The sequence below is a fragment of the Hyperolius riggenbachi genome, chromosome 10, assembly GCF_040937935.1.
Source record: "Hyperolius riggenbachi isolate aHypRig1 chromosome 10, aHypRig1.pri, whole genome shotgun sequence".
Lineage (NCBI taxonomy): Eukaryota > Metazoa > Chordata > Amphibia > Anura > Hyperoliidae > Hyperolius > Hyperolius riggenbachi.
Genome location: NC_090655.1, coordinates 37,068,633 through 37,212,811, shown reverse-complemented (window position 1 = coordinate 37,212,811; position 144,179 = coordinate 37,068,633). Strand labels below are relative to the sequence as shown.

The window sequence follows — 144,179 nt, the reverse complement described above, 5'->3', positions numbered from 1 at the left end:
CTACAAAGTATTGACTCAGGGGGCTGAATAATTACGCACACCCCACTTTGCAGTTATTTGTAAAAAAAAGTTTGGAATCATGTATGATTTTCGTTCCACTTCTCACGTGTACACCACTTTGTATTGGTCTTTCACGTGGAATTCCAATGAAATAGATTCATCTTTGTGGCAGTAATATTACAAAATGTGGAAAACTTCAAGGGGGCCGAATAGTTTTGCAAACCACTGTAAATCTCTATTACTTGTTGATAAATAATCATTCCCCAGTTTACCTGACTCTTATTTGCTACACACAACATTTGGTACACAAAAAGGAAGTTGCAGGGCATGCTGGGTTATCCTTTTTGCTGCTCTACTTCCCCTCAGACTTTAACTAGTGCAGCCTGATTGGCTGAAGCCTCTTTCCTTACTTTTTCCCCTCCCACACATCTGTTCCTCTCTGATTGGCCAATATTTCTCAGGCTGAGGCAATGCTCTTTCTATAGTGAAGGATGGGCAAATCAGGCAGAGTAGAGTATGGGAGGAAATTACATCAAAATTGGCTTCAAAATAGCCATAATTAAAATGGGAAATGCTAAGAACGATTTTTTTTTTACTCTAGAAAAATCACTAAAATCAAAACGTGGACACTGCAATACATATGTTGTGTGTTTTTTTTTCTGAGATAGTATGGCTGACAGCACCTTACCCCATGTTTGATATTCTTATCTCTGTGAGATAGTTTATATACTGCTTACTAGTGAACAGGGCTTTGCAGACAGGAAAACTATTGATGAGGGAAGGGCATCCTTTTGAAAGACCGTAGACTGACTTTATCCTTCCTAGGTAAATTCTGTAACTTATCACAGTTATTTTGATATTGAGTTATATCATGTGCTAGACCAGGTAAACAATCGATATTGGGGAGATTTCTATCATTTCTCTGATCTATTACAAAGTGTATATAGTGTATAGGTACCGATTTATGAGCCCCTCATAATCGAATCGGAAATCAAATTGAATCGGAAATCAGATCGGACTTGTTGGAAATAATACATTTAGTCTTCCTTCACTGAGAGGGGCGGGGGAGAGGCGGAGATCCGCCACTGACAGACGCGTGTGAGGCAGAGCTGCAGCTCATAGCTCTGCCTCACACGGAAGAGTAGAGGGCAGCAAAATCCACCACCAAGAAAGTGGTGGATTTTGCAGGGGAGAGGGAGAGGGGGAGTTAGGGGGGATTTAGGTAGCTTACAGCCACAGGGATGCGGTGGTTTAGTTAGGGCTATTAGGTTAAACACATTTATTAAATAAAAAGATATTCCTTTGTAACGATCGTTATCGGCAGAGAACTATACACACTTTTGTAATGATTTTCGTTCAATATGATCCGTCCTGGTGGAGTTTTACCTCTTGCAGATAGCGCTAATTCGTCGTATTTAATCGTTCGGTAAACTTCTTTACCCGATTGTCAGCAGAGCGATTATTATGCTGCTGTTCGGAACGACCATAGACGCAAGTGTGTACTTAGCAATATTAAAGTGTGCCTGAGATGGGTTTCCTTGGTGTATTTATATATACCTGGGGCTTCCTCCAGTCCCATGAGGTGCGTGGGGTCCCTCACCATCCCCTCCGGACGCTCCGTTCTCTTGTGATTTACCCCCTACCGGTAATCCGGCCAGTCCTTTTTAAAGAGAACCAGAGAAGAAGCACCCTCATGTATTTTATTACATCTATCAGTGGGAACATGACAGTAAACACCTACCCTGCTTTTAGTTTCATTGTTATCTGCTTAATTAGTCTATTAGCAGCTGATAAGAATCCCCGACTGGCTCAGTCTAGATTTGACCTGGAATCATAGCTGAGTCACTCTTCTGTGGAGTCTTTACAAGCCCAAGCCTGCCCCCTCCTGGCTCAGATTTCCTGCTTTGCATACTGAGAGCTGTGATGACATGGGAGGGGCTGCTCCTGCTGAGAGAGAAGCTCTGTGGCTGCAATATGATCCCTGTGTGCTCTGTCTGCATAGATACTGATGACTGCAGCTTCATTCCTATGAGAGACATTTCCTACAGGCAGCTGTACATCATACGAAAATGAAAGCACACAGATGAAAGGCTGCATTTAGCCTAGATAGCAACATGGTCTCATATAGCCTAGACAGCACATACAGAACAACTCATAACCCGGAAAGAGAAGGGATATGAGCCGGCGGCCATATTTGATTTTTCCTGGAGCAATAATGGATAAAAAACACTAAAAAAGGCACACCAGAGCGGCGAAATTATAAGGTAGAGCATTTATTCTTTACAAGCTATCGACTGATATGTTTATTTTGTGTGAAACGTTCATCTCTGGTTCCCTTTAAGTCATGGTAAGCCAAAACCGGTGGGATTTATATTTTTAAAGGAACACTGTAGGGGGAAAATGAGTTGAACTTACCCGGGGCTTCTAATGGTCCCCCGCAAACATCCTGTGCCCGCGTAGCCACTCACTGATGCTCCGGCCCTGCCTCCGGTTCACTTCTGGAATTTCAGACTTTAACCACTTAAGCCTTCAGTCGTTTTTTCACTTTATGCATCCGAGCAATGTTCACCTCCCATTCATTAGCCTATAACTTTATCACTACTTATCACAATGAACTGATCTATATCTTGTTTTTTCCGCCACCAATTAGGCTTTCTTTGGGTGGTACATTTTGCTAAGAGCCACTTTACTGTAAATGCATTTTAACAGGAAGAATAAGAAAACAACGGAAAAAAATCATTTCTCAGTTTTCAGCCAATATAGTTTTAAAATAATACATGCCTCCATAATTAAAACTCATGTATTGTATTTGCCCATTAGTCCCGGTTATTACACCGTTTAAATTATGTCCCTATCACAATGTATGGCGAGAATTTTTTATTTGGAAATAAAGGTGCATTTTTTCCATTTTGCATCCATCACTATTTACAAGTTTAAAATAAAAAAAAAATAGAAATATTTCATCTTTACATTGATATTTAAAAAATTTAGACCCTTAGGTAAATATTTACCTTTTTTTTTTTAATTGTAATTTTTTTTTTATATTAAACATTTTATTTGGGTATTTTGGGGAGGGTGGGATGTAAACAGGATTTTTTTTCTGTAAATGTTTTATTTTTATTTTTTTTACATTTAGTTGTAGTTTTACTTTTTGGCCACAAGATGGCAGCCATGAGTTTGTTTACATGACATCACTCTAAGCGTAACATGTACGCTTAGGACGCATGGGGACGCTAGAGCCAGAAAAAGCGAAGCTTCCGGGAGAAGCTGTCGAGCTGTTTTTCTGCGGGGGAGAGGAATCAGGGAATGGGCACCACAGCCCGATTCACTGATTGGTTAGCTAACGAACCTCGGGCCGGGAGCGCACGTGCACGCTCCCGCGGACGTGCACATGGCCTCCTGGATGTAGCTAGTATGTCCAGGAGGCGAAAGTAATTAAAGTCTGAAAACCACTGCGCCTGCGTTGTAGTGTCCTCAATCCCGCTGATGTCACCAGGAGCGTACTGCGCAGGCCCAGTATGGTCTGTGTCTGCGCAGTACGCTCCTGGTGACATCAGCAGGATCAAGGACACAGCAACGCAGGCGCAGTGGTTTTCAGACTTTAAAGTCTGAAATTCCAGAAGTGAACCGGAGGCTGGGCTGGAGCATCGGTGAGTGGCTGTGTGGGGACAGGATGTCTGCAGGGGACCATTAGAAGCCCTGGGTAAGTTCAACTTATTTTCCCCTGACCCCTTACAGTATCCCTTTAAGTGATACCAGACGTTTAAAACTAAAAGTTTTATCGCTCCAATGCCGCCATCCTCATTCTTCTCCCTTTTCGGTACCATGGCCCATAACTTCGTCCAGTCTGCATAAGGTAAGTGCGCTCTCTATGTGTCTCTGTCCGGCGGCTGGCTGAATGGCTGTTATGGGACCCGGTACTGAAGAAGCAGAAGAGTGTGGAGTGTGGGAGTGATCAGTGCACATGGGGCTGGAGAAAGCCCCAGGTATGTATAGAACTTATAGTTTTAAACATCTCTGGTACATGTCCATGTAAGCTAGAATACAGATATGTCCACGTTGATTGTGGATTGGATGAGTGGATATTGTCTGAAGCTTTCTTTGTACACACACTCAACAAAAGTCGATTGAAACTTAAAAAAACAAAAACATTTTGCTGCATTGGTCAACAATCGTGTGAAAAAAATATTACCAAATGATGAGTGACCAATATCAGGCATTTTGCTTGATCCATTCAACGGTTCAACTGAAATAACTGTTGGACGGATATCGTGCAGTCAGCCATGTGTGCACAAAGTCATTTTAACGCCATTGTGCACACAGTTTCATGCACTGACTGTATACTGTAGCATTTGTAGGAAATCGTGCCACAGTCACAAGAACAGCATTCACACATTAGCAATGCTGCTGGAGAGGGGGGGGGGGGGGGAGCGAAAAGCCAGGACTGTCAGCTGTTCCTCTGCATTCTTTAGTAGGGAGGTCATCTCTTTGCCATCAACACAGGAAATCCTATAGGATGTTTATTGTGTTCTCTGCTTCCTGCCATAATCATCTCTGCAAATACAACACAGGTGAGAATGAAGGATTAGGCAACAACACTGTCACTGAATCTACACTAAACACCACATTATCTCTTTTTTTTCTTTATTGTTAAGATGTAGTAGATCAAAAGAAATGTATTGTATTTATAAAGCGCCAACATATTACGCAGCGCTGAACATTAGTTTACAGACAATATTTAGGGGTGACATACTATATTAGCGCTGCGTAATATGTTGGCGCTTTATAAATACAACAAATAAATAAATAAAATGACAATACATGAATACAAGAAAGACCAGATCATGCAGCACAGTATGAGTACAAGGTAATGCTCAGTCAACTATGCAGTAAGTTGAATGAACCTCCCTCTGTAACATTTTAGTAAGAGGGCTTTTTGGTTCATTGTAGCCCCTTACACACACTCATATGAGTTCTGGTTCACCATGAGCTTGCTGGGTACTCTGTAACTCTGGGAGTTTCAAGTCCTACCCCACAGAGCCACATTAATCCATGCCATGCACTGATGAGACAGAGCTTTCTGTCATGCTGCCCCTACTCTTTGGAACTCCCTGCCACACCCAGTAAAGACGGCGCCATCCCTGGAGTTATTCAAATCCACATTGAAACTGTTTAGCCTGGCATTTCCAGACTTATAAAATTCTTCCTCTCTACCATGATGGTCTGAGCCATGCTTATGCACTTTGAGTCCGACAGGAGTAAAGCACTTTACAAATGTTATTTGTTGTTGTTGATGATGAGGTTCAACCAATCCAAAACAGTCTGTATGCATGTTGGATTACTGTGGCTCTGTATATTTAAGTTGACACATCATTGCATTCCAGTGGATCTGGAGGTGTGTTTAGCTCACAGGGACAATGATGGGTTATTTGCATATTTCAGCAGTGATGCACTGGGAGTCACCAACGCACCCTCCGCTCTGCCAACAAGATGAAGCTGATTATTCCCAGGATACACTTAACATTTGGTGCTCGGGCCTTTTCCTACGCAGCCCCTACTCTATGGAACTCACTTCCAAAATCAGTATGAGAGGCTCCCTCTCTGGACAGCTTTAAAAAAAGGCTAAAAACTCACCTCTTTTCCCTAGCCTTTGGGACTGCATAATGCAGGGTCACAGCGCTTTGAGTCCCCAGGGATAAAAGCGCTATATAAATATTATTGTTATTATTGTTGTTATCTCGGAGCTCACTCCAACCTGAATTATTGCAAATGCTTACTGTTTCATGATATCCTGTCCCGCGCTGGCACTCAAGAATCCTCCGTTTCTCTGCCACGGATCACCATCCAATTATTCGTCTAACTAGACGAATATCACTGCGACTGGGCGGCCATGGCTGCGCGCGTCCTCACTCCTGCTGGTGTCTCCAGGAGCTTTCTGTGCAGGTGCAGTACAGGATATTTGCAGGGGGCCGTTAGAAGCCCCAGGTAAGTAACACTTTTTTATGTTAAAACCCGCTACAGAACCCCTTCGAACATGTTATTTCCTTAAATGGCGGGAAACATTGGTATTGCCGCTGTCCATTCAACTTGAATGGACAGTACTTAATGACAAGCACCACGGCCGGTGGTAAATTACGTGCAAGCATCCATCTGACCCAAGCTTAAATGGCCCAAGTTGTTAATCCAATTCTTTATAAATGAACTGACTTCACACTGCAAAAGGTGTGGAAAATATAGAATTGCTTGTATACACGGTAGCTGGTTCTTGGCTGAGGCAGTCAGTTAGTGCCACCTCTGCTGAGAATCTAGTGTGTTCGGTGGCCTTTGATCCACCTCAAAGCTTTGGAGAGAGATCAGACTAGAAGATCATCATCTTTACCTGTCGGTGCTGTTGGCTCTGTCTTCCATGGACATACTTGTGCCCCAAGTGGTTGCCGGCGTAACATGGTAGTGACAGATGTGTATGTGCACAGAGGACAGACCACGGAACCAGTGGCAGACACCGACAGGTAAAGTGTGCTGCTTGGGGCACATTTTACACTAGGAGGGAAAGCGCCGGGGGGTTCTGCCGTATTCATCCCAATACTGCAGACTGTTACCACCACACACCTGATCGAGCATGTTGGCGCTACATCTTTCAGCATGTTCAGTCGATACACGTGACCAAATTCAGCCTGAAATTGGGTGCATCTTCGATCGCGCATGCTCTTGGCGGCAACGACTTTCATCTGATTACAATAATCAGGGCTGGCTCTAGCTACAATGGGGCCACCGGGGCAAAATTAACTTGAGCCCATTGCCCCCTCCCCAGCACCACCCGGGAGAATATTTACCATCCATGGCCCGCGAACTGGCTGCTAGGCCCTATTTTGCCGCCTCCCTCAACCACAGTCACAATATTATTGGTGTCCCATCGTATGTCCCCATTGCAATGTTGGGGGTCCTCATTATTCCCTTCCTCCTTTACCTTACAGATGCAGAGTGTACACACAGCAGAGTCTTACATAATGCAGGACACAGGAGGCAGCTTTGAACTTCTTCTCCCTACCGTTGCCTCCCTTTCCCGTTCCCTGCTGCTTTTCACCAGAGCTGGAGAGTATGGGGGAGACACTTTGGGGGGCCCCTTCTGGCTCTGGGCCCTAGGGCAATTGCCCCCTTTGCCTCTATGGTAGCGCCAGCCCTGACAATAATTGAATTGCATGGTCGATCGGCCACCAAGTGGCTTGATGTATGTTCACTGTGGACTACATATTGCTCAGAAGCTACAGATCAGCAGTATTATTATTTATTTATAAAGCGCCAACGTATTCCGTGGAGCTGTACAATGTAAGAAAACAAACAAGGGATACATAATGATACAGGCAATGATATACATCAAATATGAACACTGATACAAAATACAGAACTGCTGATTACAATAGCAAATTTAACATGATGATCAAAATGTATAAATGTCTAACAGAATTCAGTTGATAACATTCCATGATACAAAAGGGTGAGAGCCCTGCCCTTGCGAGCTTACAATCTAAAGGAATGGGGTGGAAAAAAGATGTGGGGGAAGTATACAGTATATGTACAGGCAGTGCGTAATTAAGTTATTCAGTGGGTGCATGGCCTAAGCTAGAGACTATGCTTGTCGGAAAAGGTGGGTTTTGAGGGAGGGTTTAAAGATTTCAAAGGTGGGAGAGTGGCGGATGTGCTGTGGAAGGGCATTCCAGAGGAGGGGTGAGGCACGTGAGAAGTCTTGTACACGTGAATGTGAGGAGGTAATTGTAGAAGAGGATAAAAGAAGCTTGTGTGCAGATCTGAGATTGCGGTTGGGTTGGCATCTGGAGGGTTGGTATATTCAGAAGATGCCAGTATGGTGCCGGGCTCACAGAACTGTAGAGGTAATATTTGCTCTTCCAGGTAACCCCAGGAGCAGGGGGATAAGTGGACAATTGCTGCACACCACAGGACAGGTGAAATGAAGGGTTAGCATGGGACAGTCACAGCTCTCAGACAGACTGATCTGATAACAGAGGAAGAAGCTGGGACTAACTAAACACATGAAAAGCTTCTATCAAAGCGTCTTTCATCTTCCATTAACAGGGACTGCTATGAGAAAACTACAGCTGGAGCAGTGTAAATTATGGGAGTGAGACTTGTAAACAGAAGGGACTTCAGCCTGTCTAGGAGTCATCAGCACATTGGTGGATAACATCTCTCAAATAAAATAGTATTTACTCTGCTGGGCTTTACCTGTAGCTGGATTGGGAGAGCCAGTTTGGTATTATGAGGACTCATTTAGGTCAGATCCACAGTATAAGCACTTTTGTGAGCGCTTGTGTTTGATTAGCACTTGCTGAGTGCTTGTTAAAAAATTGCTCCCATTCACTTTCATTAAAATCGCTGTAAAAATTGCGTAAAAATCGCCACGCTCGTGTAAGTTTTATAATAAATATAGAACACAGAGGCATGTTCTCTGCTAAGTGACTTGCCTCTCTGTCCTTCTGGTGCCGCTGCCAGTCCCACCCTGGACTCTGCTTTCCTCCCCCCCCCCCCCAAAAAAAAATGAGCAAAAGGTTAGCGACTAGCCTCTGTTGTACCTGCCAGCCATCAATCATCGTGCTCCCCTCCGCCTCCCCCGCATTGCTCCCCCCCGCCTCCCCCTGTATCGCTCCCTCGGTTCCTCCAATCACTGGCTAAGCCGTAACCCAGGAAGTACTTCTGGGTCGCAGCCATGTTGGATTAGTCTGGCAGCGATGAGCCGCGGAAGATGAACGAGGCCACGGAGAGTGGCGTGGAGCAGCGCGAAGGCATCCGGGAGGCGGTGTGGAGCAGGTAGTATGTATTTTTTTATTTTTGTGATGCCACCTCGGGTTCTCTTTAACCACTTGCCGACCGCCCACAGCCCATGGGCGGCGGCAAAGTGGACGCCTAAAGGACCGCAATACGCCTTCAGGCGGCGCGTCCTTTAGGCATGCCGGGGGAGCGATCGCGTCATTGATGACGCGCGCTTCCCCCGGCAACTGGCTCCGCCCACCCGCCGTAACATCCCGCCGGCCATACGGAAGCGCCGGCGGGATGTTAACCCCGCGATCGCCGCTACAAAGTGTATAATACACTTTGTAATGTATACAAAGTGTATTATACAGGCTGCCTCCTGCCCTGGTGGTCCCAGTGTCCGAGGGACCACCAGGGCAGGCTGCAGCCACCCTAGTCTGCACCCAAACACACTGATCTGCCCCCCCCCCCGCCCACTGATCGCCCACAGCACCCCTCAGACCCCCCCTGCCCACCCCCCAGACCCCTGTTTGCACTCAATCACCCCCCTAATAACCCATCAATTACTCCCTGTCACTATCTGTCAACGCTATTTTTTTTTTATCCCCCCCCCTGCCCCCTGCCCCCTCCTGATCACCCCCCCCACCCCTCAGATTCTCCCCAGACCCCCCCCCCCAGACCCCCTCCCCCCTGTGTACTGTATGCATCTATCTTCCCTGATAACCTGTCAATCACCCGTCAATCACCCATCAATCACCCATCAATCACCCATCAATCACCCCCTGTCACTGCCACCCAACAATCAGCCCCTAACCTGCCCCTTGCGGGCAATCTGATCACCCACCCACACCAATAGATCGCCCGCAGATCCGACATCAGATCACCTCCCAAATCCATTGTTTACATCTATTCTCTCCTCTAAACACCCACTAATTACCCATCAATCACCCATCAATCACCCCCTATCACCACCTGTCACTTTTACCTATCAGATCAGACCCTAATCTGCCCCTTGCGGGCACCCAATCACCCGCCAACACGCTCAGATTGCCCTCTGACCCCCCCTTATCAATTCGCCAGTGCATTAATTACATCTGTTCTTCCCTGTAATAACCCACTGATCACCTGTCAATCACCTGCCAATCACCTATCACCCATCAATCACCCCCTGTCACTGCCACCCATCAATCAGCCCCTAACCTGCCCCTTGCGGGCAATCTGATCACCCACCCACACCATTAGATCGCCCGCAAACCCGCCGTCAGATTACCTCCGAAATGTATTGTTTACATCTGTTATCTTCTCTAAACACCCACTAATTACCCATCAATCACCAATCAATCACCCCCTATCACCACCTGTCACTGTTACCTATCAGATCAGACCCTAAGCTGCCCCTTGCGGGCACCCAATCACCCGCCCACACGCTCAGATTGCCCTCAGACCCCCCCCCCCCCCCCTTATCAATTCACCAGTGCATTAATTACATCTGTCCTTCCCTGTAATAACCCACTGATCACCTGTCAATCACCTGCCAATCACCTATCACCCATCAATCACCCCCTGTCACTGCCACCCATCAATCACCCCTGTCACTGCCACCCATCAATCAGCCCCTAACCTGCCCCTTGCGGGCAAACTGATCACCCACCCACACCAATAGATCGCCCGCAGATCCGACATCAGATCACCACCCAAGCGCAGTGTTTCCATCTATTCTCTCCTCTAAACACCCACTAATTACCCATCAATCACCCCCTATCACCACCTGTCACTGTTACCCATCAGATCAGACCCTAATCTGCCCCTTGCGGGCACCCAATCACCCGCCTACACGCTCAGATTGCCCTCAGACCCCCCCTTATCAATTCGCCAGGGCATTATTTACATCTGTCCTTCCCTGTAATAACCCACTGATCACCTGTCAATCACCTATCAATCACCCATCAATCACCCCCTGTCACTGCCACCCATCAATCACCCGCTGTCACTGCCACCCATCAATCAGCCCCTAACCTGCCCCTTGCGGGCAATCTGATCACCCACCCACACCAATAGATCGCCCGCAGATCCGACGTCCGATCACCTCCCAAGTGCAGTGTTCACATCTGTTCTCTACCCTAAACACCCACTAATTACCCATCAATCACCCCCTGTCACTGCTACCTATCAGATTAGACCCCTATCTGCCCCTAGGGCACTCAATCACCCGCCCACACCCTCAGAATGCCCTCAGACCCCAGCCCTGATCACCTCGCCAGTGCATTGCTTGCATCTATTCCCCCCTCTAATCACACCTTGAGACACCCATCAATCACCTCCTGTCACCCCCTAGCACACCTACCCATCAGATCAGGCCCTAATTTGCCCCGTGTGGGCTCCTGATCACTCGGCCAAACCCTCAGATCCCCCTCAGACCCCCTTCCGATCACCTCCCCAGTGCATTGATTGCATCTATTTTCCCCTCTAACCACCCCCTGAGACACCCATCAATCACCTCCTGTCACCCCCCTAGCACTCCTATCCATCAGATCAGGCCCAATACAGCCTGTCATCTAAAAGGCCACCCTGCTTATGACCGGTTCCACAAAATTCGCCCCCTCATAGACCACCTGTCATCAAAATTTGCAGATGCTTATACCCCTGAACAGTCATTTTGAGACATTTGGTTTCCAGACTACTCACGGTTTTGGGCCCGTAAAATGCCAGGGCGGTATAGGAACCCCACAAGTGACCCCATTTTAGAAAAAAAGACACCCCAAGGTATTCTGTTAGGTGTATGACGAGTTCATAGAAGATTTTATTTTTTGTCAAAAGTTAGCGGAAATTGATTTTTATTGTTTTTTTTTCACAAAGTGTCATTTTTCACTAACTTGTGACAAAAAATAAAATCTTCTATGAACTCGCCATACACCTAACGGAATACCTTGGGGTGTCTTCTTTCTAAAATGGGGTCACTTGTGGGGTTCCTATACTGCCCTGGCATTTTAGGGGCCCTAAACCGCGAGGAGTAGTCTAGAAAACAAATGCCTCAAAATGACCCGTGAATAGGACGTTGGGCCCCTTAGCGCACCTAGGCTGCAAAAAAGTGTCACACATGTGGTACCGCCGTACTCAGAAAAGGTAGTATAATGTGTTTTGGGGTGTATTTTTACACATACCCATGCTGGGTGGGAGAAATTTCTATGTAAATGGTCAATTGTGTGTAAAACAAATCAAACAATTGTCATTTACAGAGATATTTCTCCCACTTAGCATGGGTATGTGTAAAAATACACCCCAAAACACATTATACTACTTCTCCTGAGTACGGCGGTACCACATGTGTGGCACTTTTTTACACCCTAAGTACGCTAAGGGGCCCAAAGTCCAATGAGTACCTTTAGGATTTTACAGGTCATTTTGCGACATTTGGTTTCAAGACTACTCCTCACGGTTTAGGGCCCCTAAAATGCCAGGGCAGTATAGTAACCCCACAAATGACCCCATTCTAGAAAGAAGACACCCAAAGGTATTCCGTTAGGAGTATGGTGAGTTCATAGAAGATTTTATTTTTTGTCAAAAGTTAGCGGAAAATTGATTTTTATTGTTTTTTTCACAAAGTGTCATTTTCCACTAACTTGTGACAAAAAATAAAATCTTCTATGAACTGTCCATACTCCTAACGGAATACCTTGGGGTGTCTTCTTTCTAAAATGGGGTCATTTGTGGGGTTTCTATACTGAACTGGCATTTTAGGGGCCCTAAACCGTGAGGAGTAGTCTGGAAATCAAATTTCGCAAAATGACCTGTGAAATCCTAAAGGTACTCATTGGACTTTGGGCCCTTTAGCGCAGTTAAGGTGCAAAAAAGTGCCACACATGTGGTATTGCCATACTCGGGAGAAGTAGTACAATGTGTTTTGGGGTGTATTTTTACACATACCCATGCTGGGTGGGAGAAATACCTCTGTAAATGACAATCTTTTGATTTTTTTACACACAATTGTCCATTTACAGAGTTATTTCTCCCACCCAGCATGGGTATGTGTAAAAATACACCCCAAAACACATTGTACTACTTCTCCCGAGTACGGCGATACCACATGTGTGGCACTTTTTTGCACCCTAACTGCGCTAAAGGGCCCAAAGTCCAATGAGTACCTTTAGGATTTCACAGGTCATTTTGCGGAATTTGATTTCCAGACTACTCCTCAAGGTTTAGGGCCCCTAAAATGCCAGGGCAGTATAGGAACCCCACAAATGACCCCATTTTAGAAAGAAGACACCTCAAGGTATTCCGTTAGGAGTATGGTGAGTTCATAGAAGATTTTATTTTTTGTCACAAGTTAGTGGAAAATGACACTTTGTGAAAAAAACAATAAAAATCAATTTTCCGCTAACTTTTGACAAAAAATAAAATCTTCTATGAACTCACCATACTCCTAACGGAATACCTTGGGGTGTCTTCTTTCTAAAATGGGGTCATTTGTGGGGTTCCTATACTGCCCTGGCATTTTAGGGGCCCTAAACCGTGAGGAGTAGTCTGGAAATCAAATTCCGCAAAATGACTTGTGAAATCCTAAAGGTACTCATTGGACTTTGGGCCCTTTAGCGCAGTTAGGGTGCAAAAAAGTGCCACACATGTGGTATCGCCGTACTCGGGAGAAGTAGTACAATGTGTTTTGGGGTGTATTTTTACACATACCCATGCTGGGTGGGAGAAATAACTCTGTAAATGGACAATTGTGTGTAAAAAAAATGAAAAAATTGTCATTTACAGAGATATTTCTCCCACCCAGCATGGGTATGTGTAAAAATACACCCCAAAACACATTCTACTACTTCTCTTGAGTACGGCAATACCACATGTGTGGCACTTTTTTGCAGCCTAACTGCGCTAAGGGGCCCAAAGTCCAATGAGCACCTTTAGGCTTTACAGGGGTGCTTACAAATTAGCACCCCCCAAAATGCGAGGACAGTAAACACACCCCACAAATGACCCCATTTTGGAAAGTAGACACTTCAAGGTATTCAGAGAGGGGCATGGTGAGTCCGTGGCAGATTTCATTTTTTTTTGTCGCAAGTTAGAAGAAATGGATTCTTTTTTTTTTTCTTTTTTTTTGTCACAAAGTGTCATTTTCCGCTTACTTGTGACAAAAAATAATATCTTCTATGAACTCACTATGCCTCTCAGTGAATACTTTGGGATGTCTTCTTTCCAAAATGGGGTCATTTGGGGGGTATTTATACTATCCTGGAATTCTAGCCCCTCATGAAACATGACAGGGGGTCAGAAAAGTCATAGATGCTTGAAAATGGCAAAATTCACTTTTTGCACCATAGTTTGTAAACGCTATAACTTTTACCCAAACCAATAAATATACACTGAATGGTTTTTTTTTTAATCAAAAACATGTTTGTCCACATTTTTCGCGCTGCATGTATACAGAAATTTTACTTTATTTGAAAATTGTCAGCACAGAAAGTTAAAAAAATCATTTTTTTGCCAAAATTCATGTCTTTTTTGATGAATATAATAAAAAGTAAAAATCGCAGGAGCAATCAAATAGCACCAAAAGAAAGCTTTATTAGTGACAAGAAAAGGAGCCAAAACTCATTTAGGTGGTAGGTTGTATGAGCGAGCAATAAACCGTGAAAGCTGCAGTGGTCTGAATGGAAAAAAAGTGGCCGGTCCTTAAGGGGTAGAAAGACTGTGGTCCTCAAGTGGTTAAATTTATATATTTCTTATTTGCAAATGTTAATATCAAGGAGAATGCACCAGGATAGAAAGGACCGGTGTGGTTTGAATTATAAAACAACATATATTCCTTATGAAATATTTATGGTATGCGTGACTAGGGATGTGCTGAAGGCGTGATTACGGGTGTGGCAGGGGCGTGACTAGGGATGTGCTGAAGGTGTGATTAGGGGTGTGGCAGGGGCGCGGCTTAAGTGTCCCTCTTTCTTATCTCAAAAAGTTGGGAGGTGTGCCCCTGGGCCAAGTATGCTGTGTCTCCACTGTCTTGTGCAGTAGCGCCCCTCCTATTCCATGTGCAGCCCCCTCTCTTCCACGTGTAACATACATGAACTGCAGCCCTTTTCTTTCATGATCAGCTCCCTCGAGCATCAGTTTCCCTTTTTCATGTATTTCTCCCCATTTGCAGCCTCCTCATTCTTATGTAACAACCCCTCTTTCATATCCAGGTGCCCCATTGGGCTGCAGCCGCCCAAGGCCGGGGCCTTAGTGACTTTTCCAGAAATGCAGCCCTGTTCACACGACTGCTGTGGGTGGCACATGTAGCCGATGCTAAACACTTTTCTGCAGAAAAGCGCTTGGCATTGATTCTCGTTCTGACGTCACGTCACATTTTGACAAGAATGTTTATGCTGTTAGCTACTATCATTTTGACTGTTTGTATCAACTACCTGTTTTGACGCTCATCAATAAAAACATTATTGTGAAAAAAAAAGTCAAAAGTATAGAGCAGCTGAACAGGTAAATCGAAAAATGTGCAAGACGGAACTATTTATCCCACTACCGCAACGGAGTCACGTTTTCTGCCTTGTGTGTTTTTAATGTGTTTTCTGTGCGTTTGCAATTTGCGTTTTGCGTGCGCTTATATGCATTTCCGGTACGCCTTTTGCATGGATTTTTCTATTGCGTTTTATGCAAATCACTAGGAAGACAACAGGAAGCAGAAATAGGTCAGAAAACTTTTTTTTAAAACTCATATAAAAACGCTTACAAAACACATTGCATTGCATCACTGTTGACTTTCATTATGTGTGTTTTTGATGCGTTTTTGAAAAATATGCAACAAAACCAGCGTTTTAAAAACCGCATATAACAAAACGTATACCCATGCGTTTTTTTATGCGGCCCTTTGGGTAACATTTTACGCATAAACGCTGCGTTTTACGCAACGCTAGTGTTTCTGCCTAGTGTGTTCTTAAAGAAAAACATTTCTTTGTTACAGCTGATACAAATCCTACAATAAATCTGCAGTTTGTCTACTTCCTGCTTTCATGGAAGCAGATATATTGTTAACATCCTGTTCTTTAGCCTCTCTGCCGTTTCAGTCAGCTGACACAGCTGAGGGATCAAATTACAACTTGTGATTAGACATAGATGAGGGGAAATTAGACAGGCTAAACTCTAAATACAATCAGGGTTCATTTCTCTATGCTTCCCTTCTGTCCTGTGCAAGAGTTCAGGTCCACTTTAAAAAAAGTCAGCCAGCATCAGGCTTGCAGTGGGAATTAGCCTCACTGTTTGGCCTGGTGCACACCGAGCGGTTTTTGTAGCGTTTTCCAAACCTCTTCCCGCCTGTGATAACGCTTGGCTAATGTATTTCTATGGGCTGGTGCACATCAGCGGTGTGAGGTTTTTAGCAAACCACAAACGTGGTTCCTGCAGCACTTTTGCAGTATGCAGATGCGTTTCAGCCTCAATGTAAAGTATAGGAAAAGCTCAAACCGCTGTGGAAAACGCTAGATCAGAGCGGTATTCCAGGCGTTTTTGGTACAGAAGCTGTTCAGTAACAGCTTTTACTGTAACAATATGTGTAATCTGCTACACAAACACGCTCCCAAAAACGCTAGACATGTTTAGAAAACGTCTCTAAACATGCCTAGAATCGCTCTGAAATCTGCTCCAAAAACCTCTAGCGTTTTGAGGATCTGCTAGCGGTTTTGCACTGGGCCTGAGTTGCCATTCTCCCAGCATTTCTCTAGAGATGAAAAGCACCACTTGCCAGTAACCACTCGCAGTGTGAATTAACCCTCAGGGCCCTACCAAACAGGAATATAGATGTGGCTCCTGATTGAATGGAATGACTTGAATATTCTTTATGCATCTACAGTCAGATATACTCAGCATAGCTTTGTACATATCAATGCAGGTGCCAAGCAACTGGACTGGAAATGCAGGAGACCAGGGGGTGTGTCTGAATGCACTGTCTGCAGGAGGTAAAAAGACAAGATAGATAATGGGGTTGAATCCATGTCTGCCTGTGGCTATCAGACATAGAAAGTAGATGACTGACTGTTAATTCATAAACAAAAGACCCTTTTCACCTGTGAAGGTGAGAGCCTGTGACTGTCTGCTTTGGCTCCTGCACAACACAGGAGAAGGTGAGATAGTAGCCCATCACACAGTTACCAGGAGGAGGAGGGTTCATGGCTGCCACTGTCCCCTCTCGGTCTGCCAACTCAATTTCACAGCTCCTCCTCCTCCCATCAGTGTAGGAGATAGCAAAAGCTTCCAGACACTGAGACCCCCCCCCCCCCCCCCAGTCTTCTTGAGGCCGGTTTTACACTGCAAACTGGTGGCAGCGATGCGGTGCATCACACCCGCCTCACCGCCAGAAACAGGCCTTCAGAGAACACCGCGTTAGTACGTACTAACGTTAGTACTTGGCCACCAGCCAAGCAGGAAGTGATGCATGCTTGCGGCTAGTTCCTACTTCGGGGTATGCGGAAGTGCACGGAAGCATATTGTATTCTATTCCCAGCCAATGTGAGTTGGCTTTTGACATGCTACAAATCCTTAAGCAAGCTAATTTTTTTCTTGGATATATCATAATGGTACATGCTAGGCTGGCTTCAGCATGTAGCATTGCAGTGTGTTGTGTTGTTGGTATAATGGTTAGGATAGCAGCCTACAGAACGGTAGGCCTGGGTTCTATTTCCGGCCAATGTGAGTTGGCTTTTGACATGCTACAAATCCTTAAGCAAGCTCATTTTTCTCTTGGATGTATCATAATGGTACATGCTAGGCTGGCTTCAGCATGTAGTGTTGGTGGTGGTATAGCGGTGAAGTGAGCTACCTACCACGCACTCAGACCTGGGTTCAATTCCCAGCCAAGGTATGTAAGCTGCCTTTTGAAATATTACAATTCCTTGGAAGATGAGACCCTCCTCGGGGAGGGAGGAGGGATAGAGGTGGAAATTAGTTAGGTGGGGAAATAAATTTGAATTCCGTAAAATTCCACAGAATTTAAAAATTCAGCGACCATCCCTACTCTTTATTGCCTGAGAAAGCAGAAATATACCTGCGAAATGCGTTGCCTGTTATATTTGGAGTATATAAATACATTTTCCTTGTTGATAATCAACAGCTTTGTGTCTGTGTTGGGACAGTGAGTCCACCACTACCTCCCTAACAATTTTAACAATTTTAGCATATTTTATCCTTTTGGCACCTCTGTTCACATTCTACAATACCAGATCTGCTATGAGTTTGCATAAAGTATTCATGGAGCTTTGGCAGTATCCATCTTGGCTGACAGTTACTGTTATGACCACTGCAGGAGTTTTGCTGACCTCCCCACTGAGGTGAGAGTCTCCCAGAATACAGAGTTTAAAGCGGTATTGTCACCATAAAAATCAAATTTCAACAGCAACTGGTCTGAGTGTATAAGGGATAAAGATGCTAATCTTGCATTCAAAACTTGCAAAAAATGTTCTGCTGTTATGGTTTTTAGTTATCACATACTTTAGGAGCACTGGCCCTAGTGCCAAACAGTGCCAAAGAGCTGAATGCTGGTAGTTCTTTTTATCTATAATATATTCCTCCTCTTCCATTTATTTCCCTATCTAGCTGCTTATCAGAAACACCCTCTGATTACTTGTGTTTACAAGCAAGGCTGAGGTGACTCAGTGATTGGATGTGTAAATAAAAAAAGACAGTGCAGTTCCTAGTATACACTTCAGTGGGAGTGTCTGAAGACTCTGGGAGGAGGGCAGCTAATGAATACACATTGAGCAAGAGAAGGGAGGGGGAAAACAAGAGTCAGGGAGGATATGATGTCAGCATTAGCTTGGCAAGATGGCCACTGCCTACAATAGGATTTTCTGCTTTTCCTTTATAAAATTCACAGGAATCATTACGTGGATAGCACAATACTTCTGTTATGTAAGTAGAAGTAGAATTGATCTACTTATATATGTGTTTTTTATTTCTAGGTTAGCATGGGTGTCGCTTGTTCTTTAAAGGGACACTTAAGTCAAAAAAAAAAATAAAAAAAAAATAACACCTCACCTGGGGCTTCCAATAGCCCCCTGCAGCTGTCCGGTGCCCTCGCCGTCTCCCTCTGATCCTCCTGGCCCCACCAGCAGCCACTTCCTGTTTCGGTGACAGGAGCTGACAGGCTGGGGACGCGAGTGATTCTTCGTGTTCCTGGCCACAATAGCGCCATCTATGCTGCTATAGCATATATCATATACCATATAGCAGCATAGAGGGTGCTAATGTGTCTGGGAATGCAAAGAATCACTCGCGTCCCCAGCCTGTCAGCTCCTGTCACCGAAACAGGAAGTGGCTGCTGGTGGGCCAGGAGGATCAGAGGGAGATGGCGAGGGCACCGGACAGCTGCAGGGGGCTATTGGAAGCCCTAGGTGAGTAAAACTCATTTTTTTTGTTTGACTTAAGTGTCCCTTTAAGTGACCATGAAAGTGATGATGGACTTTGCCCCGCAGGGGATGATGGACATTGCTGCCTAGTTCCCACTAGGTTGCACTCCAGGGAAACCTTAAGGGCTTGTTCACACTATAAGGGCTGGTGCACACCAAAACCCGCTAGCAGATCCGCAAAACGCTAGCAGATTTTTAAACGCTTTTTTTTATTTTTATGAGGCGTTTTGCTAGCGTTTTGCGGATTGCTGCTGCGGTTTTCAGTATAGTAGATTTCATATATTGTTACAGTAAAGCTGTTACTGAACAGCTTCTGTAACAAAAACGCCTGGAAAACCGCTCTGAACAGGCGTTTTTCAGAGCGGTTTGCGTTTTTCCTATACTTAACATTGGGGCAGAAACGCATCCGAAATCCAAAAAATGCCTCACCCAGGCATTTTTCGTTTCTGCAAAACGCCTGCCGCTCTGGTGTGCACCACCCCATTGAGATACATTGACCAAGCAGATCCGCAGCCGCAAGCGGATCTGAAAACGCCCAAAAAGCCGCTCGGTGTGCACCAGCCCTCAGTGTTTGCTGATCTTTGTTAAGTGCTGGCGATTTTGCAAATTGCCCTAAAAGTGCTTGTGTAATGATTTCCTATGACAGTGTTCACATCTAAGCGTTTCAATTTGAAATCGCAAACGCGCTACATGTACCATTTTCTGAGCACTTTGGCTCAATGGAAGGTATAGGGAAATCACGAAGTGCTTGAAAAAGCGCTTTGTATAGCGATTACCCGAGCGCTTTTATGAATACATTGCATTTATTCATTTCCGACGTCAGGAAGTAAAAAAAATCATCACTGAGCAAAAGTGCTTAGAACAGCGCTTATTAAAGCGCTTTTTCTAAGCGAAAAGTGATGGAAAAAGTGCTGTAAAAATCACAGTGTAAATCGCTCAGTGCTTGCGATAGCGCTGGCGATTTATAATATGGACAAGGCCTAATAGTAGATAGGAGAACAATTGACACCCTCTTGCAGAACTCGTTGTCAGACAGGCAATAAGTCCAGGGTGGATTGCAGACAGATCAGAGTCGGGGTCACAAGCCAAGGGTTGGTACAAGTGGCAAACAATCATATTTGGTTAAGGTGGCTACTAATGATCCAATCTTTTTCATCCAATTTTACCAAATCTATTTAGTAGAAGAGTAAATTGAGTGAATATACTGAATGGATAATTTAGGCAATTCTCTTATATTACATAGAAATGGCAAGATTGGATGAAAAAGATTGGATCATTAGTGGCCACCATTAACGGGCCCATACACCTAACGATTTTCCCGCCGATATACATCAGATTTGATCACGTCTGCTGTGAAATCGTTGTGCAAACACTGACCGAACGATCGATTTCCGACCGAAATCAATCGTTCCCGTCGATCCGTCCGTGCGGAAGATTTTGCTCAATCGCTAGCGGGTCGGGAGTGCGTCGATAGTGGCATTCGAATGTCCGACGACCGACGCAATACAGCAGCAATACATTACCTGCTCCACCGGCGTGAGTCCCCGCTGTCTTCTTCTCTGCTGGGTTCCGGACCGGCTGGCTTCACTTCCTGTCCCGGCAGGAAGTTTAAACAGTAGAGCACCCTCTACTGTTTAAACTTCCCCGGAAAGAAGTAAGTGAAGCCATCCGGTCCGGAACCCAGCGGAGAAGAAGACAGCGGGGCAGAGGCGTAGCTAGGGTTTTCAGCGCCCGGGGACAAAGACTATTAATGCGCCCCCCAAAGTCAAGGTTGCGGCGCGCCAAAAAGGGGCGTGGTCACATAATAAATGTGGGCGTGGTTATGGGTGGAGCCAAATGTATATGAAGGTTAGCAGGCTCACGCTCACCCACCCTCCCTCAGTATGTACCTTCCAGCATGTTCCAAGACAAATTCAGCAATCATGAGCCCCCCCCATCAAGACAAATTCAGCAATCATGAGACCCCCAACATAACCAACTCAGCAATCATGAGGCCCCCAACAAGACAAATTTAGCAATCATGAGGCCCCCAACAAGACAAATTCAGCAATCATGAGGCCCCCAACAAGACAAATTCAGCGATCTTGAGGCCCCCAACAAATCATGAGGCCCCCAACAAGACAAATTCAGTAACCATGAGGCCCCCAACAAGACAAATTCAGCAGTCATGAGTCACATAAATAGACAGCATTTCACATAAATAGGTAGAATGCCCCCTTAATATGGTAGACACCTCTCACCTGGCAGCAGTTCTCCAAAATACACTCAATCTGACGTGGTTCCCCAAAAATAGGTAGCCCCAGGTCTATAGTTGTCCCCAGAATAGGTGGCCAGCAGTATAGATGTCCCCAGAATAGGTGGCCAGCGGTATAGATGTCCCCAGAATAGGTGGCCAGCGATATAGATGTCCCCAGAACAGGTAGCCAGGGGTAGAGATGTCCACAGAACAGGTAGCCAGGGGTATATGTGCCAAGTATATGTAGGCAGGGATATGTGTGCCCAGTATATGTAGCCAGAGGTATATGTGCCCAGTATATGTAGCCAGGGGTATATATGCCCAGTTTATGTAGCCAGGAGAATAATATGTGCCCAGTATATATAGGTAGGCGTATATGTGCCCAGTATATGTAGCCAGGGGTATATATGCCCAGTCCATGTAGCCAGGGGGTATATATGCCCAGTATATGTAGCCAGGGGGTATATATGCCCAGTATATGTAGCCAGGGGGTATATATGCCCAGTATATGTAGCCAGGGGGTATATATGCCCAGTAGATGTAGCCAGGGGTATATATGCCCAGTAGATGTAGCCAGGGGTATATATGCCCAGTAGATGTAGCCAGGGGGTATATATGCCCAGTATATGTAGCCAGGGGGTATATATGCCCAGTATATGTAGCCAGGGGTATATATGCCCAGTATATGTAGCCAGGGGGTATATATGCCCAGTAGATGTAGCCAGGGGGTATATATGCCCAGTAGATGTAGCCAGGGGTATATATGCCCAGTAGATGTAGCCAGGGGTATATATGCCCAGTAGATGTAGCCAGGGGTATATATGCCCAGTAGATGTAGCCAGGGGGTATATATGCCCAGTAGATGTAGCCAGGGGTATATATGCCCAGTAGATGTAGCCAGGGGTATATATGCCCAGTAGATGTAGCCAGGGTTATATATGCCCAGTAGATGTAGCCAGGGGTATATATGCCCAGTAGATGTAGCCAGGGGTATATATGCCCAGTAGATGTAGCCAGGGGTATATATGCCCAGTAGATGTAGCCAGGGGGTATATATGCCCAGTAGATGTAGCCAGGGGTATATATGCCCAGTAGATGTAGCCAGGGGGTATATATGCCCAGTAGATGTAGCCAGGGGGTATATATGCCCAGTAGATGTAGCCAGGGGTATATATGCCCAGTAGATGTAGCCAGGGGTATATATTCCCAGTAGATGTAGCCAGGGGGTATATATGCCCAGTAGATGTAGCCAGGGGTATATATGCCCAGTAGATGTAGCCAGGGGGTATATATGCCCAGTAGATGTAGCCAGGGGTATATATGCCCAGTAGATGTAGCCAGGGGTATATATGCCCAGTAGATGTAGCCAGGGGGTATATATGCCCAGTATATGTAGCCAGGGGTATATATGCCCAGTAGATGTAGCCAGGGGTATATATGCCCAGTAGATGTAGCCAGGGGGTATATATGCCCAGTCCATGTAGCCAGGGGGTATATATGCCCAGTATATGTAGCCAGGGGTATATATGCCCAGTATATGTAGCCAGGGGTATATATGCCCAGTATATGTAGCCAGGGGTATATATGCCCAGTATATGTAGCCAGGGGTATATATGCCCAGTAGATGTAGCCAGGGGTATATATGCCCAGTAGATGTAGCCAGGGGTATATATGCCCAGTAGATGTAGCCAGGGGTATATATGCCCAGTAGATGTAGCCAGGGGTATATGTGCCCAGTAGATGTAGCCAGGGGTATATATGCCCAGTAGATGTAGCCAGGGGTATATATGCCCAGTAGATGTAGCCAGGGGTATATATGCCCAGTAGATGTAGCCAGGGGGTATATATGCCCAGTAGATGTAGCCAGGGGTATATATGCCCAGAGTAGGTAGCCAGGTGTCCCCCTCCCTGCCTCCCCAGGAGGAGGGGAGCAGCGCAGAGAAGAGGGAGAGCTGCTCTCTCTCCCTCGCTGTCCCCTCCATTAATGTCCGGGTGCTGGCAGCGGCGGGCAGAACTTACCTCCGTCTCGTCGCAGCGCGGATGGATCTGCCGCTACTCTGGTCTAGTCCAGACCAGAGCAGCGGCTGCGGGATCCGAACTTCCGGCCGGCGCTGGAGCGAGACGGAGGTGAGTCCCGCCCGCTGCGCCAGCACCCGGACAATAACGGAGGGGACAGCGATGGAGGGAGGGAGAGCCCTAAGGTGAGAGAAGGGGGGGAGATGGCCCCCTTCTCCACCGTCCGCATAGCTCTCCCTCTTCTCTTCTCTGCGCTGCTCCCCTCCGCAGAGGAAAAAAAAAAATCAGCTCAGCTGGGCGCCCTTAGGGACCCGGCGCCCGGGGGCACTTGACCTGCCCCGACCCCCCCTAGCTCCGCGCCTGCAGCGGGGACTCGCGCCGGCTGGAGCAGGTAATGTATAGCTGGCGGGGGGTGGCGGCAGCGGAGCTCCACAGATTGTGATCGGTTTCATGCTGAAATCGATTCACAATCTGTTTGCAGTAAAGGCAGCAATACGCTCCCTCTCTGATCAGAGAGAGATCTATCTGTTGGTCGATCTTATGGCAAATCAACCAGTGTATGGCCACCTTTAGACAGCCAAAGGTCAGGTTAGACAGATATCAAACCTAGTCAGGAACAAGCCAAGGCTCAGTACACAGGGAATCAACCAGGAAAATAGGTGAGCTCAGTACTGGAATAAAACTAGCCAAAGCCGCATGCACTGTCAGCACTTGATGCAGAGTATGAGTGCCTTTTATAGGCCACAGCCTGTGTTTGGCCACCAATTTCTGTGTGATGCACATCAGCTCATGCAAACCTTCATTTGTGCCTGATTCACAAAACCTCGTCCACAGGATGGGTTGCTATATGCCGACACACTCCAGAACAGTATGAACTGGCCGGTGCGCACTCCTAAGCCCAGGATGCCAGACCACGTGATGCTAAATATGACAGTTATTTAGCGATTCAATTGCTAAACGACATTGGAGAGTCACTCTTAGATTCTTGGCCTTTAGCTTGAGGCCGCTTTCACACTGGTCCTTTTTCATTGTAAGTTAACGCGACGACAACAACGCGTTATCAGCAAACACCTGTGGCAACGTACGGGCCAAAAGTCATGTAAGTCTATGGCGACGCAGAGATTATTTTAATGTTTGGAGTTCACTTTGTGGTGCGCATGCGCGGAACTGTATTTTTTCAATACAGTTCCGCAAAATTCAAATTTCGACCACAGGAAGTGAGAGCTAGAGAGCTTCACTTCCTGCTTGGCTTGGAGCCAGAAGGGAGATTACCGAATATTGGCACCAGGGCCGGTTTAAGCAACAATGGGGCCCCAGGGCAAAAAAAACCTGGGGGGCCCCCCCAACATATACCCCGGAACAAAAATCGGCATTAGGGGACCTTTTTTGCAGCTGGTATAACAGGGTGTGAAGTCCCAATCGGTCGGAGCTCCACATTCTGGCTATCCCAGCCTGCATGGGGGACAAGGGGTTAAAAAGTTTCAGGAGAAGGGACCCCACATAATTTAAAAAAAAAAAAATTCCCACACTCTAAACAAAAAAAAAAATTGGGAAAATAGGAAAAAATGCCAGGGATCTTCATACAGCCATATTACAATACAATACAATACAATAACATTTGTAAAGCGCTTTTCTCCCATAGAACTCAAAGCGCATAGCTGTGTCTTAGATTAATACAGGGTTTCAGGCTGGGTTGTGTTACAGAGGGGATAGTCAGATGTTCATGAATGCCAGACTGAAAAGGTAGGTTTTCAGTTTAGACTTAAATGTTTCCAGGGATGGGGCTGTCCTGATTGGGTGTGGCAGGGAGTTCCAAAGTGTAGGGGCAGCATGACAAAAGGCTCTGTCTCCAAAGGTTTTGAGGTGGACTCTGGGGGTGACCAAGGTGTTACGTCCTTTTGATCTAAGATTGTGGGGGGTGTGATGTAGTTGCAACAAGTCCTTCAGGTATCCAGGGCCCAGATTGTGCAAGGATTTGAATGTCAGTAAGCCAATCTTAAACAGAATTCTCCATTTTATCGGTAGCCAGTGGAGTGAGCTCAGGGTTGGTGTTATGTGGCAATGGCGGGGTTGGCTCGTTAACAGCCTTGCGGCGGCATTCTGTACTAATTGCAGGCGGCGTAAGTCTTTCTTATGCAGGCCTGTGTAGAGGACGTTGCAGTAGTCTAACCTTGATGTGACGAAGGCATGAACTAGGGTTGGAAGATCCTCTGAAGGAATTAGGTGTTTAATCCTTGCAATATTCCTTAGGTGAAAGAAGGAATGTTTCACAACAGCTGAGATTTGATTCCTGAAGCTTAATTTCCCATCAATCAGTACTCCCAGGCTGCGCACACAGTCTGAGTTGTTCAGGTCTGAGCTCCCTATCCTTAGCGGTGTTGGTTGAGACTGGAGCTGCTTTGCTGTTGAGCCCTGGCCCTCGATAACAAGAACCTCAGTTTTGTCAGCATTAAGTTTTAGCCAATTATTATTCATCCACTCCTGAAGCTCAGCTAAGCATGCGTTTATTTGTGGAGTAGGGTCTGTGACGTCAGGTTTGAATGACAAATATAGCTGGGTGTCATCAGCATAGCAATGATATGTCAGGCCATGTTTTTGTATGATTTCTCCAAGTGGCAGCATGTATATGGTGAACAGTAAAGGGGATAATGTTGCGCCCTGAGGTACACCGTATTTTAGTGGTACAGGGTTGGAGAGGAAGGGCCCTAAGGCTACCCTTTGTGTTCTGCCAGCCAGGAAGGAGTTGAACCACCGGAGAACAATGCCATCTATGCCACAGTACTCTTGTAGCCTGTTGAGTAAGATTTCATGATCGACTGTGTCAAAAGCCGCTGAGAGGTCGAGCAAAATCAGGATGGAACATTGACCCTTGTCTCTTGCAATGAGCAGATCATTGCAAATCTGGGTGAGGGCTGTTTCACAGCTGTGATATTTCCTGAAACCAGATTGAAGAGGGTCAAGGATGTTGTTTCTGGAGAGCCTGGCTTCAAGTTGGAGGTAGACAGCCTTTTCAATAACTTTTCCCAGAAAGGGGAGGTTTGAGACAGGTCTGTAGCTGTTTAGAGCATCTGGGTCTAAGGATGGTTTCTTGAGTAGAGGCCTGACGATTGCTTCTTTCAGAGTAGAGGGAAACCACCCTTCTTGTAAGGAGCCGTTGACTATTTTGTGGAATGCCGGTGTAAATAGTTCAGGGCATTTCAACATGAACTTAGTGGGGCCAGGGTCCAGATCGCAGGTAGTCTGGCGAAGGTTTGAGAGGATATCCAAGATGTCTTTTTCAGTGATTACCTTAAAATCAGACCATGGTGGTAGGCTATTTTTGCACCTGTTATATGGCTCTGCATGGGTTTCTGGGGCTGTGAATTGAATGGCAGATCGTATGGAGGAGACTTTGTCTGAGAAGAAGTGGGCAAATTTCTCGCACAGTTCCTGTGAAGGTCTGATGCTGGATTTCCTGCAAGATGGATTGCAGAGACTGTCAACCGTGCGGAAGAGTTGGGCAGGTCTGTTGGCTGCATTTGCAATTTCGTGAGACAGGAATAAGGACTTCTTTTTGTTAATCATCGTTTGATATTTTTTCAGGTGAGCAATTAGGGAAAGTTTGTCATCAGGAGACTGATGTTTGCGCCACCTTCGTTCCAGTCTGCGTCCCTGTTTCTTTAGTTCCTTTATAGAGTTGTCAAACCAGCGAGCATGATGTAATGGTGCGGAACGTTTAATCTTTAAGGGAGCTATGGCGTCAAAAGCGGCTGAGACATCGTGGTTATATTTAAGGACCATGGATTCAAGGCCGAAGTTGTGATCTGTCAGTCCACCTAGATTGAGGCTGTTCTGAAGGTGTTGGGGTGTCAAACCTTTCAAGGAACGATATTTTATTAGTTCTTTCACTTGGTGTTTTGTAGCCGGTGCTGTAAAGGAGAAGTGGACAGTGTGGTGGTCTGACCAAACTACTGGATCAATTTCCACATTGGATATTAGGAGTTCTGAATGGAAAATGAGGTCCAAAGTGTGTCCTTTTTTGTGGGTCGGGAGGTTGACGGCTTGAGAGAAGCCCAGTTCATTCATGGAGAGAAGTAGCTTAGTTCCAAATTGGGAAGAGTGTGTATCGACCCGTGCGTTAAAGTCTCCAAGAATTATCCACCTAGGGTGTTTCAGTGTTATGCAAGATACAAGTTCTGCTATTTCCTTGAGAAAAGCTGAGCCAGCGTCAGGGGGTCGGTAGACAAGCAGTATGTTTATTTTTTTTCCAGCTGAGAGCTGGGCTGCTAGACATTCAAAAGAGTGGGTGGGGGCTACAGCATATTGCGGCTGTATAGCAATCCCTGGCCAAAGCGCTGCGGCTGCGTATAGACCCCCTGGAAACCCCGTCAGGAAATTTATTGCACTTTCGTTTGATGCATGTAAAATTACACTACCGTTAGGTTTGCTACTAAAAGTTACATTTACCGCATTTAAAACTATACTTTTTTCCTTCTAAACTTTAAAATCGATTTTCTCAAAAACTATAAGGTCTTTTTGAAAAATTGTTTTTTCCTCTTATTCCTAATGATCTCCTTAACATATCCTGCAAATTTAGGTTTTCTAGCATTTAAGGTGGATTTGCTATTAACCATTAAAGTCGGCAGGTTTTTAAATGTGTTTTTTTTCCTTTGAAACTTTAAAATCGATTTTCTCAAAAACTATAAGGCCGATTTGAAAAAAAATTTTTTCCTCTTGTAGCCACTGGGGGCCCCTACAAGCTCTGGGGCCCTGGGGCAGCTGCCTACTTTGCCTTAATGGTAGCGCCGGCCCTGATTGGCACAGTAATCTCCGAAGACTATTTTTAGAGTTACGGTGCGATGCGATGATCCCAGTGCAGCGCACCTATAACGCCGGTTAGACGTGTGAAACCGGCCGCACAGTGAAAGCTTTAGAGAAAAAGCTAAAGATGAAATGACATCCGGAGACCTTTTCATGGGCTAATTATTTGCTTTCATGCGTGAACTCTGACCTTGGCGTCTCGAGGTACACAAGGCACCTTATGGTTCTCTTTTTACTAAATGTGAGTTGGTATACTAACACTAACTTCAACATCACAACACCCACTGAACGCAAAACCTCCTCATTGTCACTGGAGGAGTAAGACGTCCATCGTATTTCATGCTTTCTCCTGACAGGGTGAATAATGTTGTAGGCCCATCTACTTAATTATTCATTCTTTAGTGAGAGAACCCCCTTGTCACAGGCAGCACTGATGCCCCAGAAGGCATTTGCAGAATTAGGGGAGAGGTTTACACAGGGCCGAGTCACAACAGGCCATCTGTTGCCCACCAGCCTGTTCATCTGATCCACACACTTTGAGGGACTGTATGGAGATTTGGGGATAGTGTTACTATAACAACAGTCTGGGAATGCTACCAAATGCAATAGCAAAAACAGTATGTAATAAAGCTCATCTATTCCACCTCATATTTTACTATTGATGATCTCCAATCTATGGTATGCTCTGTTTCAATTCCTGTATTTATTTAATGAAAACATAATAAAGCAAAATAAATAAATAAAAAGTTGAACTTACCTGGGGCTTCTACCGGCCCCTGCAGATGTGCTGTTCCCACGTCGGGAGAAAACCATCTTCTGGTCTCCCACCGCGGCTCACTTTCAGTTTCGCAGACTTATAAGTCGACGGCCACTGCGCCTGCTTGGCCCTGGCCACTCGCCTTTGCCGGAAGCGTCCTGGGCAGACGCAGTACGAGCAAAAGTTTGTACTGCGCCTGCGCAGTGATGTGAGCAGGAGCGAGGCAGGCATGGTCAGCGCCGCGCAGGCGCTGTGGCCTGACGACTGTGAAACCGAAAGTGAGCTGCGGTGGGGGACCGAAGGATCGTATTTTCCTGTCGCGGGCACGGAACGTCTGGAGGGGGCTGGTGGAAGCCCCAGTTAAGTTATTACAGGTTCCCTTTAAAGAACAAGCGACACCCATGCTAACCTAGAAATAAAAAACACATATATAAGTAGATAAATACTACTTCTACTTACATAACAGATGTATTGTGCTATCCACGTACTGATTCCTGTGAATTTTACAAAGGAAAAGCAGAAAATCCTATTCTAGGCAGTGGCCATCTTGCCAAGCTAATGCTGACATCATACCCTCCCTGACTTGTTTCCCCCTCCTTTCTCTTGCTCATTGTGTATTCATTAGCTGCCCTCCTCCCAGAGTCTTCAGACACTCCCACTGAGGTGTATACTAACAACTGCGCTGTCTTTTTTTTTATTTACACATCCAATCACTGAGTCACCTCAGCCTTGCTTGTAAACACAAGTAATCAGAGGGTGTTTCTGATAAGCAGCTAGGCAGGGAAATAAATGGAAAAAGAGGAATATAATATAGATATAAAGAACTCCCAGCATTCAACTGTTTGGCACTAGAGCCAGTGCTCCTAAAGTATGTGATAACTACAAACCATAACAGCAGAAAAAAGTTTTGCAAGTTTTGAATGCAGGATTAGCATCTTTATCACTTAATACACTCAGACCAGTTGCTGATTTTTATGGTGACAATACCGCTTTAATGTATACATAGTGCATAGAACCATGAATCGTGTGGACGGTTTATAATACCTCTGTTTCCCTCTCCATGTGTAAAGCTGAATACTCACCTAACGACGCAGGAAGATGGATCACAGCGGTGTCCCCCGACAGCGAGCGTTCCCTGATCTATCTTCCTGCCGGCGGGTACATGCGTCTTCACGCGACAGCACACAACGGGCGTGAATGAGTTTGCCCGGTAGTCATCGGAGATCTTAAAGATCCCATCCACAGTGATGGTCATTATTGCAGTGCAACTCGTTCGTGTAATTGCGCGTCTGTACCCACGTTGCCAGACTGCAGAAACTAAGTATAGTGAGTTATTAATTGCGCTCCCCTACTTAGCCCTTTCCCCCTATATGAAGGGAATATACAAATATTGCTGGAAGAGAGCCAGTATAACTTCTTAAGCGCAGTAGCTGTCTGTGAGGCTGGGCAGCCTTGCATTAAGGTGAGCGTGCCATTTGTTGGTCACTACACAGGGTGACAGAGGTGGTCCCGCAGTAGAACTTGCACCATCGGGCCCCCATAGGGTGAAGGTCCCCGTGTAAAATAAATGAATCGATGTACAGAGACGCCAGTAGGATAAAAGATACTAAAAGGTTTAAAACATCTAGGTGGTGGTGGTGGACCAACCAACCTAAAGCAGACACGATGCTGTCGATTAAAGTCAACAAAAATGTATTCACATACTCCAAATGACACTGCGACACGTTTCACGGGCCAAGAACCCGCTTCTTCAGGCATTTAACAACAGGAGTATCTCACAGCTATAGGTCGTGATAGGGCTTGGCACCTCTGTAAATAGATCGCACTTGATTTTCTTCCTTCGTTCTTTTTTGTTTCTGTTTTTATGATCAAATTTCTCTGAGAACCTGGACAACTAGTGGCTTCAAGCGGTGGATGATGCTGTGACTGAGGACTAGTACAGTAGGAACCACTGGGACTGTTCAACAATTGCATGAGAAAGGGTAGCGCGCTGTACTAAAACTTTGAGATTGCAGAAACGATCGCTCGTTGCTAAAAAAAAAAAAATCACCGGTCGTCAGAAAAATCGGGTAGTGGGTGAGATCCCGTTTCCACTCCATCCGTCTCCCCTGCTGCTTTATAAGTCACTGGGGTCCGGGCTTACTTTGGTCACATGACAGAGAGCCTGGAGCTCTAGTGGCGAGTTATGAAGCTGCTGGAGAGACGCAAGGAGCTGAAGTGCTCCCACCACATGCTCTGCATGGGACGACTAGTGCCAATCTGATTTCTGATTGTTTTTCTGATCGATTTTATACAGAGGTGATCGGAAAATTGATCAGACCTGTTGTATAGTATCGATTTGACCTGCCAATCTGATGGGAAATTGCATGATATGTAGCAGGCATTACACCCACAATTGGTTTGAATTCCTTCCTTCACCTGCAGGAGGTACCGGAGTAAAAAAACTATTCAGGACCTTAATCTCCCACCAGCAGATGTCCCTCAACTATCTCAGCCCTATTATATGCAATTGGCAGACACACCTACTTTTCCACTATTTAAATCGAACCTAAAGTTTGCCATACAGCTGTAGTTTTGGACGCCGACCGACCATCCAATTTGATAATTATTCGATGAAAATCGGTGTCGCCAAAAGCATGCCTGATCAATGATGTGATCTATTTCAGGCAAAAATTAGTTGCATGTATCAATTGAGCATGCTAGAAAAGTAGAGCGATGTGAATAGTGAGAGCGACGGGTCCGTGTAGTGAAGTCAGTGAGCCCTGTTTTTGTACCAGCAGTCTCTAGTCCTTACGGGGCCATAGACTGCTGGTACTCAAGTGGTTAATAGAGAAATTTGGCTTAAAGTGGGGACAGTTGAGACATATGCCAAACCACAGCCTGCCATCTTATTGTTCTAGATATTTTGGCACTCATTTTATTTATTGTCTAGCTGATTGAAATTAATCAAAAGTTCTCAGTTCTGAAGCAGTGAAGGCATTTTGATCAAAGTAATTGGATCTGCCTGAAATCAATCATTTTTTTTCTCAGACGGGATATATAGATCATATACAGCTAGTAAACAAACCAACTTAAAGAAAACCTGTAACATCAAAAAGTTCCCCTGGGGGTACTCACCTCGGGAGGGGAAAGCCTCAGGGTCCCAATAAGGCTTCCCACGCCGTCCTCCGTCCCTCGGGGGTCTCGCTGCAGCCCTCCGAACAGCAGCGATGTAAATATTTACCTTCCCGGCTCCTGCGTAGGTGCTGTGGCAGCTCTCGGCTCCGAAATAGGCGGAAATACCCGCTTTGCCATTGCTATGACAGCAGAGCTCCGCAAGCCGGTCAGGAGTTGATTTCATTGGCTCCTGACCCTGTGATCAATGTGAGCCAATGTGATTGGCTCACAGTAATCACAGACGTGACTTAGTTACAAAAAGCTGATACACAAGCTGAAACGCAAGGCTTGTGTAACAAGCTTATCTGGTGTTGTCTCCGGAGGCTGCTCTGACAATGTTGAGCAGCTGCAAGAAGCTTCCTTTATCCTCTTTGTTCAGACGCATCCCCGACTCCCCTGTAGATGTGACTCAGCGTGTTGTTTCTGGCAGTCTCCCTAGGAGGAGGCGTGCAGCTCAGAGCAGCCTTTATAGGTTAAGGAGGCGTGTCTGAGGTGTGTCAGCTGATTCCTGCAGTCAGCTGACACTTGCTGCAGGGATGTTGCTGATTGGTCCGATTTTCCTGGGGGCTTGGTCTGTGATCTATTCCTTCTTTATAAGCCCTGGGCATTCAGTTACTTGCTGTCCGTTATAGCGGTCAGTTCACTGATCGCTAGGGCCTTGCCTTTCTGTGCTTAGTGTAGTTAGTTTATTGAGCTATATGTATATGCAGACACTGCCGATATATATGTACTCCAGTTAGTCCAGTATTCTGATTTATTGTGTATGATCTTTGCTTGTCTTTAGACCTTGATTTCGCTTCACCCTTCTGTACTACAGCCATCTGATCTAGTGTATGACCTGGCTTGTTTTCTGACTTCGATTTCATCTAACCCTGTTGTACTGCTGCCATCTGACTCTTGTGTATGACCCTGCTATTCTCGACTACCGATTCTGTCTCTCGATTGTATCTTACTGTCACATGTTCAGCGTTACAGCTTGTTTTTTTTCACACTGGCTGTGGTCAGAGACTTCTGAAAAGCTTTCTATTGTTACTGACCAAAAGCAGGGGCGCTTGGCTCAGTTCCAGACCTGCATTGTATATACTCTAATGCGGGGTACACACAATGCGATTTCCCGCTCGATCAATGGGATCGATAGATTATTTCTGACATGTTCAATCGGGTCTCGATTGATACTGCAGTCGACTTTGCACACTTAGCATTAGAAAATCGAGCGCTGTATCGACCGAGACCCGATCGAACATGTCAGGAATAATCAATCGACCAGTCGGATCATTCCTGGGAAACGCGCTGTATTGTTCTCTGGAGTGTGTAAATGAAATGCTTTATTGAAAATACATCGACGTTATCTTTTGTTTGGTTGGTCTGCAGTGTTCCTACTTCTTGATACATGGAAGCAGACATATTGTTAACAGCCTGTGCTTTCAAATGAGCTATCTGCCATAGACAGTCATGTGACATAGGGGAGAGATCAGAATACGATTTATGATTAGACACAGATGAGGGGGAATTAGACAGGCTAAACTCTCTAAATACATACAGGGTGCATGTCTCTCTGTTTTCCTTCTGTCCTGTGCAAGAGTTCAGGTCAACTTTAAATACAATATAGCCATTATGTTCAATCAATGCTTCCTTGTGTGTTTGCGCAGTCATTACATCCCCATGCTTCCTTGTACCTGCCAGACATTGTGTACACCATATTTCCTTGTGTTCTTGTGTGGCCTTTATATTCCCGAATTCTTTCTGGTGCCCCTGTGTGACCATTGTGCCCCCATGCCTCCTAGTGTGCCCCTGTGCTGACCGTTCCCAATAATTTCCTGCCCCTCTTTCATCCAATATATTTCTCCCTGCTTAAAAGTTTTGTGGTAATTACTCTGTTTATTTTGTTGCTGAGCTGCCTAAGGCCTCTTTTCCACAGACTGTTTATAGGCAGTGAAATGCCTCTCAAACTCTCTCAACTGCTCACTGCTGCCTGGTAACTGCTCACTGCTGCCTGGCAACTGCTTGCTGAGCACACAGCTCAACAGTTCAGGGAAAAGAGGCCTTAAAGTGAACCTCCAGACTAAAAATTGACTCAACACCACTAAAAAGGCCTGATGTTTCTTTAACTGTTTCACAGCATCAGAACTTTTTTTCTCTTATGCAAGCCTCATTTTTAGCTGCACAGAAAAAAACTGCCTGGGTAGTTTTCCCCTTATGCTGTGCAAAGCATGATGGGATTTCTGATGTTGTTCTCGTTGTGCTGTTTTGGTGCATTTTTTTTTTTTTTTACATTTTGAATTTGACATTTGAAGCCTAGTGTGTGCAGCTGGGAGGGTTGATCAGCACACAGGACAGTTGGAACTGTGTCTCCTGCTCCCTGTCACCTCCTTTCAACCAAAAAGATGGCTGCCCCCATGACAAAGATGGCAGCCCCCATGAATCACAAACATTTGCCTGTTCTTTTAAAACAGGGTGGGTAAGAGATTATATTACCTATCTATTCTAATTAACGTAACTAATGTAACTTAATGACAGCATGTTTGTTTAGGCTGAAGTTCCCCTTTAAAGGAATCGTCAGGAAAAAAATAAAAAAAACAGGGTTACTCACCTTGGTCTTTCTCCAGCCCCTCGCAGCTGTCCCACGCTGGCCGCTCCGCTCTCCGCCGCCATCCCGGGCTCCCCACACGCTGTTGAGGCCGACCACAAGGTCGTCCTTACTGCGCCTACGTGAAGCGCCGCTGTCAATCATGGCCACGTTGTCCACGGCGAACTGCACAGGCACAGTAGTTCTGGGGCCTGCGCAGTACACCACGGGCAACGTGGCCATGATTGACAGCAGCGCTTCACGCAGGCGCAGTAAGGACGACCTTGTGGTCGGCCTCAACAGCGTGTGGGGAGCCCAGGATGGCGGCGGAGAGCGGAGCGGCCAGCGTGGGACAGTCGGCTGCAAGGGGCTGGAGAAAGACCCAGGTGAGTAACGCTGATTTTTGTATTTTTATCCTGACGATTCCTTTAATGAAGAAGAGCTAGCTTAGTGTGCATACACACATCCAATTTGGTTTGGCCAATTATCTCCCAATTTTACATCTCGCAGGCAGTATGGGAGATTACCTACTCAATTTGCTCATAGTATTCAAAACCTGCTGGCCCTCATGCTACATGGAGGTAGAAAATTTTCCAAACATAATTGGATGTGTGTATGCACCCTTATGTGCAAGTTCAGATTTACTAATGCTGCCTATACACATGTGCCGTGGCATACAGTTGATGCCACAAATGGTTTCTCCTTGATGGAAATTTCGATTGTTTGCTAGATCAGGGATTTACGTAAGCAAGAAATAATCCTAAATTGGAAAGACAAGTTAAAGGACACCTTAAGTGAGAAGAATATGAAGGCTGCCATATTTATATATATATCCTGCTGATCCTCTGCCTCTAATACTTTTAGCCATAGACCCTGAACAAGCATGCAGCAGATCAGGTGTTTCTGACATTATCGTCAGATCTAATCACTATGCCACCGTGCTGCCCATAGGAGTCAAGGAATAACGGAAAATTGTATACCTACCTGTCCTGTAATTTTCCTTTCCTGTACAAATTCCACGTCAGCATACCATGGGTTAGCTCCGCCCTTTTAACCCCCTCAGGACATGTAACTATAAATTTTAAGATGGCTGCCAGTAACAGTGCTTTTTTGTAACTAGTAGAATTCCCTCCCAAAAAACTGGGTGGGTAAAATCCTGTATGCTGACATGGAATTTGTACAGGAAAGGAAAATTACAGGACAGGTAGGTATACAATTTTCCGTTTTCCTATACAAATCCACGTCAGCATACCATGGGATTTAACTATTATGAAAGAAAACATGGGTGGGCACTTGAAATGATGCTTGAAATAATATTTAATTTTTTAACAAGTGTTAGGGCCCGTTCAGACTACAAAGTGCGGACCGCAACGCATGCGGACCGCAACGCGTACGAACGCACGCCATCCGCGTTCGTATGCGTTGCGTGGCTGATCCCATCACTGAAAAGTGAATGGGACAGCCGCGCGTTTTTGTAAAATCTGCGTGCAGCATGCGTTCCCGGACCGCACAGGTCCGGAACGCATGCTGTGTGAACATCAGACATTGCACTCTATGCAATGTCTGATGTCCTGCGTGTCGGCCCCCCCACACGCGTTTCCAAAACGCATATGGAAACGCGTGCAGTGTGAACGGGCCCTTATACAGTGTTTTGTTCTGACTAAATTAACTGTGAGACTGAGAGAATCTTTTTCCCGAATTCTGCTCCAGAGCCTGCTGCTGGATCCACTTTATAATGTGTTATGAAGGTGTTGATGGACGACCAATTGGCCGCCCTGCAGATGGTCTCTGCCGACACTTTGGTATATGCGGCCCATGAAGCCGATATTGCCCTTGTAGAGTGTGCTTTAATATGTTCTGGAGGTTCTCTGTCCATTGCCAAGTATGCTGCCCGGATTGCGCCCACTAACCAAGTGGCCATTGTCCTTGATGTGGCTGGATGTCCCCTTCTATACCCTGATGGGATCACAAAAAGTCTTTCCGACTTCCGGATGGATTTGGTAAGATCCAAGTAGGTAGACAATATTGTGGGTATATCCAATGAATTAGTATACTCCCTAGTTGCATCCGTGAAATTAGGCAGATTCCATTCCTGATTGAAATGGTAAGAAGTCGCAACTTTGGGAATGAATTCTTCCACAGGTCTGAGGGTAACCCTATCTGGAAAAAACTGCAGGTATGGACTTTTACAGGCTAAGGCCTGCAGTTCTGAACTTCGTTGAGCTGAAGTTATTGCAATAAGGAACACTATTTTAAATGTAAGGTTGTGTAATGTACACTGTAGTAGTGGTTCAAACGGTGATCTCGTTAGTCCTTGCAGTACTAGCGGTAAATCCCACTGAGGATACATATTCCTTCTAGCAGGTTTTATCTTAGTTTACAGCCCTTATAAATTGAACTACCAAAGGATGAGTTGCCCATTTTTTGTCAGTCAATGAGGATAATGCAGAAACGTGAACCTTTAAGGTATTCACCCCTAAACCCAGTTCGAGTCCCTGTTGCAAAAACTGCAAGATTTCCGTTATCCTGGGATTATAGGGATCAGTCTGATTTTTTTGTTGCAAAATCTATGAACTTGTACCATATGCGGTGATATGTAGCGTTAGTAGTCTTCTTCCTTGCAAGTAGTAGCGTGTCTGTTACTTTTTGAGTGCAACCTAGTGTTAGCAGCTTTTGCCTCTCAGTTTCCAGGCCAATAAAGACAGTATGCCTGGGTTGGGGTGGATCAGATCTCCTTGAGTTAATAAGTCTTGTGGGCATGGAAGTGGTATGGGCGCTGCTATAGAAAGTCTCTGTAGCGCGGCCAGTTTGGAATTACTGCTATAACTGTGGTCTCTTCTCGTTGTATCCTCATCAGCAATCGATAGATTATTGGGACTGGAGGGAATACATAGGCTAGACTGTGAGTGTACTCCGATGTCAGTGCATCCCAGCTCCTGGCCTCCTTGAATTTGTAGCGGGAGAAAAAGATCCTGCATTTCGTATTGAAGGGAGTGGCCATTAGGTCTATCTGGGGATGACCCCACATCTTGCAGATCATGTTGAATATCCCCTGGTTCAATGACCATTCGTTGTTGTCGTAGCGATATCGGCTCAAACTGTCTGCTATCAAGTTGTTCAGCCCCGGAATATGAATTGCTTGTAGGTTGATCAGATTGTTCTGGGCCCATGACATTATTGGGGACACCTCTTTTAGTAATGAGCGACTCCAGGTACCTCCCTGGTTCTGTACATAAGCAACTGCAGACGTATTGTCCATCCTTAGTAGTAGATTGCTGTTGCGTATTGTCCTCGCAAAGTGACGAATCGCCTCGGCTGCTGCTCTTAGTTCCAATATATTGGCTGATATCCTCCTTGTTGAGAAGGTCCAGGTGTTCTGAGCATATTGTTGGTTGAGGTGGGCCCCCCAGCCCATTTGACTTGCATCCGTCGTTAATATCAGGGGTGCAGGTGCTTGTAAACTGTGACAGTTTAGTAAGTTCGCTGGATTCTTCCACCAGACTAGCTGTTTCCTGGCTAATGGATGAATGTCTATTAGTTGCTGCATGGATTTTCCGTCCCATTGGTCGAGGACGTTTGTTTGGAATATTCTCACGTTCCATTTTGCCCATTTTACCATGGGAATGGTTGCTGTCATTGTTCCCAGTAGTCGCAGGCATTCCCTTGCCCGCATGGATTGTGTCTGCTCCACTGCTTTTATACGCGATATAATTGTTGATACTTTCTCCTGTGGGAGCTGGATTGAGTTTGCCAGAGTGTCTATCTCTGCTCCTAAAAAAATCAATTTCCATGACGAATTCAGGCTGCTCTTCCCCCAGTTGACAAGCCATCCGAACTTCTCTAGTGTGTCTAGGAGTATCCTTCTGTGCTGAATAGCTATGTCCTGTGAGGCCGCTATCAAGAGAATGTCGTCTAGATAGGCATGTACTCGAAGTCCCTTCTCTCTGAGCAGAGCTATAATCGTTATCAGTACCTTTGTAAATGTTCTGGGGGCTGTAGAAATCCCGAAGGGCAAAACTCTGAACTGATAGTGTTGTGGGCCTACTGCGAACCTAAGGAACCTCTGATATTCGGTCTGTATCGGGACGTGAAGGTACGCATCTGCGAGGTCTAATGAAATTAGCCAATCGCCCAACTGAATTGATGGAAGTATCGTTTGGAGGTACTCCATTTTGAAAGATTCTAAATTGATTTGTATGTTCAGCCGTCTGAGGTCTAGCACCGGACGTAAATCTCCACTTTCCTTTGTAATGAAGAAAAGCGGAGAGTAGAACCCTGTGAATTTCTGTAGATGTGGACCCTCGGTTACAGTCTTCTTGTCTATTACTTCGGCCAGATACTGGGAAAGTATGTCCATGTGTTGTGTTGTCTTCGGGATTCTTGTCTCTCTGAAGTGATCCGAGGGAGGACCCTGCTTGAACCGCCATGAGTGCCCGTTCTTTATCGTATTGATTACCCATGGGTCCTTCACTTGTTCCGCCCACACCCCGCCGTATAGCAGCACGGTGGCGTCACGGGGGCAGCACGGTGGCGTAGTGGTTAGCTCTCTCGCCTTGCAGCGCTGGGTCCCTGGTTCGAATCCCAGCCAGGGCACTATCTGCAAAGAGTTTGTATGTTCTCTCCGTATCTGCGTGGGTTTCCTCCGGGCACTCCGGTTTCCTCCCACATTCCAAAAACATACAGATAAGTTAATTGGCTCCCACTAAAAATTGGCCCTAGACTACAGTACTTACACTACATAATACAGACATATGGCAATGGTAGGGATTAGATTGTGAGCTCCTTTGAGGGACAGTTAGTGACAAGATATATATATACTCTGTACAGCGCTGCGTAATATGTCGGCGCTATATAAATACTAAATAATAATAATAATAAATAGCTGTAATCGTCCTCCAACCTTTAGTGTGTGAGCGGGCGTGATCTCAGAACGACTTTGAAGGCTGGGGTGTTGAAGTTGAGGCGCGTTGTCTATTGAATTTGGCAATGTTGGCTTGTCCGCTCTGCCATTGCCGACGAAAATTACGTCCTCCCCTACCAGTATTAGCATCTCTATAGCAAGATTGATAATTTACTCTATTTACCATTCGTTGCCTCCTTAGGCGACGATCTTAAGGGATTAATCCAGACTTACCTCCGGTCACTCGAGTAATAGCTGAATCCAGTTTTGGACCGAATAAATGTTTACCGTCGAAGGGGATCTTGCACCAAGTGCTTTTAGAATTAGGGTCAGCAGCCCAAGATTTGAGCCATAGGGCTCTTTTAGTTGTTACTGAGTATAACATGGCACGAGCCGAAGCTCGTATGATATCGAACGCGGCCTCGCCGATAAATTCCGACGCAACCCGAAATTCCTCTAGCGCAGAAAAAATCAATTCCTTGTCGAGATCAGTCTGGATAGCCCCCTCAAGATTGTCTGCCCAAGACTTAAGTGCTTTATTTGTGCTTTAGTGCTTTAATTTAAGTGCTTTAATTTGCCTGCTACTTTGCTGACAAAGTATCTTCTATTCGGTCTCTCATTCAGTCCACAGCACCCAAGACTCATGCAACTAATGGAAATAGCTGCAAAAACAACCTAACACCCTGGACTGATTTCAAAAGTATTAGTGAGGAAGAGATCTCAGACACCCTCTGTCGTCTCCACCAGACAACCTGCGACCTGGACCCTGGACCAACTAAACATATGCTGAAATGCCCTGACCTGCTTGGTCCAGCATTTCACAAAATAGTAAATTGCTCTCTGCAAGCAGGGAGGTTTCCTACCTCTCTAAAAGAAGGAATCATCAAGCCCCTTCTCAAAAAACCTTCCATGGATCCAGATGCTATGAGCAGCTACAGACCTGTCTCCAACCTCCCCTTCTTAGGTAAAGTTATTGAAAAGGCTGTCTATCTGCAACTTGAAACCAGGCTGTCAGTAAACAACATCCTGGACCCTCTACAATCTGGCTTTAAGAAACACCACAGCTGTGAAACAGCCCTCATCCAAGTCTGCAACGATCTGCTCATGGCAAGGGACAGAGGGGAATGCTCCATCCTAATCCTGTTGGATCTCTCAGCTGCTTTTGATACAGTTGACCATGAAATCCTGCTTAACAGACTGCAGGAGTACTGTGGCATCAGTGGATCAGTCCTCCAGTGGTTCAGATCATTCCTGACTGACAGAACACAGAGAGTATCCCTAGGACCTATAATGTCCAAACCTGCACCTCTACAATTCGGAGTGCCACAAGGATCAATCCTATCCCCTCTGCTGTTTGCAATCTACATGTTGCCACTCGGTACACTTATCCAACGACATGGCCTGACGTACCACTGCTACGCCGATGACACACAGCTATACCTGTCCTTCAAACCTGGTGGAACAGACCCTACCCCAAAAATAAACTCTTGCTTAGCTGAGCTTCAGGCATGGATGAATGATAACTGGTTGAAACTGAATGCTGACAAAACTGAGGTCCTGTTTGTCCAAAGCCAGTGCTCGCCATCAAAACAGCTCTATCCTAAAGCAACACCAATCAGGATTGGGAATTCAGACATAAACAGCTCCAACCTTGTGCGCAGCCTTGGCGTACTAATCGATGGGGAATTGAGTTTCAGAAACCAAATTTCATCTGTAGTTAAATCTTCCTTCTTTCATCTGAAGAACATTGCAAAGATTAAACATCTGATTCCCCCAGAGGATCTTCAAACCCTAGTCCACGCCTTCATCACATCACGGCTGGACTACTGCAATGCCCTTTATGCTGGCCTCCCCAAAAAAGACTTGCGTCGCCTGCAATTACAGAATCAGAATCAGAATCAGAATCATATTTATTTCGCCAAGTACAACGGGGGTTGTACCCGGAATTATTTTTGGCTCATACAGTTAGTGCAGAATGCTGCTGCCAGATTGCTAACAAACCAGCCTCGCCACTGTCACATTACACCGATCCTTCGCTCACTGCACTGGCTACCAGTACAATGGAGAATACTCTTCAAGATTGGACTGCTGACATTCAAATCCCTGCACAATCTGGGCCCTGGATACATGAAGGACTTGCTGAAGCTGCACCACACCTCTCACAACCTCAGATCAGCAAGTTCTATAAACTTGGTCACTCCCAGAGTGCACCTCAAAAAATCTGGAGACAGAGCCTTCTGTCATGCTGCCCCTACTCTTTGGAACTCCCTACCACACCCAGTAAAGACAGCACCATCCCTGGAGCTATTCAAATCCAGACTGAAAAGCCACCTGTTTAGCCTGGCATTTCCAGATTTATAAAATTCTTCCCCTGTACCACGATGGTCGGAGCCATGCTTATGCGCTTTGAGTCCCACGGGAGAAAAGCGCTTTACAAATGTTATTTGTTGTTGTTGTTGTTGTTGTTGCTTTAGCTATTGATGTTAAGGCTACCGCTGGACGGCAGGCTCCTCCCATACAAGTGTATGCTTTCTTTAGGTCGGCGTCCATCTTTCTCTCCATTACATCTCTAAAGGGAGTCGAGTCTTCTGACGGTAGTGTCGTATGACTAGCTAAACGTACAATTGATGCGTCATCGGTAGGTGGGGAATCCAACTGTTCAGTTAGTTCCCCTTCCAAAGGGTACATCTTTAGAAACCTGTTCAGCAATGGTGTCTTTTTCTCCATCTTGGACCACTCTTCCTTGATTAAATCCGTCACCTCCTCTATAATAGGAAAATATATATTTGATTTTTTAAGATGGGGGTAATAACACCTCGACTTACTGGGGGGTTCAGATTGTTCATCCCATAAAATGGCTTCTTTGACGGATTTAATGAAGGGGTTGACCAGTGCGAAGTCAAAACCGAGTTTCCAATCCTCGCTATCTATGGATTGATCATCTTCAGCTACCATATCACTCTCCCGGTTGGAAGGTGTTATGTTTGAGGCTGTAGTATGTATGCTCCATTAGAGTTTGCTGTACTATATCCTTAATTAATGCTGGCAAGTCAGGCATGGGGGCTGCTTTTCCTTTGGTAGTGTATAGAAACAATCTGCGCATACTAATTTTCCGGGCATTGGATATTCTCCACAAGCCCAACAGTATTCCTTTTCATTGTAAAAGGGTTCATTAGGTTGCTGGGATTTTCTTTTTGAAGTGGACTTCCTGCTTGCCCCCGAAGATGACCCCTGTGCCTGTGAGCCACCGGGTGTCTTCTTGGAAGTTCCAGAAGTTTGAGGGCTGAGAATAAATACAAAAATATAAGTTTGTCAGTTTCCTATGTTTTCACCTCTTTTCCTACCTAATACTTACTATGCTACCAACTCTTACCAATCATTAGAGGGCTGGTCTTATTTACGGGCAGGCTGCGTATCCTCCTCCATACTGGGAAATCCCACTATGAAAAAGCATATACAGTTATACGGGCAGGCTGCATATCCTCCTCCATACTGGGAAATCCCACTATGAAAAAGCATATACAGGTATGTCACATAAAGAAGCTTGTAAAAAAGCAGAGGGCAGGAATTAATGTTATATATATGCACACCTTAAGTAACCACTTCCTTAACCTGGCTGATGCGCTCTCCAAAAGGTACACAAGGTCATGAAACATATACACAACCATATATAAATGCAAACGTTCATAGAACAAGAAAAGATTGCTGGGAGGCTTACAGTTACTCTCCCTACCTCCTCCTAAGCAGCAGAGTCCTGGCGATCAGCGCCATTGCAGAGGCTTCAGGCCTTTATATGGCCGCATCGACGTCCACAAGATGCCTCCGCGCATGCGCGTGACCTCATTGCGTACGCGACATCAGTGGAGCGCAGCGTCGGCCATCCGGAACAACGCGGAAGTCTATCCGCAACAGTCCGCATACATCCCGAGATAGGGGGATAAACAAATGCGGAAGACATACCACCTGCCGCCACCGTGCCTCCGCCATGCGGAGCAGCCCCGAGTAACCAGCCAACCAGACCAGCAGAAGGGGTCCCACATGGATAACGCTCACATGAGGTTATTGCCATGCGAGCTTCACTCAGGAGAGGGACAGAACCTGAGTGGTGGCCATAAGATACGGACCAGGTAAGAGTAAAAGAAAAAAATGCTAAATGGTGTCCTGAGGGAATTTGAGACAGATGAAAAAAGCACTGTTACTGGCAGCCATCTTAAAATTTATAGTTACATGTCCTGAGGGGGTTAAAGGGGCGGAGCTAACCCATGGTATGCTGATGTGGATTTACAGTATATAGGAAATAATCACTGCAGGAGATGCCAGTAATTGCAGGAAATGAAGGAGAGAATCACTGCAGGAGGTGCCAGTCCCTGCAGGAAACAGTAGGGGCTGCAGGAGAGGTAAAATCACTGCAAGTCGCTCACTGCAGGAGAGGAGTCCCTGCAGGAAGTAATAGAAGCTGCAGGAGATGTAAAATCTCTGCAAGTCGCTCACTGCAGTGCATTTCTCCTCCTGGAGAGGAATCACTGCAGGAAAAAATAGGGGCTGCAGGAGATACTAGCTGCTGAAGACATCACTGCAGGTGATGACGGTCACTGCAGGAAATGAAAGGAAATGCAGCAGGAAGTGGCGGGAGCGGGAGTAGATCAATAAGCTAACAGACATTGAGGCAGATGTTGATGGGTGTGAATAACAACCGCTACTTCAGGAGATGGACAAGGTCTCAGGAGCTGCTTGAGAAATTTAAACTGCTTCTATTCTCACATTATTGATGCCAAGGACCCCAAAACTCACACACTTGGTCATTGAGTTACTCTGTGTCCAAGAAGAACCAAATACATACCCCGGCAACGCCAGGTCTTCAGCTAGTAGTGCACTTTAAAGTGAACCTAAAGTGAGTGATATGGAGGTTGCCATATTTCTTTCCTTTTAACCTTCTTGCCAGTTATCCCGAGCTCAGCTTGGGGTAACCTGCGCAGGAGGATTTATCAGGCCCCTAATTTTGTTTTATTGCACGCAGCTAGCACTTTGTTAGCTGCATGCATATTACAATCGCCACCGCTCACCGCCGATTCGCCGCTACCCACCGTGCCGCGCCCCCCCCCCCTCCAGACCCCTTGCGCAGCCTGGCCAATCAGTGCCAGGCAGCGCTGAGGGGTGGATCGGGATTCCCTCTGACGTCCCGACGGTGCGATACATTGTGAGGTCTCTTGTCTCCGGCGGGTGCTGAGAGGGGCAGTGCTTCAGAAACGGTGAGGAGTTTATTATACATTACTGACAGCTACATTATACATGTGATTAGGATAGCTGCATTTAGGAGTGGATGCTGTTCAGTTAGTCACATTATGTGCTTCTTTGACTATTTCCTCATCAGCACTGTGTAATTATTATCTATTTCTCTATTATCTATACATCCCCTCCTAATAACGCTGGAGATTTGGTTGTTTTTATTATGGATACGTCCTTAAATAAAATTTGTATATTTTTTGCTACATGCAGTTGTGGTTGCTTGGCTCAATAACCATGGGTGTTTTTTTTTTGTTTGAAACTGTGTTAGTATTGTCCATGGAGATGGATGTGTTTAGTTTGCTCTATATTTTGATGGTATGGTCCATGACGTCGGTGACGTCATCCCGCCCCATCGCCATGGCGACCGGGGAAGCCCAGCAGGAAATCCCGTTCTGAACGGGATTTCCTGCTTACTCTGATCGCCGGAGGCGATCGGAGTGGGTGGGGGGATGCCGCTGTTCAGCGGCTATCATGTAGCGAGCCCTGGGCTCGCTACATGATTTTAAAAAATAAAAAATAAAAGAAAAAGTGCTGCGCTGCCCCCGTGCCGCAGGAATTGGACCGGCAAGGGGGTTAAAGGGGAACCGAAGTAAAAGGTATATGGAGGCTGCCATATTTATTTCCTTTTAATCAATACCAGTTGCCTGGCAGCCCTGCTGGTCTATTTCTCTGCAGTAGTGTCTGAATAACACCAGAAACAAGCATGCAGCTAGTCTTGTCAGATCTGACTTTAAAGTCTGAAATGCCTGATCTGCTGCATGCTTGTTCAGGGGCTATGGCTAATAGTATTAGAGGCAGAGGATCAGCAGGGCTGCCAGGCAACTGGTATTGCTCAAAAGGAAATAAACATGGCAGCCTCCGTATACTCGTACTTCAGTTCCCCTTTAAGCAATACCAGTCTGCTGTTCCTCTGCCTCCAATACTTTCAGCCATAGCCCTTGAACAAGCATGCAGCAGATCAGGTGTTACTGACATTATTGTCAGACCTGATAAGATTAGCTGCATGCTTGTTTTTTGTGTGATTCTAACACTACTGCAGCCAAATAGATTAGCAGGGCAGCCAGGCAACTGGTATTGTTTAACAGGAAATAAACATGGCAGCCTCCACATACCTCTCGCTACAGTTGTCCTTTAATCTGTCTCAGGTATTTGCAGACGACTATGACAGCAGCATGATGTAGTTATGACTTTAAGGACAAAGGTTTTACTAATGGGATGAAGATTGTAAAGTTTAGGTGCCATAAGCAACATGTTCTAGTTAGTAGCTATGTCTCCACCTTATCTTATTCTGAAAAAACAGTTCCCACATGAAGTAATACATCATGCTACCACAAGGTGGGGTACTTAAGCAGATAACAATACTAGTTTGGAACATCTAAGTTAGGTCTTTTTATATTTTAGGGCTTGATAATACTAGGTGCATTGGTGAGGGCTAGAGCCCACTAATGCAGTTGTGTCCATTTTTCAGTTACACATCAATGTTACGCCTGGTACACCATACAATTTTCCGTCAGACAGATAGACGAATTGATTATTACTGACAGGTCCGATCTGATTTTCAATTGTTTTTCTGATCGATTTTCCGATCATTTCTATACAGGGCCGGTTTAAGCAACAATGGGGCCCCAGGGCAAAATAAACCTGGGGGGCCCCCCCAACACAAACCCTGGAACAAAAATCGGCATTAAGGGACCTTTTTTGCAGCTGGTATAGTCAGGATGTGAAGCCCCAATTGGTCGGAGCTCCACATTCTGGCTATCCCAACCTGCATGGGGGAAAAGGGGTTACAAAGTTTCAGGAGGGGGGACCCCACATAATTTGTAAAAAAAAAAAATTCCCACACTCTAAACATAAAAAAAAAATTGGGAAAATAGGAAAAATGCCAGGGATCTTCATGCAGCCATATTGCGGCTGTATAGCGATCCCTGGCCAAAGCGCTGCGGCTGCGTATGGACCTCCTGGAAACCCCGTCAGGAAATGTATTGCTCTTTCTTTTGATGCATGTAAAATTACACTACCGTTAGGTTTGCTACTAAAAGTGACATTTACTGCATTTAAAAGTATACTTTTTTCCTTCGAAACTTTAAAATCGATTTTCTTAAAACATATCCTGCAAATTTAGGGTTTCTAGCATTTAAGGTGGATTTGCTATTAACCATTAAAGTCGGCAGGTTTTTAAATGTGCATTTTTTTTTCCTTTGAAACTTTAAAATCGATTTTCTCAAAAACTATAAGGTCGATTTGAATCTTTTTTCCTCTTGTAGCCACTGGGGGCCCCTACAAGCTCTGGGGCCCTGGGGCAATTGCCCCCTTTGCCTCTATGGTAGCGCCGGCCCTGTTTCTATACAAAATCGATCAGAAAAAGATTCAAAATTGGGTCAAATGGAATACTTCACACTGTGGAGTTGTGTTGCACATCCTATAAAAAAAGGATAGCAGCAGAGGGGTGTTATTGCATAGTGTGTAATGTGTGTGATGTGTTAATTACAGTACATAAAAATGATTCTTTACTGTAACTGTAAACGTGCATGTTGTCTGGTATTGCACAGCATGCATCATGTCGTTCCAAATGATTTTGTTGCACCCACCTGCTAATGCCCTGATTTGAGGGGTCGCAGCATGGAGGGGTCGCAGCATGGAGGGGTAGGAGGGGTCGCAGCATGGAGGGGTAGGGGGGGTCGCAGCATAAGGGGAGAGCTTTGCACATCAGCGGGGGGGGGGGGGCAGTCCCCCCCCCCCCCACTCACCTCGGGCTTTCCCTTCTGCACTCCCCTCCTGTATCTAATAGGCATCAGCAGCGGCAGCTATAAATACCTCCATTCACCACGGAGGTCTCCGATCTGCAAGGGCTTCACATTACTTCCTGTTTTAATTATAGCTGCCGCCGCCAACGCTGCTGCCACTTACATAGATGCAGGAGGGGAGCGCAAAGGGGAGAGCCCGAAGTGAGGGAGGGGGGGGGACTGCCCCCTCGCTGATGTGCAAAGCTCTCCCCTCATGCTGCGACCCCTCCTGCCCCCCGCGGGGGCAGGGGCTGCTTCCCCTATTGTTACGCCAGGGCTTCGGTAGTACCCAGTAATCCCCATCTGGCAGCCAGCCAAGCAGCAAGTGACACATGCGCGGAGCCTTCTGCGCATGCGAGACTTGTAAAACTTGTGGCAGGCATTTTATCAAGCACCCAAGGGCCCTTTTTCACTAGAAATCGCAATTGCTAAAGGCTAGCGATTGCGCCTTGTCACTATTTTTACACATGAGCGCAATTTTGCATATGCAATGCACTTGCCTTGCAAAATCGTGATCCAAAACGCTCCCGAACGCGATCGCTTTTGTAAAAATAAAATCACGGTAGTGGAAAATACATACCGCTATTCCTATGTTAAAGTGGCAACCCCTAGCGATTCCAAAAATCACTAGCGATTTGCGATTCAGCATCACAATCGCTGCAAGTGGAAAAGGGCCCCTCACATGACTTGTGGTCCACCACACGTTGTTGCAGGTCACGGCAGAGCCGCACGGTAGTGTAAGTTTGCCCTCACATCGGGGATGTCACGTCGGTATGAAAGGTCCCATAGACTAGCATTGCCCTGTGAGAGGGCCCTAACACATTGGAGTAGATTCACTAAACTTATTGTGCTCAAGTAGTAGTGGTAAGCATTTACAGTGTGTCCTGGATCAGCACCATAAAAAGGGACAGAAGGGGCATAGGAAAAAAGGAACAGGAGTCACAAACAGGGCAGAGGAAGAAATAGGAGGCAGAGGGGTATCTGTTCCAACTTATATACAAACTCAACTCAAGAACAAACCTACAGCCCAGAGCTGGAATTAGCACTAGGCACATGCTTGGCTGGATAGGCTGAATGGAGCTGCTATAGCCACCATCCCGTCCAGTTTTCTATGCTCCAGAGGCGGTAAGATCACAAAAAGATCGCAATGCAACGGTGGTGAAAGTCGCATTTGTGTTAGAAGTGTGATGTGATGCATATATAAATAAAAAATAATAATCATTTAAATTGTGCTGAACTGTAATAATGCTGTCTCCCACTTACACATTACTCGAGTTAGGGCCCGTTCACACTGCACGCGTTTCCAGCCGCGTTTTGGAAACGCGTGCAGGTGGCCAAAACGCACGACATCAGACATTGCATAGAGTGCAATGTCTGATGTTCACACTGCATGCGTTCCGGACCTGTGCGGTCCGGGAACGCATGCTGCCCGCAGATTTTGCAAAAACGCGTGGCTGTCCCATTCACTTTTCAGTGATGGGATCAGCCACGCAACGCACACAAACGCGGATGGCCATGCGTTCGTACGCTTTGCGGTCCGCGCGCGTTCCGCACGCTTAGCCATCCGCATTTCTGATCTGAACGGGCCCTTACAATGTTTCAGAGACACAAGCAAAGTTGTCTTCATCATTTTATTTTTTTTACTATTTTTGTTACATTTGTTAAACGTTACAGTATTTAATGAACAGTATTAACAGGCACATTGAAACACAACCAAAAGATAATGTTTATCAGTCCTGTATCCGAACCAGAGACATCATTGTACTGCATACATATATATACATGCATTGTTACAACTTGGCATTGATTGTGTAAACGTGTTACTGGCTGGAACCAGCTCCCGCCACCTCCATGCTGTCCAATGAGCGTGCGCTACGCTAACGACGTTACTGAGTAGCAGAATCACTGAAATCCCGCTTGACTACGCTAACTGCGTAAGCTTTGCTTTTACCTATACATTGGGGCGTGCGCAGTAGGCTGTGGTGACGTCACCGGAAGGCCTTGCAGGGAAGCGGCATTGGAATAACGCTGCGTCGTTCGGTGTGTGTGTGGTAGAGCGGTGCTAGTTCCGGTCAGGACAGCGCTAGTGGATAGCGGAGGGGCTCATTCCATAGCGTGTAGCTGCGTTGCTCTGGCCATAAGGCTCCCGCACAGTCCCGCGTCTTGACTAGCAGCTCCCGGGGAGGGTCGGTGTTCAGCATGGTGAAGAAGAACAGCATTCCGGAGAGGTGAGTATGGCCCCGCCGCCAGGCTCTGCTCATAGATCTGCTGGTTCACAGCGCACAGTGGCCTCATCTACGCATGTGTCTGAGGGGGGCCACATATAGCTGCTCTCTGAGGGGCTCCACATGTAGCCGACTGCTCTGTGTCTGAGGGGCTCCACATATAGCTGGTCTGTGTCTGATGGGGGGGGGGGGGGGGCACATATAGCTGCTCTGTGTCTGATGGGGGGGCTATATAGCCTGCTGCTCTGTGTCTGATGGGGGGGGGGGCTATATAGCCTGCTGCTCTGTGTCTGAGGGGGGGGGGGGGGGCACATATAGCTGCTCTGTGTCTGAGGGGGGGGGGGGGCACATATAGCTGCTCTGTGTCTGATGGGGGGGGGGGGCACATATAGCTGCTCTGTGTCTGATGGGGGGCCCTATATGGCCTGCTGCTCTGTGTCTGATGGGGGGGGGGGGCTATATAGCCTGCTGCTCTGTGTCTGGGGGGGGGGCACATATAGCTGCTCTGTGTCTGATGGGGGGGGGCACATATAGCTGCTCTGTGTCTGATGGGGGGCCCTATATGGCCTGCTGCTCTGTGTCTGATGGGGGGGGGGGGGGCTATATAGCCTGCTGCTCTGTGTCTGGGGGGGGGCACATATAGCTGCTCTGTGTCTGATGGGGGGGGGGCACATATAGCTGCTCTGTGTCTGATGGGGGGCCCTATATGGCCTGCTGCTCTGTGTCTGTAGGGGTGCCCTATATAGCCTGCTGCTCTGTGTCTGTAGGGGGGGCCCTATATAGCCTGCTGCTCTGTGTCTGATGGGGGGCCCTATATAGCCTGCTGCTCTGTGTCTGATGGGGGGCCCTATATAGCCTGCTGCTCTGTGTCTGAGGGGAGGAGGCACATATAGCTGCTCTGTGTCTGAGGGGGGCCCTATATAGCCTGCTGCTCTGTGTCTGAGGGGGGCCCTATATAGCCTGCTGCTCTGTGTCTGAGGGGGGCCCTATATAGCCTGCTGCTCTGTGTCTGAGGGGGGCCCTATATAGCCTGCTGCTCTGTGTCTGAGGGGGGCCCTATATAGCCTGCTGCTCTGTGTCTGAGGGGGGCCCTATATAGCCTGCTGCTCTGTGTCTGAGGGGGGCCCTATATAGCCTGCTGCTCTGTGTCTGAGGGGGGCCCTATATAGCCTGCTGCTCTGTGTCTGAGGGGGGCCCTATATAGCCTGCTGCTCTGTGTCTGAGGGGGGCCCTATATAGCCTGCTGCTCTGTGTCTGAGGGGGGCCCTATATAGCCTGCTGCTCTGTGTCTGAGGGGGGCCCTATATAGCCTGCTGCTCTGTGTCTGAGGGGGCCCTATATAGCCTGCTGCTCTGTGTCTGAGGGGGCCCTATATAGCCTGCGGCTCTGTCTGAGGGGGCCCTATATAGCCTGCTGCCCTGTGTCTGAGGGGGGCCCTATATAGCCTGCTGCCCTGTGTCTGAGGGGGGCCCTATATAGCCTGCTGCTCTGTGTCTGAGGGGGGCCCTATATAGCCTGCTGCTCTGTGTCTGAGGGGGGCCCTATATAGCCTGCTGCTCTGTGTCTGAGGGGGCCCTATATAGCCTGCTGCTCTGTGTCTGAGGGGGCCCTATATAGCCTGCTGCTCTGTGTCTGAGGGGGCCCTATATAGCCTGCTGCTCTGTGTCTGAGGGGGCGCTATATAGCCTGCTGCTCTGTGTCTGAGGGGGGCCCTATATAACCTGCTGCTCTGTCTGAGGGGGGCCCTATATAGCCTGCTGCTCTGTGTCTGAGAGGGGGGGCACATATAGCTGCTCTGTGTCTGATGGGGGGCCCTATATAGCCTGCTGCTCTGTGTCTGTAGGGGGGCCCTATATAGCCTGCTGCTCTGTGTCTGTAGGGGGGCCCTATATAGCCTGCTGCTGTGTCTGAAGGGGGGCCCTATATAGCTTGGTGCAGCCCCTGCTTATGTGTCTGTGGGAATCTCTCATAAAGTCTGCGGAAGCCTCTGCACATTTCTGAGGGGAGCCCAAGTAGCCTCTTGTTTACTCTGAGCAATTGCTGCACATTCTGCATCAGATCTGGTCCTATTCTCTTTAAAAGAAAACTTGGGGTGGGTTGACTTTTACTAACCTGGAGCCCCCCATAGACTTTGAGGTAACGCTCTGTCCTGCAGGTTCCCCCTGTCGTTCTGCTCTAACCCCAAGTAAAATCTGCGACTGACTGAAGTTCGCATTATGATACATGTGCTGTCCCTGCTGCGCGCCTCCTCAATTGCGCTTCCATGGCTGGTAGTATTCTTCGCAAATGCAGTCATGAGTCTCTATGAACTGTGCATGTGCAGAAAGCTCACATCCACAGGAAAAATAGGGGCACAGCCAGGACAGCACTTTTTTTTTTCCCCCCCAAGTATGACACCTCCCTCCATTATCCTGTTTACATTAAAATGTATGGTAATACAGCTACAGTTGCAGGCATTTTAACCTGTATGAACATGCCTGGTATGCATTGGGAACCGCATTGATAAGAGAGAATGTAGCCTGAGGAGAGGTTCAGCCAAGCAACCTGTTCTGTAGGGACAGGGAGGATCATTAGTATGAGGCATTGAACATTAGTGGGTGGATGGTCATCGAACCAAGACATCATTTTTATAGTACCTTACAGTGTCCTCCCCAAATTTTTCTCCAGTCGTTTGGCATGAAAAAGTAGCCGGGTTGGACACGACAGAGGCAATGCAGGATCAGCGCAACTCTGCTTACAGCATAGGAGGAGGATAAGGAGGCAAGCTGATGACAGCTAGGTGCTCACCAAAATTAGCTGGGTGGAGCACTCGGCTAAAAGAGCCTAGGGAGAATAGGGATGCTCAAATTCGGATTCGGAAGATACCCGGATAGTTGCAATCCGGATATCTCCCAGTAATGCTGTGCGGGGGGGGGGGTCAAGCTTACCTCTCTGACGTCTTCTTCGCTTGTCCTCAGTGCCTCCCACGATGCGGTCCACGCGCATCACGTGACTACAAACGCTTCCTCCTTCAACCCGAAAGGAGGAAGTGTTTGTAGTCACGTGACCGCCGCGTGGACCGCATCATGGGAGGCGCCGAGGGACGAGCGAAGAAGACGTCAGAGAGGTAAGCTTGACCCCCCCCCCCCCCCCCTGCACAGCATTACTGGGAGATATCCGGATTGCAACTATCCGGGTATCTTCCGAATCCGAATTTGAGCATCCCTAAGGGAGAACACTGCTTTTATGATTTATGCAAAGATAACCTGTGCTTATTACATGACTAGCTTCAGTGTACAAAAAGTAATGTGGTTGCTATGGGAAACCCTCAGGTACATGCGTAGATGACCCCTGTGAATTGAAGTTTTCATTTATCTGAGATTGGTAGATGAAAATGTTGAATTGTTATATTTGTGCACCAGAATTTTGTTGGGTTTGGCAACTTGGTCTGTGGTGTTGCAGACTTAGCCGGGCACATGCTGACTGCTGATGTCCTTGCTAAGACTTCTCATTTTATAAATCTAAGTTTGAACGTGAACACCATCAAACCAAAAAACGTGGCTTCACTGCAGCCCTCACAGTAGAACCCTGAACATGCTGGTGCTTATCCAGATCTGTCCAAACTACCTTCCATACAGCTCAGTAGAGGAGAGTTCAAACTGATCAGATGACTAATTTGTAAGTCTCTGAAGGTCTGGTTATATAATCATATCTCGCATCTAATTTTTGTTTAATGTTAGGTACACACGATAGACATTCACTGGAGTCAGTTTTTCTGCATCCAATCTGTGTGTAGTGGAAACAGGCCCTTACCCGTCCCACTGGAAGCCTCTTCTTCCTGCACTGCACCACCATCCCCTCTCGCTCCTCCATAGCAACAGAATTTTGCTATGCATTGGTACGACACTTGGCCTCAAACTGTCACCCAAGCGATTGAGCTCTGATCCCTGTAGGAACTATTCTCAGTGTGTGTACGCACCTTTAGAAACTTTCAAATCAGTCGCCTCACATACTTCAAGGGACATTGTAGTGATAGAGAGATGAATTCTCTTTTTTTTCCTTTTAAATTATGTCAACTGTCTGGCTGCCCTGCTGATCCAGTGTCTCATCATTTCAGCCACAGATCAACATAAACATTAGGTGTTCTGATTAAAGTCTGATTGCAAAGGGTCCTGCAGGCCTCCAATGTTATGTCCTGGAAGCTACTGCAAAGAAGGCGACTATCGTTCCCTGAACAATGAACTAGGGCTCAACCAATCAATACTATGTATATAATTAAAGCAAAGCATACAGATACATTGATGTGACGTTTGCCTGAGATGTTCTGTTGTAACTGGATGTTCTGCTTGAAATAGATGAAGCCCTGAGTAAAGTCAAACCATAGTAGAAGCACGCTTGTTTCAGGTGTGGGATTCAGGCACTACTGCAGCCAAAACGATCAGCAGGACTACTAAGCAACTGTCATTCTTTAAAAGGAAATAAATATGGCAGCCATATCCCTCTCACTACAGTGTCCCTATAATTGTATGATTCTCCTAGAGTCGTTTTAAGGAGGATTCATTTAGAATTGATCACGCTAGAGTTCAGCTGATGGTGTGGACCATTTTGAAACCATAGGCTTTTCACAGTCGAAAGAGGACCATATATCTCCTCTACATCGCCAGCAAACTTTGGATTCTACTCTGAGAGCTCAAGTCAGAGCCCCTGGGTAAAGGTCTTTTGCCCAGAGACAGGTGTCTATTTGGTATTGATCCACAAAGGTAAGTATGTTATTTTGTACTCCATAAACAGTTGAGCATTATAAGATGTATATAAAATAGAATCTGTAAAATGAAATGTTTATATCGGATGTGGATTACAGAGATTAGACAGCGTCAATGCACCTCGATGATCCTCTTCTGCAATCTGAAGCCATCCATGGTTAGAAGTCAGTTTCAGATCTGGCTGGCACATCCCTCTCATTAGTTTGTTTTGGGGCTGAAGGTATCTTCAGATGGCAAAAGAGCATCATCTGGGAGCAGTGACTCTGCAAACAATGAGGTGAGTATAAGGCCTGGAGTTGTTCCATTACCACATTGAGCTACTTGACCTGCAGTTCTCTGTGAAACCATGTGGAGTGTTTTCAGTTTAAAGTGGCCTTATTTGGTTAAATCGCACTTCATGTAAATCAGTGGGGCACTTGAGTTGTCTAGGCTGAAAACCGGAAGCAGTAAAACTTGAGCAATGTTTTTTTCCACTGCAAGAAGTACCGTACTTTGTACTCATAAGTTGATAACACTGATTTAAATGGAGTGTGATTTGAATATGTAGGTAGGTGCTTAGATGGTGACTGATGTTATAAAGGTACGTAAAGTGTATAAATAACTTATGGAATTCAAGGTAAGTTGCAGATCGTGATCAAAATGGGTCCGCGGTGCTTGAGGTTTAATATAAAGAGTAGCGTGAATAATCTAAACATGCTATTTTTAGAACACGCTGATCTTTTTCAGCAAGTGTTTATGCCGTCGGTGTGTTTTTTTTTCCACCTCCATCTGTTTTGGTTTTCCTGGTTGTGTACTTAGCTTTTAAGATATATTGGTATTTCTTTGTTTTTGATGTTTTCCGACCCCTGCGGTTACTGATTTGATAAATATGCAGTAATGGTCATTTTGAAATGCCCAAGCAAAACTGCTACGGATTACTAAGATTACAGAACACAGGCACAATGTGATACCTGCACTGGAGTCTTTTACAAAATTATCTATTGACAAATGTTTGCAAACCTTACCTGGGTTATGTCAGATCATAGTGAGGAATTGAGGTGGTTGTGCAAGTGCAGTAGCATAGATGCATGTATGTTAACTAGAGATGGTCAGTGAGATGCAAGTTACATAGTTTGGTTTACACAGCCATCCATCAAGTTCAATCAGGGAAAAAAATCACTGTCCTGAACCTGCACATATCCCAGTTGATCCAGAGCAAGGCCAGTGTTCTCCCCAGGCTCTTTTAGCCGGGTGCTCCACCCGGCTAGATTTGGTGACCACCCGGCTGTCATCGGCTCACCTCCTCACATCCTCCTATGCTGTAAGCAGAGTTGCCCTGCATTTCCATCTCAACCCACCCGGCTACTTTTTCATGCCACCCGGCTACTTTTTCATGCCACCCAGCTGGAAAAAAATTCTGGGGAGAACACTGAAGGCAAAAAAAACTTTTACATGCTTGAGCCCATTATCCTTAAGGGGAGATTTATAGATGCTGGAAAATCCATGTCTGTTTCGTTACCCCAGCTACACACAATGAGCGCTGGGTGCAGTAACCCTAAATCCTGAATATTTCACATGCTATCACATCACCCTATCCAGCCTCTATTGCCCTGATGTGTCCACACCTGCCTTATTTATTATTTATTTATTGTATTTATAAAGCGCCAACCTATTACGCAGCGCTGAACCTTAATTTAGGTAACAGACAATATTTAGGGGTGACATACAGCAATATGACAATACAGGAATACAAGAAAACCAGATCATACAGCACAGTATGAGTACAAGGTAATGCTTAGTCAGTCACTGGATGGAGCATGGAGATTAGGCAAGTTAGGTTCACTCAGATGCATAGCATGGGTGCACAGTAATGGAGGTGCAAGATCAGGTTGGACACAAAAGGAGGAACCTGCCCAAAGGCTTACAATCTAGAGATTACCTTTCTTTGTTATGGCTAAATCTTTTATAAGCTGATGCACCTAGTCTGAATAAGTATATGCAGTCTTATGCCGAGTACACACCATGCATTTTCCCATCAGATAGATGGATCAATAGATAATTTCCAACAGATCCGATCAGATTTCCGTTTTTCTGGTCACTTCTATGCAAATCGATCAGAAAACCGATCGGACTTGTTGGAAATTATGTATTCGACCCATCTATCTGATGGGAAATTGCATGGTGTGTTACCAGGCTTTATTCAGAAACACATTGTTGGGTAATAGTGCAGAACTTCATCTGAGGTTAGCTGTGGAGTTGTCTTGTGAACTTGTGTATCCTCTGTTTTGTGTTTTTGGAAAGTGAAAAAGGCAAGTCTTTTGTTAATTTTTCAGCAAAACTAAATTCGTCACCTATAGGGGCTTGTGTTGGTTGATTTGAAAATCAACGGATGGAAAAGTCCTTGAATTTGTCTGTCACCATTGGTTCTTTTAAATTGCGCCGTTTTGTTGGATTCTCATATCAAGCGATTGTAACTGGTTCGTACCTTCCATGGTATTTGAGAGAATGTTGGAGCCATAATTTGGTTTGTTCTAAATAGCATACCAAATCCTTTTCAGGCATAAAGATTAGCATGCTGATGTAGCAAACTACTGCAAGCCACACTTCATACATAAAAGGTGTTCTCGGCATTTGCAATCATCTGTGTGATGGATGAGGTTTTCACTCTGCTAAAAACACCAAACAAGGTGCCTGCATCTAGTCTTGTTTAATGTAAGTATAAATACAATTTAAACGGAAAAAACAAATCGCTTCCAAGGTTTTGACTGAAAAAGCACTAGACCTGTGGGAGAACCAACTTTTAAAGCTATGCACACATAAACAGACTTTCATGGTCTGAGATGATCGAACGTTATTGCTTTTGGTCAGTCTGTGTATACCCACTGACGTCAGCAATCTACCAAGGTGGAAGGTCACCATCCATGGTCTGGTGTATTTCCCAAAGCGCGACAGATATCTTCTTCTCCCCGTGCCATCGTCCTAACAAAGGACATGCTGCTCATCAGTGAGCTGGTCTGTAGTACGATAATGTGTAAGCTGTCACCTGCAGGGATCACAAAATATTTTTAAACTACAGTGTTCTCCCCAGGCTCTTTTAGCCGGGTGCTCCACCCGGCTAGTTTTGGTGAGTACCCGGCTGTCCTCAGCTCACTTCCTCCTCTGCTGTAATCAGAGTTGTGCAGAAAAGCGCCAGCCCTGTATTCTCTGATCTTGCCCCACCCGGCTACTTTTTCATGCCACCCGGCTGAAGAAAATGTCTGGAGAGAACACTGAACTATATATACTAAAGCCTCATATGGACATTAAATTTGTCATCCAGAATGGTCATCAATGATTGATCGTTTCAGATGATATGCAGATGTCTGTACAGGCATTCCCCGTCATGCGTACTTAACCCATTGCGTCTCTCCACCTCCCTCATCCATAATACAGTACATGCTAGTTGGCAGGGAGCTCAATCTGTATGAATAATACTACAGGCTACATATAATTGTCTGGCCAGTGAAGTTTTGTCCACTAAGATCTCCTCTATGCTAATCTCCTGAGATTGAGCCGGTATTCGTGACGCGTGCTAGCCTGAGGAGGTCCCACTGCAGTGCATTTGGAACTTGGCTCTAATTCTTTGAGGAGTCAACGCTGGATGTTCTTTAAGCACAATGGTTTCAACTATAGAAATGAATAAACATCCCTTGATCCCAAGGAACCGTGCCGCTCTGTTCACCAGGTCATCGTTAGACTGGCATCAGTCCCAGAAAAGATGCCAGCTAGCCATGACACCGTATCCTGTTCAGGCATAAAGATCTGCCTGCTGATGTCTCAAACTACTGCAAGCCACTGTTTTTATATAATGGGTGTTCTCGGCATTTGCATTTATCTGTGTGATCGGTGTGGTTTTCACACAGCTAAAAACCCCAAACAAGTGCCCACTTTCAGGTGATATGCTGGTCGTGGATCTCCTCTACGCTAATTCCTTGAGATTGAGCCAGTATTCGTGAAGCGTGATAGCCTGAGGAGGTCCCTCTGCGGTGCTTTTGGAGTTTAGCTTTGGTTCTTTGAGGAGTCAGCGCTGGATGTTTGAAGCACAACTATAAAAATGAAAAAATGCTTCTCCAAACCAGGGGTTGCGTCGCCCTTTTCACCCGGTCATCGGTAGGCTGGCATCAGTCCCGAAAAAAGATGCCAGCTAGCCATGACACAGAATCCTGTTCAGGCATAAAGATCTGCCTCCGGACGTCTCAAACTACTGCAAGCCACAGTTTATATAAAAGGTATGCTCGACTTTTGCATTTATCTGTTATTGGTGAGGTTTTTACTCCGCTGAAAACCCCAAACAAGGTGCCCACATTCAGATGATATGCTGCTGTCTGTACAGACATCCCTGGTCATGTGCGCAGACCTGCTCTTCGCTAATCTCTTGTGATTGAGATAATGTTCGTGAAGGGTGCTAGCCTGACCAGATCCCTCTGCAGTGCTTTTGAAGTTTAGCTTTGGTTCTTTGAGGAGTCTACGCTGGATGTTCTACAACTATAAAGATGAATAAATGCTTCTCAACACCAGGGATTGCGCCGCCCTTTTCACCAAGTCATCGGTAGGCTGGCATCAGTCCTGGAAAAAGATGCCAGCTAGCCATGACACCAGAATAAATCCATAAACAGCTGCACCTCTGATCAGGAAGTTTGGTGGTCACAAAAATGTCCATCAGAGAAAGGGGTAATGTGAAATGTGATCTGAAGCGGAAACAGTAAGTATGTTTTTAAAATATATTAAAAATGTAAAGTATTTACATTTTTAAATAACTTGGTCTATAGTGTGATCAAATTGTCTTTGCTGTGTCTCTGGTTGTGAAACTTGTGTTATGCTGGGAGGTCATTTCTCCCATGTAGTTACCATTGTAACAACCAGCAGGTGTTTAGGCAAGCCCTCTCATTGTCTTCTCTTTGTTGTGGACAATGTGCTAAAACCTAAACAGGACAATTCTGAAATCGCTATCTGAGGTGTCAGACATTGTCATATGGACAGTTGCAGATTCTCAATATCTGGCTCTCACATACCAGGTTGGACTATTCAATAATGCATCGGAACTCTGTGAAATGTAATTTCACTGATAGAAGATAAGCATTACAGAGTAGGGGATTCTATAGTGCACATTGAGGACCTGCCCCCCCCCCCCCCCCCCCCCCAACCCTTCCCAGTTCTGTATGTGTAATGATTGCATGACAGAACACTATCATAATGTTTGTGCAAGTATTCAGCTTCACATGAGCAAGAAGTAACTCCCATGATGCATTACTTCAACTTCGTGAATGAATATGCAAATCATTCCTTTGTCCCTGACTTGCCAACCTTAAGCGCAGCTTTGTGTCTGTATTGGCTTTTTTGGCTAAAGCTGGCCATAAACATATAAGGGTGGTCGGACTTTGAAGCACAGTCCAACCGTCTCTCTGGTTTGGCCACAGTCTGACAGAGAGCAGGGCTTTGCACAACCAAGTTCCTGCTTCTCTTGTTACTGAAAAGAAATGTGTTAGGGAGGGACCCAGTAGGAATTGCTGCAGCACTTTCCAATCATGCAAGTGCTGTGTGCAGTGATTTCTAATATGATTGCCATTACCTGCGCTTTGAAGCCCTGAACAGTAGACTGTACAACGCTTCCAATTAGCAGTTTGCCCGTGTAAAGAGGTCATGGGTGCTTTTCCAGCTCCAATCAGAAAAATGCCTATGACCTCTTTTGCTAGGGGGCAGGGCTATGGATAGAAGCCCGACATCGGGACGTTAGGTGAGCATATTACTCACCTAACACAACATTCAGCTTTGAAAAGGGATTCAAAAGCAACTTTGCAGCGTTTGAATACTTTGCATTAGAGGGCAAATGCCCAAAATGCTTCATGTCCTGCGATTGTGATTAGCCCTAATCGCAATCGCTCTTGTGGGTTCCCCACCATTGAAGTTTTTGGAAATGCCAGTGATGGTCAGTCAGCAATCCAAAAAATGTGGCCAAAAGCTCTCTAGTATGTCCCAGCCCTTGGGCTTAACAAATTACAATATGCTTTTGTTGTCTAACTTTCCAATTTTCTTCCCTTCCTTGAGATATCCTTCTGTCGCCGTTTCATGCTGAAAACCGAGATCTGATTCGGAGGAATACGGCTGGATTAGATGCCTGTTACCTTATGACTATGAACACCTTTATATTCATTATGAGTAGGCTTTTTCCTCAAGATTCTAATGGGTTATTCCAGATGGTTCCAAAAAAAACATCAGAGGAAAGCGTTGCTCTGGTTTATGCCATATATAATTTAGTAGAAGAGTAAACCTATGAAGCAAGCTGTTAGGACCCAATACACAGAACAGTTAATGCTGACTGAGACTTCTGAAAAGTATTCTTAGTGCCCCCTATGGCATGAACTGAATGCTCACTAATCTATTGGCATGGCCCTGAAAAGCTTTGCTCTTCTGAATGTCCCTCTTCATTGGACCTTAAAACTCTTCCTCGCTGTGTCCAATGCAGATGTGGGCTTAATCTGGTGTAGCTCAGTATTAAATGTTCAGATTTCTCCATTGTGAAACTGTTGACTGAACTAAAGCATGCTGTGTTTGGTCGAACATTTTGTGTGTAATTGTAGCTCTGCTACCATGGAAACATGGAAAATCTGAATATTTCTTATATAAAGGCGTAAACAAGCCTGCACAGGCGTCACAGGAGAAGATGTCTGTTTATGGCGTTTTCTAGAAAACGTTGGCCACCCTCTGATGCAGCAACCGTATTAGAAGTGTCTAAATGGTGCACTACTCAAAAACACCACTTTTGACACAGGAGACCATGGTACAAACAATGGCTGCAGCCAAGTACCTATTCAGTAAAGAGTCATTGGGCAAGACACCCTAACATTCCAGGGTAGTCCACTGCATGCACCCTTAGTAGCTGCAGCTCTCAAGGGCTTTGAGTCCTACAGGAGAAAGACACTGTTAGTGGTAACGTTCCATTGCGAGATCAGGACAGTGACCTTTTAGAAGAGTGTGAGCTGGGGACATTCTCATGTAAGCCCATGAAGAGGTATGTATGAAGATGTGCAAGTTCAAGTCAGTGATACAGATGACTTGAATGTGTTGGGATAAAGGTATCTACGACCTTTCTGCGATTTGGCTCTTGGTTTTGAGTTGCCAGTGTAATCTTATCTGGTGCTCTGAGGTTTTCAGTGTCTATTCAGGTTGGATTGCATCCTCATGCAAAACATGAATATCTATTTGAGGAGGTGTAAAGCTAGATCTATAGACTCTTTGAGTAGTTCTAGGCTCAGGGCGTACACCAAACTAGAATCGTGTCTACCGGAGGGGGAGAAGCGTGGTCCTCCAAGTGGTGTTACGTTGGTCAGATCCATAAGTAACTGAAATTGATAGCTATGGAGAGAACTGCACAAGCAGGACTTTTGACCTAGGCATCTATTATGGAGAAATATGGATAATAGTTGCCACCAGTAGTAGGCGAGGATTCCAAAGCATACATTTGTCACTGGTGATGCCGAACAAGGAAACCAATAAAGGGCTGATTTCTTACGCAGTCCTTTGTCCATAGAAGCTAAGCCTACCTAGTCCTTGCTAGAATTGCATGTCAAGAGACATGAGTCCAAACACGTCAGTGCAACACACCAATGTGAAGGAAATTTGAATAGTAGCAGCCTTTCAGGCACTTTCCCTGGGCACTGGACACACATTTTAAGGTTAGTATTTGGTGATCGGTAATGATGTGCTCCCAGATTGCAGCCCATCAATTCAGGACATCGAGTGAATGTGTGCTTTGAACACATGACAATATCTGGGGAGATCCTGCCATAGTGGGACTCGCTGTCACTAGTTACATTTCAGGCAGGGCAAATGGAAGCTTAAAACCTGCAACAGAACGTGTGAGCTCCAGGTGTGTGCTATGTTCCCTGGTAACTGAAAACGTTTACAAAAATCCCCGTTTTGGTGTCATGGGCGTAAATGGAGTGCTCTGCACTTGCTGCTTGCTTCGCACACTCCAGATACAAAGCATAGAAGGCTGAGGGTTCTGTAATTTACTATAAACGGATACAACACCACTTCTTTTGAATGTTTTCAGCAAGTAGACCTTGATCTGGGATATGTGGAATAGGAAACCAGTGCAGGCAGATGTTTTTGAGCAAAGAAGACTTTTCATCTGCTTAGATGTAAAAGCAGAGCCATTACAGATTCTACCACAATGGCAAATGTTCTCTAGTGTCTATACAGAGTGCCACCTTGGCACATATGCTTTAGTAGGAAGATATGGTTCGCCAATATATAATTCAACATCTGTGTACAAATTATACTTCAGGCTTATTTCATTAAAATGGTTTTCTTTTTAGACAGAGTAAAAATATGTCCTTGTTTAGAAATGGTTCTTCGAATAGAGTAATAGTAGCAACAGGCACTGCCAGTTGGGGCTCCCATTTTGACACAGCAGTGTATTAATACAGGCATAAGGTCATTGCCACATCCCCAGATAGGGTGACACTACTACCTGGTTGGAGAAATCCAGTTGGTCATCTTGGCTTATTGCAAGTTGGAAACAACTTGCACATCCCTTCACATTTCATATGTGTAGAGCTGTGCTAGTAGTTTGTACGCTGGTTATTTTCCTGTATAAACATGTAAAAACAGAGGTGCATCTTATAACTAGATGTTTGACAATCCTTTACATTAGTTTAAATATTCATTCAATTTTAAGTTTTATCTAAAATTTGCATTGTAATAATGGGGGTTAGCTTCCCTTTTTTAGGACTATATCATAAAAAGTTTAGAAAGAGGTTTGCACCTTTCATGGTTGCAGCTTCTACTGTTGATACTTTCGTATTATTACTTTAGTAGTAGATGGGGGCACTTGGCATGTGCTTCATATTATTGGAGTAACTGACGCTGAAGCTCAACATGACCTCTTGTGTCTAGGAATGAGGAGAAAAGGACACAGACGTTTATGCTGATCTTACGGAAGATAATCGCCTTTAGTGCATAACTCTGATCCCATAGACATAACTTCATCAAATATGTATGGTTGCATTTTGGTAAACTTCTACTTGCCCAAAGTTGGGCTAGAATGTCCATGACTGTAAACGCGCATTTAGAAGTTTAGTTGCTCTCCAGAAACTGCTCAATTTGTTCCTTCAGTACAATTGTCTATTCAATGTGATCGTTAAACAAAATGCATGAAAAGATGGTTTCAATTTTCAAATAAAGATGTTCTAAAAAACATTTTTGAGTTTTTGTTTTTATTTTGTGTCCTCTTTTATATTCACTCTGGATTTGACAAAGCCCAGGAGCCAGTTTCCCTTTCCCTATCAAAGTACAAAGCAGACACATTATTTTTGCGCTTAGCTGTTGTGTTCTCAAGCAGTGGGCTGCGTCTTCAGTTGCTGGTGACTCTTCAATTGTACCTCTTGGCCTCTCTAAGATCGAGACCAATTTGTGCCTCTTCTCTTTGTCTTATCTGTAAACAGTTATTTTCATCCACATGAAGTAAGAGAAGTCTCATTAACTAGTGCATTACTCCTACTTCTAGTGAAACCTTGTGCATACAATTTATTTTATACTCTTTTTACCTTATTTACTAATATCCTTTTGACCTGGTAACCATTGAAGAACATGAATGATCCTACAAAAATTTGCGGCAGAAGTATTCAGCCTTTGCCTGGGTGATGGTTGCGAACAATTTCTGTTTAAAGTGGACTAGAACTCTTGTACAGGACACAAGAAAAACATAACAGAAATGCACCCTTTATTTAAAGAGTTTAACCTGTGTAATTCCCCCTCATTTGTATCTAATCACTAGTTGTAAATTGATCTCCTTCCTGTGTCACATGACTGCCTATGGCAGATAAGCCCATTTGAAAGTACAGGCTGTAAACAATGTCTGCTTCCATGAAACAGTAAGTAGAAACCTGCAGATTTATTTTAGGATTTTTATCGGCTGTAACAAAGAAATAGTTTTTGTTTAACTATATATGTATATCAATGGGAGTAGGCGCTGGGAAGGTTTATACCTATTGAGCTGCACGTTCCAAAAAAGGGGGGATCCCAGAACCCTCAAAATATTAAAAATATGTATTTATAAACAAATGGACATGCGCTATTTGTTAAAAAATAACCAATTTAATCTATGATTTTCTTCAGGTTTGCATAAAAAAATTTCATAAAAATTCTGTACCAGAAGTGATCACTCTATAAACATCCGAACTCCACAATCAATCCCCCAAAGCACCATGCATTCGTTAAAAATAGCACACACTTTTGTAAACATTAAGACTGCGTACTACAGATTGGAAATTCCCACCACCCGTAATGGACACGGCATAAGTTGTAAGTATCGATTTCAACAACTCCTTCAAAAAATAGATCGTAATGTAGGATCCTACTTTAAGAAAAAGTGCTGGCCGGCCTTATGTTTCAAAAATACTTCCACTTCCGGAAGGTAGATACGTCCGTTGTTAGTGGATTTGTCCAATACAATGTATGCCAACAGTCACATTGATATGCACCTCTTTGTAGCCCAATTTCAGAGCAGGCTGCATCTACTATGGGTACCTCTAAACCTTAGAAGCTCTTCTCACGAACTTTCAAGTTGTATACTCAGTCCGATACTGCAGTGCTTCTCTCTCCAGTCAGCTCACGGCGTTGCTTGGCGGCCTGCGTCACTTCCTGCTGGCAAGTCCAGTGTGACGCTCGCTCGCTTTCCCCGCAAGCCCAGAGCGGTCTCTTTGGGTGACGTCACCTTAAAGCAATAGGACCTTTGTTCCAGAAATGGTCGCTTTAGCGCTATTGCGACCAACCAGGTTCCTATACTTCAGAAACAGCTTATCTTCAGGAGAACCTCTACGCGTTTCAGCTAAAAATCGTTAGCCTTCATCATTTAGCTGAAACGCGTAGAGGTTCTCCTGAAGATAAGCTGTTTCTGAAGTATAGGAACCTGGTTGGTCGCAATAGCGCTAAAGCGACCATTTCTGGAACAAAGGTCCTATTGCTTTAAGGTGACGTCACCCAAAGAGACCGCTCTGGGCTTGCGGGGAAAGCGAGCGAGCGTCACACTGGACTTGCCAGCAGGAAGTGACGCAGGCCGCCAAGCAACGCCGTGAGCTGACTGGAGAGAGAAGCACTGCAGTATCGGACTGAGTATACAACTTGAAAGTTCGTGAGAAGAGCTTCTAAGGTTTAGAGGTACCCATAGTAGATGCAGCCTGCTCTGAAATTGGGCTACAAAGAGGTGCATATCAATGTGACTGTTGGCATACATTGTATTGGACAAATCCACTAACAACGGACGTATCTACCTTCCGGAAGTGGAAGTATTTTTGAAACATAAGGCCGGCCAGCACTTTTTCTTAAAGTAGGATCCTACATTACGATCTATTTTTTGAAGGAGTTGTTGAAATCGATACTTACAACTTATGCCGTGTCCATTACGGGTGGTGGGAATTTCCAATCTGTAGTACGCAGTCTTAATGTTTACAAAAGCGTGTGCTATTTTTAACGAATGCATGGTGCTTTGGGGGATTGATTGTGGAGTTCGGATGTTTATAGAGTGATCACTTCTGGTACAGAATTTTTATGAAATTTTTTTATGCAAACCTGAAGAAAATCATAGATTAAATTGGTTATTTTTTAACAAATAGCGCATGTCCATTTGTTTATAAATACACAGTTTTTGTTTAACTACTTGAGGACCGCGGTGTTAAATCCCCCATAGTGACTAGGCCATTTTTTTTTTATTTTTTTTACTAAATGGGCCACTGCAGCTTTAAGGCCTCGCTTCAGGGCCGCACAACTTGGCAAAAAAGTGATTTTCTCCCTACCAACAGAGCTCTGTGTTGGTGGGGTCTGATTGCTCCCCCAATGTATGTTTGCTGTGGGGTTTTTTTGTTTGTTTTTTTTAAATTTGCCTCCCTTCCCCATCAGCATTTCACATCGATCTGCTGTAATAGGCTTCAGCCTATCACAGTGGATCCCTCCTGTGTCCCCAGGGGGACAGCCATGTCACACAGCTCTCCCCAATACAGCGCTGCCTTAGATTGCAACGCTGTACTGTTAATAGACGTAGATTTTGCCGTCTAACAGTCTCTGAGCAGCAATCGCCGCTGGGAGACTGAAGGCGGAGCTCCGTCATTCATGTGGAGATGTGTGCACTGATGCTTGTGATCTCCTGCAATCCCCGCCCGCTGCCATTCACTCCTATCGAGAGTGGAGTGGTCCTGGGGCTGCTGCCGCGTTTTCGCCAATTGGCGTGGAGCAATCTGCTAGGGGTTAAAGGTTGTTATGCTGTTGTGTATGTTTTTAGAGCAGTGAGGAGTTCAGAGTTCAGGTCTACTTTAATAGCAAAGTAGTAGCAGTATAGTATTGTGCTGTTTAAGCCATCAGTAAAAGCGGGAATTACTTTTTCTATTTAATACCAGGCCATTGTTTTTTAAAGGGAATTAGGCTAGCATGCCAAACAATTACATTTTCTTTCCTTGTTCACTATGGGCTTGATCCAATTCACATTTGCTCCTAGGTGATAGTTTCATATCTTAACAATGAAATACCCTTTAAAGAGAACCCGAGGTGTGTTTAAAGAATGTTATCTGCATACAGAGGCTGGATCTGCCTATACAGCCCAGCCTCTGTTGCTATCCCAAACCCCACTAAGGTCCCCCTGCACTCTGCAATCCCTCATAAATCACAGCCGTGCTGTGAGGCTGTGTTTACATCTGTAGTGTCAGTCTCAGCTGCTCCCTCGCCTCCTGCATAGCTCCGGTCCCTGCCCCTGTCCCTTCCCTCCAATCAGCAGGGAGGGAAGGGATGCAGGCGGGGACTGGAGTTCTGCAGGAGGCGGGGAAGAGCAGCAGACTGACACTATAGAGATAAACACAGCCAGCTCTGACAAGCTGTTTGTCAGCAGCACGGCTGTGATTTATGAGGGATTGCAGAGTGCAGGGGGACCTTAGGGGGGTTTGGGATAGCAACAGAGGCTGGGCTGTATAGGCAGATCCAGCCTCTGTATGCAGATAACATTCTTCAAACCCACCTCGGGTTCTCTTTAAAGCAGGAGGATTAGCCATACTATGCCAGGGGAAAAATACATAGAAGTAGATAAATACTTGATCTACTTACATAACACATGTATTGTACTGTCCGTTTTAATTTCAGTGAATGTTATATAGTAAATGAAGAGAATTCTGTTCCTGGTGGGGAGCCATGTCTTTTGCCCACAGTTTGAGGCTAAATCCCGATGTCATTTCTGCCCGTTACTTTTTTCTTTTATCCTCCGCTGACTCACCTCAGCCTTGCTTGAAAACGCAAAAGAGCAGGGGATCGTGTTTCGGATAAGGAGCTAGGCAGGGAAATGGAAGAGGAGGAATATATTGTAGATAAAAAGAACCCCCAGCATGCAACTGTTTGGCACTGACTACTAAAGGGCCAGTGCTCCTTAAGTATGTGATAACTCCGAATCATAACAGCAGAAAAAGTTTTGAATGCAGGATTAGCATCTTTATCACTTAACCTCCTTGGCGGTCTGATTCTTTCCAGATTTTAGGGTCTAAAGGCGGTGCAATTTTTTTTTCACTCTTTCAGACCCTAAAACCTGAAAAAAATCATTCTGGCAGAGAGATCTGCAGCAAAATAAAAAAAAAATGTACCTTCCTGGGCTCCTGTGCTGCAGTTTTCTCTTTGCCCACAAGATGGTGCTAATATACATATAAACGAACTTCTCTATTTCTCTAATAGAGAAGTTCGTTTTCAATATTAGCCCCGCCCCCGATGACGTCACGTTGCCACCACCGCTCTGCTGCCACCACCACGGCTCTGCTGCTCCAACTGGCTGCCGGGTCCCTGGAAGAATAGCGGGGACATGGGGGATCCCGGCGGCCAGGGAAAGACCCCACACTGCCGGGGAGAGAGGCTGGAGTCCCGCTGCGCAGCGAGATCGCGCGCGGGACTCCACAACTACAAGTAAAGCTCTGCAATGCCTACCCCGACCTGAGCTCGGGATCACCGCTAATAGCTTATTTTTTCTACCCCGAGCTCAGGTCGGGAAAACCGGCAAGGAGGTTAATACACTCAGACCAGTTGCTGTTGAAATTAGATTTTTATGGTGACACTCCAGCTTTAAGCCACCAGCAAGTAAGACCATACTCGAATAGTTTTTACAGTACTTTGTCACCTACTTTTTGGTACTTTTTAAATTGCAGAATGCTAAAAAGTTTTTGAATAGAGGCTTAAAATTATCTCATAGAAGAAAACCTGAATTGGATCAGGCCCTATGTGCGATGCATCACAATGCGATGCTATTCCTATGGGGCTAGCACATTGATTTCTGGTCTGTGGTGACCCAGTCTGGCACTCCAAGTTAGTGTTAATGTTAAATTGCTAAACCTAGAATTACTAAAATGTTCTGCATCTACCACTTGCACCTACTAGGTAGATCTCCAAACCATTTTTTTTTTTACTTTGTGCAGTGGTGGTGTTTTAAGATAGTATGTCTTATTGCTCACATAGACTTGAAAAAGGAATAGTACTGGATGTATGAAAACATGCAGAAGTCTACTTGACAGGAAACTCTGCAGCATGTCTGTACAGCAGTCATTTGTTAGCTGACATCCCTAATAGTCATAGAATACTAATTCAGGCCACAGATTATTTTTTTTATTATATCCATGCAACCCTAGGCAGAGTAATTTTGGAGGTTACCATTTCTGACCTAGCCATTACCAAGTTACAAAGCCAAAAGATCCGGCTCTTGGCCATGATGACCTTAATATGATTAATATCTTTTGTAAGCACTTTTCTTTCTTGTCAAGTTAAAGTGGACCTGAACTCAGAACGTCCCCTTTGCTCTAAACGATACGCAGTAGCATAATAACCTTTAAAGAGGAGCTGTTAGGTATAAGGTCTCAGAGAAAAAACATATATCAGTAGCTAAATATTAGCTGTACTTACATTACATATGCATCTCAATGTTCACGTTTGGATTTCACTGAATTTTTATATAGTATTTGCAGAGAATGATGCTCCTGACAGCTCATGGCAGGTTCCATGTTTGACTGTCTTGTATGAAGCCAATTGTGATGTAATATCCTCCCTTACCCTGCTTCCTGATTGATGATTCTTTAGCCCTCCCGAGTTCCAGCAGCCCTCAGACACTCCCACCAGTCTCTGGTCTAACGGGGCATATTGTCTGTCACTCAGCGGGGGGGGGGGGGGGGGTGCGGACGATCGTGTCCCGGGGAGGCTGCCAGATGAAGAGGTGAGCAGTTTTAGTTCTATACTGGGAAGTCTGGATCTTTTCAATGATTCGAATCGGATCTTTGAACCGAATCTTTAAATCATTTGAAGCAGAGTGAGAGAAGCTGCAGTTCCTGTTCTTCCAGACATCCACTGAGAACCGAATCTTGGATGATTCGACTCGCAAAAAAGATCTGGATCAAAGATCCGAATCGTTCATGATCCGGACAACACTACTGTGCAGTGATTATTAATTAGCCATGTGGCTAGGAACAATAGCAGACTCATGCAGTATACTCTAAACGCAACATGTGCATTGATTTTTCAGTGCTGTGAGTTGGGCTGCAAGTTACAGGCTGCTGTAACATGAGCCTGTAACTTCTCACTGTGAAAGCAGCCTTAGGGCGGGATAGGGAAATGAAGGGGAGGACCAAGGGAGTGCAGTAGGCAGAAGAAGCAGCCCCAGCATGCTCTGCAGTATCTGTTATGTGGCCTGCGGCCTCCCTAAGAGCTTGGGAATAAAGAGGATTGCTATTCAGCCAACAACAAAGAGATTTTTAACTTCAGTATTGCCTTTTTGGCTTCCTTCTAAACTGTGTAACACAGGAGAATAGAGGTTTAAATTAGCTTTTGTAGCCTGACAATTACTCTTTAAATAAAAAAAATATATTTTTCAACTGATCTAAATCATAAAATAAATCATCACTGTTACTACTTCCTGATTCATAGAAGTGGACTTCCTGTACTTTCAAATGAGCTCATCTGCCATGGCAGTCATGTGACACGGGAGAGATCAAATTACAACCTGTGATAAGACACAGAGGGGGAATTAAACTGGATCCGAGATGAAAAACTAACTATAACAAGTAACTTGTATATATATCTTATCTAAAGTTTAGATAGTCTATACAGCAAATCTAGCTGCAAACCGCTTCAACCGTTTGATTATTTATTCCTGTGATACAAGAGCGGCCATGTTCTGTTTTTCACATTACGCACAGGCAAGCTGCTCTGCATCTCCAGCCCTCAGCCTGTGAAACCTTCACTCCCCTAACCTCTCTGCCTCTGAGATCTCTGGCTAGTAGTAACACCACCTCCTCCTCCTGCCCAGACTGAGCTCCTATAAGCCCTTGTGACTAAGGCTCAGAGTGCCAAGGCTCTCTGGAGAAGCTGTGGGCGAGGCTTGTTTAGTTTATAGGGAATTGGAGTATTAAAACAAAAGTATTTGGCTTGAGGAATGCCCTATAAACTATATGTAAGGAACACAATTATGCAATGAGTACGTTTATCTCGGATCTACTTTAAACAAGCTAAACTCTCTAAATACGTGGGTCATTTCTGTTTTTTTTTGTTTTTCTCTGTCCTGTGCAAGGTAGGACCACCTAACGGCGGCGGGTTTAAGTGGTTATTACATGGAAACGGCCGCTCGTTCGAGCGGCCTTTCCATGTCAGTTCACGGAGGGTGTCTCCGTGAACAGTGTGCGAGCCGCTGATCGCGGTTCGCACGCCTAATGTAAACACGCGGGGAAGAAATCCCAGCTGTTTACATCAATACGGCGCTGCTGCGCAGCAGCGCCGCAAGGCAGATCGGCGATCCCCGGCCTCTGATTGGCCGGGGATCGCTGCCATATGATAGGCTGAAGCCTATCCGGCGCATGACGGGTATCCGTCCTGTGCCACTCTGATGGAGGGGAGGGAGGTAAGGAGAGGGAGCGTGGAAAACGCTGCGGAAGGGGGCTTTAAGAAGCCCCCCCCCCCCCCCGCTAATCACAACTAGCGGGGGGGGGGGGCTGCCACACGATCTGTGCTGTGGGCTGAATAGCCCACGCAGCACAGATCACAAGAAACACCCCTGGTCCTTAAGTGGTTAAATCAGAGCCAAAAGCTGTACTTCAGTGTTTTTTTTTTTTTGTTTGTTTTTTTTAATAGATGCATTGGAAAAATCCTTTTGCAGAGGGGGGATATGCAGGTGCAGGTCTATAGGATTCTCAAAAGCGAGTGCTGTAATAACAGTGCAGGAGATTTGGGTGCAGCCGGCGCCACCATAGGCTGTAATAGGAATTAAGGCTACAGCGGCGCTCAGTCAGCAACTTTGTCGCCATCAGAAGACAGAGCTGAGGTTGCTTTTAAAACCTTGTATTTCGGCTTCCAGCAAAAGCTAGAAGCTGAGTTCTATAATTCCCCACTATCCACGTAGACCTAGAGGGGGAACAGTAATCAACGCCGCCGGTACCTTGTGCCACAGCAGGATAAGCCATATACCGGCTGTATCCTGCCGGCCAAGTCTCCCGGCGGCCAGTTTCATATGTATGCCTCAGAACACCACAGAGTATTATTTGACAGCAAAGACTGTTAATGTGCAGCCCGGCATCTGTTTTTGGAGAGATAAAAACTTAAATTTTCATGCAAAAAATCGTGTGGAAAAACTGTATGATTTCTGTTAAAATCCTGAAGTGGGGAAATTGTTGCCTGGCAGAAGGGGAAAATTACATGGCTTTTTTTATTTAAAGTGGATCTGAGATGAACTTTTACTCATTGCATAATTGTGTTCCTTTCCTATTGTTTATAGGGTATTCCTCAAACCAAATACTTTTTTGTTTTTGTTTTAATACTCTAATTCCCTATAAACTAAACAAGCCTCGCCCACAGGTTTTCAGAGCCAAGGCACTTTCAGACAGTAGCAAGGGCTCATGGGAGCTCAGTCTGGGCAGGAGGAGGGGGAGGTATTACTAGCCAGAGATTTCAGAGGAGGAGGGGGATTTGGTTTCTTTGCTCAAGATGCAGATAAGCCTTCCTCTGTGTAATGTTTACAAACATGGCTGCTGTCATTGTATCACAGGAAGAAATAAACTTTCTAAACTTTAGATAAGATATATAGACCAGTTACTTGTTAAGGCCCATACACACGTCTGATTTTTTTGGAACGACTGGTCGTTTGAACGTCCGGTCCAGACGTCCGCCCGCCAAATCGGGCGTGTGTACAGACTGTCGTTCGCGTGATAAGAGTGAGTTTGAGCAATCGGCTGGGCGGATCGCTCAAACTCACTTTTATCACGCGAACGACAGTCTGTACACACGCCCGTTTTAGCGGGCGGACGTCTGAACGACGGGACAAAAAAAATCAGACGTGTGTATGGGCCTTTATAGAATCGTAAGAGCCCACCGCACCAATGGGAAATCAGGATGTGCTGTGATCACCTCTGGAGCCACAAGGATCTTGTCAAATATTCCAAACGATCGGCACCATCCAAAATGAATATTTTATTAGCTCAATTTAAAATCATCATAACAAATTAAAATCAGAAGTGGGTCTGTGCATTGTGATGACGCACAGGCGTTTCGGGCCAAAGCAGGTCCTTTATCAAATCATGAGCAGCCCACAATGATGTCTGATCCATCAAACAGTTCATTTAAAGTCCAAGAGAGGACCACATAGAAGACTTCAGCATCTGCATATATACATATTCATATAAACATGGCCACCAATCAAAATTGCACCATGACTTTCCTGTATATATCCACCATATCCCATAATCCAGACATCTGCCTTATATTATTCTAATAACCTCAAACTACCTGTGTATAGGGTACTCACCAAAACGCTATGCGTGTGTAAAAACACGCAAAAACAGAGTTTCCACCACGGATCATAGTATCCAATCACAGGAGCGCCTACAGCGTCCGCCATAGGACTTGGTCCAATCCCAATAGGGACACGAGAAGCCCTAAGCCGCATTGGCAACGGAGTGTCTGTGTCAGCCAATCAAAATATCAAAAATACGGCTGCCGTCCTGGACACAAAGGCCCAATCACAGGGCCGTATTAAGCAGCGACCAATGAGGGGAGTGCATTACGCAGCCAATCGGCGAACCGCTGACACCGTCCGCACAAAGAACCAGGCCTGAACGCACTAGCCAATAGCGCGTCAGCCTATCACGTCCGCTCACCACAGTCCTGGAAGCACACGATCGCGGAAGTCCGCGTCATGCGCTTTCCAGACTATACGTTGCAGCCCATGCGTGATAGCCAATGGCATGTCAGCCTACTACGTCCGCTCCCCGCAGTCCTAGAGGCATGTGATCGCGGGAGTCTGCGTCACGCGCCCCCCAGACCAACCGCAATTCAACACGTCTGCATGGGTAAAGCCACAGCTACACGCTATATGGGCACACCCATACAACCAATCATTAAAGATATTTAAACTAGCCATGCGGCAGGCTTATCAATAGTCCCTACAGAGACAGATCCCCTAAACTACGTCTAGATCTGAGACATGGTAGATAATTCCCAGTAAGCAGCCACATGTCAGGACAGGGATGTCTGGATTATGGGATATGGTGGATATATACAGGAAAGTCATGGTGCAATTTTGATTGGTGGCCATGTTTATATGAATATGTATATATGCAGATGCTGAAGTCTTCTATGTGGTCCTCTCTTGGACTTTAAATGAACTGTTTGATGGATCAGACATCATTGTGGGCTGGTCATGATTTGATAAAGGACCTGCTTTGGCCCGAAACGCCTGTGCGTCATCACAATGCACAGACCCACTTCTGATTTTAATTTATGATGATTTTAAATTGAGCTAATAAAATATTCATTTTGGATGGTGCCGATCGTTTTGAATATTTGTATGGGCCTTTATAGTTAGTTTTTCATCTCGGATCCGCTTTAACAGGATTTGGGCTGCATCCACAGTGGGACAGTGCGGAGCTGCGTTATAAAGTCTTAAAGAGAGTCTGAAGCGAGAATAAATCTCGCTTCAGACCTCATAGATAGCAGGGGCACGTGTGCCCCTGCTAAACCGCCGCTATCCCGCGGCTTAACGGGGGTCCCTGATCCCCCAAATCCCCTCATTTCAGTGGGGGAGCGCTTCCTGGTTGGGGCAGGGCTAACTGCCGTAGCCCTGCCCCACGCGCATCTGTCAGCGCGTATCTCCGCCTCTCCCCCGCCCCTCTCAGTCTTCCTTCACTGAGAGGGGCGGGGGAGAGGCGGCGATGTGCCGCTGACAGACGCGACTGGAGGCAGGGCTGCAGCCGTTAGCCCTGCCTCCAGGAGCGACAAAGTCTGCGACCAAGTGTCGCAGTGGGGGGTTTGGGGGTGAAGGGACCCCCGTTTAGCAGCGCTATAGCGGCGGTTTAACTATGAGCTCTGAAGCGAGATTTATTCTCGCTTCAGAGTCTCTTTAACGCAGCATACGGCATTGCAATGCTATTCCTATGAGACGTTCACAGTGCGACATTAGCATCGCATTGTGGCGTTATGGTAAAGCACTGCTTGCAAGTGTGTACCTACTGTATGTGAGGGTAATGCAGCGTTATTGTGCGTTACCACCTTCTTCTTTTTGCGTTGTAATGCTGCATTGCGACTTTAACATTGTATTACAACGCAACGTCCCACTGTGAATGTAGCCTTTGTGTTTGAATATTTTATTATACTCAATGTATACTAGACCCTTACTTGACACATTTTGGTAAGTTACAGGCAGAAAAATTCATGAAAACTAATTGAACAACTTTTTAATTGGAAATCCAGTAGAAATTGAACACCAAGGAGGTTACAGGCTATATAATGGTTTTACATTTCAATACTAAAAATATGCTCCTTCATTAAATCTTTGTATCTGCCAAATAACCTTAAGCTTAGGTTCACTGTGAGTGGCAGTGCATTCCCTGTAGTAGTGGGAACACAACAATAAGCGTTGCATACAGTGATGCATGCCGGCAATGAAAGTATGCTTCACTGTACATTTAAGACAGGCAGTGTGTTGTGATACCACACTCTGTATTGCAATGGATGCACTGTGAATGTCGCACTGCAGGGTGGTGATCTGCGTTACAGCGCACGGCAATTGCCCAATGTGAACCTAGCCTCAAAAACGTCTGAAATTGTTGCAGTACTCTTCTGTCAACACTTAGATCAGTGGTCCTCAAACTTAAAGAGACTCCGTAACAAAAATTGCATCCTGTTTTTTATCATCCTACAAGTTCAAAAAGCTATTCTAATATGTTCTGGCTTACTGCAGCACTTTGTACTATCACAGTCTCTGTAATAAATCAACTTATCTCTCTCTTGTCAGACTTGTCAGCTTGTGTCTGGAAGGCTGCCAAGTTCTTCAGTGTTGTGGTTCTGCTATGAACTCCCCCTTCCAGGCCCCTCTCTGCACACTGCCTGTGTGTTATTTAGATTAGTGCAGCTTCTCTCGTCTCTCTTATCTTTTACAAGCTGGATAAATCGTCCTCTGAGCTGGCTGGGCTTTCACATACTGAGGAAATTCAGACAAGGGCAAAGCTGTTTGCAGGAAGAAACGAGCAGCCTGAAACTTCAGTGCATGAGAACAGGGGGAAAGAAATACACAAATTATCTCTTGAGATTCAAAAGGAAGGGTGTATACAGCCTGCTTGTGTATGGATGTATTTTCTATGTGTGGACATACTGTACATCAGCCTACTTCCTGTTTTGGTGGCCATTTTGTTTGTTTATAAACAAACTTTTTAAAACTGTTTTTAACCACTTTTAATGCGGCGGGGAGCGGCGAAATTGTGACAGAGGGTAATAGGAGATGTCCCCTAACGCACTGGTATGTTTACTTTTATGTGATTTTAACAATACAGATTCTCTTTAAGGCCTGCGGGCTGGATGTGGCCCCCTGAGGCTTTTTTTTACCGGCCCCCCACACTCAAAACTTATGGATGAGGTGTGCTGCATCTTTAAATATTGGAGGCCCACAAATAGAATAGCAGTGCTGGCACCACACAGGGAAGCCAGAAAGCAGTCATTTGCTGGTTTCCAATGAAATTCCACATCAAGTGACACTGCTGTCCAATTGGACGGCAGGTTGTCACCTGGGTATGCTTCACAGTCTGGCGCGCATAGACTTCTTTGGGCGCTCCTAGAAGTTCTCTTCCAGGCATCGTCAGTGTCTAATACCTAGGGCCTGATTCACAAAGCGGTGCTAACAGCAGGCTGGTGAAAAGCCCTTTATCATGCCTAAACTCATTTTAGGTGTGATAAGTTTAGGCATGATAAGTTTTAGCACCGCAGTGCACAGCTGATCAAAAGTTTTTTGCGCTAGCAAAGTCTGGTGCACTTCGCATAGAGTTTAATGGTGCTGCTTTGTGTGCGGGACTTTGCGCGCGATCTAAACTTATCTAAACTTATCATGCCTAAACTTATCACGCCTAAACTGGCTTTTCACCATCGTGGTGCAATGGTTATCACGCCTAAAGTCTTTTAGGCGTGCTAACTGAGTTAGCACCGCTTTGTGAATCAGGCCACTAGACTCAATGTTATGTTTTTTCAGCATTATTTTATGTATATTCAGGCCCCCCAGCCATCTGAAGTATGTTGACCCAGCCCTTGACTGTAAAAGTTTGGGGACCCCAGACTTAGGCCACATACACACATCAGACCATAGTCTTTTGAAAATGAAAGATTACAGACCAATCTTACCACCCTTCTTGTAGTATGAGAGCCATACTCTACACAGTCTTTTCTATGGAGCTGAACTCCACATCAGAAAAAAATCTTTGCAAGATGCTGCACACACAGATGCTGTACAGACACAAAAGATCCGTATCTGCAAAAGATCTGTTCCTGCCAAAAATCCATTCCTGCAAATTGCAATGATAGTCTATGAGATCTGCAGATCATCATACACACATGATTTAACTGACATTCATCTGCAGATCCGCAGATCTGAAAATCCATCCTGGTGGATCTGATCTGCAGATGAATGTCAGTTAAATCATGTGTGTATGATGATCTGCAGATCTCATAGACTATCATTGCAATTTGCAGGAATGGATTTTTGGCAGGAACAGATCTTTTGCAGGTACTGATCTTTTGTGTCTGTACAGCATCTGTGTGTGCAGCTTCTTGCAAAGATTTTTTTCTGATGGGGAGTTCAGCTCCATAGAAAAGACTGTGTAGAGTATGGCTCTCATACTACATAAAGGGTGGTAAGATTGGTCTGTGATCTTTCATTTTCCAAAGACTATGGTCTGATGTGTGTACGAGCCTTAGATGTATTGCATATTTACTCAGCAAGACCCTTTAAATTATAAATCGTGTTTGTTTTTTTTAATATATTGCATCAACATCTTCTGTAGTGTTGGACATAATGCAAAACAAATACAGTATTGAAGCTCTCTACATGAGGGGTTCAGAACTCTGTATAATCGGGACATCCAACAATACAAGTACAAATACATACATAGTTGATGTGAGGTTTGAAACATTAATAATACTGGTACATGTTCAAATGATAAATTACAGCAGAATAAGAAACACTAGGAGAGTCGTCCCTGCCCTTGCAAGCTTACTATCTAGAGCAGGGGTCCCCAACCTTTTTCATTCCGGAGACCACTATCCAGACCAAACTTCTCTCTGGGGCCCAGCGGGGGGTTGTTTGGGTGGTGGGGTTGCGTTTCGCGTGCTGGAGTCAGGGTTAGCGGGGGGGGGGGGGGGGGTATTTGGAGTGTATAGATAGGTAGCCACCAGGTATAAGTGCCCCCTGTATAGGGTATCTAGGTATAGTTGCCCCAGTATAGTTACCCCAGTATAGCTAGTATAGTTGCCCCTGTATAGCTAGTGTAGTTGCCCCTGTATAGCTAGTGTAGTTCCCCCGCGGCCGCCGCTCCTGTTTCCTTATGAGCTGGCGGCCGCTGCCTCTTTCACAATTTCCCATAGCCCCTCTGCTCTTTGCAGCATCTCCTATTACAGCACCGCATCTTGCGGCTGCAGTAAGGAGGGAAGGAAGCAGGGCAGCGGCTTCCAGTAGCGGCGATATGCGTCGCCGTTACCATGGGAACTGCAGCCCTGCTTCCTTCCCTCCTTACAGCAGCCGCAGGACGTGCTGCTGTAATAGGAGATACTGCAAAGAGCAGAGGGGCTATGGGAAATTGTGAAAGAGGCAGCGGCCGCCAGCTCATGAGGTAACAGGAGAGGGGGGTGAGAGGCCAGACCCGCCGTGGCCCAGCTGAAAACTGCCCACGGACCGGCAGTGGGCTGTGGCCCGGTGGTTGGGGACCCCTGATCTAGAGGATTGGAGTCCTTAAAGGACCTCTGTCGCATACATCTTAACATTTTAAATACATGTAAACATATACAAATAAGTACGGTACGTTTCTTCAAGAGTAAAATGAGCCATAAATTACTTGTCTCCTATGTTGCTGTTACTTACAGCACGTAGTAGAAATCTGACAGAACCAACAGATTTTGGACTAGCCCATCTTCTCATGAGGGGGTTCTCGGGGTTTTCTCATTTTTTAAAAGCACTTAGGGCCCGTTTCCACTATCGCGGTTTCCGCCGCAATTCCGCAGTTTCCCAGCACATGTATTGTACGGGGAAATTCTGCCATAGGGGATAGCGGCGCCGCGGCCGAATCGCTTACGGGAGCGATTTGGCCTTAACCCCCCCACACACCCGCAGAATTCATGGCGGAGGCTGCAAATCCCATAGCCGTGCATAGCACGGCTCATAGGATTCGCCTGCGATCTCGCCCACCCGCTCAGTGCCGGCGTGCGTCTGCGAGGCGCATGCCGCACTAGTGGAAACGAGCCCTTAGTGAATGGCAGTTGCTCCGTAAAACTGCCAAAATATTGTGCTGTAAGCAGGGAGGCTGCCCAGCATCTTTGTATTAATCATTTTCAGGGAATATCTTTATAAAGAATAAAGGCCATGCTGAGAATTCCCTATAGAGAGATGGACGAGCTCAAAACCTGTCAGTAATGTCAGATTTCTACGACTTACTGTAAGTGACAGCAGCATAGGAGAAAAGTAATGTATGGCTCATTTTACTCTGAAAGAAATGTACTTATTTATTTTACATTTTTACGATTTTCGTGACCATTCCTCTTTAACCATTTCTGCCTCCCGGACGTGATGCTCATGTCTGGGTGGCTGCGGTAGCCGCGCTTCAGCGCGCCCTCATGCTGTCCCCCGGTAGCCCTGGGATCAGTGAACGGGAACATGGTTCCCGATCACCGATCCGTGTCCCCAGCAGAAAAACCGAAGCGCTCTAACTAGAGGCTTCAGTCCTTCTGCAAAAAACATTTTCCCCATCCCCCTTGTGCTTCTGGTTAGCGAGAAGCACAAGGAGAAAAAAAACTCAAGGTGGTCAAATAGTAAAACTACATCTACATATTTTAACATTAAAAATTAACGGTTTATTTCCCACACCAAAATATTACCCAAATAACATTTTTAATGGAAAAAAATAAAATTACAATTAAAAACAAAACATAAATAGTTACCTAAGGGTCTGAACTTTTTAAATATGCATTTGAAAGGGGTATACTACGTACCATTTTTTTAAATTATAAGCTTGTAGATGGTGATGGACGCAAAACGGAAAAAATGCACCTTTATTTCCAAATAAAATATTGGCGCCATACATTGTGATTGGGACAAAATTTAAATGGTGTCATAACCGAGACAAACGGGCAAATAAAATACATAGGTTTTAATTATGGTAGCGTGGATTATTTTAAAGCTATAATGGACGAAAACACGAGGAATGGACGAGAAATAATGGATTTTTTTTTTCTTATTAATCCTGTTAAAATGCATTTATAAAAAAATTATTCTTAGCAAAATGTACCACCCAGAGAAAGCCTAATTAGTGGCGGGAAAAACAAGATATAGATCAATAAATTGTGTTAAGTAGTGATAAAGTTATTAGCGAATGAATGGGAGGTGAAAATTGCTCTGATGCAGAAGGTGAAAAATCCCTGCGGGCTGAAATGGTTAAGGAAGGAGACCCGAGTTAGCGGATGAGGCGGTGAACCTCCAGTGTTACCCATAGTAACTTATAGGTTTGTCTGAAGTGGTGTATTTTTAGAGTATGTTTGAAGATGTCTAGACTCGAAACATGATGGGCAGGCTGGTGTAGAGCATTCCAAAGGAGAAGTGATGCTTGTGAGAAGGCATGGATGGGGAGAGTGAGAGGAAGTGATCAAAGCTAAAGGACAAGATGGTTTCATGGGAGGAGCAAAGGTTCCAGGTGGGAGAATTACTAGAGAATAAGGAGATGTCATCTAATGTAGATTTTTGTATGATAGGGTGAGGAGCTTCAAAGGAATACTATCGATTCACATATTTTTTTCAATTGACACAGGAATTGTTTGGGAAGTGCTGCTAAGTACTGGTGTATACATTTTAGTAGCAACTTCTTTGTTTACTGTTAGCAAAATACATTCAAACTTTACTGACGCCAAAACTGACGGCTGACTGAGGCCCCGTTCACACTTGCGTTTTGGCATGCAAACGGATCGGATCAGGACCGGATCCGGATCGGAACCGTATGGTTCCGATCCAGATCCGGTCCGTTTGCATCAGGCATGCATCAGGCTGCCATTTGGTGTGTGGTAAAGATAGCGAAATTACTATTAAAAATTGTTGGGGTCAGCAGAAGGTGCACCTGTAGAATCAGGTTCCTCCGCTGTTTAGGCCTCACCTCCACCTCCGACATACTGCCAACAGCTCCAGCACGTTAGTCACTGCTGCTCCACTCCAGGAATGCTGGGCCCATGTGTCCCCATCCAAAATGTCCGCTAGAATACGCATAGGAAGTGGGGTAGAACGTCCGGTTTTGATAGCCAGTGTGTTCTGTGCTTTCCGTTCCCCATTGGTTTCTATATCCTGATGGTGCAGTCAGGCTCCGGTCCGGGTGCGTGGGCCGGATGATCCGGACCCGAAAAATAGCGCATGTTGGAAAAGTGTCCGGATCCAATCCGGCTCCGTTCTGTACGGAACGTACGCATGTGAACGTCCGCATAGACTTCGCATTGCTATGCGGAACGTACGTTCCGTTTGTACAGTCCGGATCCGATCAGGCAGATCTGGACAGCGAACGCTAATGTGAACCAGGCCTGAGCCATTAAAAAAGGGGAAATTCCTGTGTCCTGTGTTTCTGACTGACCTGTCTGAAGAGAGCAGAGGAAATGTATGTGTCACAGCTTTTTCATACTGTTTTTGCTTTCAGAGTTTGATATTTACTTTCTGTAGTCTGATATGCAACTCTGGCTGTGCATTGAAGCAGACACCCCTTCTGCAATTGATTTGCCCCAATATAGCTAAATCCTACCCTCAATAAATTACAGCTTTTGCCTCTGATATTTAACATGAAAAGTAGGAAAATGTTTACACAGCTACTTGGACATTATTTGCACACTGTCATTTTAGAACACTTGGGTATCGATAGTATTCCTTTAACTGGATCCTTTGGGTGATTGGTAGCCAATCAGAGGTTGGCAGAGATCAGCTGCTTCAAAGGAGCGGTAAGAGGTGGATGAGGAGGGCAACAGTTCAGTAGGGACTGTAGTGGTGTCTGCTCAGATGTAAGGTGCTTGACTCCCTGAAATCAGTCTTACCAAATCTTCTATACCACTAGGGTTATAATATGAAAGCTGGCCATACACTGGCCCGATTTGCCGCCGTTTCGACAGCAGATTCGATCACTGGGATCGAATCTGCTGCCAATCGCTCACGCTACACGCCGAATTTCGATCCATTTCGTCCGATCCCTCCGTGCGGAAAGTTACCGTCGATCGCCCGCGGGTAGGGAGCGCGTTGCTAGCGGCGTTCGAGGACCGCAATAGAGCGGCAATACATTACCTGCTCCGCCGGCGTGACTAACCCCGGTCACCGCTGCTCCGTGTCCGCACTGGTCTCCGGTATGCTTCAGTTCCTCCTGCCCGGCAGGAAGTTTAAACAGTAGAGGGCGCTCTACTGTTTAAACTTCCTGCTGGGCAGGAAGAAGTAAAGCATGCCGGACCTGGAGACCAGAGCAGAGACCGAGCAGCGGTGACCAGGGGCAGTCACGCCGGCGGAGCAGGTAATGTATGCGGCGGGGGAGGGGAGCGGCGGCAGCACCACCACCACAACAGATTGTGAACCGATTTCAGCCTGAAACCGTTCACAATCTGTTTGCAGTAAAGGTAGCCATACGATCCCTCTCTGTTCAGATTCGATCAGAGAGGGATCTGTTGGTAGAATCTGATGGCAAATCGACCAGTGGATGGCTACCTTAAGACTTTACCATTCCTTTAACATTGTGATTGTCATATTCCCAAACCAAAATACCAAAATAAAACGCCTGTAAAGAAGGGAATTGAAAAATAAAATACAGTTTACCTTAGGAATTAATCTTTTTAAATATGTACGTAACTTTTGTTTTTGAAAAGAAGGGCTTGTAATTGTTGTTGGGGTACAATGAGACCCCCCCCCCCCCTAACAAAACAGATAAGTACACCTTTACTTCCAAATAACATTGCCCCCATACATAGTGCTAGAAACCTAATTTAAAGACTCTGTAGCTTAAATAAAAACCTCTGAGGAATGCTTACCTTTTAAGGGGGAAGCATCAGGGTTCCAATGAGGCTTCCCTGACCTCTGAAGACAGCAGGAATCCAGCGCTGGCTCCCCCAAAAACCTTGATAAGCTAAGATTTATTTACCTCTCTGGGATACAGTGCAGGCGCACTAGCGGCTCTTCCCTCGATGAAGGCGGAAATAACCAAACTCAATCGTATCCGCTCTACTGCACAGGCGCAAAGGACTCACGCCGGCGCAGTAGAGCGGATCGGATTGGGTCCGGCTATTTCCGCCTTAACCTGAACAGAAAGCCGCTAGTGCGCCTGTGCAGGATCGCTGCAGGTAAATGTTTACCTTGCCACATGTGCAGCTGAACGGAGGGATAGAGAAAGATGGAGGAAGCCTCATTAGGATCCAGAGGCCTCCCCCCTCCCGAAGTAAGTATCCTCGGGGGGGGTCCATTAGAGATCCTCTTTAAATGTGATATGTATGGGACAATTGTGCAAATAAAATGTGTGGGTTTTATCTGTAGCATTGTTAATTTTACAGCTGTAGTGAATGGAAATGGAGAAATCATGTTTTTTTTTTTTTCCATCTTCCCCTTATTTTTCCTACAGTGTTTTTCCATCTAATACATCATTTCAGCGGTTCTCCCATTTATACGCCAATAACTTTCTCTTCTTATCACAACAAAATTACCTATATCTTGTTTTTTCTACCACCAATTAGGCTTTCTTTGGGTGGTACAGTTTGCTGATTATTATTTTATTCCAAATGCATTTTCCCAGGAATATTAGGAAAAATAGTTTAGTTTTAAAATACATACTACCATAATTAAAACCCATGTATTTTATTTGCCCATTTGTCCTGGTTATTACACTGTTTACCACTTAATGACCACCTAATGCCGATAGGCGTCGGCAGGTCGAAGTGATGTTTCCATGGAAACGTTCCATGTCAGTTCACGGAGGGTGTCTCCGTGAATAGCCTGCGAGCCTCCGATCGCGGCTCGCAGGCTAATTGTAAACCTCGTAAAGGAGATCGGCGATCCCCGGCCTCTGATTGGCCGGGGATCGCTGGCATCTGATAGGCTAAAGCCTATTAGAGGCGGTACAGGACGGATCTCCGTCCTGTGCCGCCCACAGCCACCGCGAGAGGTGGGTAGGTAGGGAGGGAGGAATATCGCTGCGGATCGGAGCTTTGAGGAGCCCCCCCCCCGCTCGGCCACACAGAGCAGCGGCGATCAGACCCCCCCAGCAGGACATTCCCCTAGTGGGGAAAAAGGGGGGGGGGGAAGTCTGATCGCCCTGCCTCAATCACAATCTGTGCTGCGGGCTGGAGAGCCCATGCAGCACAGATCAAACAAAAATCCCCTGGTCCTTAAGTGGTTAAATTATGTGCGTATTACAATGTATGCCGCCAATATTTTATTTGGGAATAAAGGTGCATTTTTTTTCAGTTTTGCGTCTTATCACTATTTACAAGCCCATAATTTAAAACATAATTGCAGTGTTCTCCCCAGGCTCCTTTAGCCGGGTGCTCCACCCGGCTAGTTTTGGTGAGCACCCGGCTGTAATTGGCTCACCTCCTCCAGAGTTGCTCAAAGAAGCACCGGCCCTGCATTCTCTCGTCTTGCCCCACCCAGCTACCTTTTCATGCCACCCGGCTGGAAAAAATTTCTGGGGAGGACACTGTAATTGTAATATACCTTCTTGACATATTTAAAAAAAAAAAAAAAAAAAGTTCAGTCTCTTAGGTAAGCTTTTTTTTTTTTTTTTTTTTTAATGCAAAATATTTATTTGGGTACTATGGGAGAGTGTGGTAGAGAAGGAGTTAATTTTAAATGTAGGTGTGGGGAAGTATGAAGGTGTAATCTTACTATTTGGCCAGAAGATGTCCCCATACATTTTTCTTCCTGTGTTTGCTTTTAGCAGATGAGCAGGAAATAAAGCGTGTAAATGTCCGTACACACGCCGGACTGCAGGAAACGACGGGTCCGTCGTCACCTCCCGCCCGGCGGATCGCTCAGAAACCGCCTTATCAGTCTGCCGACAGACTGTACACACGCCGGACTGTCTGCTGAAAACACGCCTAGCAGGAGGTGACGACGGACCCGTCGTTTCCTGCAGTCCGGCGTGTGTACGGACCTTAAGGCTGGTTTCACAGTGGGACGTTACAGGCGCACGTTAGAGCAGCCTGTAACGCACCCCACCGCACCGCAATGAAAAATCAATGGGCTGTTCACAGTGCCCACGTTGCGTTACATTGTAACGCAGCACGTCCTGATCACGTACTGCATGCAGTACTTTACACGTTAGACTGTTTGCACATGCTCAGTACGGGTGGGTTTTTTTATTTTGGGGGCGGAGAGGAGGCGGGGAGAGGCCGCTACGTAGCCAGGCACATGGCTACTTAATATTCACTGCACTTGCAGTGTTTTCTTCTTGGAGCGGCCGCTGATTGGCTGGCGGGACCACGTGATGCGGAGAGCTCCGCTCACGTGGTCTCCACAGTGCCACCCGACAGAGCAGGCGCACCAAGAGCTGCTTGTAACGCGGCTCTTGGTAGCGTCCTGCTCCAACCCCACCAGGCGTTGCGTTAGGGGCACGTTATGCGACCTTAACGTCCCCTAAAACGCAACGTCCTGGTGTGAAACCAGCCTTAGTGTAACTTACAAGCTAAACAATGGCACAGACATCTGATGCTGTGATCATTAACACGGGTACCTCGATCAATGAATGGAAACTGCGTTCCCATTCATTGATTTCCTGGCTAATGGTGGCGAGAGCAAGTGTGGGAGCGTGCGTGATGGGCTGCGTTTTTTTTCATGGACGTAACTCCTATGTCCTAAGTTGCATACGTGGATGTAGGAGCAGCATCCAAAAGGCTAAAGTAGTTAAAATGCATAGATTACTGTAATAAAATATTACTCTCAAAAAGCATAATTTATCACTAATTATTACACCTGAATGATCTATAAAGGCTGGTTCACTCTGCAAGATCTTTTTCCAAGCGCACGTGATGTTGAAATCCGTTATTAGCGAATGAAGCAATTAGACATGTTATGACATCAGACACATTTTTAGTGCGAATCGTTTTTGTAAACGTTACCATTCAGATTTTTTACCACATTATGGACATGTTCCCGCATGCGTTAACCAGACAAGCGCTGAAGACCATGGGGGCATAACTAGAAGTCACCGGGCCCCCCTGCATGAATCTGGAAGCCCCCCGTACCTGGGTGCCCGCTCAGGGCCATTTTGGGGGGCAGGAGGGGTTGCAGCATGAGGAGAGAGCATTGGACATTGTGGGGAGAGGGGACAGTCCCCCCCCCCCCCCCCCCTTCCTCACCTCGGGCTCTCCCCTGCAGCATCTATTACTGGCGGCAGCAGGCAGGACACATACCTCCATCCATCGCTGGAGGTTTCAGTCTGTAAGTGCTTCATGCTACTTCCTGTTTAAACGGCAAATAGCGTGAAGCACTAACAGATCGGAGACCTCCGCAGTGGATGGAGGTAAGTACAGCTGCTGCTGCCAGCGACTGATGCAGAGGGAAGAGCCCGAGGAGAGGGGGACTGCCCCCCCCCCTCCCCGCCGATGTGCAATGCTCTACCCTCTTGCCCCCTCCAATGGCCCTGAGTGGGCCCCCGGGTGCAGGGCCGCATCCCCTATTATTACGCCCCTGCTGAAGACTATGTGTATTCAGTAATGCAGTCTTTTAGGACGTGGAGATGGAAACATGCAAATTCATTTGTGCAGGCAGTGTATTCGCACATGCTTACATGTTGTGTTACTGTGCATAGGTGCACAGTGTGAACCTGGCCTTATAAATTCCAAATTCTGGATCCTGTACAGAACCATGTACTTGTTTGATTATTGTGCCAGATCCCCAGAGTTAATTCTCTAAGAATCTGTTGCTTTCTGTCGCGGCGGTCAACCTCATCGCATCCCAACACAATGCAATGATATATCTATGGTACCTTCACATAGGGTGTAGTACAGCTGGTCCTGTTGGAGTAATGCATAGCATGCTGTGTTTACAGGACTGTGTGAGCAGAGAGGAGTTCTGAGTTCAAGTCCGCTGTAACGACATATAGTAATATGCAGTAAATTATTCAGTATACTTTTTTATGTTAAATATCCTGGTTTCAGTAACAAAAACACTTTCTATAGCTGTAGATTGAAATGTAGCCCTTCCCCCTTTCACTTTCATTAAACAAACAGAGATGCACCTGCCACAGCTAAAGGTGTTGCCATGTAGAAAAAATAGAATTGTAGTAACAAGCCACATTGTTACTATGCATTTTTGTGTGCTATTGAGATGCCCTACAGCTTGGTTCACTTCTAAAGTTAAAATCATTTTAATTATAAATTATTTAGTTTAGTTTGCCCATCGTAAAATCTTTCCTATCCCACATTTAAGCCTCTTTTCCACGGACTGCTGATAGGCAGTGAAATGCCTATCAAACTCTTTTCCATGGACTGTTGAGCTGTGTGCTCAGCAAGCAGTTACCAGGCAGCAGCAGGCAGTTGTAAGAGTTTGAGAGGCATTTCACAGCCTATCAGCAGTCTGTGGAAAAGAGGCCTAAATGTGGGATAGGAAAGATTTTACGATGGGCAAACTAAACTAAATCATTTATAAATGAAAATTATTTTAACTTTAAAAGTGAACCAAGCTGTAAGGCATCTCAATAGCACATAAAAAATGCATAGTAACAATGTGGCTTGTTACTACAATTCTATTTTTTTCTACATTTAAATGTTTGTTAGGCTTTTATTGCTCTACTTCAGAAAGTCTGCCGGAAAGAGCAGCCAGATAAGGACTGCTGTAATTAGCAGTAGCAATGAGCAAACAAAAACAATCAGCAGGGGAAACGAGTGGGGCGATAGGACACTGTACTTCAGACAATTAAGAGAAGTCACTTTTGCTAACACCTTCCCACCCTTGCATAGATAAATAAGGGCATACAAAGGGGAGGGGTAAAAATAGCTCCTTCAGCTATTTGAATCCAGGACAAACTGCAGAAAAAGCTGCTTCGATCCCTTTTAAATTGATCTTGAGATAGGGGGGAGGGGATACAAAAAAAAAGTATACATGTCTGTGGCTTCCTTCAGCCCCCTCTGCCTTAAAGCGGATCCGAGATGAAAAACTAACTATAACAAGTAACTTGTCTATATATCTTATCTAAAGTTTAGATAGTTTACACAGCAAATCTAGCTGCAAACAGCTTTCATAGAAAATGATTATTTCTTCCTCTGATACAATGACAGCAGCCATGTTGTTTGTAAACATTACACAGAGGCAGGCTTATCTGTATCTTGAGCACTCAGATTGTGAAAAAAACTAATCCCCCTTCCTGGTCCCCTCTGCCTCTGAAATCAATGGTTAGTAACACCTCCTCCGGCCCAGACTGAGCTCCCATGAGCCCTTGCTACTGCCAAGGCTCTCTGAAAACCTGTGGGTGTGGTTTAGTTTATAGGGAATTAGAGTATTAAAACAAAGTGGCTTGAGGAATGCCCTATAAACAATAGGAAAGGAACACAATTATGCAATGAGTAAAAGTTCACCTCTGATCCACTTTAATCACTCTCTTGCTGCTCTCCTCCGCCTCCTGGTTTTTCTGCAATTGGCCCCGGAAAGTCCTCTGGTCTGTGTCTATACACCACGAGGGGGGGCGCACAGTCGTACTGTGAATGAATCAACATACCTCGACTCAAGGCATTATGATTCATAAAAGTGTTCAGTTGTCAAGAAAAAAAAATCTTACACTTCTGGGTAACTTCCAGGAGGGCTTTAAAGGGAAGATCTGAGGTGAAAAAAAATTCTACTTACCCGGGGCTTTCTACAGCCCCTGGCAACTGATATGTCCCTCGCCGCGTCTCTGGTGTCCAGGTGATCATGCTCACATGGTCTGGAGTGTTCTGCGCAGGCGCAGTAGTACGGCAAGGTCGAGGTTGGTGTCTGCAACGGAGGGGACCCCGGAACACCAGAGTTGCAGCGAGGGACGTAGCTGCCAGGAAATGGAGCAATCCCCGGTGGTTTTGTGGCTATAGCCAGGAGAGCTAAAGCACATGGGTTACAGTGTTCTCCCCAGAACATTTTCACAGCCGGGTGGCATAAGGAAGTAGCCGGGTGGGGGGCACAGGGGTAATGCAGGGCCGATGCAACTATGCTTACAGCATAGGAGGAGGATCAGGAGGCAAGCTGATGACAGCCGGGTGCTCACCAAAATTAGCCGGGTGGAGCACCCAGCTAAAAGAGCCTGGGGAGAACACTGGGTTATATTATCTAGGCTTGATAAACCAGCCGCATAGAAAATTGTAGGGCGAAGGGATGATATCTCCTTTTGTCTTATTTCTCTATCTTTGTTACTGCAGTCATTTTTTGTTTTGCCCATTGTCCTGTTTGGCTGGACACACCAGCAGTGTCAGAAATGTGTACGTTTTTTAAATAGGGAAACTGTTTGCAGAAAGACCTACTGATCTATTACCATTTATACTGCATGCCAAAATTCTGCTTTAAAGTGGACTTGAACCGAGAACTATGTAATATGTAATGGTCAGATGAAAAAAGTATGATACAGGACTACTCACAAAGGTGGCTTGCATGAGGGGGACACTGACCACAGGTGGAGATGTTTACCCGTCTCCACTCGTGGTGTCCACTGTACTGGAAACGGTCACTCTTTTGAATAAAATACTTTTGCTCACCTGCAAGTGGTAGCACCCTGTGAAGCTTGGAAGTACTACTCCAAACTGGAAAGTCTAAACAGCACAATAGGAATAAGAGGCACCCAGGAGTACAGGGAGTGCAGAATTATTAGGCAAGTTGTATTTTTGAGGAATAATTTTAATATTGAACAACAACCATGTTCTCAATGAACCCAAAAAAACTCATTAATATCAAAGCTGAATATTTTTGAAAGTAGTTTTTAGTTTGTTTTTAGTTTTAGCTATTTTAGGGGGATATCTGTGTGTGAAGGTGACTATTACTGTGCATAATTATTAGGCAACGTAACAAAAAACAAATATATACCCATTTCAATTATTTATTTTTACCAGTGAAACCAATATAACAACTCAACATGCACAAATATACATTTCTGTCATTCTAAAACAAAACAAAAACAAATCAGTGACCAATATAGCCACCTTTCTTTGCAAGGACACTCAAAAGCCTGCCATCCATGGATTCTGTCAGTGTTTTGATCTGTTAACCATCAGCATTGCGTGCAGCAGCAACCACAGCCTCCCAGACACTGTTCAGAGAGGTGTACTGTTTTCCCTCCTTGTAAATCTCACATTTTATGATGGACCACAGGTTCTCAATGGGGTTCGCATCAGGTGAACAAGGAGGCCATGTCATTAGTTTTTCTTCTTTTATACCCTTTCTTGCCAGCCATGCTGTGAAGTACTTGGATGCGTGTGATGGAGCATTGTCCTGCATTAAAATCATGGTTTTCTTGAAGGATGCAGACTTCTTCCTGTACCACTGCTTGAAGAAGGTGTTTTCCAGAAACTGGCAGTAGGACTGGGAGTTGAGCTTGACTCCATCCTCAACCCGAAAAGGCCCCACAAGCTCATCTTTGATGATACCAGCCCAAACCAGTACTCCACCTCCACCTTGCTGGCGTCTGAGTCGGACTGAAGCTCTCTGCCCTTTACCAATCCAGCCACGGGCCCATCCATCTAGCCCATCAAGACTCACTCTCATTTCATCAGTCCATAAAACCTTAGAAAAATCAGTCTTGAGATATTTCTTGGCCCAGTCTTGACGCTTCAGCTTGTGTGTCTTGTTCAGTTGTAGTCGGCTTCCAGCCTTTCTTACCTTGGCCATGTCTCTGAGTATTGCACACCTTGTGCTTTTGGGCACTCCAGTGATGTTGCAGCTCTGAAATATGGCCAAACTGGTGGCAAGTGGCATCTTGGCAGCTGCACGCTTGACTTTTCTCAGTTCATGGGCAGTAATTTTGTGCCATGGTTTTTCCACACGCTTCTTGCGACCCTGTTGACTATTTTGAATGAAACGCTTGATTGTTCGATGATCACGCTTCAGAAGCTTTGCAATTTTAAGAGTGCTGCATCCCTCTGCAAGATAGCTCACTATTTTTGACTTTTCTGAGCATGTCAAGTCCTTCTTTTAACCCATTTTGCCAAAGAAAAGGAAGTTGCCTAATAATTATGCACACCTGATATAGGGTGTTGTCATCAGACCACACCCCTTCTCATTACAGAGATGCACATCACCTAATATGCTTAATTGGTAGTAGGCTTTCGAGCCTATACAGCTTGGAGTAAGACAACATGCATAAAGAGGATGATGTGCTCAAAATACTCATTTGCTTAATAATTCTGCACTCCCTGTATATAAAACTAAGTTAATACTAAAATCGATAAAGGGGGTTGGGGGCTTATCTCCATAACAACAGTTATATATGTCAATAAAATTAGCACGGGCAATGAATTTTATGAGTCTAAGCCCACTTCCTCAGGCCAATACATTGCCATAGAAGTTAATAGCCAGAGTTCTGAGCGCCTCTGTCTAGGTGCTCAGAACTCTAGCTATTAACTCCTGTGGCACTGTATTGGCCTGAGGAAGTGGACTTAGACTCACAAAACGTGTGAATGATGTTATTGAGGTAAGCCACCCCCCTTTTCTCAATTTTAGTGGTTTTAATTTGGTTTATATACTCCTGGGCGCCTCTTTCTCCTATTGTGTTAACCATGTACAGCTTTTATTAGCAAAAATCCTAACCTAATCAGACTGTGTGAGGGAGGTTAAAACCGGCCTGAACTCAGAGCTTCCTCTCTGCTCTAATAGATAAACAACATTAACATCCTGTGTTTACCAATTAGCTACTGTGCCGTGACAGAGGAGATTCCTGAGCTGACACAGCTGAGATCAAATTACAACTTAGTAGGCCTGAACGATAAATCGAATTTAAACAGAAACTGCAATCGCCAAGATCCCGATTTTGGAATCGTCAAATCGGCGATTTCCGCAATGACTTAAAGGGGCTGTGGAGGGATTAAATAAACAAAAACCGACAACTACCTGGAGCTTCTATCAGCCCTCAGCTGTCATGTCAGTATGGTGCAGGACATGACAGCTGTAGGGGCCAATAGAAGCCCCAGGTAAGTGTCTGTTTTTGTTTATTTAACCCCTCCACAGAACCCCTTTAATTTCCACATGGGGGAAGTTTGAAGAAGCGGCTTCAAACTTCCAGCAAGTCCCGGAGTGTGCGGGCCACAGCATCTGCAGTGTTGGACATACTTTCCACACGAGTCCAAAGCTTTCTGTTCTCTTTCGTCTGCCGGCTCTTCCTTGTACCTGCATGTCACATGACATACAGGAAGTATGCTGTGCATTACAGCCTGCAGGAGGCGAAATGGATAGATGGGCATCGCTGGACTCCTGCTGAAAGGCGTGTCCAGCACTGCAGCAGCTTGGTGGACAAAGGGGGCACAGAGAGGGACACCTAGAGAGACACAGAGTGTGCACAAAGGGGGAACAAACAGGCTCATAGGGGGAACAAAGCTTGATTTGAAGGAAATCGTGAATCAAATTGAAATCACGGTTTCAGACAGAAATCGTTCAATTCAATTTTTTCCTAATATCGTTCAGGCCTAGTGCTTAGTCACAGATGCAGGGGAATTAGACAGTCTAAACCAGGGGTGCCCATTGTGTAGATCTCAAAAGACTTTATGGTAGATACCAACTTCACTACATTTTCCATTCTGTATATACAATTGTGCTCCTAAAAGTGTACGTAGGTAGCTCATTTTGACTTGCTAATTTTTAAAGTAGCTCACAAAAAAAAAAACTGTGGGCGCTTATTGTCTAAACTCTCTAAATACATACAGGGTACATTTCTCTGTTTTTCTTCTGTCCTGTACAAGAGTTCAGGTCCACTTGAAGTGACGACGTTTGGACAAGTATAATAGAACTGTGTACATTTTTTCTTATAAATTAGTGTCAGAAGGTTCTAATACTGTAATTTATTCATAAGTGTCTCCTATGTCATCGTCGAATACCATTTATTTTACACCTATTGAAAAATGTTTTATCTCCAAGTTATAAGGTGCAGCTGTTTTGCACTTTTCTTCAAGAAATAGATTTCTTGATTGTCAAGTCCAAAGATGAATCCACTTTTACTTGGAGAAAAGCAATCCCTTCAGCTCACCTCCCTGCAGTTCTAAGATTTATGTAAAAAAATTGTTCTAGTTTGTGAATTTAAAAAAAATGCCGTTTGAAAATGTTTCTTCTAGAAACTGTCATACAACTGAATTGTTCCAGGTGTTGGGAATGAGTAACAAGGGATCCTGCTGGGCGCAGCTAATTACACGTGCAGGGAGACTGAAGCTAATGGGCTGTCTGTGAAAGCAGAGTCAGCGCTTGCAGAGAAATGCCGATTGAGCAAACAATCCGTTTTAGAAATTCAAAGTTGGCTTCAATTTGAAATGGAGAGATAATTTTAGTAGTATTTATATTGCAAGAAAAGACTTCCGTGGCTCGGAGTTTAGTCATTTTATAGCCGATTTTGTAACAAAATGGAACTTCACTTTAAATACAATAGAACGCCTGGGGGAAATCGCCCATTGTTAGCAAAGCAAAAGATGTAAAAATGGCTATTACATTTTATTTAAACTCCAATCATGGCAGAAAGCTGAAGAGGTTGCTTTTAGCTGTCTTTCAGGCCAGATTATAGGGCCTTGACAATTTTTTTTTTTGTAGATTAATTGCATTAAAGAGACACTGAAGGGAAAAAAAAATGATGATATTATGATTTGTATGTGTAGTACAGCTAAGAAAAAAACCATTAAGATCAGATACATCAGTCTAAAGGTGGCCATACACTGGTCGATTTGCCATCCGATTCGACCAACAGACAGATCCCTATCTGATCGAATCTGATCAGAGAGGGATCGTATGGCTGCCTTTACTGCAAACAGATTGTGAACCGATTTCAGCCTGAAACCGTTCACAATCTGTTGTGGTGGTGCTGCTGCTGCCGCTCCCCCCCCCCCCCGCTCGCATGCCTGCATACATTACCTGCTCCGCCGGCGCGACTCCCGGGTCTCTCTCCGCTCTTCTTAGTCTCCGCTCTGGTCTCCGGCTCCAGCATGCTTCACTTCTTCCTGCCCGGCAGGAAGTTTAAACAGTAGAGCGCCCTCTACTGTTTAAACTTCCTGCCGGGCAGGGATAAGTGAAGGCATGCCGGAGACCAGAGCGGAGAAGAGCGGAGACGAGCGGGGGCAGTCGCGCCGGCGGAGCAGGTAATGTATGCGGGCTCTATTGCGTCGGTTTTCGGGCACTCGAACGCCGCTAGCGATGCGCTCTTCACCCGCGGGCGATCGACGGTAATTTTCCGCACGGCGCGATCGACGGGATCGGACGAAATGAATCGAAATTCGGCATGTAACGCGAACGATTGGCAGCAGATTCGATCCCGGTGATCGAATCTGCTGTCGAAACGGCGGTAAATCGGGCCAGTGTATGGCCAGCTTAATTGTTTCCAGTACAGGAAGAGTTGAGAAACTGAAGTTGTTATCTCTATGCAAAAAAGCTATTAAGCTCAGTGGAGAGGGCTGTTATCTGACTTTTATTATCTCAACTGTAATTGAACTGTTTACTTTTCCTCTGCTAGAGGAGAGTTCATTACTTCACAGACTGCTCTGAAAGACTCATTTTGAATGCTGAGTGTTGTGTAATGTGCACATATTATAGGATGATGCAATGTTAGAAAAAACACTATATACCTGAAAATAAAAATATGAGAATATTTTCTTTGCTGCTAATCTTCTAGTAATTATTCATAGTACACAACCAATTCATTATATCATATATTTTTTTTCGCTTCAGTGTCTCTTTAACTAAAGGTTGTCATTCGTTGATTTTGTCGTTCACTTCCTTGCAGATTTGGTTCATCAGCTGGGAATCGATTCCCCAAAATGTCAGATCGATTTCTGTTATCGAATTTGACTAACCAGTATTGTTCAGACAGGATGGAACATTTTTAAACGATGGGGGGGGGGGGCGGAGAAGGGCTGCAAGAGCATTGGCCTATAGCTTTGTACTGCATCGAACAGTGCAACTCTGCAGATCAATCAGTATTCAATAGATTTACTGCTGGAATCTATTGGGAATAGATGTGCAGTGTATGGTAGGGATCGATTCTTTTCAGAAAGGAATTGACATTGGGTGGAAATCTATAAAGGTGGTTATACATCAGGTACAGGAGATTTAATGTTGAAATCGATCAGGAAACAGATCTCTCTCCGATCAGATTCAATTAGAAAGAGATCTGTCTCTTGGTAGATCTACCCATACATCATCGGATGTATGAGCACCTTAAAGAGAAACTCCGACCAAGAATTGAACTCTATCCCAATCAGTAGCTGAGAAATCTATTAATTTTCACAAACAGACCATCAGGGGGCACTGTATGACTAATATTGTGGTGAAACCCCTCCCACAAGAAGCTCTGAGTACCAAGGTACTTCTGGCAGTTTCCTGTCTGTGAACCTTGTTGCATTGAGGGAAATAGCTGTTTACAGCTGTTTCCAACTGCCAAAAAAGCATGCAGCAGCTACATCACCTGCCAACAGTAAAAATGTCACCATGTAATGTCAATGTGAATCAGGGATTTAAAAGATTTTACAATGAGCAAACACTGACTAAATCATTTATACATAATTATTGTAAAAATGAAGCACTTTTTTTATTACATTATTTTCACTGGAGTTCCTCTTTAAGTGTATGGCCAGATTAATACATTAAACCTTTATTTAACCACTTAAAGGGGAACTGAAGAGAGAGGTATATGGAGGCTGTCATGTTTATTTCCTTTGAGACAATACCAGTTGCCTGGCAGCCCTGCTGATCCTCTGCCTCTAATACTATTATCCATAGCCCCTGAACAAGCATGCAGCAGATCAGGTGTTTCAGTGGTTCAGACTTATAAGTCTGATCTGACAAGACTAGCTACGTGCTTGTTTCTGGTTTTAATCAGATACTACTGCAGAGAAATAGACCAGCAGGGCTGCCAGGAAACTGGTATTGATTAAAAGGAAAAGAACATGACAGCCTCCATATACCTCTCTCTTCAGTTCCCCTTTAAGCCTAACTGGACGAATATATTTGCCCAGTGTAGTTGTGTAGAGTGCACCACCAGTTTGTTACTAAATGAGGCATATGTGGTATCATTTTAACCATGAAACGTTGTAGAATACATTTTGGTGTGTCTTAAAGCTTGGGTGCAATTCAATATAAACTGGGTAGGGACAAACTCAATATAACATAAAAAAAAGTAATTTTCAACAATATGATCACAGTTGGGAAAGTCTTTGCAAAACTACAAGAGACATGTGGTAACATTCTAACCCTGATAAGTTTTAGAGTGTAGTTTTAAAAGGTTTAGGGTTAAGGCCCAAGTCTTGTGTATTCTTTTTAGTCACAAACTGAATCAAAAGCAATTACAATTTTCACATATTCTGTACCAAAATAAGACTTGTAAAATGAAAATGAAGTAACAGAATATACATGTATTGTTACCTTAGGAACCTGGCTTTTTAAATGTGTATACCATGAGGCTATATTACTATTATTTTTTGAAAATAAGGTCTCATAATCATCAATGGTGTACAATGAGAAAGCAAAAAACCCAAAACAGAAAGACACCTTAATTTCAAAATACGATATTGTCACCATACATTGTGCTAGGAACATAATGTAAATGTTGTAATAACCAGGATCGATGAGCAAATAAAATGTGTGGGTTTCATTTATACCTAGCACTGTTTATTGTAAAGCTATATTGGATGTAAATAGAGAAATAGTGTGTTTTTCTGTTTCTTTACCTTAATTTCCCTTTTAAAATGCATAGAAAATAAGGTAATTACTAAACAAAATTTTCACACACTAAAAGCCTAATATGTCTTGAAAAAAACAATATATGGATAATTTAAGTGTGATTAGTAATAAAGTTATTGACGAATGAATGGGAGCTGAGCAGATATGTGAAAATTGCTCTTGTCCTGAAGTGGTTAAAGTTGATCTGGAATTCTCAAACTGCTGCTTGTCCTGTCCACCACTAATATTAAAGTAATAATATAAACAAAGGTAATAGTCAGAGCCTATATGTATCAAGGTGTGCACAGTTGCCAAAGCTCCTTGGTCTCACTCCAAGTTGCAAATGCTTCTCGGGGGTTCTGGAGTGCCTCTCTCTCCCCTATGAAGAATTTCTAAAGCGCTGAATTATCATGCCCGCTCCTCCTGTAAACAGAGTGGCCATAGCAAACATTTCTATTCCCCCCCCCCCCCTCTCGATCCACCACCTACCAGGGCAACCACCTCTCTTTCCATCCCCTGTTCCGTTAACAATGGCAGGGCGGGTTGTAGCAGAAGCAACATTACTTCTTCCACCACTGGGTGCTGCGTCTTCTGAACTCCTCTTCGCTCATGCTGGTAAGCGTGCAGTAAAGTCTCTCAGGCTTCCTGTGTCATGTGACATGGCACCCAGCAGTGTAACAAGTAATATTGCAGCTGCAGCCTGTTTGGCAAAACAGTTTTTGCAGGAAGAGGTGAAAACAAACCTGCATTGAAGAAAAAAAGTCAGATACTTGACTATTGAGAGCCAATGCTCCAAGGCTCTTCATCCTATTTAGCCTTTCCTGTCCTCTCTGGCCCCTTGTTCCAGCGATGTCCCTGGTATAAGCCCTTAGAAGGCTTTGGGGGCACTTACGTACCCTAGTTCTCTTGAAGACAGGCAGCTCCGTACTGCACATGCATGAGCATTCCCAAAGCTTTCTGAGTGGCTCACAGAGGTCTATTCAACCAGTTGGTCGAATAGCTGTACCGGGGGTGACAACAATGGATCAAGGTGACCGAGAGAGCAACAGAGAAGGCTCAACAGGATGCATAGCCTTCCCTCTCCATAGGCAATTATTTTTTTCTCACTTCCTTTTTACTTTATAGGATACATGAGCCAAAAATATTAAATGCTGTTCTACTTTACCTTGGACTTCGCTGCGCAGAATGCTTCAGGCCATGTGAGCGACTTGTGCATGCACCGGATTGGTGGCCACTACGGAGGAGACCACGCAAGAGTGGCTGCCAGCTGAGCTGTGGTAAGGGATACAGAGACTTAAAGGGGCTGGAGGAAGCCCCAGGTAAATAGTTCAGCAATTATTCTTTGTTGGCTCATGTACGCTTTAAAGAACAAGCGACACCCATGCTAACCTAGAAATAAAAAACACATATATAAGTAGATAAATACTACTTCTACTTACATAGCAGATGTATTGTGCTATCCACGTAACGATTCCTGTGAATTTTATAAAGGAAAAGCAGAAAATCGTATTCTAGGCAGTGGCCATCTTGCCAAGCTTAATGCTGACATCATATCCTCCCTGACTCTTGGTTTCCCATCTCCCTTCTCTTGCTCATTGTGTATTCATTAGCTGCCCTCCTCCCAGAGTCTTTTTTTTTTATTTACACATCCAATCACTGAGTCACCTCAGCCTTGGTTGTAAACACAAGTGATAAGCTAGGCAGGTAAATAAATAGAAGAGGAGGAATATATTATAGATAAAAAGAACTCCCAGCATTCAACTTTTTGGCACTGTTTGGCACTAAGGCCAGTGATCCTAAAGTATAAGAACTCCAAACCATAACAGCAGAAAAAGTTTTGAATTCAGGATTAGCATCTTTATCACTTAATACACTCAGACCAGTTGTTGTTAAAATTTTGATTTTTTTTTTGGTGACAATCCCGCTTTAAGAACACCAATGCATCATTTTCACATTTTAATTTTTAAATGTGCAGCATGCTCCATTTTTTTCTGTTAAATGTTGTGGTTTTTAATGTGGTTTAATACTTGGGGGGGGAAACAAAAACCCACACGACACAGGCAGGGACTTGCTTGCATCGTCGTGTGAAGTAAAGATCACGGATTCACGTAGAGGCATGTTGAAAATGCAAAAAGGGTGGGGACCAAGTGAGAATTCCAATAGCCAAGCCGTAGTCTATCCCCAGGTCAGCTGTGAGATGAACTGACAAGGGCTAGTCCACACAGACGCTTGCCAGGTGGTAATTAATGGCTGCGAATTCAAATGATTGGGCAGCAGTTTGCGCAAATGTCGTTCCACTATACTTTATTTTTCCCATGGTCTGAGGTATTCCAGGACACTTTGCTTCCAGGATCATTTGCCGCCATGTCTTCGTGTCCACCTGCACTGGTTAAAAAAGCAGATCGCCAGGAAGTGCCGCCGCAAGCTGGTAAATACTTTTCTGCGCATTGTCAGAAAAGCATTTGAGCGAGATGTCGGGGGACCCTCGTGTGAACTGGGCCTTAATTCACTATTCTGCATATTATTATTTTTGGAGATCTCTAGAATAGCAGTTTTTCAAGGCAAGGACATTGTTATGGTTATGGACCTGACAAAGTTGCTTTTATTTCCAACCCGATTAAGCATTAAGGACATTAGCTGCAGTTACGTTTGTCATTTTTTACTTAGTCCGTTTCTTAAAGAGAATCTGTATTGTTAAAATCGCACAAAAGTAAACATACCAGTGCTTTAGGGGACATCTCCTATTACCCTCTGTCACAATTTCGCCGCTCCTCGCCGCATTAAAAGTGGTTAAAAACAGTTTTAAAAAGTTTGTTTATAAACAAACAAAATGGCCACCAAAACAGGAAGTAGGTTGATGTACAGTATGTCCACACATAGAAAATACATCCATACACAAGCAGGCTGTATACACCCTTCCTTTTGAATCTCAATAGATCACTTGTGTGTTTCTTTCCCTCTGCAGCTATCATCCACTGAAGTGTCAGGCTGTTTCTTCCTGCAGAGTGCAGACAGCTCTGCCTGTATGTAATTCCTCAGTATGTGAAAGCCCAGCCAGCTCAGATGAGGATTTATCCAGCTTGTAAAAGATAAGAGAGCAGAGAGAAGCTGCTCTAATCTAAATAACACACAGGCAGTGTGCATACAGGGGCCTGGAGGGGGGAGATGCATCACAGAACCACAACACTGAAGAACTTGGCAGCCTTCCAGACACAGGCCGACTAGTCTGACATGAGAGAGATAAGTTGATTTATTACAGAGACGGTGATAGTAGAACGTGCTGCAGTAAGCCAGAACACATTAGAATAGCTTTTGGAACTTGTAGGATGATAAAAAACAGGATGCAATTTTTGTTATGGAGTCTCTTTAAGAAGTTGCCACCATTGTCACTGTGCGCTGGTCCACCGAATAGACATTATTGTGACTTCCCTTTGTGTTCAGCACTGCTGTGGAAGTAAATAATGTTCTCTCTGAATATTCATGGAATACGCTGTGTACAGATACATGAAATGTCCAGATATTAGACCTCTCCGTGTACAAGGGTGGGCCGCACTGAGCAGGCGCCAGTGGGTTTGCGCTTGCACAGTAGCGCGGAGCCACTCCTACAAGGTCAAAAGAGTAGTAAATGCATATAAACTCTACAGAAAAGATGGAAGAAGAAAACAAATTGTCATAGCTACTCTGTTAGCATTGGTGTATTGTATTTGATCTAAAATAATGCCTAGTAGATCCACGTTGCCTTGTTAAATCATGTGTCTGCCATTTGCAGGCACCGTTTCATGTGTTTCAACATCATGCGATTACTCCCATTCTCTAACTGCCCCCCAGTGATAGTGCTCAGTGGATCTTTCATACAGTGTGCATTATATTTACATGGAAGCCTGAAGTATTAGCACCTTCACTAACAACCTGGAATGATGGGTAATTCTGGATAATACCCTTCCCATCAGCTCCTCAATAGGCACAGAAGTGGGGTAGGGAACCTATGGCTCAGGAGCCAGGTGACTGCATCTGGCTCGCAGACAAATCGGTAGACGTTGATTCACTAAGCTGCGCTGCTCAAGAAGCGCAGCTTAGTGTGGCAGCGCAAGTAACATTTTCAAAGTAGTGCATGCTACTGCTGTAGTGGGGTTGTCGAACTTAATCATGTAAGGGGCCAAAATTGAAAACAGTCTAAGTTGTGGGCCAAACATTTGTTGAACAATCTCAATCTAAGTGTCAAATCTCTAATAACCGTGAGGTGCCATGGCTCCTCCCCCTTCTGTAGAGTGGCCCAGTGGAGCAGTTTAATATTTACCTGCTCCAGTGCGGTTCTGGGTCTCCTCTGATCTTCCTGACAGCCACATGCTCTATGCTGCATACCTTTGGCTCCTGAGGTATGTCACGTGATTAGGAGAAGGAGTTATTGAAGCACAAAGCATGCAAAGAAAAACAGAAGAGACACAACCCATCATTGGATCCAATAAGGGGGCCCTCATGCTAATTTCATGGGGGGGCGCATTTGGCCTGGAGTTTGACACGTGTGTCCTAGAGGCTTTGCTCCAGAGCTGCGGCTCGGGTTCTCTTTCATGAAACCATACTAAATTAACATTGAACATACTGATCTGTAAGAGCAACAACTCTACTCTTGTGTTAAAAAGAAACCGTAGCCAAGAATTGAACTTCCTCCCAATCAGTAGCCGATACCCCCTTTCCCATGAGAAATCTATTCCTTTTCTCAAACAGATCATCAGGGGGCTCTGTATGGCTGATATTCTGGTGAGCCCTGAACCTAGCACTGAGGTACTGACATCACACTGTGGGAGCCGTGTTGCATTGTGGGAAATGACAGCTGTTTACAGCTGCCAAAAATGCAAGCAGCATCTCCCTTCCAGTGATATCACCTGCCAGCAGTAAAAATGTCACCATGTGATTGTTAGAATGTAAATCAGGGAGAGGAAAGATTTTACAATGGGCAAACACTAAATAATTTATACATAATTATTGTAAAAATTGAGCACTTTATTACAATAATTTTCACTGGAGTTCCTCTTAAATTTCGATTTGGTATTATATCTGCTCTTCATGTAATTTACTTTTTGTTTTGCAGGTGGCGCTCTCTGACATCTGTTGGGCAGCGAGTTCCAGGATCTCGCTTTATTGCCTTCAAAGTTCCTCTGAAAGGGGTGAGTAGAGGACAGACCTACTTGCTGAAAGCTATCAGGAGAAATTAGAGTACGCTGTCATAATAACAGATGGCATCCGCTCGCTATCAATGCTAACATTGTTTTCATTCTTTATGAACACGAGAATGCTAAGAATGAGCTGCAGGGCTTGTGAGGTGTAGTAAATAAGAGTTTTGGGTGTATAACCCCACTTGAATACAAAACATGCAGCGTTACAAGAAAGATGTGCTTCTATCAGATCTTGTGTCTGAGAGTCACATTAAAATACATACATAAATAAAAATCTTAAAATAAGCATAAGTAAAATAACTATTTACTATATATACAGCTCATACTAGGAACACCAGGTTTAACCCTAAACTGACACTGCTGATATTTCTAAGCCAAGTGGAAGCAAAACGTCTTTTTTTTTTCCTTTGGTTTGATTTGGAATTTTTCCACCAGCGGTAGGCCTGGGGCTATTCAGTGTCCTGCCTCCTTGTCTTGGGATGTTTTACGCTTGCTGAAGAGCAGAGATGTTCATTTTTAATGTAGTAGCTTAGTATGTATTTTTAAGTGCAAATGAATCCATAGAAAAGACAATGTACAGCATATAATTAGGAGTAAGCAGTCATTCTGCACAAAATAATTTTACAGCAGAAAGTGCGTTTTCATTCCTTTCATACATTTTTACTGATGATGAAATGCTACACTTGTACAAGGGGTCTTAAAGAGAGCCAGAGGTGGGGAAATAAAATGTAAAACTATGCTACCTGATCCAGGGGGTTGGGCCATCCCCGCCGCTCTCCACCGTGGCCTGATATCCTTAATTCTCTCTCAGCGTGCAGGGAGGCGGGGTAGTGGCAGGGGGCGCAGCCAGGGAGAGAGAGAGCTGCCCAATGGCAGCTAGGGAAAGCCTGGGAATCCCTCTCCTCCTTTTCCCTCGATTAGTGACGCCGCTTGGACTGTCCACTAGGCACATCCCCCAAATGTTTTATGTGCCCCCAGGCTAATGCATTTATACTTTACCTGTCGCTCTGCACTGTATTTTCACATGTCGCCCCACCTGGCTGCAGGCCTTATAGCACGTGGCGCGTGTGTATGACATCACATACGCCTCCCATGTGCTAAAAGCTGGTAGATATGTCGGACCAGACTGCAGAAATACAGCGTGGACTCTCAGGGGTCAGCCGATAAAGTATAAATGCACAAACACCAGGGGGCACATAAAACATATGGGAGGGTTAGCAGCCAGGCTCCCATTTGTATGCTGAGATAAGCTTGTTACTGTAGCAAAAAAAAAAAAAAACTTCCCAGAATCCTGCTGGCACTGTGCAGTTCCTGTTGTTAGGCAAAGACATCTGGCCCAGGTAAAAAGAAAAAAAATAGGGGACATAAAGGAACATATTTTACAAATTTCTTTTAATGTTTATTTTTGGATGTTAAAGCTCACTTTAAAGGTAATATCCAGGCAACATAAAAAAAAAAAATCTACTTACCCGGGGCTTCCTCCAGCCCCTGGCAGCTGTTATAACTCACGCCACAGCTCTGCTCTCAGCCGTTGGTCCCCAGTCCCCATCCAGTGCAGAGGCCGACCTCTCCAGCCTGCATGAACGCCACTGTCAAGTCCACATTGTCCAGAGTGTACTGCGCAGGCACAAAACTACTACACCTGCGCTGTACACTCCAGACACTGTAGACTTGATTGATAATGGCACTTGTGCAGGCTCAATAGAGGACAACCTGGCAAAGTAAATGCAAGTACGATCACTTACCGAACACTGTCCCTTGTTGCTAACAAAGTTTACATCATCATGTGCAAAAGTCCATTTTTAGATGTTCATGGTACTGAAATTAGCATAACTCCCTATCATCTGACCACCTCAGCTCCTAGTGATTGACCATGTGTCATGAGGTGTGGGTAGGGAACATCTTACTAGGTTGTGGCTGACAGGACTATTGGTGCGCTACTATTCCCTATACAGTCTGAGTGCAGGTTAACATTGAATCACTCCACATTTCAACCCTCACACAAAACTAAGAATAATTTGCAATTCATTGATCCACTAGACACATTCATGCACCCCAGCGTCCCATTTTGAGATTATTGTGCCCGAACCAAACCCTCTGTAGCTTGCGTGTTCTGTATATGCTAAGAGTTACTCAAATCATTTATCATCAGCTTGGCAGGCAGTGGAAACATGGGAATGACTGGCTTTCCTGTAAGGCCTGGCAGTTCTTAGTAACTTTTCCAGTTTCCAAATGGCTAGTTTCTCCTCCATGCTCATTGCTTAGTCATGTGTGTTTAAGCGTAAGCAAAGTTCTTAAATGCAGTATATTGTCTTCTAACTTTATTATTTGCAACATATAATCCTTAAGGCTAATTTCACACCAGGACGTTGCGTTAGAGGGGGCGTTAAGGTCGCATAACGTCCCCCTAACTCAACGCCTGGGGGTGCTGGATCTGGACGTCAGAGTGAGCCGCGTTGTGCAGCTCACTCTGGCGTCAGTGATGCCGTGATGCGCACTCTTGTGCGCATGCGGCATCACGTGGTCCCGCTGGCCAATCGCCGCACAGAGCGGCTGCTCCAGGAAGTAAACACTGCACGTCATAACGTGCAGTGCATATTAATTAGCCATGTGCCTGGCCGCTCTCCGCTCCTCCCCAACATTACTGAGCATGTGCAAGCAGTCTAACGCGGCTCAGCCGCGTCCAAAGTACTGCATGCAGTACGTTGCCTTGTGACGCAGCGTTTCAATGTAACGCAACGTGGGCACTGTGACCAGCCCCATTGATTTTTCATTACTGTGCGGTGGGCTGCGTTACAGGCTGCTCTAACGTGCGCCTGTAACGTCCCACTGTGAAACCAGCCTAAAGAGTACCTAAGCTATAATTGACAATGCCTGTCAGGACAAGCTATGTCTTCGGGCTCTTTTCCACTGGGAAGAACGATTGCCAGATCAATTGCGCTGTGTTGTGATTGCTACGTTTGCCCCATGAAGCCAGTGGGAACAAAGCGCGATTGCATGAACCATCATGCAAACTGGCGATTGCGTTCCAGGAAAAAACAAAGCGCGCGAGTGGGAAATAAACGCCACAATTTACATGTAAATTACGATGCTCAATTGGCAACAGGACTGCGATCCGTCTTTTGAAGCGGATTGCAGCTTAGTGGAAAAGGGGCTTTCATGATGGGGAAGGGAGGGGTCAGGAGGTTAAATACTCCCCCGTCTTGATGTCTTCCCTCCAGGCAGGAGATTGCTCCGCCTCCTTTCCAAGCTTGTCAGTTTTTTTTTCAAAGTGCCTGCCAAGGACCTGGCCACACCCATCTGTGTTACCGTGGCCCACCCCCAGATCAGTAGCCGCTGCCAAGCTGAGGGCAGGCCATGGCAACGCAAGTTTCCTAAGGGTGTTTGGAAAACATTTCTGCGACTGCACAGCTGAGGAGGGGGGAGGATCATAACCTGTTACCACGAAGACATCAGGAAAGGGGAGTAACCCACGACCACCTCACCCACCCTTCTGTCCTCATTAAGACAGAGCCTGTCATGGATGAGCTCTGTCAATTTAAGCTTAGGTACTCTTTAATGTGACCAAATTGCTACTGAATCAATGTCAACCACAATATTTTCCATTACAGGCTACCAACAAACGTGTGACACAGAACCAGAAGTTTACTCCTAAGGATCTGATCACCAGCATCCGCAGCCAAAATGAAGAACTTGGAATGATCATAGACCTGACAAACACTGAACGCTACTACACCACTAAGGTAAGAGTGTGAGTGTTCTGCACATGAATTTCTGTTTTGTGGTAGCCACATAATGCAGATGTACTCCACAAATCACTCCATAGAATGCAACGAGTCAATAAAATGAGAACCTGTAAGCTAAATGATATTGTACTTTTAATAGAATGATTAATTAGGATCAGTTTTCCTTGGTGTGTACTCCAGCTTTTACACAGGAACAACCAATGATTTCAATCAGGGTTAGAGGTTCCTTCTGCTGTGTATGCGCGGTTTGTGAATTTGCACGTACCCAGGGCAAGTCCTAGACTTTTTGATGCCTGAGGCAAACTTGTGAGCATGCGCCCCCCCGATTTGGAATAATCGCACATCACCCGAGAGACATGACATGCTGCCGCTGAACACACTGGCTGGCTGGTTGGCTGTGACAAACAAACTGCACAGCCAGTCAGCTGTCCTCCATTCCTCCTCAGTCAGGACAGCAGAGCCAGCTCCTCCCTTCTGCTGTGCAAGTCAAATGAAACACTGCTGCTCTCCTGCCTCCCCCTCCTCACTCAGTCAGACTCCCCACACAGCACAACAAGCTGCTTTTCCCCATTGATGACCTCTTCACCTCGCTCTCCTCTCGCTTCTCCTCCTACTCTGACTGTATGCTGTTAGTGTACAAACATGCTGCCTCTGTAATCTCTGCACCTGATGCAAATGTTTCACCTTGCTTCATGAGAGAACCAGCCCTGCGCCTACTCAGTAAAAAATACACTTGTTACTGCCTCGGATGCTTCTAGCCCAACATAGAGAAAAGATATTCGTACATGGAACACACTGCAGCCTACGGAAACCTTGAAGTGGTTACAATAGAGATTAAAGGGCCAGGTTCCTTGCTGCAAATCCCATCCATTTCCCTGCATATAAATTCGGGCAGGGAATCGCAGCCTGTTGAAATCTATAGGCTGCCGGCCAATTCACATGTGCAGTAGAAAGCTTTTTTTTTTTTTTTTACCTTCAATGAATGATTGCTGCTATAGAGCAATAATTCACTTTTAAACAAGTGCATGCACAAGCAATAACCGGGGTGCACGCACACAGGTGCAGAACATGACTCTCGCATCCCGGAAGCTTAAAGGACATCCGAGGTGAAAATAAACAGAGAAAAACAATTGTATCAATCCTCCTCTTAAAAAGGCCTTTTCTTTATATATTGCACAGTTTTATTTTATATTTAAATCCAGTTTTTAGGTTATTATTGTTCCATTGTCTCTGCTCAATGACACCTTCATTGAAGTATGCCAGAGCTCAAATCTATGACATATTGATCCTTTTTATATCTCTCCTTCTCTCAGAAGCCATTTACTGACAGGAAAGTGTTTTATGGCTGCAATTACTGATCAGTGAGGGTTATGCTATAGACTGACCCAGTCCGACCTGGTCCCACCCGAACAGAAACTGTCACTTGCATACCTAATGTTTAACTCTTTCAGGGAGAGAGAAAAAAAGCAACACAGCCTAGTTATTTGTGCGCTAGGCACTGTACATACACATGTCTAGCTCATCATGTCACATGTCACCTCGGTTGTCCTTTAAGGACAAATTAGGATGCGCAGTGTTCTTTCCAGAATTTTTTTCCAGCTGGGTGGCATGAAATAGTAGCCGAGTGGGGCGCGATGGCAGAATACACAATTCTGCTTACAGCATAGGAGAAGGATGAGAAGGTGAGCTTATGACAGCCGGATGTTTACCAAAATTAGCCGGGTGGAGCAGTCGGCTAAAAGAGTCTGGGGAGAACACTGATGTGAGAGTCAAGTCCATGAATCTTAACTGGTTAAAATAAAACAACCTGTCTTCAAGGACACCAAACAGTAGGACCTCATTAGGTCCTACAGTTACTGTGATTTTACTACATGCTGAACTGCTTTGTTTCCTTAATTGACCCTATTTCCTTATTTCTGCTGTAACACAGGATTTACCCAAAAGTGTGCAATATGTGAAGCTGCACACAGCAGGGCTGAAAATCCCAGACGATGCCACAATCCACCAGTTCAAGAGAGTGGTCAGACAGTTCATGTTCGACAATGCTGATAATGGTAAGGCCTGACATTCCGGGACACTAAAAATACATGCAAACCTTCTACAGTAACAGAGAAGATTGGCAAACACTATAAATGTGTGCAAGACACACATTCATATGTGTCAAAAATGTATATTAGGACCGTATACAATCCTAATGCTTCGACTTGTTTGGAATATAACAATTAATAAAAATATCTTGCTTGGATACTCTAATCTCTCTCTGCTAGCAGAAAATATAGAAACTGAAAGCAGAAGTCCTCTGTTATTGTCCCATACTGCCCCCTAGTGACAAGTGGCAATAAATACACATTACTGCAGTACTAATTACAAGCAAGGAAATGTAACAAATAAGATATAAAAAAAAATGCTAATATAAATTGGCCTAGAGCACTTGTAAGCCTCTAAATAAATTGGCTGTTAAAGCTAATGCCAAGTATACACATCCAATCTTGCCACTTCCACAGATTTTTAAATACTATAAACAGATTGTGTAGTCAAGCTCTCATACTAAATGGCAGTGGTAAAATTGGCCAATCAAGATTGTGTACTTGGCTTTAGAACAACACTTAAAGGAGCCCATACACTAAAGGGGCCCATACACTAAGCCGATTTTCTGGCCGATTGATCGTTTGCAAATCGGTTGGCCAATCGACCGATCGATGGCCGATTTTGATCGATTTCGATGGATTTCCATCGAACTGGCAGGGTGGAAAATTTAGGTCGATCTGATGAGATTGCTTATCAGTTTGCATTGGCCTTAATGGAAATCTGATGGCAAAAAAATGCCATCAGATCGAATTTCAATAGATTTCAAACTGAAATCTATTGGAATTCTATCCTGGTAAAAAATGTTCTAAAAACGCATCAGATAGATCATCAGATGCATTTCTTATCTATCTGCTGCCAATCTGACGAGTGTATGGGCACCTTTAGCCGATTTTTGGCCGATCGATCAAAATGGATCGAGGTCGATCTGTTGAGATTGCTTTTCATTTTGCATTGACCCTAATAGAAATCTGATGGCAAAAAAATGCAATCAGATCGATTTTCAATAGATTTCAAACTGAAATCTATTGGAAATCTGTTCCTAGTAAAAAAATGTTCCTAAACACATCAGATAGATCAGAAATCCATCTGCTGATCTATCTGCTGCTAATCTAACGAGTGTATGGCCACCTTTACAGACACTAGTTCAAAGACTCCCTTACTAAAGCAGAGGCTTTCTTCATTGAATACGTTTGCCTTGATTGGTTGATGCTGTGTAGCCAGGTATCTACATGAAGAAGAAAACATCTGGGATCTAGTGTCTGTGAAATGGATGTTGCTTTATTCTAAACTTTATTAAATGAATTTGCTGCATTTGAGATATTCGGTATATCCTGGTTTGTAAGATGTGTACAATCAAAATCCACAGGTATCTGCTTGGCATTATAATGCCATAATAATCCCACCCGCATGCCTAGTACACACCATACAGTTTTCTGTAAAGTACTGGTAGAGACTGGTGCATTATCTCTGGTGCATTGTCTTCTGGTTATCTCCTGCTGAGTAGAACAATGCTTAATTGCTAGGCAGATAGATGGTTAGATAATTTCTAACATGTATTTATATAGCGCCTACATTATGCAGCGCTGTACAGAGTTTGTCTACTGTCCCTCAGAGGGGCTCACAATCTAGTCCCTACCATAGTCATATGTCTATATCATGTAGTGCATGTATCATAGTCTAGGGCCAATTTAGGGGGAAGCCAATTATCTTATCTGTATGTTTTTGGGGATGTGGGAGGAAACCTGAGCGCCCGGAGGAAACCCACACAGACACAGGGAGAACATACAAACTCTTTGCAGATGTTGACCTGGCTGGGATTTGAACCAGGGACCCAGCGCTGCAAGGCAAGAGCGCTAACCACTACGCCACCGTGCTGCCCTAACATGTTGGAAATTATCCATCTGACATGCAAACCTAACAGAAAATTGTATGGAATGTACCTAGCATTACCATACAATCTTGGTTGTACAATCTTACCAAAGAAGATAGAAGATCCAACAGACTCAAAATACTTTGAAAATATTGTTTTGGTAAACTGTCATATAACATGAAAGGGGTAAAATTGAATAACAACAATTATATGGTGTATGGCCAGCCTAATACTTCACTTTGACAGCTGCCCAATTAATTCAGTGGAAAAGGGAAGATGTTCGTTTTCAACATACCGGTACTAATGATCGGTACTAGATGAGCATGGTTGGTAGGGGTAGACATACTGTACCTCCACACTGGCTCCTGTACTTGCATAAAGGCAGAGTGATTTGACGTGGCAAATTAGCTCCTGTGAAAGAGTAACTGTCTGGCATAAAATCAATTATTTATTTTTATCTGGTAAACCAGTAATAAGGATGCTAATCAGGCAATCCAAAAGTTAAAATCACTATTACTTTTCTTGTTGATAAATTATCATTCCCCAGTTTACCTGACTCTTATTTGGTACACAAGAGAAGTTGCAGGGCATGCTGGGTTGTCTTTTTTTGCTTCCTTACTTCCCCAAGGACTTAAAGAGAACCCGAGGTGGGTTTGAAGAATATTATCTGCATACAGAGGCTGGATCTGCCTATACAGCCCAGTCTCTGTTGCTATCCCAAACCCCCCTAAGGTCCCCCTGCACTCTGCAATCCCTCATAAATCACAGCCACGCTGCTGGCAAACAGCTTGTCAGAGCTGGCTGTGTTTATCTCTATAATGTCAGTCTGCTGCTCTCCCCGCCTCCTGCAGAACTCCAGTCCCCGCCTGCATCCCTTCCCTCCCTGCTGATTGGAGGGAAGGGACGGGGGCAGGGACCAGAGCTATGCAGGAGGCGGGGGAGCAGCTGAGACTGACACTACAGATGTAAACACAGCCTCACAGCATGGCTGTGATTTATGAGGGATTGCAGAGTGCAGGGGGACCTTAGGGGGGTTTGGGATAGCAACAGAGGCTGGGCTGTATAGGCAGATCCAGCCGCTGTATGCAGATAACATTCTTTAAACACACCTCGGGTTCTCTTTAACTAATGCAGCCTGGTTGGCTGAAGCCTCTTTCCCTCCTGTTTTCCCCTCCCACACCTCTGTTCCTCTCTGATTGGCCAAAATTTCTCAGGCTGAAACAGTGCACTCTCTATAGTGAAGGACGGGCAAATCAGGCAGAGGAGACTAATGCTACGTACACACATGCGACAACGATCGTTCGTTAAGAACGACGAACGAACTTTTAATTGATGAAAGAACGACCTAAGTAAAGGTAGTTTTAAAATGTGTGTAACGATCTGATCGTTAAAACGAACGTTACATCACAGAAAGCAACTATTGCGCCTGCGCATAAAAATGAGAAGTTCCATGGAGAAATAGTGAAATGCGCATGTCAAGCCTAGTACGAACGACCGTTTCCAACGATGTACTACTTTTGCAAACGATCGTCGTTGGTTAAAATCCGCCGAGACAGAACTTTCTTTTGTAGCGATTTGGCTCGTTCGTCGTTTGCCTTAATAGTCGGTGGTTCGTTTTTTGTAACGATCGTCGTTGGTAAAGATCGGGGAACGATCGTTACAAACGACTATAGTCGCATGTGTGTACGCACCTTAAGGGTGGATATTACATCACGACTGGCTTCAAAATAGCCACAGTAAATATGGAAACTGTCTAGAATAGGATTCTCTACTTTTCCTTTATAAAATTCACAGGAATCATAACATGGACAGAGCAATACATATGTTATGTAAGTAGGGCAAGTATTTATCTACTTATATATTTGGTGTTTTTTCCTGAGATAGTATGGCTGAAAGCTCCTCTTTAAGCAAAGAAAAAAATCTCTGATTTCAACAAATCTTCATTGTATGTATTATGTGCAAAATGGTGACCCTTAATATATTGGTGCTAAAGCAATAAGTAATGTATGTATGTATGTATGATAAAGTTGCATAATGGTGCCATAGCAATAAGCAAAGTACATATGATAAACATGCATATAACATATCTTTTTCTCACTGCAGACAAACTAATTGGAGTCCACTGTACAACTGGAATTAATAGAACAGGATATCTCATATGCAGGTAAGATGCATTTTGAGGTACTATTTAAAGAGACTCTGAAGCGAATTTATTTTGCCATGTTTACCTTTTAATTAGCTTCAGAAGTCTCATCAGCGGTAAACCGCCACATCCCCGCCATAAAACGAGGGCTGCAGAGCCCCCAAATCCCTGGGCAAACATCCACGATCAACTTGGTAATGGATTGTGCTGCCCTGAGAGGCAGATCTATGAGCTGTAGCTCTGCCTCTCTTGTTGTCAATCGCCGCCTCTCCCCGCCCCTCTGCCTCTTCAGGAAGCACCGGCCAGATCAAGACCTCCCCCCCGGGATTGGATTTGGGGGTCTGCAGCCCTTGTTTTTCAGCTGGGATGCAGTGGTTTGCGGCTGATGAGAGTTCTGAAGCAAAGTAAAGGGTAAATGTAGCAATTTGTTTTTGCTTCAGACTCTCTTTAAGGCGGATCTGAACTTAGAACATCCCCTCTGCACTAAAAGATATGCAACAGCATAATGACCTTTTAACAAAAACATTTCTTTGTTACAGCTGATAAAAATGCTAAAATAAATCTGCACTGTTTCTACTTCCTGATTCATGAAAGCAGACCTATTGCTTCCACGGGGGCAACTATAGCTTGCTACCTATACTTGAGGGCACCTACACCTGACTTACTATACTGGGGGCACCTATAGCTGGCTACCTTTACTGAGGGACCTACACCTGACTACTTATACTGGAGGAACCTACGCCTGGCTTCCTATAGGGGGGAAACTTTCAACAGACTTCCTATACTGAGGGCACCTATGCTTGGCTACCTATAATTAGGGCACCTATACAGTAGACCCTACACTGGACTGGAAGCACCTATACCTGGCTACCTACTTATACTGAGTCTGAGGGTGTTTTTTTTTTTTTTTTTTTTTGGGGGGGGGGGGGGGGGGGGGTGCACTGTGGCTATAATGCATGGTGCAAATTGTTGGTGCTGTGCTATCAATCCAAATGGAAGGGGGCCTGTGTGTGTGTGTGCGTGTGCATCGGCGAAGAGGATGAAGGAGAGGGGGTGGGCACAAAAATCAGGTTTCGCTCAGGGCGCTGTGAAACCTAAGGCCGGCCCTGGCTGCCACCTGTATAACCATAGTTATGAAAAGAGAAGGGTGAAAAGCATGCACTGAAATGCTCATAGGCTTGAAGGAGTGTTTATTTATCTTTGTATGCGTCAAGAGTGGTGCAACTAAATATTTGGAATTAAAAAAATGTTTGGTTTGGGTCCGCTTTAAGATGCAGGTTTTTATGTCGAGTAGAACAGGGCATCCCATTACGTCATGTAGGAAAGCTATGACTTGCTTCCAAAAGTCTTCCAAATGGGGACATTGCCACAATAGGTGGAGATAGGTGAGGTTTGTGATATAGGGAGGAAAGGTTTTACAATAGGCAAACGCTGACAAAATAATTTATAAACATTATACATTTTAAAAAAGCTGTTTGTTTTTCCTTAGGTTATTTTCACTACAGTTCCTCTAAGTCCACTTGTAACTTTTTAGTTTTTTGTTTTTTTTACATAATTTTTCAGGTATATGATTGATGTCGAAGGGTGGCGGCCCTTGTATTCAATAAATGGTATGTATGACTGCGTTGCTTTGTTTATGTTGTTTAGAAAACGGAGCTCAGAGTTTTAAGTGACTTTCTTTTGTTTTAATAAGCTTTTGCACACGCGCGAGGCCACCCGATTGAAGGAGCGGTTTATGCCGAGGACCTTATCAAAGGAGCTGCACGAAGGTATGAACATTGCCCCTCTGCTTTCCAGCATTTACAGTTATTCAGATAACAATTGCTTGAAGCAATGATGAGCGAAAATGGCGACATTCCTTTTGCATTCATTTTTGTGAAAATAATGCTAATTGACTTTCAAGCGAAAATGCCATTGAAAATCATTTTGTAATAAGTATGTACATTTTTTGCGCTAAAAATAATCAATTTTGCGCTAAAATAACGTTTCTGGCTGGTTTTTTTGCAATTTTTCACAAATCAGTTTCCTTTGGACCATTTTGCAAAAATACAATTGTTTTCGCAAATATTTTCTCAAAATCTAAAATAGCATTTTCCATGCGAAAATGACTATGGTGAAAAATCGCAAGCAACTCTGGCTTGAAGCACCATAATCCTAACATCTCATCTCAATCCGCCTGTATGTTCGCTGCAGGTGTGTGACTACTGAAGCCAAAATATCAGCATGACAACCAGGCTAAAGATGTTTGTTAACCTCCCTAAAGATGTTTGTTAAAGCAGTAGGATTAGCCATACTATGCCAGGGGAAAAAACACATATATATAGTTAGATAAATGCTTGATCTACGTACATAACACATGTATTGTACTGTCCACGTTTTGATTTCAGTGAATGTTATATGTAAATGAAGAGAATTCTGTCCCTGGTGGGGGCCATGTCTTTTGCCCACAGTTTAGGCTAAATCCTGATGTCATTTCTGCCCTTTACTTTTTTCTTTTCTCCTCAAATCTCTGTGTCACCTCAGCCTTGCCTGTAAACACAAGTGAGTAGGGGATCGGGTTTCAGATAAGCAGCTGGCAGGGAAATAACGGGAAGAGGAGAAGGAATATATTATAGATAAAAAGAACCCCCAGCATGCACCTGTTTGGCACTGTCTACTAAAGGGCCAGTGCTCCTTAAGTATGTGGTATCTCCAAATCATAACAGCAGAAAAAGTTTTAAATTCAGGATTAGCATCTTTGTCACTTGCACTCAGACCAGTTACTGTTGAAACTTGATTTTTATGGTGACACCCCCACTTTATGTCATGGCTATATTTACTATTTTTCACTGACTCCGAGCAGTGCAGAAACTATGGAAAGATGCATGTCATTTTAAAGCTCTCTTTCTCCTCTTTCCAATGATATATAAACCACCGCCCTACGCCTTTTAGTTTTCGCTATATTCGCGATTGAAATTGCCGCGGCCGCGACTTCGCGAAAATAGAAAAAAACTAAAAGGAGTAGGGTGACGATTTAGGTGTCGCCAGAAAGAGGAGAGAGAGAGCTTTAAAATGATATCCATCATTCCATAGTTACATTGTATTACACAGGGCGACTTTTTCTCAAAGTCAGCAGCTCCATTCAGCAGAAAAAGTCGCCCTGTGTAATGCAATGTAACTATGGAAAGATGGATATCATTTTGAAGCTCTCTTTCTCCTCTTTCTGGTGGCACCTAAATCGTCACCCTATGCCTTTTAGTTTTCTCTATTTTTGCGATCAAAGTTGCGGCCGTGGCAATTTCGGCAATAGGGCGGTGGTTTATATATCATTGGAAAGAGGAGAAAGAGAGCTTTAAAATGATATGCATCTTTCCATAGTTTCTGCACTGCTCGGAGTCCCTTTAATGTCATTTTAGTGACGTTCTAATAAAAGCAAAACAAGTTCTGGTTCACCATGAGCTTGCTGGTTAGCCTGTACCTTTAATAAAAGAGCATTGTTTTACACACTTGATGGTGCCAGCCTTGTGGATCGATAACCTAAATCTGGACATAATCCTACCGCCAGGGAGGTTAACAAACCTCTATAGCCTGGTTGTCATGCTGATATTTTGGCTTCAGCAGTCACACACCTGCAGCGAACATACAGGCGGATTGAGATGAGATGTGGGGATTATAGGTGCTTCAAGCCAGAGTTGCTTGCGATTTTTCACCAAAGTCATTTTCGCATGAAAAATGCTATTTTAGATTTTGAGAAAATATTAGCGAAAACCATTGTATTTTTGCAAAATACAGCTTTGTGGATTGATTGCTATTTGGCCACTTGGTACTGGGACCTTGGGCATAGGCACTCTGAAGTCTTTTTGCGTGCGTGGGTGCTTCTCCACTCCTGTGACGGTCAGGTTATAAAAGCGGTGCAATTTTATCACAAGCCTTTAGACCCTAAAAACAGGAAAAAATACATAACACAGAAAGATCTGCAGCAGCTCCTGTATATAACTAACTCAGACTCGGGGTTACTGCTAAGGAGGTTAAAGGGAATTCTAGTGGGATTTGGCCTATTCCTCTTATTACAGGTTTCAGACAGCCCTAACTTTCATCTAACATCTAGCCTTACCCCATTTCCTGCCTGATGCCCCAGCCCCAACCTCGAACCCTTAAATAATGCTGGTCCTTACACTATTTCCTGACCTTTTAGCATTGGTCAAACTTGATTCCCTAAACATTACGGAGCAACCTAGTTGAAAGGGACTCTGAGCACCTCTCATGGGCATGCCTTTAAGCCAGACGACTTCCAACAAAGTCGTGCTATGACCCCTCTGGAGGAGCCTCTTGCCATAATTTTTAAATTGAAATCGAACAAAAACTATTTGGGTTAGAACAGCGATTCAGGCATCAAATGAAAGGAGAGCACAAGCTACAGAAAGGAATGCATCTTTAAGTACTTTGCAGTACTGGTCGGAGTCTCTGGGTATACCCATGAGAGGTGCTCGGAGTCCCTTTTAAAGAGAAACTGTAACCAAGAATTGAACTTCATCCCAATCAGTAGCTGATTCCCCCTTTTACATGAGAAATCTATTCCTTTTCTCAAATGGATCATCAGGGGTCTCTGTATGGCTGATTTTGTGGTGAAACCCCTCCCATATGTGATGTCAGCACCTCACAGCTCTGAAGTCCTGACATCACACTGGTAGCCTTGTTGCATTGTGGGAAATAAGAGCTGTTTCCAACGGCCATTAAAGCAAGCAGCACAACCTCTCCTTCCAGTGACATCACCTGCCAGCAGTAAAAATGTGATAAATGTCAGAATGTAAATCGGGGAGAGGAAAGATTTTACAATGAGCAAACACTGACTAAACTATTTATACATAATTATTGTAAACATTAAGCACTTTTTTTTATTACATTATTTTCACTGGAGTTCTTCTTTAACCCTCACCTGATTTAGTGAAATTGAAAAAGAAGTTTAAGGCACCCCACTTCCTAAGGAATATACATTTTGAGTCCAAGCCTAGTGATGTTTTCACAGCAGGCTGACATGCTAAAATGCCATGTATAGGTCAAAAAACTCCACCTGTGTTAGAAAGGAAAGAGTAAAACCAGAGATGGAAGATTAAAACACTAACTTGTAATAATTCCAATATTATGTTATATTTACTTATGTGCTTTCTTTTTCTGTTTATTTACTAGCAATGTTGGCATAGATCTGCCCCTGACGGAGGAAGAGAAAAGAGCGCTGGCTGGTGGAACGGACGAACTGCCAAAGTGAGCTCTCAAATTCCCTTATTATCCATGTAATGGCCATTCCCACCAGCAGTACCGGTTGCCTGGCAGCCCTGCTGATCCTCTGCATCTAATACTTTCAGCCGTAGGCCCTGAACAAGCATGCAGCAGAGAAGGCATTTCTGATGGATTAGCTGCATGCTTGTTTCTGGTGTGATTTAGACCCTACTGCAGCCAAATAGATCAGCAGGGCTGCCAGGCAACCGGTATTGTTTAAAAGGAAATAAATATGTTAGCCTCCATTTACCTCTCACTTCGGGTATCCTTTAAAGAGAAATGGGGTGGCAGATGGGACACAGAGGCATGTTCTCTGCCTCATGACATGCCTCTGTGCCCCCACACCGCCACTCTCTGCCGCCGCCCCCCCCCCCCCCCCCCACCGCCACGCTATAGCCCCCGAGATTAGCGTCAATATTTGTCGCTATCTCGGGGGTAAACATAGGGGAGAGGGATTCCCTGTTTAAATCACCCGCCAAGGGTGTTCCTGCAGGGTTTCCAGAGCTGCCATTGGGCATCTCTCTCTCCCGGGCCACGCCCCCTGCTGCTCTCCCGCTTCCCTACACACTGTGAATGAGAGGCAGTCTCTCACTCCAGCGTCGTGACCCAGAGTTCACGGAAGTGAGTGGGCCAGTGTGACCCATGGGAGCAGCGGTTTTTGCTGATCCGCTCAGCCCCCGAATCAGGTAGCTTACGCTTTTTTTTTTTTTTTTTTTGAGCCCACATCAGGCTATCTTTAATGCTTTAACAAAAAAAAAGAAAAACTGCTGGCTTGTACTGGCAGTGTTGTTGGTAGATCACTGACTAGTCCACTGGGGACAAGTACCATGTTTTCATGAGAAGTCAAAAGATAGTTGTATAAGAATGGAATGTGGCCTGTATAGATTAAGTTGTGTTATTGCTTTTACCTAAGATTCTACTTCAAGCCATGCTAAGCAGTCGATTTAACGAAAAACTGCAGGCATAGAGTTCAAGCATAACCTGTGAGTAAAAAATGTTAAGCTGCCGGTCCCATCCTTGTTATCCCTCTGGACCAGTCTTCTTCCCAAAAGCTGCTGTGCCCCTGTCGGATACAATCAGGCTGCAACCTCCAAGTTGGCCACTGCCTTTAGCTCCTTCCAGGTGCATTATGGGATAGTAGTTGGATCTGCCTTGATCGACAAGACAGCTACCCATTTACTAATGTTGTGACCAGACGCTGTGGGGAGATGGCTCTGGAAGAATTCACTCTCCTTCTGAGGCCGGTTTCAGACTGGTAACCGGCGGTATGCGTTTGTTGCGGTGCGATGGTACACATCACACTGCAACGCAAAAAAATAGCCTTCGGGGATTACCACGGCAATGTGCGGTAATCTCCCTTCTGGCTGCAAGCCAAGCAGGAAGTGAGGCTTTCCATTGCTCACATCCTGTGTCCAAAATTTGAATCGCGCAGAAGTGTATTGAAAGAATATGCTTCCGCACATGTGCGCTGCAACGCAAAAAAACCTTTGAGAGCTGGGTCGCCATAGACTTGCATGACTTCTGGGTGGCCGCACATGTTGCCCGACAACGCGCTGTTGCTCTCAAGGTAAATCAGGCACTTCCGGTGGATCGCGCCACACCGTGCCGGGTATGAAATGCCCCATAGACTTTCATTGGCATAGCGTTACCCTGCTGCAAAACAGGGTAACGCAACGTGCCAGAGTGAAAGGGGTCTGAGGGTAACAGCAGTAGATATTTTTAATCTTTTTCACTGTATTCTGTGTTAGTTACTTTTCTTACCCGTCATATGCAACAGATCTGCTCAAGAGCGTCTGTTTGAAAGCTGAACATATAAAAGTTAAGACTACTTTATTAATCAGAGCATTATCATTTATAAACTAAGTGTTGTATTGAATTTCTTGCAGAGATCGTGGCCAGATCCGGTCTCTCCTTGACCAAGCAAATGAATTTGGAGATTTTGATGCTCGGGATCGAAGACCATTGCCATTAATGAGAGCCAAGTCTGGTGATCCCTCTGAAGATTATTTTGATCCCAGAGATGGAAGAGCTCCAAATATGCTAGGTGATCATGACCTCCGCTTACCACTAGAACCTCCAGAGAGAGCTTACCTTGATGATATGCCGGAGCATATGCTTCAGAGGTTCCCGCGACCAGGGGATTACTACCCAGAAGACATGTATGACCCTGATATAGACTTCAGAAGGAAACCTTTTCCCGGCAATCATCCTAGGCCACTCATGGAACTTGAAGAGGATTATGGACAAATGGAAATGCAAAGAGGTTATGAAGACAACATGGATTTTGATATGAGGGCAAGAGGTCGGCCAAACCCAGCACATGGCTTGCAATCACGTGAATTTCCTCCAGAGATGGATATGCCGGGTCCTCGTCCTGTACCACTGTTTGCACGTGGTAAAATGAATGATCCTGGGTTTGATGAAACTGCCGGACGAATGTCCGGTAATGCAGCTTTTCAGGAAGATGAAGATGACCCCAGATTTGATCCTCATGGGCAGGAAGGAATGGCCTATCCTTTCAGAGGTCCAGGTGCTCAAAGGATGAACCCACGACCTTCGGAACAGTCTATGAGCAATAGAATGCATCCTAGAGAATCAAGATTCATGGATGAAGGTCCAGAAGAAAGGATGTACCCAAGAAATGTTCGTGGACCGGAAGGTCCTGTGGGTAAAGGATTCCCACCAAGAAATCCCAGGATGATGAATGCACCTATGGGTCCCATGGCAGGTCCCAGAGATGAAAGGATGCACCCAAGAGATCCCCAATTCATGGATAATCAAATGAATGACCCAAAAAATACCAAAGGAATTAAAAGTTTGATGAGTTTACGTCCTATGGAAAGTCTACCGAACCAAAGGAAGAATGCTCCGTTCAGGGAAGGCCAAGGAAATGAGAGAATGGAAGGACCTTTGAATGAAAGGATGCCCCCTAGAGATGTGCGATCTATGGAAGGTCCTATGGCTGCTAGAGATCCACGACTCATGGAAGGCTCGATGAATGAAAGGATGCATCCAAGAGCTGGACGACCTATGGAAGGTCATGATATGGACAGTGAGAATTATGAAATAATGCACCCAAGTGGTATGGATGGCACTATGAATGATCAGATGTACTCAAGGGATCCGAGAGGTATGGATGTCCCCAAAAATGACCGGATGTATCCAAGGGATGTTAGAAGCATGGGTGGCCCTATGAATGATCGGATGTACCCAAGGGATACACAGGCCTATGATGCTTCCATGAATGATCACATGTACCCTAGCGATGCAAATGCTATGGAAGGGCCTACGAATGATCACATGTACCCAAGGGATACTGGAGCCATGGATGGTCCCATGGGTGATCAAATGCGACCAAGAAATGCTCGAGCAGGCGAAGGTTCAATGAACGAATGGATGCCTCAAAGAGATGGACGAGCCATGGGTGCACCAGTAAATCAGAGGATGGCTCAAGGTGATTTTCAAGGGAATAAACCAAGACCTTTGGATGCAGCAGCAGGGGAGTACTACAATGACCCAAGGTAAAATTACTGTCTATTTACTTATGAGTTTTCCATTCCCTGTTGATTTTGCTAGTTTGCCCTTGATCAAGAAATGACCGGTCTGTAATTGCAATGGTAGGTTTATTGAAGCTGTGATAGACAGAATACCAACAAAAGAGCCCTCAAAAACCCAGAGCCCCTTAGTCAGAGCTTGATGTGCATTGTAATAAGTAAAATAAGTGTGTGATCCCCTATCAATAGATTACTATTAGTGCAGTGGCCAAAGGCTTGTTGGCAATCACAGAGGTCAGACGTTTCTTGTAGTTGGCCACCAGGTTTGCACACATCTTAGGAGAGATTTTGGCCCACTCCTCTTTGATGATCCTCTTCAAATCAGTAAGATTTTGAGGTGGCGTACTCATCCACAGGGGTCTGCTCCTGTGGGATCCACCATCTTCTCCACGAACCGACCGCAGCTATCGCACATTCATTATCCTTGCAAGTGCATGCTTGCGCACCCACCACACTGCATTCTGGGAGATGTAGTCAATGGATTCAAGTGCATCTCTGTACTCGCATGCCCAGACTACATAGTCCATCATGCACTGCAGCAAGCATGCGTACGCCTTCGCCAGGAAAATGAAAATGTGGCATAGTGCGGTCTCCATGGAGATGAGGTGGATCCCATAAGGACAAGTGGCCAGAGGAACACCCGCCGTAGGCAAGTAATGACGCTCACCCCAAATACTCACTATTACGAACTCCCTTTTAGTGAGGTTCATTAAGAAAAAAAATGTGATTCCAGGTGCTCAGTTTGATTAGCTAAAAATGTCTTACATTATATAAAATAGGGTTAGATTTGGGTGATTTTTGAAATACGGTTTTTGATCATTTAACCACTTCACAACGGAGGGGTTTTACCCCTGAAGCACCAGCGCAATTTGTACATTGCAGCGCTGCTTCCATTCATTTTTTACTGTGATATGATTGGTTATTGGGGACTGGGGTCCCCATAACCAATCATTCCACTGCAGAGCGGGGGTGTGTGTGTGCGCGCGCGGGTCGCGGGGGCGCGCGATCGCGTGCTGCACGTTTGTTTACATTCATTTGTTATCAATGGAGACTGCTTCTGTTTGAAGCAGTCTCCATTGTGTCCGCAATCGGCGCGTCTAATTGGATTTAGGAACGCTTGTTCCTAACATCCAATTAGTCACCTGCTGTGCTGGCTGGCTGGAGTGTGCGCGCGAGGTCCCTGCCCACTCCCAGCCAGTAAACAAATAAGTGCGCCTTTCTCCGTCCCTGGGGGTGAAGCAGTGCGCAGAGGGACGGAGAAATTTAGCACTGGGGGGGGTAAAGTGGTTAAACTTAAAGGAGGAGTCAGGGCAAATATAGTAAAATGAGTGGTACTTACCGGGGGCTTCCTCCAGCCCCAAGTTCCCAGGACCTCCCTCGCTGCAGCTCTGCCCGCAGCCGTTCGCCGCAGCTCCGACCCGGTCCCCGGCGATGACGTCAGAGCGACCTGGAGGTCGCTCTGTACTGCGCCTGCGCGATCGGCGCCGCCGATCACCGCCACGTGGGCCGGAGCGGACTGCGCAGGCGCAGAATTACTGATTCTAATACGTTTAATCCTAAACCCTAAACAAGCATGCAGCAGATCAGGTGTTTCTCACATTTTTGTCAGATCTGACAAGATTTGCTGCATGCTTGTTTCTGGTGTGATTCACTCTACTGCAGGCAGATAGCTTACCAGGGCTGCCAGGCAACCAGTATTGCTTAAAAGGAAACCAATATGACTGCTTCCATATACCTCTCACTACAGTTTTCAGATGAGTCAGGAGCAGGTGTATAATAATGTAAAAATTTTTATATTTGATGCAGCAGTCTCAGCGAAATTCATTTTTTGGAAAATTCTGTCATGTGATCCAGAGATCTGTGCCTAAACCTTACGGTGAATACACACGGTTCTTTCCCGCATCGAATGCGCCGCTCGATTCCCGACGATTCGATTCCTTCCGAACATTTCCGAGCGCATTTCAATGATTTTTAGGTCGATTGCCATGTAAAGTATGGCAAATCGACCTAACGATCCATCGAAACGCGAATCAGACATGTCGGAAATAAACGAATCGACGGGAATCGAGTGGCGCATCAACGGGAATCGAGTGCGGGAACGAACCGTGTGTATCCAGCATTAAGCCCAATCTACATGATACGATTCTTTGTACGATTCGATTAAATCCAACATGTCCGATCGGGATTCGATTCACTTCGATTTGCAAATCGAATTGCATCAAATCAAATCCCGATTGGACATGTCGGATTTAATCGAATTGTAAATAGAATTGTAATTGAATCGTACAAAGAATCGTATCGTGTAGATTGGGCTATAGAGCTGCAAGCAGGGCTGGAGTTTCTTCCACTGCACAGAGTACAGTAATACCTAAGCTTGCCCCCCTCCTCCATCTGCTTCTTTGTATGGGCGTGATCACCTTTGTGTGAAAGACTTAGTGATGCCCCTCCCCTTCTCCTCCCTGACTACCAGCAGTGGGCGATGATTGGATATAAGGGGAGGAGTCTGGACAGAACACAGAGCGCTGTACTGGCCAGCCAGCAGTATGTCCTATCAGCACAGAAAGTCCACATTACAAACAACAACAATAAAATAATTCCAAATTGGTTTATGTAAAGTGCACGGTTCTCTGTGCTTTGAAAGTTCAGACATATTCCACACAATACGAATTAAAATAAAATGAGCCTGAATCAGGGCTTTAATCAAATGTAATAACGAGCAGCAATTGTTACATAACACTTTACAGGTGCTTGCACAGTTGTCATGGTAACGTTATTAGCCAACATTTGTGAAGTAAAAAAATAACCCTGTATATTCCAAAGCACCTTAACTCCCAAAGGAGAACGATTACAAAAACCCCTCATCCTGCAAAGAGGAGGAAGAGGAAAGGGAAAGAACCTAGTGGAAATACAGACATAACGAAAACTGTCACCTGCTGCAGCCAGCGAACTTAAAGTGAAACAAACCGTAGCAATCAGTGGGTTAATAGCCAGTCTTATAAAGGAATTCAAAGTTTGTTTTAGCTTGCATGCCATGTGAAATGCATTGGAAATCTCAGGGACCCTGTAGCAGAAAGCTTCTCCCCAACTTATCCCAGAAATTACCCTGCTCTTCTATGTCCTGAGTATTCAGCTCAAGCATATGCCTCCCCATTACAAGTATAGCAAGCTTGTCCTCACCTTATCCCAGAAATGCCCCCTGCTCTTCTATGTCCTGAGTATTCAGATGAAATGTATGCCTCCCCATAACAAGTATAGCGAGCTTCTCCTCATCTTATCCCAGAAATGCCCCCTGCACTTCTATGTCCTGAGTATTCAGCTCAAGCATATGCCTTCCCCATAACAAGTATAGCAAGCTTCTCCTCAACTTATCCCAGAAATGCCCCCTGCACTTCCATGTCCTGAATATTCAGCTCAAGCATATGCCTCCCCCATAACAAGTATAGCAAGCTTCTCCTCAACTTATCCCAGAAATGCCCCCTGCACTTCTATGTCCTGAGTATTCAGCTCAAATGTATGCCTCCCCATACAAGTATAGCGAGCTTCTCCTCATCTTATCCCAGAAATGCCCCCTGCACTTCTATGTCCTGTGTATTCAGCTCAAGCATATGCCTCCCCATAACAAGTATAGCAAGCTCCTCCTCATCTTATCCCAGAAATGCCCCCTGCTCTTCTATGTCCTGAGTATTCAGCTCAAGCATATGCCTCCCCATAACAAGTATAGCAAGCTTCTCCTCAACTTATCCCAGAGATGCCCCCTGCACTTCTATGTCCTGAGTATTCAGCTCAAGCATATGCCTCCCCATAACAAGTATAGCAAGCTCCTCCTCATCTTATCCCAGAAATGCCCCCTGCTCTTCTATGTCCTGAGTATTCAGCTCAAGCATATGCCTCCCCATAACAAGTATAGCAAGCTTCTCCTCACCTTATCCCAGAAATGCCCCCTGCACTTCTATGTCCTGAGTATTCAGCTCAAGCATATGCCTCCCTATAACAAGTATAGCAAGCTTCTCCTCAACTTATGCCAGAGATGCCCCCTGCTCTTCTATGTCCTGAGTATTCAGCTCAAGCATATGCCTCTCCATAACAAGTATAGCAAGCTTCTCCTCAACTTATCCCAGAGATGCCCCCTGCTCTTCTATGTCCTGAGTATTCAGCTCAAGCATATGCCTCCCCATAACAAGTATAGCAAGCTTCTCCTCACCTTATCCCAGAAATGTCCCCTGCTCTTCTATGTCCTGAGTATTCAGCTCAAGCATATGCCTCCCCATAACAAGTATAGCAAGCTTCTCCTCACCTTATCCCAGAGATGCCCCCTGCACTTCCATGTCCTGAGTATTCAGCTCAAGCATATGCCTCCCCCATAACAAGTATAGCAAGCTTATCCTCATCTTATCCCAGAAATGCCCCCTGCACTTCTATGTCCTGAGTATTCAGCTCAAGCATATGCCTCCCCATAACAAGTATAGCAAGCTTCTCCTCACCTTATCCCAGAAATGCCCCCTGCACTTCTATGTCCTGAGTATTCAGCTCAAGCATATGCCTCCCCATAACAAGTATAGCGAGCTTCTCCTCAACTTATCCCAGAGATGCCCCCTGCACTTCTATGTCCTGAGTATTCAGCTCAAGCATATGCCTCCCCATAACAAGTATAGCGAGCTTCTCCTCAACTTATCCCAGAAATGCCCCCTGCTCTTCTATGTCCTGAGTATTCAGCTCAAGCATATGCCTCCCCATAACAAGTATAGCGAGCTTCTCCTCACCTTATCCCAGAAATGCCCCCTGCTCTTCCATGTCCTGAGTATTCAGCTCAAATGTATGCCTCCCCATAACAAGTATAGCCCCCTGCACTTCTATGTCCTGAGTATTCAGCTCAAGCATATGCCTCTCCATAACAAGTATAGCAAGCTTCTCCTCATCTTATCCCAGAAATGCCCCCTGCTCTTCTATGTCCTGAGTATTCAGCTCAAGCATATGCCTCCCCATAACAAGTATAGCAAGCTTCTCCTCAACTTATCCCAAAAATGCCCCCTGCACTTCTATTCAGCTCAAATGCATGCCTCCCGTCATAACAAGGGTAGCGTCCCCTCTCCAATAACAAGTTTAGCTTTTACCTTCTCTCCAAAACAAGTACAGCTATTGCCTCCTTTCTCCCCTTTACCCCGTTTCCTCAATAGCAAGAATAGCGCTCCCCAATAATAAGTTTAGCCTTTGGCTTTTCTCCATAACACGTATAGCTATTGCTTCTTGCTCCTTCCTTTCTGCCCTTCACCCCCCTCTTCTCAACTATCCCAGAAATGCCCCTTTCCCTCTCTGTCCCTAGTATTCAGCTGAAATGCATGGTGCATGTCAGGAGATGTAGTGTGCCCTCCCGCTGGTTCATGCTGGGAGATGTAGTGTGCTTGGCCGCTGGTGCATGCCGGAGGGATATAGTGTGCCTCCCCCTCCCGCACATATTAGACATAATTTATAAACCTCCCTCGGGGGGTTCATTTTAAATATTTTTGTGTATCAGGTGCTTGGCTCCCCTTAAGATCACATCATGCTGAATGTACCAGCCGGTGTTAAAGTGAACCTCCAGACTAAAAATCTACTCAGCAGCACTGAAAAGGCTTGGTGTTTCTTTAACAGTTTTACAGTATCAGAACTTTTTCTCTTATACAAGCCCCATTTTTAGCTGCACAGAAGAAAACTGCCTGGGCATTTTTCCCCTGATGCTGTGCAAAGCTTGATGGGATTTCTGATGTTGTTGTTCTCGTTCTGCTGTTTTGGTGCAACATTTTTTATTTTTTTTTACATTTTGAATTTGAAATTGAAGCCTAGCACATGCAGCTGGGAGGGGTGATTAGGACACAGGGCAGTTGGAACTTTGTCTCCTGCTCCCTGTCACCTCCTTTCAACCAAAAAGATGGCTGCCCCCGTGAATCACAAACATTTGCCTGTTCTTTTAAAACAGGGTGGGTAAGAGATTATATTACCTATCTATTCTAATTAACATAACTAATGTAACTTAATGACAGTATGTTTGTTTAGGCTGAAGTTCCCCTTTAAGTATCCCTTTAAGGTAGTAGGCCAAGTTTTACCCATCTGTTGAAATTTGGCTTATCTCCAGTCTTAATGGATCATCTTTAGCTGACTGCCTTGCCTGTTGCTTCAGTAATCACTTACCCTTCTTATCTCTTCCAGATCTTTTGAAGGGAGAAAAATGAATCCTTCTGAAGAAGCTCCCAGAGGAGCCAATCGGTTCGCTCCATATGCTCAAAGGAAGCCACCGCAACCCCCAGCAGCGATGGCAGGTCCTCAAGGTCCGGCTGCACACGGCTGGTATGCATGAAGAGGAAACCCACAAGCCACCAAGACAGGAATCTAATAGTTGTTTTTTGTTTTGTTTTTTAAAGGTTGATACATGTGTAAAGAATAATTCTTTTTATAACTGTAGCCGTAGACTTTGTGGAACTATGAGGTGATATAAACCTGTTATAGCTATTATTTCTTTAGACATATCTTTAAACATCTTGTCATTTTTGTTTATTGATTATGTTGTGATATAGCTAAAATAAAGGTCCACTTAATAAGGCAGCATGGTTGGTACTGGTTTTATAGGGAACGGTGGGCCTGATTTACTACATAAGTGAGCCTGCAAGACCTTGGAAAGTGGAAGAGGGGGAGGTTTTTTTTTTTTATGTACTGTGCTTTTTGAAATATGGTTTCCACTTTAAAGTGTAGCTGAGACAAAAACTCAGGTACCATACTTACCTTGGGATTTCTTAAGGCCACTCGGTCCCTTGCCCCAGGTAAGTATGGAACCTGAGACTTCTTTTGTCTCTCTCTGGTTCCCTTTAACCACTTGATGACCCACCCTTTACCCCCCCCTTAAGGACCAGCGTGGTTATTAGTGATCTGTGCTGGGTGGGCTCTACAGCCCCCAGCACAGATCAGGGTGCAGGCAGAGAGATCAGATTGCCCCCCCTTTTTCCCCCTATGGGGATGATGTGCAGGGGGGGTCTGATCTCTTCTGCCTGCGTGTGGCTGGCGGGGGGGGCACCTCAAAGCCCCCCTCCGTGGCGAAATTCCCCCCTCCCTCTCCTACCTGTCCCTTCCCCGGTGATCCGGGCTGCACAGGACGCTATCCGTCCTGTGCAGCCAGTGACAGGACGTCCCCTGTCACATGGCGGCGATCCCCGGCCGCTGATTGGCCGGGGATCGCCGATCTGCCTTACGGCGCTGCTGCGCAGCAGCGCCGTACAAATGTAAACAAAGCGGATTATTTCCGCTTGTGTTTACATTTAGCCTGCGAGCCGCCATCGGCGGCCCGCAGGCTATTCACGGAGCCCCCCGCCGTGATTTGACAGGAAGCAGCCGCTCGCGCGAGCGGCTGCTTCCTGATTAATCAGCCTGCAGCTGCCACTTTGCCGACGCACGGTATAAGCGTGCGGTCGGCAAGTGGTTAAGGCCTCTTTCAGATGCATGACCAAACTGCATGCTTGCCGAGCAGTTCAGCCTCCCTTCTGCCGCCCGCTAGTGCAATTCTGGTGCAATTTAAATGCAGCCGAATTGCAGTGGTGATAACACCACGTGTGTCAAGCCCTGAGAAGTAGTGGTGTTACAGGGCGGCAGAGAAACGGAACATGTTGACTCTGAGCACGGTTGCGACCGCGCTCAGTTGTCCCATGTGGGGCCCCCTGTCTAGCACCGGTACCGAGCACTGACCAGCACCTGGCCAGTGCAGGAGAGCAGCTGACAGACGGTGGATTCACCGCCTGTCAGCTGCCCATGTGCAGCCTAACAATGCCATGTTTATTAAAGCATGCCTATAAGATTTTGGCAAAAAATCAGATACTTGGCTCAGTAGAGAAGGCCTCTCCCGTCTCCCTCATGAACAGCGCAGTTCCAGCGCTGGGACCCATTATGAAAGTGAGTGCGGCCGTTTGCGCCTGCACCAGTAGCTCGCTTAGGTTCGGCGTAAAAAGCCAAGACTATTCAGCTCTGTGCTAATGCACAAGTGTGAACTCTCTCCACACCAATCCGAGCTCCATTGACGAGCCCTTGTGGTCAGGCTTCAGGGGGTCAGCGCTGGGAGGGGGACTTGGGAAGCCTCTGCATTATACAGAGGCTTCCCTCTACCGAGGTAAGGACCCATTTGGGGCACTTTTTTCACTAGGGGTACACTTATAAGGGCAATAATATTTTGCTCAATGGAGATCAGTGTTAGATTGGCCTGACCATCTAACTTGGCAATCTGCAGCTTCATTACCTTGAAGGAAGTAATGTATTGGCAAATGCTAGTATTGCTCCTTATTAGAAAAAGTAGCGGTAGCCAGTCCATAGACTCTCATTGCTGCCACTTGGCAGTGCTCAGTTAGCGTTAAGCAATAATGCTGTTGTCCGCTCCTCCATTGCTGTGTATGGTATTTGCCACAATGAAAAGTGTGAACACAATTCTGTGATCTCTTGGGAGCTGATCGCCTGATCGTTTTTGGAAGGTTAGCGAATTGGTGGCAGTACGGTTGCAGTCATGAGCTCACATCCAGAATAAGGCTGTAATTCCTTTTTTATTAGATGAACTTGTATTTTACAAAGTATGTGTCAATATATGAAAGTAGCAATAACGACCAAAAATGTGTCTAATGAAATATAGAGAACAAAGGCAGCGGTGACAGTATAATTATGCTTAACATAGCCAGATAATCAGGTCTGGAATTGAGATGTTACGGCGCTCACATTCCACCAACTGTGCTAGAAACTGCCACCTCACTTAAAGAGAACCTGAGGCGGGGTTCTGAGAATAAAATCCACATGCAGAGGCTGGGTCTGTCTATAGAGCCCAGCCTCTGTTGCTATCTAGATCTCCCCTAAGCCCCCCCTGCGCTCAGCAATCCCCCCATAAATCACAGCCACGCTGCTGACACGCAGTTTGTCAGAGCTGGCTGTGTTTACCTCTCTCCTGTCAGTCTCGCCGCTCCCCCGCCTCCTGCAGCGCTCCGGTCCCCGCCTGCTTCCCTTCCCTCCCCGTTGATTGGACGGAAGGGGCGCAGACTGGGACCGGAGCTATGAAGGAGGCGGGGGAGCAGCTGAGACTGACAGGAGGTAAACACAGCACGGCTGGGCTTTATAGGGGTATTGCAGAGCGCGGGGGGGGGGGGGGGGGGGCTTAGGGGCGACAGATAGCAACAGAGGCTGGGCTCTATAGACAGACCCAGCCTCTGTATGTGGATTTTATTCTCAGAACCCCGCCTCGGGTTCTCTTTAACATCCTGGTGACCAGTGTTAAGGCCTCTTTCACATCTATCAACACGTGTCGTCGGGAATCTGCGGTGCGACGCAATCAGCGGCGGTAGCTATTAAACCCGACGGAACACGCCGGCTCCCGGCGGATCGACGCTCCCGGGTGCGTCGAACCGCAGCGTCGGGTGTGAAAGGTAAAATGAAAGTCTATGGACTTTAATTTTACCTTGGTTAACGCAAAGAACTGCCTTTGCATTACAACGCAGCAAAGGGCTCTGGTGTGAAAGAGCCCTAAAGGACAACTGCAGTGAGTGGGAAATGGAGGCTGCCATATTTATTTCCTTTTAAACAATACCAGTTGCCAGGCTATCCTGTTGATCCTCTGCCTCGAATACTTTTAGCCACAGACCCTGAACAAGCATGCAGTCAGTGGTTTCTGACATTCTTGTCAGATCTGCTGCATACTTTGTTTCTGGTGTTATCCAGACACTTCTGCAGCCAAATAGAACAGCAGGGCTGCCAGGCAACTGGTATTACTTAAAAGGAAATCAATATGGCAGCCTCCATATACCTCTAACTACAGTTGTCCTTTAAACAGGAAATCACATGCAGTTTCCACATCTATAGTGGAATTCAATTAGCCTAGTAAATCTCTTCTACTAAGAGACATGAACTTGTAAGTCGGTGCCAATGTGTGGAGAGGATTTATGGTTCGTGCTTGTGGTAGCCGCCTGTTTCATTTGCAAACCAGCGTTGCAAAAATGACGGTTGGAAGCAGGAGAACAATTTCAGAGGAACCAACAGTCATCCTAACTTGCGTTGAGAAACTTGTGTTGAGAAAGGCAAAAGCAGGACACAGACTTCCTTTACTCATCAGAGATTTAAAAAATGAATTACAAAGCCTACAGGCTACAAAAAAAAAAATAGGCCATTCCAGTTCATCACTCACTATATCTGTACATACATTTCACTTATAATGCACGTTTATTGCTGTTGTGTTTTAACGGTTTTCACAGTTTTTAAATTCTCCTAAGCCTCTTTTTGGTGACTGTACCAAATACATTTGAAAAGTACGCACTAAGGGCCGGTTCCCTCTGTGTCCTGCGCACTGTAATGTAACAGGGGCTCTGAATAGCTACAGACATGTACAATGGTTTCAAGGTTTTGCATGGACCATGCTAGGCTTGGTTCACACTACAGCGTTTGAGCACGGCCAGTTCTAGACCTGTTACTGCCTAAAGCAAACTTAAGAGGCTGTACGCCTCCTTCCCGAATTTGGAATGATCATAAAGCACCCCAAAAAATTGCACAGCATGTTATAGCCAGGTATAGGTGCCCTCAGTATAGGTAGCCAGGTATAGGTGCTCCCAGTATAGGTAGCCAGCTATAGGTGCCCCCAGTGTAGGTAGCCAGCTATAGGTGCTCCCAGTATAGGTAGCCAGCTATAGGTGCCCCAGTGTAGGTAGCCAGCTATAGGTGCTCCCAGTATAGGTAGCCAGCTATAGGTGCTCCCAGTATAGGTAGCCAGCTATAAATGCTCCCAGTATAGGTAGCCAGCTATAGGTGCCCCCAGTATAGGTAGCCAGCTATAGGTGCTCCCAGTATAGGTAGCCAGCTATAGGTGCCCCCAGTATAGGTAGTGAGCTATAGGTGCTCCCAGTATAGGTAGCCAGCTATAGGTGCTACCTATACAGCTATAGGTGCTCCCAGTATAGGTAGCCAGCTATAGGTGCTCCCAGTATAGGTAGCCAGCTATAGGTGCTCTCAGTATAGGTAGCCAGCTATAGGTGCTCTCAGTATAGGTAGCCAGCTATAGGTGCTCCCAGTATAGGTAGCCAGCTATAGGTGCTCCCAGTATAGGTAGCCAGCTATAGGTGCTCCCAGTATAGAGAGCCAGCTATAGGTGCTACCTATACAGCTATAGGTGCTCCCAGTATAGGTAGCCAGCTATAGGTGCTCCCAGTATAGGTAGCCAGCTATAGGTGCTCCCAGTATAGGTAGCCAGCTATAGGTGCTCCCAGTATAGGTAGCCAGCTATAGGTGCCCCAGTATAGGTTAGCCAGGTATAGGTGACCCCAGTATAGGTAGCCAGCTATAGGTGCCCCCAGTATAGGTAGCCAGGTATAGGTGACCCCAGTATAGGTAGCCAGGTATAGGTGACCCCAGTATAGGTAGCCAGGTATAGGTGACCCCAGTATAGGTAGCCAGGTATAGGTGCCCCCAGTATAGGTAGCCAGCTATAGGTGCCCCCAGTATAGGTAGCCAGCTATAGGTGCCCCCAGTATAGGTAGCCAGCTATAGGTGCTCTCAGTATAGGTAGCCAGCTATAGGTGCCCCCAGTATATGTAGCCAGCTATAGGTGCCCCCAGTGTACGCAGAGTGAGTGCTTTAACCATGGAGAGGACACTGGGGGCGCTGCTGAAGAGTGACAGCTCTGGAACGCATGGAGCTGGTGAGGGAGCGTCCTCTTATAGGTGCTGCTTACTGCTGCAGAGTGAGGGAGCCGCTGCCAGTATGAATGAGGGAGACTTTGGGTGGCCAGTGAGTCATCCGCTTGGTGTCACCCCCTATTGGTGGCTGCCTGAGACACACCCATCAAGTTGCCTCATCTTAGAACCGCCCCTGCGTGTGAGAGTCAGCCAGCCGGAACAGACAGTATGTCAGATGCATTGTACTGCTCCGGGGTCTTTCTCACTTCATCTAAAGCGGATGCATTCCATAGAGTATAGTCTATGGATGACTTATCCACATAGGGAGATTATCCTGCAGGATAGGAATTTGTGTACCGACTACCAGAGCGATCCAACGGTAAAGGACAGATGTGAATGAATCCTGTGTTTTAGGAGCCATTGACATATCCATTTTTGCATTGGCTGTGATCTGGCAAAAAGGACCCCAAAATGTTTTGTGCTGTAGTGTGAACGGAACCTTAAGTTGCCCATTAATGATACAATTTCCCAAAAGACCGGCCAATCCGATAATTGTGAACAGTAGGAAACAAACGTTCAGACCTACAAATGGGAAGGAAAATACAACCAAATAGATAATAATCAGTGGAATGGATCCAAAAAATGGATCGATGGAAAGATTAATGCATTGATCATTCATTGTCGATTGCCACTACCAGCCTTGGCTGATCCACTTGATTAGACGATTGATCGTTTGGAAAATTGTATGGTTAATGGGGACCTTTTACACATCTACTGCGGTTTTATCACAATGGTTTCCATGCTGCTATTAATGAAATGGCAGCGCTTCACATCGTATTGCTGCAGACCCTGCACTGCAAACATGCATGCAAATATGTGACCCCCTTCCTACAAGTCTTTACATATAGGAAGGAACATGAAATGAATGATATTTACCATGTTAATTGTATAGGTGGATCTCTTGGCCTGGTCAAGTAGCAATAGAATACATGATTACAGAAAGTTTATCCTGCCAGATGTCCATGTATGGTCGTTTTTTCCTTCTTAAAATTGTATACACCATTACCTATCTCAGTGATGGCTAACCCTGGCACTCCAGCTGTGGTGGAACTACAAGTCCCATGAGGCATTGCAATACTCTGACAGCTCTAAGCATAACTCGGGGAGGCAGAGGCATGATGGGATTTGTAGTTTTGTCACAGCTGGAGTGCCAGGATTAGCCATCACTGACCTATCTGATAATTGTGCATTTTTCTTCATAGGTTTCTTTCCTGTCTGGAAATGTTTTCAGTAAGTGCAGCTGTCATGTTTGTTGTACGGATCAACCTTTTATTTAGCTAAATGTTACTCGGCTTGAAGTGAACCTGTCACATTAGCAGATGTAACCTTACTGCCAATAATGATAAAGTAGAGGCACGAGGAACTGCTTCTGCTAATCCCCACCCACAATGATTAAAGCTCCTGTACAGTCCAACTTTTCATCATGTATGTGAAGTTTAAAGGGAACCTTAAGTGACATGATGAGATAGGTGTGTATTTACAGTGACAAGCATACAGATACCTATTCTGTGTTCCTTTTCTTCTTTTTCTGCCTGAAAGAGTTAAAATTCAGCTATGCAACTGGCAGTTTCTCTCCAGTTGGGACCCAGTTGGACTATAGCATCCCTCACTGATAAGGAAATACAGCCATTAAACCCTTTCTTGGCAGAGAACTGGACTTCTGAGAGCAGTGAATAGATAAAAAGGTCACACATTTTAACTCTGTAGGGACAGACTGTGATTGAGCTGAGACAAAACAATACATTTACTTTTCTATGTTTTAAACTTAGCATAAACTGTGTGATATCTAAAAATATATTTTTATGAGTAGGAGGATAGATGCAATTTGTTTTTGTTTGTTTTTTCTCATCAGTTTCTTTTCACTTAAGGTTCACTTTAGGTGTATAAAAATATCCCTGAATTCTATTATTTAAAGAAAGATGCAGAAAACATGTGACCATTGCTGTTTCATGGGATTCTTATCAGGGCTGTGGAGTCGGTACAAAAATCTTCCGACTCCTCAGTTTATGAAACCACGACTCTGACTCCAACTCCGACTCCCGGTACCCAAAATGTCTCCGACTCCGACTCCGTAGTCTATACTTACCAGGGTTTGGATTTTGTACAAAAATCATCCGACTCCCGACTCCTCAGTTTATAAAATAATCGGACTCCTCAGTTTATAAAATCACTGACTCTGACTCCGGGTGCCCAAAATTGCTCCGACTCCACAGCCCTGTTTCTTACTGCACAGTCCTGCTACCTTCTTGGAGGGAAAGTGTGGATGAGCTGCCTCTTATACACATTCTAGTTAGAATGCAGGAAGGGGTGCGTCCAACATGCCACTCCCCATTTATATGACTACAGGGAGATGTTAGACTGGACAGAAGTTTTAAAAGAGAAACAAACCTACATATGCCAGATCAATTCCAGATTGCACCTGAACGGGAATAGAATAATAATGAAATTGTGAGCTCTACCTCCCTATTCTCCAGTCTTCACTGCCTGCCCTGTGGTTTTCTGACAGAAGAGTAGAATCTTTAACATTTTCTTGCCATATGATTGGATACTGTGCATCACGTGATATAGAGAAACAGACAGCGCTGTGTCATAAGGATGGTCAATGAAATACAAATAATTCTGAATTGATGCAAATATTATGCTACTTCTATGGACCAATCAAATGTTGAATTTCATCAAATAGCTGAAAAGTGTTCAGTAAATATGCCTCCAGTTTGATGATAATGGCAGTGTGATCAGATATTGTGACGGGTTCTGTTGGAGAGCATGCGCTGCGGTGTCATAGGCCAGATACTTTAGATCATTTTCAGAAGAATGTGAGGATTTTGCACTTTGATGTTGTACAGCCACGAGCTATCTTTTATGTGTCGTGCTTTGTTTTATACTACTTTTATGTTTGAAACCTGTTTTAATTACTGAAGATAAAGTAGAGATGCGTTCTCTTGCAAAAATGTCATTAAAGGAGAGTTTCACCTTCAAAAATGTTTATTCTGTTACTTTTTCCTAGACATGAAGAACATTCATAAACATCTGCTAAGTCAGTATGATTGCCATAAGATTTCTCTTTCATTTGTAATTCTTGCGTGCAAAACACAATTGTTTAAAGAGACACTGAAGCAAAAAAAAACAAAAATGATATGATGTGTATGTGTAGTACAGCTAAGAAATAAAACATTAGGAGCAGCGACATAAGTCTAATATTGTTTCCAGTACAGGAAGAGTTAGAAAACTCCAGTTGTTATCTATGCAAAAGAGCCATTGAGGTCCACGACTTTCCAAGTCACAGAGAGCTCTGACTTCTGAAGCTTGTTATCTCAAGTGTCTGGCACTGTATTTTCTTTTTCTTGCCAGAGGACAGGTCAACAGTTCACTGGCCTGCTCAGTAAAATAATTTAGAATGCTGAGTAGTGTGTAAACTGCAAATATTAGAGAATGATGCAATGCTATAAAAAAAAACACTGTATAACTGAAAATAAAAATATGAGAATATTTTTTTTACTACTAATGTACTAGTGATTATCCGTACTACACAACCAATTCATTATACCATATTTTTTTTTTATTTTTTTTTTATTTTTTTTGCTTCAGTGTCTCTTTAAAGAGGAACTCCAGTGAACATTTCACTGTTGGCAGATGATGTAGCTGCTACATGGTTTTTTGGCAGTTGGAAACAGCTGTAAACAGCTATTTCCCACAAAAGTTTGAACTTTTCTTGTGGGAGGGGTTACTTGTGGGAGGGGTTTCACCACAATATCAGTCATACAGCGCCCCCTGATGGTCTGTTTGTGAAAAGGAATAGATTTCTCATGTAAAAGGGGGTATCGGCTACTGATTAGGATAAAGTTCACTTTTTTTTTTTTTTTTCAATAAGTCGATTGGAAGTAGCTGATTTTTCTGGTCAATTATATTATGGTAATATTGTGATGTATATTGTCAAAATCTTGGTTTAAAGACCCAAGCAATTTTTCTGTTGTTTTCTAATATGGGGCCATAGGCAATTCACTTTTTTACCAGAGTTTTCTCCTAGGAAATAATTTTTCATCTTCAATTTCAAAAAACTTTCCAGCACTTTTCAACTAAAAAAGTACCAAAAGTAGGTGAGAAAGTAATATTACAATTATTTTGAATATTTTCTTGCTTGCTGGTGACTTAAAATGGATTTTATTGACAAGTTTAAAATTATCACCTAGGAGAAAACTCAGGTGAAAAAGTGAATTGCATATGGGCAATTTACTTTTATAATTGGGGAAAAATTGTATGTGTGTGGCACATTGTAATATTTGAAAAATCTGACCAATCTCCAACACAAGAGATCAATCAAAAGCGGTGTGGGTGCCACCAGTTCGAACATGTAAGGAAGGACCACGTGGCAAATGCTGGTTGCTTCTCCTTTGCGGGGTTGGAGAAAAGTGAAAGTGACAGCAGGGGTGGCTCAAGAGATGATAGACTCTTCAAAAAAGAGAATCCGCCATGATCTCACGTACAGATGCTCCGGGAAATCTGGGGTTTCATGTCCGAAATTAGGACTCTATTTGAAAAATACATGAACCTCAAGTATAGGCTCTTATGTGTTTTTAATACACAATGGCCTCAATTCACTAAGGTTATCTCCTGTCTTTAATAACTCTAAATTGGGGGTCAAAATAATGATGAGCACATTAATAAAAAAGCACCAGAATAAGGAGACAGTATAAGGAGGGACACTATAATAGGTGGTAGTGAAATAAACAGCCGCACCTACTTTTAAAGTCCATACCTCCTGCAAAATAAATGCAGGGGTTGCTCGAGATCCAAAAAAAAATATTTGCAGGGGTTGCTTGAGATCCCAAAATTATTTGCAAGGTTCTTCCAGGTTAAAAAGTTTGAGAAAGGCTGATCTGGAGAGTTCCAGAGTCATATTCTCTTTTGTTCAAGAGGCTCCATGATATGACCACATTCAAAACCTGTACAAGTCATTCAAACTGCTTGTACACACGTGGCAAACCACCTGTTATCAGTTGGTTGTCTAGTCGCTTGCCACACATACACATGCCTGAGTGTCATCCAACACAGAACATATGACAATTGGGTGGATTTGTTGGATGTGTACAAGCCTTTAGTTACTGATTGTGGATGGATTCAGTTCAGGAGGATTCATGTCAGACTAGACCAGAGATGTCAAACAGGTCCTTCGAGGGCCGAGGTCTTCACATTTTTGACACAGCTCAAATGGGTCTGAATCAGGAAAGGCGGGGTCCATCAGGTAGAACACAGTCCTCTCTTTCTCAGTCCATCCTAAACACTGGCATGGATCTGGCCTCCAGGTTTGGAGTCCGCCACCTGTGGAGTGTGGAGTACCTATATATATATATATATATATATATATATATATATATATATATATATATATATATATATATATATATATATATATATATATATATATATATATATATATAATCTCATTCCTCCTATGAGATAAATACTGTTTGGTGCATTAGCAGTGTGCTAAGGGCCCTTACACATACCCAACTGATGTTGCCTGTTGGAGATCAGGAGCTGCGACGCCACTGGACCGGGCTGCACATGGGTGTGTCAGCTGTGTGCTCCTGACGTGCTGTGTTGATATGCGGGGGCACAATGAGCAGCGCATGTGTGACATCACACTGCAGGTGGGGGAGCGGCGCGAACAATGGGATCGGCGTTGCTGGGGTTGTACAGATCCGTCCGGCGGATCGCTTCCAGGTTGTGTCAGGGGCCGTACTTACGCCACCTGATTGTCAGCTGTGGTGGTTATTATCAGCTGCCTCAGCAGACTTAAAGGGAAGGTCCAAGCAAAAAAAAAAGAATGAGTTTCACTTACCTGGGGCTTCTACCAGCCCCATGCAGCCATCCTGTGCCCTCGTAGTCACTCACTGCTTCTCCAGTCCCCCGCTGGCAGCTTTCTGACCTCGGAGGTCAGGGCCACATTGCATACGTTTTTACGCATTCCAGCTAGTGCAGGAACAAAAATTAACGCGTTGCACCACTAACGCGTAAAAATGTATGTGTTAATGTTCCTGCACTAGCGGGAATGTGTAAAAATGTACGCAATGCCGACCTCCGAGGTCAGAAAGCTGCCAGCGGGGGACTGGAGCAGCAGTGAGTGACTACGAGGGCACAGGATGGCTGCATGGGGCTGGTAGAAGCCCCAGGTAAGTGAAACTCATTCTTTTTTTTTGCTTGGACCTTCCCTTTAAATCAGGCGTGTGTTAGAGGCTTAATGCCCGATAGGCACCATGCAATTTCACGTCAGATCGTCAAATCAAATTAACATTTCTGACAGGTCACATCAGGTTTCCAGGTGATTTTGTACAGAAGTGATCAGAAAATCAATTGGAAACCTGATTAGACCTGTCAGCAATTATCGATTCGACCTGTCGATTTGATGGGAAATTTCATGGTGTGTAAGCATTAAAACAGACGTAAACAGGTTCGTTTGCTATGAAGGAGTGTAGGTGGTCAACAACAATCATTAGGTTAGTAGCAAATGTCAAGGTAACACATGATCTAGAAGAAAGTGTGACTGATCCCACTTCCTTCCATTGGTCCATTGTCCAGTAGTAACATCCACATGTCCGTTGTTGAGGTTTTGGCAGTTGAAAGAGGTAAGCATGTGCACTCTGGTCAGCATCTCTGCAGCCCCATACGCAGGAAGTTGTGATATTTTGTCTATCCTGAAACCTTTTTCTCATGGCCAACATTACATTTTTCAGAAATTTGTGCTTCAATAGCTCTTCTGCGAGATCATACCAGATGAGCTAACCTTTGCTCCACCACATACATCAAGTTTATGGTTCACCATCAGTCTTTCCATGGACCACTTTTGGTAGGTACTAATCTCTGTATACTGGGAACATTGTACAAGGCCTGCTGAAGTTTGAGCTGACCCAATCTATCACAATCTGGCCTTGGTCAAAGTCACTTGGATTCTTACACTTCCCATTTTTTCTTGTTTCCAACACATCTCGAATAACTGACTGACCATTCACTTGTAGCCTAATATACAATATATATAATTGACAGGTACCATTGTAACAAGCAAACCAATGTTAAGGTACGTACACACTTCTGATATTTCTCATCAACTTGTCTTTCAAACCGGTCGTTTGAACAACAGTTTGGCATGTGTAAGGGCCTATTTCCACTACACGCAGATTGGATGCAGAAAACCTGACTCCATTGAATGCCTATGGAAAATCTGCATCAGAAAAATTGTGTTTAGTGGAAACAGGCCCGCCCGTAGGCATTCATTGGAGTCAGTTTTTATGCATCCATTCTGCATCCAATCTGCGTGTAGTGGAAATAAGCCCTAAGAATGATCGTTAGACTGATAGCAGCTGTTTATACTGATCCACTTGGCGGGATCCATGGACTAACTTGTTCAAACGACAGGTCTGTACATGTGTACAAATGACTTGTTGTTTGAAAGTTTATTAGTTTGACACTAAATAGACTTTAAAACAAGTTGTTTGATCAGTCATTTGATCTAGTCCATTGTTCAATTAAAGAAAACCTGTACTAAAAAAAAAGTTCCCTTGGTCGGTACTCACCTCAGGGGGAAGCCTCTGGACGCTATTGAGGCTTCCCCCGTCGTCCTGTGTCCCACGGGGGTGTCGCTGCAGCCCCCGGAACGCACAGGCGACAATTTGTCGCGCTGTGCAATATTTACCTTTTCTGGCTCCAGCGGGGGCGCTGTTGTGGCTCTTCCCACAGAGATAGGCGAAAATGGCCGATCTCCGTTGGGTCCGCTCTACTGCGCAGGCGTAGGAGACTTGTGCCTGCGCAGTAGAGCGGCCCAACGGACATCCGCTATTTTCGCCTATCTCCGTGCAGAGTGCGGATACTGCGCTGGAGCCATGGAGGTAAATATTTACATCGCCGCCGCTCCGGGAGGATTTTCTCCGCCGCCGTGGGAACGAGGAGGACGGGGGAAGCCTCAATAGGATCCGGAGGCTTCCCCCACCCAAGGTGAGTACCCCCCAGGGGAGGTTTTTTCGTTACAGATTTTCTTTAAAGGGGAACTGAAGTAAGAGGTATACGGAGGCTGCCATATTTATTTCCTTTTAATCCATACCAGTTGCCTGGCAGCCCTGCTGGTCTATTTCTCTGCAGTAGTATCTGAATAACACCAGAAACAAGGATGCAACTAGTCTTGTCAGATCTGACTTTAAAGTCTGAAACACCTGATCTGCTGCATGCTTGTTCAGGGGCTATGGCTAATAGTATTAGAGGCAGAGGATCAGCAGGGATGTCGGGCAACTGGTATTGCTTAAAAGGAAATAAACATGGCAGCCTCCATATACCTCTCTCTTCAGTTCCCCTTTAAGTCCATTGACCAGTCAAACTGCATGTAAATTAGCTGTAATTAGCATTTCAAACGTTTTGTCATCTGTGTGTACAAGGAGTCTGAATGACTTTTTGTTTGAATGACAAGTTGTGTAAACATCCGGTTTAAACAACAATCGGGCAAAAACCAGACGTGTGTAATGCACCTTTACTCCACCATTCTGTAGTTTATAGTGTTGAGGCTGATTGATGTATGCCTATGGAATAACATCACATTCTCCTCTAGTGATGCTTTAACCTCCTTAGCGGTAACCCCGTGTGTGACACGGGGTAAGCCGCCGGAGGGTGCCGTTCAGGCCCTGCTGGGCCGATTTAAATAAATTTTTTTTGCTGCCGCCGCGCGCCCGATCGCCGCTATCCGGTGCGGCGCGCCCCCCCCCCAGACCCCTGCGCTGCCTGGCCAATCAGTGCCAGGCAGCGCCAAGGGGTGGATCGGGTCTCCCAATGACGTCGCTGACGTCATCCCGCCCCGTCGCCATGGCGACGGGGGAAGCCCTCCAGGAAATCCCGTTCTTTGAACGGGATTTCCTGATCGCCTATCGCCGGAGGCGATCGGCGGGGCTGGGGGGATGCCGCTGAGCAGCGGCTATCATGTAGCCCTGGGCTCGCTACATGATTTAAAAAAAAACTGCTGCGCTGCCCCCTGGCGGTATTTTTCATACCGCCAAGGGGGTTAAAGGACATTGAAGTGAATCTCTGGGTCATAGACTTCTATTATGATTATGAAGTACTTAAAGAGACACTGAAGCGAAAAAAAAATGATGATATTATGATTTGTATGTGTAGCACAGCTAAGAAATAAAACATTAAGATCAGATACATCAGTCTAATTGTTTCCAGTACAGGAAGAGTTAAGAAACTCCAGTTGTTATCTCTATGCAAACAAGCCATTAACTCTCCGACTAAAGGTGCCCATACACTCGTCAGATTGGCAGCAGATAGATAAGAAATGCATCTGATGATCTATCTGATGCGTTTTTAGAACATTTTTTACCAGGATAGAATTCCAATAGATTTCAGTTTGAAATCTATTGAAATTCGATCTGATGGCATTTTTTTGCCATCAGATTTCCATTAAGGCCAATGCAAACTGATAAGCAATCTCATCAGATCGACCTAAATTTTCCACCCTGCCAGTTCGATGGAAATCCATCGAAATCGTCCATCGATCGGTCGATTGGCCAACCGATTCGCAAACGATCAATCGATCGATCAGGATCGATCGGTCGGCCAGAAAATCGGCTGAGTGTATGGGCCCCTTTAGTCTAAGTGGTGGAGAGGGCTGTTATCTGACTTTTATTATCTCAACTGTTCCTGGACTATTTACTTTTTCTCTGCTAGAGGAGAGGTCATTAGATCACAGACTGCTCTGAAAGACTCATTTTGAATGCTGAGTGTTGTGTAATCTGCACATATTAGAGAATGATGCAATGTTAGAAAAAACACTATATACCTGAAAATAAAAGTATGAGAATATTTTCTTTGCTGCTAATCTTCTAGTAATTATTCATAGTACACAACCAATTCACTATATCATATTTTTTTTTTCGCTTCAGTGTCTCTTTAAGGTGGCGGGAAACTCAGCATTTCTTCTTTGCTCTAAAAAATATTTACAGCATAAAATCTACCACAAAAAAAATGTAGTAGAACAGCATTTAGACAGTTAAACACAGCACTTTGTTCTTCAGTGGTAAGCTCCTTGCATCAGTGGGCAGCTTCTGGCCGCATCTGAAGAGGTGATAGTATTATATTTTGTTTACATTCCTTTGTCAGCTACATTCCCAGCTGTGCTGAAAATGAGCTCTCTCTGCTGTAAAAGCAGAGAAGTGATCACTAGATAAATTTTAATATATAAATACAGCAGCTATGGGATAAAATGCAATGGCAGCTTTCAGAGCGGATAAACTGTACTTTGGGAATGTGTGATTTGTAAACAGACAATATTAATTGTGCATAAAAGCAAATATAATTACTGTATGGGTAATACAAAGTAGGAAAACACATTTCTATTGAATGTTATGTCAGAGTTTTATCCCACTTTAATCAGAGCAGCTACAGTGATGGCTTCAACTACCAGAAGTTCCATAAACTGGAGCAAACGTACTAAGGCAGCATCTGGGCTCTTCAGCTTCACCATTGGAAGCATCAGTCACCTTAAAAGAACAGGTAAGCTTAAAAGGTCAAAGATATGGAACTTCCTCTTGACACTTAGCAACGGGATTCATTTGCAAATGTTACTGATATCTCAGGGGCAGAAAATCATTTTGTCATTCTGCTCTGTCAGGCATGTCCAACCTAAAGAAAAAAAGAACAAAGCGGTGCTCTTGGAATCATAGCCTGGCCCAGCACAGGCTCCAAGCTTAGCGCAAACCTGAACTAAAAATAATGGGCCTGATATGCAAAAGTGCAGTAATATTGTCATGCACAGACGGCGCATGGTATTTTATCCCTTACTACTGGCAGCGTGTGCCGCAAGTTACGCTATTAGTGAGACCCACGGTACTCTCGTAGCGTGAGCGTTGCTACGGTAATGCACGTTAACGCAACAACACTCGATATGCAAAAACCAAGGGGTGCGCTACTAATGTAACTGGGGATACACGCGTGTATCGCCAGTTACATTAGAAGCGCACCCCTTGCAGTAGTAAGGGTAATATTACAGTAGGCTGTCTGTGCTGCAATATTACCATGCTGTTGTGCATTAAGCCCATTGGCCCTTATTTAAATCTTATAGGTGATATTTTCACACCTTATCATTAAAAAGCCTTTTAACCTCCTCGGCTTTTAACTTCCCTGCAATTTTGTACCAAAAGCGGTACACATTTTTTAAGCATTTCTTTATATTGTAAGCATTTTTGTAGCCCATTTGCAAGTTGCGGTTTTGCAAGCTGTCCACAAGCAAGCGTACAATAAAAATAAAACACTTTTTTTTACATTTTGTTTTACTTTATAATTTGCTGCAAACTTGATATACTTTGCATGCAAACTGTTTTGGAAGCTAACATCCTCCATTAATGTAAATTTGGTGCATCGGTTTTGAATGCAAGATGTGTACCCTGCCTATGATTAGGCTCTGCACACCTATACTGGTAGTCATTCAGATGCAGCCTGATTTGGGAAGCGCTGCCACCTCTCCCTGCTGTTCAAAAAATTTAAGTCTACCTTAGGGCTAGCTGCTCCCATTTGATATTTATGTTTGCGCTGCGTTTCTAGGGCTCTAGTGCATACTTGTAGCATCTGTTTTGAATACAA

At 45.0% G+C, this 144,179-nt stretch overlaps 1 protein-coding gene across 1 annotated transcript; it reads left to right on the top strand.

The window, feature by feature from the left end:
• Positions 1 to 49,648: 49,648 nt before the first annotated feature.
• Positions 49,649 to 127,425, top strand: LOC137533873 (uncharacterized). Its single transcript, XM_068255127.1, has 10 exons — positions 49,649 to 49,888; positions 102,108 to 102,183; positions 105,804 to 105,935; positions 107,869 to 107,992; positions 112,000 to 112,060; positions 113,603 to 113,649; positions 113,733 to 113,808; positions 117,206 to 117,280; positions 119,182 to 120,816; positions 127,033 to 127,425. The coding sequence occupies exons 1-10, from the start codon at positions 49,860 to 49,862 to the stop codon at positions 127,178 to 127,180; spliced, it is 2,403 nt and encodes an 800-aa protein (XP_068111228.1). The 5' UTR covers positions 49,649 to 49,859; the 3' UTR covers positions 127,181 to 127,425.
• Positions 127,426 to 144,179: the final 16,754 nt, after the last annotated feature.

Coding starts and splice junctions, on each gene's coding strand:
- LOC137533873 (XM_068255127.1), top strand. CDS start 49,860: ATGGTGAAGAAGAACAGCATTCCGGAGAG. Junction 105,936..107,868: donor AACGCTACTACACCACTAAG/GTAAGAGTGTGA, acceptor GCTGTAACACAG/GATTTACCCAAAAGTGTGCA. Junction 113,809..117,205: donor ATCAAAGGAGCTGCACGAAG/GTATGAACATTG, acceptor TTTATTTACTAG/CAATGTTGGCATAGATCTGC.